The sequence below is a fragment of the Brienomyrus brachyistius genome, chromosome 18 (assembly GCF_023856365.1).
Source record: "Brienomyrus brachyistius isolate T26 chromosome 18, BBRACH_0.4, whole genome shotgun sequence".
Classification (NCBI taxonomy): domain Eukaryota; kingdom Metazoa; phylum Chordata; class Actinopteri; order Osteoglossiformes; family Mormyridae; genus Brienomyrus; species Brienomyrus brachyistius.
The window spans coordinates 4,834,814-4,978,992 of NC_064550.1; the positions used below are offsets into that span (position 1 = coordinate 4,834,814).

The following is a 144,179-nucleotide window of genomic DNA, read 5'->3' on the forward strand; positions in this document are numbered from 1 at the left end:
TTTATCATGGACTAACCATGGACCATGCCCCTGGGGAAACCCTGACTGGGCTTACCTTCCTGAACACGGAATCTGCCTGGGTTATGTGCTTTTGCACCAGAGGAGGGCACTGGTGGTAGCTCCAGTATATCCTTCCTCAAATCATCGGAATGGATTGCAGGATACAATTTTGGGGTCCAACACCCAAACCCTAGTGGTTCTTATTAAATCAGGAGCTGAGGAAAATTTTATTGATCCCATGCTTGCCACTGGGGAATTCCCAGGACCCAGGTCCTCTAGTGGCTCATTGCCTCAATGGGCATAAGCTGCCCATGGTACAGTAAGTTGCATTACTACCTTGGTGAGTCTGTCCCTCTGTGGAAATCATGTGGAAATCATATCATTACATGTTGTTCAGTCACCTCAGGCACCCCTTCTCTTGGGGCACCCTTGGGTACAGCGACATAGCACTCATATTGACTGGTCAAGAGGTACCATAACGGGTTGGTCTCCATCATGCCTCTCATAGTGTCTGTCTCTCATGGAGGAGGATTACCTGAACCTGAAAACCATACCCATGGAATACCTCGATCTGAACCTGGCGTTCAGTAAGTCCTGTGCTTTTTCTCTTCTGCCATACCCTTCCTCTGATTGTGCTATCAATTTGTGCACTGGTCCTCCCAGGGGGCACTTGTATTCTCTTTCAGGAGGAAAGAAAAAAGGAAAGCCATGGAGGAATACATTTGTGGGGCATTAGCAGCAGGTGTTTTCCACCCTTCCTCGTCTCCTGTGGGAGCAGGGTTTTTTTATAGGAAAGATGGATGAGTCACTTTCTCCCTGTATTGATTATCAAGGCAGAAACGAGATAACTATGAAGAATCAGTACCTGTTTCCTTTGATATCATCAGTTCTTGACCTGCTTCAGGGGGCACGGGTCTTCATCAGATTAGACCTATGAGATGCTCACCACTTGTTTTGTATCCGTGAGGCTGATGAATGGAAGGCTACTTTTAACATGTCCACAGGCCATTATGAGTACCTACTGTAGTAATGCCTTTTAGTTAGAATAATGCTCCGGCTGTTTTCCAGGGTCTCATCAACGATGTCCTTCGAGACTTGTTGGTGTGATTCATTTTTGTCTATCTTGACAACATCCTCATTTTTTCACAGAATGAGCAAGACCAGGTTCAGCATGTTCGTGAGGTCTTGCAGTAGTTACTAGTTATCCAAGAGAATTTGAGAAATGTGAGTTTCACAAGGGTACCATTTCCTTTTTGGGTTTCATCATAGCAGAGGCTAAGAGTTCAGATGGACTATGAGAAGCTCAAGGGTGATTTCTATAGCTCAGTTGCCGCTCCACTCACCGCACTCACCTCTACCAAGGTCAGCTTTCAATGGACTGGGGGCGCCCAAGCAGCTTTTTCCGATTTGTGCAGGTGTTTTTCTACTGCACCCATCCTGCAGTTACTTGATCCTACAAGATACTTTGTTGTAGAGGTACATGCATCTGGGACTGGAGTAGGGGCTCTCTTGTCCCAGTGCTCTCCTCTCGACAAATAGATACATCCTTGTGCCTTCTTCTCCCACAAGTCTCTAGCTGAGAGGAATTATATTACAGGGGATCGGGAACTTTTGGTGATTAAATTAGCATTGGAGGAATGGCGGCATTTGCTAGAAGCCACCAAGGACTCCTTCCTGATCCTGACGGATCATAAGAATCTTGAATATCTCCGATCAGCTAAAAGTGTCAATGATTGACAAGCCAGATGATCTCTGTTTTTTGCCCATTTCTGTTTCCAGATCTACCGGCCTTGCTCTAAGAACGGCAAACCCCACACACTTTCCTGACATTTTGAGAGGGTAGACGGTGTGAGGGATCTGGCCTCCATCCACCCAACCAGTTATTTTGTAGGATCAGTGTCCTGGGGAATCAAGGAAGCTGTCTGTGCAGTCCAAAGTTTTATTCAGCCACCAGGGCTGTCTGGCTAACAAATTTTATGTACCTGATTTTTTACACTCACAAACACTCCAGTGGATACACTCCTCTCTCTTAGCTTGTCACGCCAGGGTCTATAGAACCAGGGCCTTGCTTCAGCAACGCTTCTGATGACCTTGTATGCTACAGAATGTTCTCTTTTATATAGCCTCTTATCCCACCTGTGCCCGGAATAAGAACTCCTCCCAGGCTCTGAAGGGTCTGTTACAGCCTCTTCCCTTCGCCCCTGGTCCCACGTGGCCTTCGATTTTGTTACAGGTCTTCCACCATCCAGAAGAGTAGTGCTGATGACTGCTCACCGCTTCTCTAAAGCTGTGCATTTTGTTCCAGTCCCTAAACTCCCCTCAGCAAAGGAAACGACAAAGCTGCTTGTTGACCATGTGTTCAGACTCCACGGATTGCCACTCGAAGTGTTCTCTGACAGAGGGCTCCCACTCCATCTCCCACTTCTGGTGGGCGTTTTGTAAGTTGATTGGTGCCACTGCGACCCTTTCCTCTGGGTTCCACCCACAGATGAATGGTCAGACAAAGAGGGCCAATCAAGACTTGAAAAACAGGTTGCACTGCCTAACCTCTCACTCGCTGGAGTCCTAGAGTGAGCTCTTCTGTTCGGCAGAATAGTTCCATAACACTCTGCCCGTTGCGTCCACAGGGTTGTTCCATTTCAGTGTTGCCTGGGCTACCAACCACCACTGTTTCCTGCATTGGAGGAGGTCTCAGTTCCATCAGTTCATCGATTTCCCCATCGCTGTCAGCAGACCTGGAAGTTAGCAGGGTCCCTCTCTGCTTAGGCTGATCGATGGAGGAGAAGCATTCACTGTCCATCACCTGCTGGATGCTCGTTGCCAGGGTCAGAGATTGCAGTATTTAATGGACTGGGGAAAAAAAAGCCGGTTTTTGAGTCCTTCTTACTTGGTGCCCTTTGCACAATTGACCCCAATAACAATGCTCCTAGGATCATAGCATGCAAACCCCTCTACCACGATAAGGTGGTGATTCATAGAGGGAAGTACTACGTCCATGCCAATTAAATAAATCAGTTTTAGTTGTGAGAACATAATACATTGAGTTTGATACACTGTCCCTATGTTCTAAGAACTCAGTACTCACAACTAAGCTTGTTTCCTTTTTATTGAAACATATTGAGTTGGCAAACTCTTGTCTTTGAAAGTTATTTTTACTTTAAAAAATGGAGTGAAATAAGTTGCCTCAACTTGTTTTTTTACAGTGTATATTAGGCAAGTGGTAATGGTTTTGCTGATGTTTTACCTACATGTTCAACTCATAAAGGCAAATTGCAGCATATACGCCTACAGTAGAACTTACACAGGCCACATATCAGGGGTCATCCTAGTTGGGATACCAGGTCATCACAGCATGTACACACGCAATGGGCAATTTTAAAGATGCATTTTCTTCTAAAAGAATGTTTTTGGCCCACAGGCATCGCCATAGGTGTGTGACTGTGTATTATCTGTAGATATTTTATCCATCCATCCATCCATTTCCCAAACCGCTTATCCTACTGGGTCGTGGGGGGTCTGTGGGAGTACCCGGAGGAAACCCCACGACGACATGGGGAGAACATGCAAACTCCACACACATGCGACCCAGGCGGAGACTCGAACCTGGGTCCCAGAGATGTGAGGCAACAGTGCTGACCACTGCACCACTATGCCACCCCCTAGATGTTTTATATAACCATTTATTTAAACTGTGATTGTTACCACTCTGAACTAGATTTAGTCAACCAAGAACTTATTTAGCACACAACTCTCTATTACCTGGCAAAAAGTTCTTTTATAGAAGGTTGATTGAGGAGGCAAATTTTTGATTGGCCAGGGCAGTGATCGGCCAATGCAGAGTGACAGCTCCCTATCTCAATAGGACACCTCTACCTTTAACAAAAAAGAAGACTCCCCACAGGGATGTAACAGTGATCCTCACTTGGTTTAAGTAGAGTATCTATTTAAGACGTTGTATAGGTAATAGGTAAATAGTGGCATAGAAATCTGCCTTAAATAATTTCAGCTTTATCGTGATGTGCAAGCAACACTTCAGCACTAGATTGTATATTCTCATCTTCAGAATTAGCTCCATAGCTTCAATTTATATATGTTCCATCAAATGGCTCTTTCACTTTTCAAAAAAGACACACCCATCCAAAGTAAGGCCTTCCCTTCACCTGGGGGCCCCAACCTGAAACTAGATTTCCAGGTTCTTTGAGAGCACACAGCTCCCGTTACAGTAGACTCCCTGCCGTAACCGATCATCATCTAAACAGTAAAAATACTACAATTAAGCTTAGGAATTTTCTGTCTCAGGTGCCCGAAGGAGAAACCTGATGAAATAATTACTTCAGAACAGCATGAACATCAAATATTCCCGACTGTGTTAAATGCCAAAGGCTCCAAAGACTGTTATATAAAAAGCTGTTATGTGGAATTGTATCTTCCTCTCACAGGACAAGTGATTAAAGGATTCAGGAATTCAAGATATGAGCATCTTTGGGTTCAAGCAGTGCTAGAGGATGCAATATATACTTTGTAATTTTCGACTCTAACCTGTCCTTAATTTTTCTTGTTAAATGTAAACCTTTGTATGTATATTGTTTTCTTTTTTCTATTGCCATTTTGATCCTTTCCCTGACATTGAAAAGGAAAATTTCAGTCACATGGAATGCATCAAAATGATTCCATTTGGAAATAATCTACATATTAAACTGACATTGTCTTAGTTTTACTTTTGGAAAGAATTTTGGAAGATTTCATTCAGAAGTGGAAGTGGAAGCTTGGCTACGTTCCATAGATAATAGAACGCAGTTCTAGTAATAGTAAATAATCATTTAACTTTATTCTGTTTAATAGCTAACTGTTTTACAATGGCACGACAGCTTGTTCTTTTAGTGTTGTGGGTTTGAGTCCCACTTCCACTCTGTATGTGAGTGTATAGTCCAGGTATATGTTACATTGTGGGGTCCAATTGTCCCTGCAATGTGATAAAAATCTGTTATTTTGAGGGTTGGGGAGACCATTTTTTCAGTCCCCACAAGGGAAAATTCAATTTAATAAAAATCTGTGACTGCAATAAAAAAAACTAAAAATGCCAAAAGACTTCTATTTTGTTTGGTTACTTATAGTTAAGGGTAAGGGTAGAGCAGGTAGGGATTAAGGTTGACATTGTTGGGATTAGGGTTTCACCCATAGAAATGAATGGACGGTCCCCACAAAGGTATGAGTATAGGTCTGTGTGTGTGCGTGTGTGTGTGTGTGTGTGCACATGGATTTCCTCCCAATGGCCAAAAACATACTGCTAGGTCAATAGGTGCCTTTAATCCTAAGCAGTGGTCAGCAGGGTCCAACCATGTGGACTAGCAGAGGCCTCTCAGCTGACTAAAGACAAACAAAATTCATGCCTTAGCACAGGCTCCACATAGGAGTCCACTGCCCATATTTGACCCTGACTGACCAGGAAATGGCATGCACAACATCTGCTCAAATCTGATTGGCTGCTGGTGACCATGTGCTTTTCCTACTGAAGATGTTACTTTATGCTAAGATGAAGATGACAAATTTCAACTGGATTTGTTGATGCTTTTGAAGATATTCCTGTCAGGGCTGGTGCCTGTGCCTTCTCCCTGTATGGTCAGCAGTTCCCGATGACTGTCCCATTTACTGTTGCCCTATTGTGCTTTTTCCAGCTCCCCAGCCTGCCGTCTGGCTCAATAGGCTGAGCATGCAGCTTAGAGGCAGATATCCCTTTCATCACGAGTTCAAGTGTAGCCTGAGGCTAGTCTCACTTTCTTATTGTTTCAGTTTGATTATCTCCATTAGTTTCTGATATGGTTAACTTATGTCTTTATTAGCGTGTCCTTGTTTAAGGTCACCCTGCCTGTACCTTGCTTAGCTATGATATGTTTTACTCAGGGGCGGCATGGTGGTGCAGTGGTTAGCACTGTCCCACACCTCTGGGACCCGGGTTCGAGTCTCCGCCTGGGTCACATGTGTGTGGAGTTTGCATGTTCTCCCCATGTCGTCGTGGGGCTTCCTCCGGGTACTCCGGTTTCCCACCACAGTCCGAAAACATGCTTGCGCATAGGTGTGCATGTGTGAGTGAATGGTGTGTGAGTGTGCCCTGCGATGGGCTGGCCCCCCATCCTGGGTTGTTCCCTGCCTCGTGCCCGTTGCTTCCAGGATTGGCTCCAGACCCCCCGCGACCCAGTAGGACAAGCGGTTTGGAAAATGGATGGATGGATGTTTTACTTGTGTTTCTAGTCTTTCCTTGTGTTTCTAGTCTCTAGTGCATGTTAATTGCAATAAATGGCACCTCATCCTTATTCGGTTAAAGTTCTCACCTGTCCTGCATCGTGTCTTGTTAGTAGTGAATTTAAGTGCCTGCGTTTGGTCTGTTCCTTAGTATTTTGCCAGAAATACTCACACAGTGCTGCTTGCTACTATTGCTAATATTTCTGATGAGAAATAGTTACAAATAAATTACCATTTACCAAATTACCATTTATAAATCAAAGTTAAAGAATGCACTTGTGATAACCTAAAGTAACCTGTAAAAATGCCACTTTGAAAATACAGCAAGCCTAAAAACAATAAAACGTATTGTTGCTTATTCTGTTTTAGCAGTGTGCTAAAGGAATTACAGGAGTAATCTAATTTGGTAAGATTTTGACTTTAACTCATGGAAACCCAAATTACTCTTCCCTGTAGTTGTTCTGTTTATTCTATAAAAAAAGCTACACTATTCGTTTTGATCAATGTAACTATGTATTTAACTTTCACTTTTTCTTATGTGTTAATGAGAGTTAATATATTTATAAATATAATTTCTCTTTAGTTATGTGGGTTCAGAGCATTTAAAACATCTTTTGTCAAAAATTCTTATAGTGGGGTGAAATAAAGCGATAATATAAAAATAATTAGTGTAATAAACTAGATAAATTACTGCAAGTTACATTAAACTGTGGTCATATTTAGGTTTTTGAAATATCAATGATAAATACCAAGGAAGTAATGAAATCAAAAGGGGTGAAGTTGGGTAACAAGCCCCCTTAATACTAAATGTTACTTTGTATCCATTCCAGTTTTTCCTGCCTTTTCCCTTTGCTTTTGCCTCAGTTTCGCCTTCCAATCCAGCCTCTTTTCCAATCCAATCTCATTTCTTCCTCCAACCACTTTGTCACACAGATCTGTTAACCGTAACTAAGGCCCAACTAAAGCGAAACTTACAAGTTGTGCCAGCATCCGTAATCACAGATGCCATGGAAGCCTTATGACTGTGTGTCCTTGAGCGCCTCGCCCCCCTCCAGGCTGACCATCCACAGGCTCTCTTCACCTGCCAGAAGTCCCAGAGTCACATGTGATGTTAAGACAGCTGTAACCCTTTTTGAGCAAATGATACCTAAAACTAGACGATAAAGCCGTATTACTCATGCATTATTCTGCATTTTACACAGGATATATGCCATGTGTGTAAAAAAAAGTGCATTTTTTTCACACTGTTGCTTTTCCAAGTTTAGAATCATTTCAAAATGCACATTAAAGAAAAATGCTTGTATTACAACTGTTACATATTCATAATTGGGATGATTTTATGCTTTATTCAAGATACATTCAAAACATGTGTTCATTGTCTATAAAAAAAGAGGTAAACGATTATTATGCATTGGTTATACACAAGTGATATGGATATGTAACGTTTGGCTAATACACATAATGCACATTAATGCCTGGAGACCCAATATTATCAAGATATTCTACCTCCCCGGCTGCCTATAACACCTCTACTACCTGTGACGTCTTTCTGGCCTGCTTGCCCTTCTGCTTGTGACGTCTCTCAGCATCTTTCTCACAATGTGTGCCTGAATGAAAGATAAAAACTTTGTATTTGTGGCAAGTAAGACCTCAGGTAGTAAGCAAACACAGAAACAAATAAAAGCCGCAATAGCTAAAAACTGTAGTGGTTATGGGGAATCTGACCGATTGATTGAACATTAGATAAACGTCTCCACTTCCTGTGTTATTCCTTATTGTTAACTGTGTTTTATTTTTGCACCACCGTTTGCCATTTTTCAAAAGTATTCTGAAGACGCTTTGGCTTTTTGTGTTGAACCAAGGCTGTTTGGCTCCTGTCAAGTGATGGAAGGAGCAGTGAAGCCACAGTGAGAGTCTGTGTACCAAGGCTGTTTGGCTCCTGTCAAGTGATGGGAGGGGCAATGAAGCCACAGTGAGAGTCTGTGTATTTCTGTGTAGTACAATGAGACGTATGATGTTTTAATATTTACAAGCCGAGTGATGTGTGGGCAAAAGATGGAAAAAATACAAAAAAATTGAGATTTTCATGCGTTCAGTCTAGTAGAAGGGAAAACGTTCTGTGAGTGTATTCTGTACATTCACATTAGAGTAGTCAATTACACCCTGGAGGCATAGCAATTTAAGTGTGTCAGATCATCAGATGTGTGGGAGGTGCAGCCAGCCAAATTTAGGGGATGTCCTTGAGAGGAAATTGGATGCCATCAGGAGTTAAGTTGATGGCTTCATTAGAGGTTGAGGAGTCAAAGATGAGCTCATTTTCTAATTCTTATGTATGGTCCTCCTGTATTCCATTGCTTGAATTCGGTACCAGCAGAACATAAAAGTCGTCATTTTGCCAACATATGGGCTTTTAAGTAAGGAAGGTTATCTTGTGCATATCTAACATATCTAAATAATAGTACAAAAACCATTCTTTAACATCTCTTGGATCTTGGTGGTGGGGAATGACAGAACTAACACTAAATACATTTTGGAAAACATAAGCAAGTACTGTAAGACCTCAGGTAGTAAGCAAACACAGAAACAAATAAGGAGCAGCAATAGCTACATTGTGTCGTGTTTTTCAACTGGTCAATCAGACAACCATATACAAAGCTAACAAGGCAAGACAAGGAACAGATGTGGGCTATGGATAATTAACCAAATACTGGGAACTTACTGTAGGCAACAAGGGACAGGTGAAGATAACAACAATAGGGCTACAGCAGCACGGCAGATACAGGGAACATAGCTGAAATCAGACATAATAAAGAACTTAGAGCCAGGCAGGAATGACCGGAATACACAAAAACCTAAACTGAAACAGAAGGACGATTATATAACTCAAAATGTCTAACAAAGATGAAGCTGGCCTCCTGCCAGCCTCAAACCCACAATGGCAGAATTCAACCACACTGCTTCCTGGGGAGCAGGAGAACACCCTAGGACCTGTGAAGCACGCAAGACTAGGAGAACAGAGAATCAGATGATCAGTACGCAGTAGCTCTTCATTCTGCCCTAGAGCATCTCCCTGGACTATAACCCAGCCTTTAATAACAAAGATAAGACAAAAGAGCATATCTTGGACTTCAGGAAGAGAGCCCTTTCTTTTGGGCCACTCTGCATATAAACCACTGTGGTAGAGCTGGGTGATAGCTTCTAGTTCCCTGGCCTACATATCTCTAACAACCTGAGCTGATCAACAAACTCCATGGGTGTTTCTGAATACTAAGGACAGAACGAACATACTTTGTCTTGGCAAGACTGGTCTTGCTAACTTGCCTCCCAGGAATGAACTTGAGGTGCAGTGAATCATGGAATTGGTCTCATTTGGCAAGAATGCAGCTGATGCATACTTGATATTTGGAGCAGACCAAGAATGACATCCAGGGATTTTTACTGTCCTCTGTACCTCTGATTGTGAGTTTTGGAATTGATCTTAGGCAATGGGAGATGATGTAAAATGGGTACATGAGAACACAAGTACAGTCAAGTACGCATATTGAGAAATACCCAATGGCCATTTTAAAAAAGCTCAGCAATACCTCTATAGAGAACATCCTGAGCAGAGGCATCACTGTGTGGTTTAGAAACACTACAGGAAGCTCTACAAAGCCTGCAGAGAAGATTACAGGTTCACATCTGCCCTCCATGGAGACTCCACTTTATGTGCACCCACTGCTGCAGGAATAAATTGAAAGGCCATTCAAAGATGCCATTTTTCTAGGATGCTCAATGTGCAGGAATGAGAAGTCTGGATACAACCTCAGACATTAAAGACCTGAGCCGAGTATCACACACAGAACAGCTCAGGCTCTTAAATCACCCCATCCCCCAACTACCTAACATAATTAGATCTGTACTAATACTAATAACCCAGCCCAAAGGCGTTTCATTAAGGTTCATGGAAGTCTCTGCTATTCGCCGAAGTTTATAGAATGCTAAATCAGTTTACAGAAAAGTAGAATGGGGGTACTATGCATATGATGTCACAGAAAGCAAAAGTCACTGCTCACACCCACTGAGTGGCAAAAAGACAGAGTGCTATTGGTAGCGTTTAGCTTGGATGTGGCGCAAACACACAAACACTAAAATGGGAAAAAAAAACTGCTGCGATTGATTGTACAATTCGATTTAACAAAAAATCTGATTCTTTTTACAGAATGCTGAAAAGTAAAGAAAAGAGAAGCAAATGGATTGCTGCAATCTGTAGATACAACTAAGTACTTTTTCAAGAAACCTGAATGCTGGCCATATATCAATATTCATAATCAAATGGTGCTTTGGTAAGTTGTACAGATCCCTGTCTAATCCAACTGCCTTTAATTTAAGCAGACAATCATTTATTTTGCAGTTCCTTTGGCTAAAATCAGCCATGTTGCAGCATATTGCCACATATTCCATCTGAGGGGGCATATTTCTTGGGAAAGTGACATCAAAGCACACGCATGACGGATAATTACACCATGGCTAAGACACACAAAGATCAGGCAAGGACCGAGTACAACCACAGTTAAAAGATCACGTGACAACCGGAGACATAGTACGTACGCTAAAAAATACAAAGAGGGGCTATATACAAGACAAACACACGCTCACAAGACATGCCGAGACATGCAGAAGCTGCTGGAGCTACAGTATTATAGCATATTTGAATTATACATAGGCACACATATATTACCATTTATAAATCAAAGTAATTTCATTTGTACAGTATTGTCATTTGAAAAGTGTTTGAAACAGCTGTACTGTATTTTGAAAGAGTCAAAAAAATTCTGTAACGACGCTGTCCATTCTATTGTCTTATGTTCATGTAAGAAATATACAAATATAAATTAGATGATAATCTGCCTGAGACATAAAGAAAAAGGAAAAAAAAACAACTATAATGATCATCCACTTATAGTTATCAATTTCACTTGTATAATCAAGTGAATTTGGAATTCAAGATAAAAATGTCAGCTAAGCATAAAAAGGTATAAATATTTATCATGCTGTTATTTACCAGATCTAGACATAGGATGCTAACCGTATTCACCTTCTGGAGTATTCCAAAGGGCTGATTGACCATAAATGCTAATCATGATGATATTTAACATATTTAGGCATAGGATGCCAGCCTAAATCATCTTCTCACATATTCCAAAGCACTGATTGTACAGTGCTAACCACCTGTGTCTGTGTCATTCCAGGTGTACCACATGGATCAGTGTCAGGACCATTTAACCTCTCCATCAACATGGAACCAATTTTCCCTGGCACAGATGGAAGGGCTATAGTCACATCAGTTTGAGTTTCCTTTATACAGGACACTAAAGTATTCTGGATTTATAAACAAGTGAACGCTATATTATCCCCTGGATGTACAATCATTAACACAGCCCCATGTTAATTCTTGTAGGATGCCACTTTTAGTTTCAGCTTTTTTAGAAAAGATGACCAATCTCAAGATAATATATATCTGATTGCATTAAATTTGCCAAGGTATGCATTTTTCAAGGGCTGATTTAAAGATTTCATTTTGATTTATTTTAGTACATAGTTTTTGCTGAAAGCTACCTAATAGCCACACTCATACTTTGCCCACTAAAATTATGGGTACAAGTAGTTTTGCTTAGAAAATAAAATGACTTTAGAGATAAAACATTTTTTTTGTAAGCACTGCATGATCCCCTTTTGTCTTTGCATCAGTGTCCTAGTAAACACAGTGTGAAGGAATATGTGGAAATGAGGAGCTGCAGGGAATCGTCTGGGTGATGACAGGTGGTGATGCTGTGTGACAGGGCTGCAGGCCAGAGCAGACTCTGCATAACCAGCACACAGCATGTGAAGGGCTACGTGGATCTGGAGGACTGACCAAAGAACCATATGCAGAAGATTTATGGAAATCCAAATAATACTCATTTTTCAGTAAAAAACGAACGCTCTAAAAAGTGGTGATTCTTCAGGGTTAATCTTGAAAAATTACTCTCTGTGTCATTAGCTCAGACATTCTTTAAATGCCAATACTAACGTAAAGACATTGCTATTTCCTTACACCCAATGACATCGTTAATCGCATGAGTCCATCTCCACACAGCACTGCAGGCAGTCCAACCGAGAAGAGCATCTTTGAATGCACTAAATTTGTGTTTTTTTTTCTGAGTTTTATCTTATTTTCAGAGTTGTTTTGATATATGAGTTTCATTATAAACATTGTGAAAAAATTATTTGTACTGTAAGGCCAGATTGTGTTCATTGGGCTCCCATTTCCTCTCCACAACATTGTTTTTTTTTCTAAACACCAATTCCGCCTAGTACAACTTCTGGCCGCGCAGCAGCGTAGTGTGCGTACTCCCAGCATCCTAGTTCTTTGTACTCGCATATACCTTTAAAATGATGTTGAATAACAACTTATGAACATTTCAAGTTACGAACGGCCAATCGGAACGTATCTCATTCGTAAGTAGAGGAGCGTCTGCAATTACATTTTATCTCAAATATAGGAAGAAATTAAGCAGATACTTTAATAATCCCTGTGGAGACATTCTCTCTGCCCCGTCTTGCTCTCCATACAGGTGAAGGAAAGCTTGGGGATAACAGTGAAGCAGTAGCCACTTCACAGCACCCACCGAGCTGGGGGGTTGAGGGCCTCACTCATGGGCCCACAGACTGTTTCCCCAGGCCAGGCTAGAACTAGCGACCTTCTGAGCACAGGCACAGAGTTGCAGCCCACTGAGCAACATGATTAAATAATGAATGTACTTTTGGGAAACCATGGATGTTTTGGACTCTTTTTCTGTTAAATCATAGGGTTGTCTTAGTTAAGGTGATGTCGTTTCTAATTTATTTACATTTTTCAGCAGTCTGATCTCAGGCACATTCTGCCCTGCCCATATGTTTATAAGTGCACTCCAAGTATTTACTTTTGTTGCATTTTTGTTTCTCATTTACTCATGCAGACAAAGAAACAGCCCAACTTTCTGCACATAGTGGACTGCTGGCGTGAAGCAGTTTCAGGGGTCTCTTCCCAAACCACCAAATTGTGTGTTTGTCTAAATAGAGGACGGCCATGGGGACCCGGGACTGCTGGAGAAGCACACTGAAGAAAGGAGGAAAAAAATCTTCTCACACAATAGCCTCCAGCGCTATAAAACACAGGACTTCAGTAGAAAAAGGTATTTAAAATTTTAATAAAGCTAAACTTTACTCAATCCAGAATACCAAAGATAAACAATTTAATCCTCTTTACAAGCACATAAAAATACAAAGCCAGTGTACTTTTTAAGAAAAAAAAAAAAAAATTTCAATACATTCAACACCATGTCAGGAAAATATAAAGAGCAATGTGTATGTGTTTATGAGTTTAGGAGAATAATTATATGTATCCATACCCAAACATATAATTAAAATAAAAGAAATGTCACGTTAATTGCTCAAATCCTAATGTGTAAAATCAAGTGTTACATTCTTTTATTAAAAAGTTATTTATTTTTACAAAGGATTCCACATGTGAGTCATCATCCCCTATCGCCAACTTGAATGACTTCCGTCCAGAGGCTCTTATTTCAGTAATTATGACTTGTTTTGAGAAATTGGTGCGAAGTCACATCATAAAAAGTCTTCCATTGACGTTCTACCATACATAGTTTGCATACAGGAACAAGAGGTCGGCAAAGGATGCCATAGCCACAGCCCTCCATATAGCTCTGACCCATCTGGAGCTGAAGGGGAGCTATGCCAGACTTCTCTAAATTGATTGCAACCCTGCCTTCAACACAACCATCCCATACAGACTGGTAGCAAAACTGTACAGCCTTGGTTTCCCACACACCTGCCTCTGGATTAAAAGCTTTCTAATTGACCGAGTCTCAATGCAGGTTTTCACCTCTCCTCAACACTCAGTCTCCACACTGGCTCCCCACAGGGATGTGTGCTGAGCCCCCTGCTGGACACTCTCTATACCCATGACTGCATCTCCACCCACCCAGGTAATACCATCATTAAATCTGCGGGCAACACGACTGTGGTTGGGCTCGTCTCGGGGGGAGGTGAGACCACATATAGGGATAAAGTGGCAAGACTGTCAACATGGTGCAGCAACAACAACCTGAGCCTCATCGTGGACTTCAGGAGAGACAGATCTGTCCTTCAGCCCATACACAGTGTGAAGTGGGTCCCAGCTTTCAGGTTCCTGGGTCTGCATCTGGACAAGGATCTCACCTGGAAAACCAACCGTACTGCGCTGATACAGAAGGCACAGCAACGACTCCACATCCCGAAGATCCTCAAAAAGAACAACGTGAAGTGGCTGGTGTCCTTCTACTGGTGATCCTTAGGAAGTGTACTGACTTACTGCATTCCTGTGTGGTCTGTCAGTTGCACTGCAGGAGAAAAAACTGCACTGCAGAGGGTCATTAACTCAGCCCAGAAAATCACCAGCTGAGCTCTCCTGTCTTAAAAGCAGCTCTTCAGGTCCTGCAGCTACAGAAGAGCCAGCAGCATCCTGGAGAACACATCACACCCAGCACACAACCTGTTTGAACTGCTGCCCTCAGTCAGGCGGTACAGAGCAATAACAGTTCATACAAAAAGACTGAAAAACAGTACATAGCCCAGGGCCATCACTGTTATAAACAACAAACTGAAATGAATGATCATCCAATCTCTCACTGCGCAACATGCAATATTGAGCCCTCACTGTCTGTCCTTACATATACAGTACCTCATCTCCATGTGCAATATGGACTACAGTGCAACTTCTTGCAACTGTCTCAGTAGTGGAATAATGCACTGTGTGTGTGTATGTATATATATATATATATATATATATATATATATATATATATATATATATATATATATATATATATATATATTGTATTAGAAATTCAGTTGAGTAATTAATTTTTTTTTTGCCTACTAGCACTGGAAGGCACTGCACCAAATTTCTTTGTACTTCTACAATGATAATATAGATTCTGACTTTATCTTTGTTCACTTACATTTAGCCCGGACTACCCATCTGGCTCTGCAAGAAATCTTCCTTGCTGATACAGGGCCCCCTGCTCAGCTGAAAAAGTGGCACGTAGCATTTTCAGGATGTTGTCATGACCGGCTCGTACGATCCTCCTGTGTGCCACGCCCCCTCATCAACCTCGTGTGGATTCCTCATTGTTCTCAGCTGTTCTGGGTTTCCGTCCCTTAGTTCTGTGTATCTAGTCCATGTGCTAGCCTGTCTCCCCAAGGTCTGTCATTAGCGTCTGTACCGTGTCTGTTCGTCTGATTGTATTAAACCTCGTTTCTACGCTTCTGCCTGCCTGGTTGTGATTCCCTGCTTCCTGCTTGCTGGCATTACATACGGCCATCACAGATGTTTTGTTTTGTTATATAAGGACGTTCAGTTGTCATTGGGGCGGCAAGGTGGTGCAGTGGTTAGCATGGTTGCATCACACCCCTGAGACCCGGGTTTGAGTCTCCGCCTGGGTCACATGTGTGTGGAGTTTGCATGTTCTCCCCATGTCATTGTGGGGTTTCCTCCGGGTACTCCGGTTTCCCCCCACAGTCCAAAAACATGCTGAGGCTAATTGGACTTGCTAAATTGCCCATAGGTGCACGTGTGTGAGTGAATGGTGTGTGAGTGTGCCCTGTGATGGGCTGGCCCCCCGTGCTGGGTTGTTCCCTGCCTCGTGCCCATTGCTTCCGGGATAGGCTCCGGATAAGCGGTTTGGGAAATGGATGGATGAATAGTTGTCATTGTAAAACATCTGTACATGAAGGAAACAAAATGATGCATAAAAATAAAATCCAAACAACAATACAATGAATAAAATAAGGTGAAAAAGAATAATGACATTAAGATAAGTAACATTAGAGAATATAACTATGAATAGAATAGAATTCTTTATTGTCATTATGCATACACATAACAATATTTTTCTTGGTCGGACTCGGCTTCAAGGCAAAAACGTAATACACTATAAATAATAAACAGATAAATAAAGAAGACAGCGGCAATAAAACATCAGGTCCAGACTTCTCATGAAGTAATACGCCTGCAGAGATGAGTAATCTATGTGCATGGGTCAGCAGGGGAGGAATACGAGTGTGTATGTTTGATTACGAGGGAAAGTACGTGTGCATGTCTACAGGGGGGCAGGCTAGGTGTAGATGTATGTGTGTATCAGCAGGGGCAGATGGACTTCACAGCTCTGAGGAGGAAGCTGTCTTTCAGTCTACTAGTACATGTTTTTATGCTTATGTACCGCTTTCCCGAAGGCAGTGGTACAAACAGTCCATTTCCTGGGCGGGTGAGATCTGCTACTATACATTTGACCCTCTTCTGCACCCTTCCAGCAACTACAGAGCCCAGGTCTGGGAGAGAACTTCCCACGATCCCCTGTGCTGTTCTCACCACCCGTGCCAGGTCCTTCCTGTCCTGTGCTCTGCAGTTGCTGTACCACACTGTCATACTGTGACAAAGAATGCCTTCTATAGCGGATCTGTAGAAGTTTGTCAGCAGCTGAGAGGAGAACCCAGCACATCTTGTCTTCCTGAGGAAGAAAAGTCCTTGTTGGGCTTTCTTTACCAAATGAGATGTGTTCAAAGACCAGGTCACATCCCATGAGATGTGGATACCCAAGAACCTGATATTGTCCACACACATTACAGCCTCCTCACATATAAGTATAGGAGGATATTCTGTTCTTCTGGATCTCCTATAGTCTACAATGACCTCTTTGGTCTTACTGGTGTTCAAGACAAGGTTGATAACTGAGCAGGTGTTGCATCTCCTCTCTGTAGTGAGTCTCACCATTGTCTGATATGAGACCCCCACGGTCGTATCATCTGCAAACTTCACAACCATATTTGTGTCATGGATGGTAGGGCAATCATGCATAAGTAACGTGAAGAGTGCTGGGCTCAGCACACAACCCTGTGGCTTGCCTGTGTTCAAAACCAGTGTGGCTGATGTACCATCTCCAATTCTAACCATCCGAGGCCTGTTGGTAAGAAAGTCCCTGATCCAGAGACATGTGGACAAACCCAGATTATAAAGCTTTTGTACCAGTTTGTCCAGGATTATAGTATTAAATGCTGCACTAAAATCGACAAATAGCATCCTAACATAAGTGTTAGGGCACTGCAGATGAGTCAGGGCAGTGTGAAGTACTATTGAGACGGCACCCTCTAGAGATCTGTTCTTCCTGTAGGCGAACTGATGGTTCGCAACAGGGATGGCATCCTTGATGTACTTTAGGAGGATTCTCTCAAAGCGCTTCATTACTACTGGGGTCAGAGCCACCGGGCGGTAATCATTAAGGCAGGTGACCGCTGATTTATTTAGGCACTGGCACAATAATGGAGGATTTGAGGCAGACAGGGAACACTGCAAGTTGTAGAGAACGATTGAAAATATCCAAAAAGGCTCCTGCCAATTGATCAGCACATGCTTTCAATATCTTACCCGACACCTTCTCCGCTCCTGCAGCTTTGTTGGTGTTGATCCTCCTCAAGGTGGACCTCACCTGGTGTAATTGCAGGACTACAGGCTGAAGCTGCTCCTCCAGCCAAGGGAGATGCACAGTCTCCCTGCTGCTAGATGCATCAAAGCGTGCAAAGAAACTGTTTAGGGTGTCAGGGAGACTAGGGTCATAGCTGACCTGCTGATCGCTGCGCGTATAATCCGTTATGGTCCTTAAACCTTTCCACATGTTCCGTGGGTCATTGTTATCCAAATACTGCTCGATACGCCGTTTGTATCTGTACTTTACCAGGTTAATTCCCTTTTTTAGTTCTTTTCGGGCTTTGCTTTATGCCAGCCTGTCGCCTGACCTATATGCAGCATCTCGGGCTTTAAGTAGGGACCTCACCATACTGTCCAGCCACGGTATCTGATTTGGAAACACCCTAAAGGTCTTCGTGGGCAGCACAGCAGCAGTACAGAACTGCACATAGGATAAGACAGACGATGTATATCCCTCTAGATCGGAACCCTCTTCTTTGAACACTCCCCAGTCAGTACACTCAAAACAGTCCTGTAATGTTGAAGATGCCTCCTCAGTCCATACCTGTACTGTCCTAGTGATCGATTTCATCTTGCAGATCATGGGAGTATAGGTTGGGATCAGCTCCCCTGCGATATGGTCCGACATACCCAGATATGGGGCTGCTACAGCCTCGTATGTTTCTGGGATATTGAAATAAACTTGATCCGGAATGCTGTTGTCCCTAGTTGGAAAGTTTATTAATCCACATTATTTGGGAAGCACTGCTTTTAATTCTACACGATTAAAGTCACCAGCCACAATCACAGCTGCGTCTGGATTGCCATTCATTTGTCTGTTAATCAGGCAGTACAGCTCTTCCAATGCTAATTTAGCATTAGCTCGCAGTAGGATATAAACAGCCACTATCAGAATGGAAGAGAACTCTCTTACCGTCTTGAATGGTCTGCATTTCACTGCCAGATACTCCAAGTCGGGAAAGCAGTATGTTCCAGTAATGTTTGTAGCTGTACACCAGGATTTATTAATGTACAGCGCCAGCCCTCCACCTTTACATTTAGCGGAAGCTGCAGTCCTGTCTGCCCGAAACAGAGCACGCCCCTCTAGCTCCACCACAGCATCTGGGATGTTATTATCCAGCAAGGTCTCGGTAATAATTGCCACACAGCAGTCCACCCTACGTGAGGCGGTCCTCAGCCGAATCTCGTCCATCTTATTGGCGAGAGACCTGGCGTTCATGAGGAAGAGACTAGGAAGAGCCGGTCTGTATGGGTTAGCATGTAGCCTAACACGTATGCCGCTCCTTCCGCCCGCCCTGCTTCTGTTTACGATGTCTCCTCCTCAGTAGTCCGCTGTACCTCTGGTGGAATAAAATCCAGCCATGGGGATGCGTGGAGCTCAAACCGCTTCCCTATATTAATTAAATCAGTCCTTCCATACTGGATAAATGCTTTGAGTGGTTTAACCATCCATCCATCTATTTTCCAAACCGCTTATCCTACTGGGTCGCGGGGGGTCCGGAGCCTATCCCGGAAGCAATGGGCACGAGGCAGGGAGCAACCCAGGATGGGGGGCCAGCCCATCGCAGGGCACACTCACACACAATTCACTCTCACACGCACACCTACGGGCAATTTAGCAAGTCCAACTAGCCTCAGCATGTTTTTGGACTGTGGGGGGAAACCGGAGTACCTGGAGGAAACTCCACACACATGTGACCCAGGCGGCGACTCGAACCCGGGTCCCAGAAGTGTGAGGCAACAGTGCTAACCACTACACCACCATGCCACCCCTGAGTGGTTTAACTGTTTAACTTTAACAGTAAAACTTTAATCACAAATAAAGCAAAGCCAAAAGTCGAGAGACAGCCGCTGTGTGTTCGCGCCGCCATTTGTATTACAGAGATCCAACTCAAGGATTGTTTCCTGTGTCAGAACAATTTGAGCGAGTGTGAGTGTTGTTGAGATTATTGAGGTCTGTGAACAATAAAGTATATGTGATACTGATTGTGGAAGCAGCAACATGTGTGGGCAAAATCGCAGTAATAAAGTGCAGGATGGAGGTTAACTGTTGCAGCAATGCCCTGACATGTAACACTGATGATTTATAGCAGCATGTTGTACCATGGATGAGATGCAGAGTTTAACAGCCTCACAGCCTCTGGGAAAAAGCTGTTCCTCAGTCTGGAGGTTCTTGTCCTGATGCTGCGTGGCCTCCTGCCCAAGGGAAGGAGGGCAAACAGTCCATGGGCAGAGTACATAGAGTCCATCAAGATACAAAGATCCTGCTTCTGCTCTTGTAAATATCACCGATGTTGGGTAGTCTGCTAACCGTGATCCTCTGTGCAGTCTTTACCACCCGATGCATTGCAGGTCTGCCTGCAACAGAGCAATTACTGTACCACAGAGTGATGCTGGAAGTGAGGACGCTTCTCCACCACACACCTGTAGAAGGATGTGAGGACTGAAGTGCCAACGCCAGCGTGCTTCACCCGCCTCAAGAAGTAGAGGCGTAGGATGTAAGATTTTAAAGTGGTACAGGCGGCATTTTCAGCTATAGCTATTATACCTCTGTTAATGCGGGACATGTTACGGAGGGGCCTGGAACCTACCCTAGAGGCGCAGGACAGGAATAAGCCAAATTATTTCATTGTGTCATTTTGTGTTTCAGTCCTCCAGGGTGAGGGGATTTAATGCCACCTGTATTTGGATAGCAGGGGCTGGGATGTGCTTCATAAATGACACATAATCCGGACAACGTAACCATCATCAACAATGGCTGAAATTGCGGCAAGTTAAAGCTATGTGTGCAGCATTGAGCAAATCGACTGTGCGAGACATTATACAATGTAGCAAGGTCTCAGTAAATGCATGCAAGCTTACCTTCAGATGCCTCTCCCGAACATTATCAATGAACCATGAGTGGTCCCGCATTTTCATACTGATGCTCATACTCTGTCGCTAGCCGATCCCAACAGCATACCCAATCCGTTCCTTCCAGATCTAGTTAATCTATAGTGTACATGTGCAACCTCATGTGTTGCTGCCTGATTTGGACCAGAAGCCCAATTCACAGTAGGCCCCAGTATATGATAATATGCGAGAACGCATCTACGCTGAATTTATAGTCATAATAACAAATTATGTTCAGTAATAATAATAAAAACAACAATTATAATCATAACTAAACAATCATTATTATTACTATATATATATATATATATATATACACTTAAAAATGTAAAAATTACAGTCATCATGATGCATTATGGATAAATCATTGTATGGGAGCGTGACAGATTATCTATTGTAATGCAGATGGGAAGTGGTTCATTTTTTAATTTAAGTTACTGACTAAACTTGTGTGATATGCCTTGAGCTTCAGAGTGGCAGGGGACCTCAAATGTCTTCTGTGGCATGGAGAAGAACTCTGGTGTCAGTATGACTTTGTGATGAAGTGCAGCGGCAGACTACAGAACATCGACTCTTCTAAGAAAAATGTCGGCACTGTAAATTTACGTATCAGCTCGACAGCATGTCTCAGCTAACCAAAATTTGCGAACAGGTTTCATCTTTTTGGACAGTCTCAGGAAAGCTACAATTGGGAGTTGCAAGAAGCAGGATATTGGATTTACTACAAGCATGTTATTTTTTTCCAGCATAAAACGAATATGTGAGTGCAAATCTGTGATTCAAACGAAATATATATTTATCTAAAAAAATCTTTTAAAATATGTATTTCAGTTTAAATTATTTCTGATTTCACTACCATTGCTGATTTATTCATACGGTTCTACAAATTCATGTGGTTCCAGTGTCTCACCCCAGTTCATGGCTGATTAACGGTACCCAAGATCTTTGGAAGACAAACCGAAAGCTATATCTCTCCTACCCAGATGCATCTGGCTATATCTCAGGTTCACATGCACATTAGAAATCATTTCTGACATTAATATTCAGCGTCTTCGTGAAGTGTCACTCCTGTGGTGTGCGACTCCCCCCCCCCCCCCTTGAAACTGTGAGAACCCCTTTACATAAGTCATTTAGCATTCATGTTCCTGACAGCACATCATCAGAAAGACAGGGAAGCTGCAGGCCTCCTGTGAATTGAATTCCACCCTGAAATCTGCATTCAGTTCTTCAGTAGCTTTCACCTTGAAAGGGAAGGTAAAGAAAAACTGGGAAAAGACCCTTTACATCCGATTCCCGAAACACCCAGGCATTTTCTTAGTGATGCAAATTAAAGTTACAGGACTAGGGACAGTTATCTGTGTTCACTTTCACATTCTGTCTGATGGAAATATGTGACGTGTTTTATGTGATTCCCTTTAGAACACATGGATTTCTCATGAACCTCTATAAGTCGTCCTGTTCTATTTATACCTTCCTCTTTTCTGACAGTGTCCTTAGTTATATGCTTTTTAGAACCTGACGAAAAGCACCATTTCTGTCCTGAGGACAGACAGTTGTGTGTACTACTGTAAACTGCGAATCTTCTCTAACTGGCTATGTAATAAATTGACTATCTAATAAAAACTGTAAAATCTATAACATTTATTTGACATTTAATAAAGTGTATGTACATTCTTAAGTCTACAAATTGCATTTACTTTAATATTTCAGGAAAAGGATTTAACTGCGCCCCATGACTCTGACCAGCATAAATGGTTGAAATATAGATGGATAGAATCACAGTTACTGAACAGCATAAGCAGGTACTAATTTATATTTAGGTAAAAGCTATAATGGCTTCTCCCAGCCTTGTATGCATATAATTATTCATATACTTAAATACATAGAATATAAAAAATAATTTTTTAAATGTCCTGGACAGTTTCATTGTTTGTGCATAACAATGAATTAAACACTGGTGAGTCACAGCAGGTTTATCTATTGTGTGTTCGTTTTAAAAACATGCTTTGTTCTATCTTTATTCTTTTAAGGTTCCATGAACAAATAGTCATAATAAATCATCTCCAGGTAAATTTCCCATATCCAACGTAAATGGATATTGTGTGATATTTTTTTCTGACCTGGAAAGGTTTAATGGGATTGATGATAGCAAGTAATGCAATAAAGCAGGTTTGAGACAAATGTGCTAATCATTTCAGCATTTCCAGTAATCCTTATGGCTCCAGGCCAGAACAAGACCATGCAGTGAAGCCTTCGATAGATGGTGCAGCCAATAAATGGAACAGCAGAATATAAACAATTGATTGCATTTAATTTTACTTATTGAATGTGCCAAAACATAAATATTTCACAGGCTGGTAAAACATAATGGCCTGACATCATTTTACAGAGTGTAAACATACATTATCATGACGCCTGCTTCAGTAACTCGCATCATTTACCAGCAAGTAGTTCTTTATGATTTTGTCATGTTCTCGATCTTGCAGGTCCAGATCTAAGGAAAACGTTCAGAAAGGGACAAATTTGGCCTAGAACGTTGGTGTAAACCATTTGTTCTTTGTTGATTGCTTGATATTTTGCTAGGAGAAGACAAGTCAAAATGGCTGACAGTGTGACAAGTAATAATTGTATTGCTATATATGTAATATAAAATCATATGTAATATCTGTGTTATATAATACATATTGCAATAGGCAACAGTTATAGCTTTCTGTTTTAGGAAATCACTACTTTTCTGAGGACATATCATTGTAAGAAAATCCTGTGGAAGTAACTTAAAAATGTAATATTGTCTGATTTTGTTCAGATGAAGACAAAAATCCAGGAACCTATTATATTGAGAAGAACAGAAATTTATAATGGCTTGCGTGTAATAAAGTCTGTGCCATATAAAGCAAATGAATAACCTTGATTTTGGCATGTGGGGAGGAGACTGTTATAATGAGACCTATGGTAGCCTTTCCTTCAAGAGATTTAATGGTGATTAAGAAGTGGCTCAATGAGCTTATTTGCCCTCTGGCTATTGCAAGATATTGCAATGCTTTTATATTATTTTCTTTTTTTCTTAGATAGTGACTGGAAATCATATTCTAGGATGGCTGTCACACTCCACATGGTGTCTAGCTGTTTGCAGTTATTCGCCAAATATTTTATCAACTAAATTGCTTTCCAGCAAGTCACCTATTTTAAATGTAAACATCAAACTTCTTCCTATTTAATTTATGTCCAATGGGACAGCCCATTGGTATGTTAGAAAAAGCAAGAAACAGCTGCAGCCTAAATATCATATTGTTATGTATCCAGATGTAACTTGTATGACTTTTGGAAGCCTGACAGGGAATTCACTGAATATGGTAACGCCATAAAACGAAGATCTCAGAACTGGCCTTATTAATTCTCATATATTACATGTTCTGCTAAAAATGAATAGGACACTAAGTGCTTTGTGTGAAGTATTAAGTTCACGAGACAGTAAAATAAGGCATTGCTGTATATATCATCAGCTATCAAGAAATCATCTTTCCAGTTTCAACTCAAAACATATTAAATAATGAGCAATTTAATACTTGATCATAAACATTTTAAATATGTTTTTTTCCACATATTCACTCTGAAACAAACAGTTTCCCAGGAAAGCGTGGAAACAGGTTGTCCAACTCGTTTCGGTAAACATGGGTTGCAAACTGATTCCTTCATTGAGACACCTTACTGAACTTTGGGCAGTTTGTCGCTTGCTGACTTAAATCCAGGCCGTATCATTGGCCAAGCCAAACGGAGCCATGGGGGTTGGGTGGGATTCAGTTGGCTCAGTACCTTCTCTCTGCTGAGTTATGGCAAGCTCTTGGCTGAGCAGGGTGCCTAATGGATCCGTTTTTTTCAGTGCAATGTTGTCATCTTTGGACTACAAAATTGTTTTGAGATATCCTTTGTGAAAGGACTTTTGAATGTGTGTGGTTTTATAAAGTCAATACAGCTCTGCATTGATGATCCAGATGTAATAACAACTTTGACTACAAGAATGAGTCTGTCTTACTTTTATATTTTGGCACCAAAAGAGATTTTAAGGTGGTCCCGTGCTCTCTTGATATTGCATTTTACAACAAAAATAATCTTTGTCCTTTTAATCACACTGCATATAGCCTGATTTGTGCATCTCAAAAAATAGGGCACATATCTTATGGCTACTAAGATGTTATAAAGATTTTATATTCTTTTAAACTGAACTGATAACAACATACCACAAAGCTAATCATCTTAGACTTTTTAATAAAAAAAACTATATTTATGTTAAAAATCATGACTTTTTTTGCTCACAAGGAATCATTTCACTAAATTCACTAAATTCACTAGGAGTTGAATTTATCCTCCTAGGCTGAGGGGTTAATTCTTGCCCTTTTATTGTTTTATTGTTCTTGTATTTGTGTGGCTTTTGTTCTTTCCCCTTTACTTCTTGCATATTCTATTGTGCTGTAGATTTTGGTAGAAATGCAATTTTTCCCATAGATCTACACCTACTCACGCATAATGACAAAGTGAAAACATGTTTTTAGAGATTGAAATATCTTCTTTATAAAAGTATTCAGACCCTTCATTCAGTACTTTGTAGAAGCCTCATTGGCAGCAACTGCAGCTTCAAGTCTTCTAAGGTACATCTATCTAAGCTTTACACAGCCACATTTGAGCAGTTTATCCCATTCTTCATGGCAGGTTCTTTTCTTCTCCATCAGACTGGATCGTGGTCATCTGTGAACTGCCGTCTTCAGGTGTCTCCACAGATGCTTGAAGGAGTTTAAGTCTGCGCTTTGGGTGGGCCACCTAAGAACATTCAGAGACTTGTCTCTTGTTTTGGCTGTATGCAGTGGGCCATTATCACCCCAGGCTGGGTTTGTGTGCTTTTCTTCATGCATGTTCCTGTGTTCGGCTGCATTTATCCTTCCTTCAATTCTGATCAGTCTCCTCTCTCTGTCACTGACCAGCACCCCCATAGCATAATGCTGCCACCACCACGTTTCACTGTAGTGATGCTATTAGCCAGGAGATCTGCAGTGCCTGGTGTTCACCAGACATAGTACTTGCTGCTCTGTCTAAGCAGCTCAATTTTTGTCTCATCAGACCAGAGAATCCTTCTTGTCAGAGTCCTTTAAGTGCTGTTTAGCAAACTCCAAGCGGGCTGCCATATGCCTTTTGTTCAACAGAGGTTCCCATCGTGTCACTTGGCCATAACGCTCTGATGTAGGGAGCTCCTAGGATGGTTGTCTTTCCAGCAGGTTCTCTCCTCTCCGTACAGGATGGTTGGAGCTCTTTTTTTTCTGTCAATGTCATTTTATTGAAGTTTTACAACAGTACAAATACATCAGGGGAATGACAGGCAAGAACATCTGGGAAAAAGGAAGAGAGGGAACAACAAAAAGTGGAAAAGCAAAAAAGAAAATGAAAAAAAAAACAGTCGATAGAGTATTTAGAGTGACTGTTCTTCCTCGTCTTCTTCACTAAGGCGTTCCGTACCCGGATGCCCGGTTTAGCTAGACGGCCAGCTATGGAAAGGGTCAGGGTTGTGCCAAGCTTTCAAAGATATTGAGGCCACCGTGGTTCTGGAAAAACTCAAAGCCTTAGAAATAATTTTATATCCTTGACCTGATCTGCGCCGTGCCACAATTTCATCGCAGAGATCTAAAGAGTTCCTTGGAAATCATGGTTTTGCCTTTGTCCAGATAATGCAGTGTAAATTATGGGTCCTTATATACCCAATGTGTGCTTTTCCAAACTATATCCAGTTGGTTCAGTTTGCAATAGGTGGCCTCCACTCATGTTCTAGACATCCCTCAAAGGGAATTAAAGCAGACAGGATGCAGCAAACGACCGTTCGAAATACCATGGCAAAAGGTCTGAATACTTTTCTAAAAAAACAGATTATATAGGTTACTAATATGTAGTTAATTAGCAAAAATCTCTAAAAACACGTTTTCCCTTCATCATTATATGTATATTTTTAGGTAAAAATGGCATTTCTGTTCAGTGAAATTTAAATCCACAACAAAAAGTGGACAAAACAGTAAAACGGTCTAAATTCTTACCGAATCCACTGTATAGATTCAGTTTTATTTTTATTGTTCCAGGAAATGCACCATGACCATGAAGCCAAACTTGATACCCTGTTGTAGACCATTCTGTGACTGAGGCCCTATTTGTTTTGCATGATTCTCCTTCTGCAGATACTGAGAAGAACTCCCCAAAACTTTTGAACGCAAAAAAAAAATCCATTGGAAAATTTTATTTATCAATATGCAATGTCAGATTTGGAAGCTAGATCATCGAATAGTATTCCATTATAATTGGTATAGAGTTAAGTTGGGTAAAAAGTGACATGAAAAATAAAATATGAAAAATAAAAATAAAATATAGGCACAGCTATTTATGGAGCAGGTACAAAGAAACTCAAATTTACTGGGTTTTCATAAAAATCCATTAAATATAATAATGTTCCTTTACCTTGAACAGAGTTTGGATAACATACAAAGGTTTACTTAGTCCGAGAAAAGTGGGCAACCAGTTTAAAAAATGTAAATGTGTATGTAGCAATGCTTCACCCAACAAGCAACATCAATATGAAGGTTGTGGTGGCATTTTGGCACTCAGTTAATATCTTGGTTCAGTTAATATCATAACATAAGTGACGGAAGTAAAGCTACAAATCTTCCGGCTGCACTGTGTTACAATGGCAGGTGATGATGTCTGTCTTCTATTCAATATTCAAGCTAAGTATAAGGTACAGTCAGGTCCATAAATATTGGGACATCGACACAATTCTAATCTTTTTGGCTCTATACACCACCACAATGGATTTGAAGTGAAACGAACAAGATGTGCTTTAACTGCAGACTTTCAGCTTTAATTTGAGGGTACTTACATACAAATCAGGTGAACGGTGTAGGAATTACAGCAGTTTGTATATCTGCCACCCACTTTTTAAGGGACCAAAAGTAATTGGACAATTGGCTGCTCAGCTGTTCCATGGCCAAGTGTGTGTCATTCCCTCATTATCTAATTTACAAGGAGCAGATAAAAGGTCTAGAGTTCATTTCAAGTGTGCTATTTGCATTTGGAATCCGTTGCTGTCAACTCTCAATATGAGATGCAAAGACCTATCACTATCAGCGAAGCAAGCCGTCATTAGGCTGAAAAATAAAAACAAACCCATCAGAGAGATAGCAAATACATTAGGTGTAGCCAAATCAACTGTTTGGAACATTCTTAAAAAGAAAGATCGCACCGGTGAGCTCAGCAACACCAAAAGAGTTGCAAGACCACGGAAAACAACTGTGGTGGATGACCGAAGAAATCTTTCCCTGGTGAAGAAAAACCCCTTCAGAACAGTTGGCCAGATCAAGAACACTCTCCAGGAAGTAGGTGTATGTGTGTCAAGGTCAACAATCAAGAGAAGACTTCACCAGAGTGAATACAGAGGGTTCAACTAAAGATGTAAACCATTGGTGAGCCTCAAAAACAGGAAGGCCAGATTAGAGTTTGCCAAACAACATCTAAAAAAGCCTTTACAGTTCTGGAACAACATCCTATGGACAGATGAGACAAAGATCAACTTGTACCAGAGTGATGTGAAGAGAAGAGTATGGAGAAGGAAAGGAACTGCTCACAATCCAAAACATACCACATCATCAGTGAAGTATGGTGGTGGTAGTGTCATGGCGTGGGCATGTATGGCTGCCACTGGAACTGGTTCCCTTGTATTTATTGATGATGTGCCTGCTGACAAAAGCAGCAGGATGAATTCTGAAGTGTTTCGGGCAATATTATCTGCTCATATTCAGCCAAATGCTTCAGAACTCATTGGACGGTGCTTCATAGTGCAGATGGACAATGACCTGAAGCATACTGCGAAAGCAACCAAAGAGTTTTTTAAGGCAAACAAGTGGAATATTATGCAATGGCCAAGTCAATCACCTGACCTGAATCCGATTGAGTGTGTATTTCACTTGCTAAAGACAAAACTGAAGGGGAAATGCCCCAAGAACAAGCAGGAACAGAAGACAGTTGCAGTAGAGGCCTGGCAGAGCATCACTAGGGAGGTAACCCAGCGTTTGATGATGCCTGTGCATTCCGGACTTCAGGCTGTAATTGACTGCAAAGGATTTGCAACCAAGTATTAAAAAGTGAAAGTTTGATTTATGATTGTTAATTTGTCCCATTACTTTTGGTCCCTTAAAATGTGGGTGGCAGATATACAAACTGCTGTAATTCCTACACCATTCACCTGATTTGTATGTAAATACCCTCAAATTAAAGCTGAAAGTCTGCAGTTAAAGCACATCTTGTTCATTCCATTTCAAATCCATTGAGGTGGTGTATAGAGCCAAAAAAATTTGAATTGTGTCGATGTCCCAATATTTATGGACCTGACTGTATGTAACACAAAACACTGAATATAACTGATTGGTGAGATCTGAACCAATGCTGATTAGGTTACTTCTGTAAGGAACCGGATAATTTCCACTGGTTGTCCACTTAACCTGTCCACCATTACAGTGTGATAAAAAAAGCTTAATTGCTTATATAGAGAAGTATGGAGGTTGGGCCCAGACAAAACGTGTCATTTAGAACAGAAATGAGAGATCAGCCCTAGGTAGTGCAAATTCTAGTATTTTCATGGCAATAACTGGCGTGGCACTTGTACACCCGTTCTAAGAAATCTTTTCTTTTATTAACAAAAATGTTTTCAGGAAAATAATTCAAAAGTTTATACAAAACGTCTTTTATAAAAGACAGTTATTTACAAAATTCATCATTAAAAAACCTAATTAGATAACTTTCATAAATGGGGCTCTAATAAACGTAATTTTATTTCAATTTTTTCACATATGTACATTATTTCAATGTATTCAGCTGGATTGTAAATTATTTTACAATGCAGGCTTTTCACTCAAGAATCATACATGAAAAAATAAAAAGCAAAAACTAAATCACAAATACTACCCTTGAAAATTTCAGTAACACTTAAAGCACTCGTATAATACATTAGATACCTTCATAATGCATTATAATACATTCATATGGTATTACAGACATGGCTATAACTATCTATAAAAAAACATAACACGTTGTAACCATGTTTATTATACATTATGAATGCTCTGCGAAGCTCTCATCTATAATGCACTATAAATACCTTTGTAATACATTATAATGGCTTATACTGACCATTATGATACTTTATGAATGCATTATAATGCATTATGAAGGTATCTAGAATGCATTATGAAGATTGCTTTAAGTGTCACCAAAATTTTGAATCATTTTTTAAAAATTTAAATGAAAACATTATTTGCACATTTTCAATAAGCCGTACAATTATATGAATTGTTTTGCTCTGCATTTTATGATATTTCATGATGAATGTTTAATATTCTGTTAAAATCAAGGAATTTTGAAATTATGAAATGAAGATTTACGTGATAAATGTATTATAAACCTTTTTCCACTTTCACATTACATGTAATACATTAGAAAAAATGTGAACATGAAAAAAGTTTCAATTCTGGTAATGCGACACATATTAAAATAGATTCATGATGCATTTAAACAAGTCAAACTTCTGTACGAGGTGGCTCAATTAATGAAATACTTACGTTTGTATAGGTTATGTAAGTGTTTAGGAAACATAGCTTCACCTTCCATGTGCAGACCAGCAGATTTTAACATAATAAATCATGCACCGATGAGAATGAAATGCAGTATTTTTAAGTAGAGCATTCCACTCTACTGTAACCTATTATGCATTTAAAGTCCAACAGCGTATCGTTTGAATCTGCTAGACTTATAGATCCTTTATTATTATTATTATTATTATTATTATTATTATTATTATTATTATTATTATTGCTGATGTTGATGTGGTTAATAATAATAATGATGATGGTGATGATGATGATAATTTATTTTCCTCTTGAGTGAGAAAAGTCTCCATTTGACATTGTACCCAGGGTAAGAACTCAAAGCAGTTCATATGCCATTGATCTATCACTTTGTAATCAGATGAACAGACTAAAATCTTAACAATTACCTTGTCACAGGAAAGATAAAAGAAATGTTTGACTTCATCAGGACAAAGAAAATTTAAGGACAATTTCTGAGACTGCTCAGTGAACTATAACAAAGAAAATAAGGGTCATTTTTCCTGAAGCAACCGGATGGTCTCGTTAATGATGAACTAAAACAGAACAGGTGTTAACAAAGAAACGATCATTAGAACAATGCTTTCTATGATAGAACTAAGAGGAGGTTTATAAATTCTATAAACAATGCTGACCCTACACAAAATTACAACACATTCGTAAGCAGATGGAATTAAAAAGACCTAGATGTTTATATATGCTTTAAAGATTATTTTAAGCTTGCTTTAAACCCCTATTTATAATATTGCTCTAAAATTTTTTAATTGTGGTACTTAATTCCAATGCTTTCATAAATTGGCTGAAACAGGTTACAAGAGAGAATTGGCTGATAACTACATTTTTGTGGGTGGACTCACTGTATATATGTTCACACTGAGGATATAACCTTCCAGCCAAATGAATCCTGGAGACTGAAAAGTTAGGAATTATCCAAGAAGCTGAAAGGGGTTTGAACTGGAATTGAGCCAAAAAACTATTTTCATTTCTTCTTCTTTATCACTCTTTCTTCACTGAGAGGCACCGAACACATGTTTTGCATTTCCTGTGTCCTCCTTGCAGCTGTGTACATATTAAAGCGTGCCAATTCCGTCCGACAGGAGCCTACTGTCCCAGGCTGAATCTGGCCAACTCAGGCCAACAACCATCTACACCCCTCAGTTTCCAGTGAATCAAACTTTGAACTTGAAAAATATCTCTTATCAACTGAATATGTGTCCTTTGAAACAAACACAGTCTATATCATATTTGTGAACAAATGATGGTTCTTAACTCTAAAAGTATAAAGAAATATCCCATTCAAGTAGTGCAAACACTCTAGTTGAGTGCTGTTTCATGTCATACACAGCTTGGAAAGCCTATAGTCAATGAAAGAATGAATGAAACATGAATGAATGAATGTTTCTCAATCTTGAATCAAAGAATCTTTCTTTGACATTTTAACATAGGAAACAAAAAATTAAGGACATTAATGGTTTTGGCATTTGGGTGTTCAACTGTGAAATGTTTTGTAATTGCTATTCAAATTAATTGCATCCAAGAAGCTAGTGTGAACAAATTACATTTTATTAATTAATTTTCAGGAAGAGGTGATGACATGACACACCTAGTAAGTGCTTCCTGAGTTACATGCCTGTTGGGAAATGTACAGACACAAACATCTTCTTCTCTAGCGGCAGACAGCATGTACTGATGATACCATTTGTCTGCACTATACGGACTGTTAGATGTGCATTTGGTACACAAAGGAAATCTCAGTAATTGTTAATAAGATGTTTCGAGGGAAAAAAACAGTGTGGAGGAAACATGGGAAAAAAACAATTTTTAAAAAAGCTATTGTGATGAAGGACCATGAAATGACATATAACAAAGGTAAATATTGTGGCGGGAAAGAAATGATGTTTGTCATCGCACTGCGCCCAGCTCCCTGAGCGACCTGTGAAAGCTGCATTTGAGCTATGAATTCCATTACATGCAACTCATTTATTGCAGGGCTTTGTCTTCTTAAACACCCTGTTCACATATCTAGTCTCCACATGGGCAACAAAGAAGGCTACGTAGTTTCAAAGGCTGAAGCATCCTGGTGGTCCACCTACAGATATAATGCAGCAAGAAACCAGACAAGGAATAGGATGTGGAGGGCCAAACAGCCTCCCTCTGACTTCCAGGATAATGTGAAAGTGTCTTTACTATATCTGTCATATCAAGATTTTTAGCGGTCTCTCCTCGCTGTCAGAAGCGTCCATCACTTTACGAAGGTTATAGGTAGTAAAGTTCCTTGAAAGTATATGAACCACTGCTAAAAACGTCAGACTTTATAGTAGATGTTCGCCGGGCTCTGTGGGGGCATCTCTTGGACAATGTAGACTGGATGACCATAGTCACCGCTCACCTTCTCATAATGGGGGCAGTAGTTGTTTTCTGTAGTCCGTAACGGGATGATGATGTCGCTCGGCTCTGAGCCAGCATTCCCTGAGCACTTGGGACTGGCAAGTGAGCTGAGCGACAAGGCTGCTGAGCGCTGCTGAGTGTGCTTTCTTGCCCGCTTCCTGATCTTGATGAGCAGAATGATCAGGATGATGATGAATAGGAGGAAAATCACACAGCCGGCCCCGATAGCAGCAAACAGCGCAGGCTTGGAACGAAAGATGCTCTCTGCCGTCTTGGACTTCTTATCCTGGTTGGTAGTATCTGTTTGGAGAAAAGATAGAATGGAAGAGTTAGTTTTATTGAGATATGAGCCATATGATCGTGATTTATTTTGGAAAAATGGAAATTAACAGCAAATAGCAAATAAAACTACAAATAGCTGAAAAAAGTACAAAAGAAGGCATTCGCTAAATTGATTTCCTTCGAAATCTTTCCTTACTCATTTCTGTATGCAGCTCACGAGTATATTATGATCTTTCACTAGGCGATTCCAAAATTATATTTGTATATCAACAAAGATTAAATACAGTACAGAACAATTTATTCTCACAATGAAGGTTAAAGCTCTCTTAAATGACAAGGATGTGCGTTAAAATTCATCCATCAATTTTCTAACCATCTATCATGGCCCGAGTCATGCAGATATGCATTGTAATTTCATCCAGAAAGCAATCAAATCTTGGATTGAATTCAGTAGTATGTTTTAATTAATCAATCAATAAATAAATCCATCCATCCACCATCAGCCACGTCTGCATGTTTTTCTCATCTGAGCTTGATAGAGAGTTAGATCACCTGCAGGGTCATGAGCTGGAGGTTGTGATCTTGACATGCTACATTACATTCTTCATTATTTAACTAGCATCCTTTAGTCTTTGGCGGCTGTCAAGTGGTTATTTTTGCATCTGATCTTAAAGCAACTGTCTTGATATTTCTATTTTTTTTTCTTTTTGTTTCTATCGCTGCTAGAAAAAACATATATGACACAGACGAGATGCTGAAATGGATCCCATTACATTCCCAAGGGAAATTACCTTTGAAATTCTCACAGAAACTCAGCTTGATCCAAAAAACAGATCTTAATTGAGGCTTGGAAAAGTCTCACTTTATCTTCATTGCAGGATACTTTGCAATTAGATTATTCAAACATGTAAACAGCCCCTTCTTCACAATGCAATTGATTATATGCATAATTTCAGTATAAAATTTCAATTATTTTTAACTGATATTTCTATTTTAAATAGCAATATGTCCATTACATTTCCTTTACTTGAAGCTTCATTATCTCTCCTGACCCAAAACCTAACCCTGTGGGTCATTGTAAAAGGGGTATAATCTATTTCAGCTATTTGTCACAGAAACATACTCCACAAATGTAACTGAGAGGCCAGTGCTATATAACTATTAAAGAGTTTTATATATATGTATTTTGTTTTGATCACGGCTGAGTTTCCAGCCTTATTTCGTTGCATATGAAAAGCATACTGACAAAAGCCTGATGTTGGTTATTCCTCACATCACCACGAAAATTGTAGAAATAGAAAAAAAACAATATATTTTTTTAATAATTAACAATTTTGTATGCACATTTTTGGCAGTTTAACTGGGTAGAGTCTTTGCACGCATTTGGCTGCTTTTCAATACCAGGACTGTGCAGACAGCCCTGATGAACTGCACCTTTTATTACATTCCACTGCACCCAGAGGTATGAAGAAACTTAGGCAAGTTCTACCTTACTGCTTGTTGCAGCAACATTTCACTTCCCTAAGAGTAACTGGACACACAGGACAGCTGAAAACATGCTGAACATCAATAGAAATGGCTGCAGAAACCTTTGATCCAAAAGTGAACCACACTCAGAGAATCTTGGCAAAAGCCCAAGAGAGGAAAGAAGGAACATCTTACACATCTGATTTACATTTGTCCCCCCCGATTTCCCAGAGATTGGGGAATGATGATTTTTTTTTAAAAAAAACCTTCTTCAACTTCAACATTTTTCTTCTTAGTCTGACAAAAAAGTTCTCACTTAGTAAATTAACCTTGGACAGTATACACAGAAATGAATATGCCCAGAATGCAAATGCCAGGAATACCTTATTTTGCTGAATGACTTCAGTGGTGCCTGATAATCTTATCCGTAACCCCATCTTACTGTAGCACCACTGCTATGAATTTTAATTTTTTTCCTCACCAGACTCGAGTAGCATGTCAATATGGAATATCAGTCAAACTAATTACGAAAACTGCAGCAGCAGACATTCTTGTGACCCATAAATTATGTAAAGTTCACACATCAAATAAAAAGGACTCATAATTATAAAATCAAAGAATGCTGAAACTGATGTGACTGATGAGTCCAAAAAACAAAATGCACAAGGTCATAGAAAAATGGCAGCTACAGTGTGACGAGGTGAATGGAGCGATTCAGATGAGAGGCTTTGTACTTACGAATGCTGAGCATATCCAGGCCTTTACTCCCTCAGCCGAACAATGTAACTCATGTAGCTAATATATTTTGTGTGTCTGTATAACCACACCTACATTATATCCTCTTCTCTGTTACAATAATGGCGTCTCAAAAAAAGCTGGAAATTCAGTTTTAATCAGAACTATACGATGTAAGTGCTTCCAGACGTATCACTTGGAAAGTGGTGCTATCCTTCAAGAAAATGACGTTCTCACCTTTATTGCCCTGATCTGCTGACATATCCTTCTGTCTGTTCTTGGCTGGGCTGCTAGTGGAGTCCTTTGTTTTGCCTTCATAGTCTTTCCTCGGCCTTTCGGTATTCACTGGGTCTGGGAGTACTGTGTTTGGGTCTGCAACAATAAAAGATTATTGCAATCAATGCATGCTTTTTGTTTTATGTATGGACGTTGTTAAACTTAAAGTGCAGTATATACCATTAATTTCAGCAGCATTATGAATCAAGTGAAATGCTTTTTGATGCAAATGCTTTTTGCAATAAAGAGCTTGAAGTATTATTATATTCAGTGTTATCATAAGCAAATACATCAACGCACAAATATCATAACCATAAAACCTAAAATAACTAAATAAACCTAAAATAATGCATTTAAGTGTAATTTATTTCAGTCTGTATTTTAGACCCATGAATTAAAAGGATAATGGGGATGAATATTAAATTTGACCCACTCCTCTTGAAAAATCCTTTTCAGCTTCCATAGTGTCCCAACTTGAAGGAAGAAGGACTCGAGGAAAGGGGTTGTAGCAAAACAAAAGGGGGGTTACTGAACTCAAAAGAACAGAGACTGGAAATAAATGGGATTGTGGGGGGTCACAAAATGAGAGGAGTGGAACAAGGAAGGGCACGGGCAACAAGGTTGTCAATGACTGGACTGGGGAACACAGGGCTGGGAAGCACATATTTATAGGACTAATCAGAAAACTAACGAGAGGCAGCTAGGAGTAATTTCCACATGAGGGTTACGAATGAGAGGGGTAGTTGTAGCATGTTAGGGCAATGACAGGGAGGAGACGGGCAGGTTTATGAAATAGTACTTCTAAATTCATACAGTAGATCAACCAATAACCTTGCCACGATCGTCCTGAATGAGCACATCATATAAACATACTACAAAATATAGACATTCACCATAATTTAATGTATAATTCATTATTTATGCTTTTTAAAATATTTTTATGTGTTTTTATGTGCTTATTTTACATAAAATATGTAAACACTAAATGTTATCATAGCCTTCTACATAGTCGAATTGACTTGATAACCATTTGATTCATCAATACAAGTGAAGCCAAAAGTATGTAAATCAGGAGCCAGATTACAATGAAAACAGATTACCCTGGATGGCATGGATTGCAATTTCACAATGCAGATTATCTGACTTGTGATGAGCCAAAGGACATTAACACATATCACCCACAACAGTGTTTAAGTACTTTAATATGGTGTTTTAAACGGAGGCTCCATTCCCTTTGATAAAAAAAATTCTGCTCAGATAACGTAGCTTTCTGTTAGTTGTGACGCCCGCTCCGTCCGCTGCTCGTGTGTGCCACGCCCCCTGATTACCCACGTGTGCTTCCCTGATCGTCTCCAGCTTTGTCCATTTACTTTGCTTTATTTAAGTCCTGGTCTTACCTGTTTGCCTTGTCAGTCATTGATGTTAGTCGCGTCAGATGTTCCCTGCCTCCATTCCCCCGAATCCTTTATTAAATCCCCGTTTTCCCCGTAATTCGCCTGTCTGCCTGCTTCCTGTCTGCTCGCCTGCCCGTTCGCCTTACCTGCTTCCAGCCTCGCGTGACATTAGTATTGATATATTTATTTGTTTACAATTAAATGTGATTTAAAAATGAATTCACAACATCTCAGTAGCTAGGCTTAGGAAATCTTTAACTGACACTGATTTCTTACCACAGCAGTTTGCCTCGCTTAGTCTTTGGGGGACAGTGATTGAGTTGGTTAAAGGATAGAAAACCTCACTGAGACTGAAACAACATAACATGAAAGCAGTGTTCATAGCCTTCTGGCATATTTAGAAGGTCAACAAGAAAGATTCACTAATACATTTGAATTTGTTAGGCTATTTAGGAATATAAAATGTAGCTGTGTTTGTTAATAAATTGAAATTTGAGTCATCTAGGGCCCATTTTTGGTCAAATCACCCTTTTGCTGGGGGTGTGTGGAAGTCTAGTTGGAAGTACCCTTTGCGGACGAGAAATTCACCTCTTGTTGACGTGGCAGGAAAGGTTCTACTTAAGTGATGACTTCATAAATAGAGGCGGAGCATGGTAAGTCACTGAGGATGCAAGTGGGTCCCAATACGCTTTTTTTCTGTGCTACTTTTCTCGCGTAGTCACTTGTTCCTTCCCTCATCAGCTTCAACTTTTAGACATCAAGTAATTTAGGTAGGGAGCGAAGGAGCCTGTATGTTTCGATTTTAGCTTTGAATTTTGGGATTCTGTGTAACGTCACAACCTAAACTCTTACATTGTTTACAACCAGAAAGGAATATTATAGGCCTCTCTTAAAAATCTTTGTTTATCCTATTTGGTATCTAATTACTGCACCCGTTAAGGATTAAATAAATAATAATACATTATGACTTTAGATATCTTGCAAGGATTTGCAGATAACAAAATACATTTGTGGTTAAATACAGCTACCCACAGCCATAAGCACTCATATTTCACCGATTTCAAATAGGAGAAATAACTCACTCTGACCAACTTTCATGATGATCTTCATGGAGTGGGTGCTGCACACTCCACCTTCCCTGTTCTCCAGCCCTTCCAAGGTCCCGTTCGATGTAGCTGCAATGAGTGATAAACATCCTGTTAGTGGATACTCAAGAAATAATCAGAATCATAGACAAACTAGTCTGGTAATTACTGTACGACAGGCAAATAAACACACAGGATATATATATATATATTGATAGAAATCAGTAGAACAACATCTCCGAAAAACATTGACAGTCAGTGGTGTCGGAAGGTGTTATACTCTACTGGATAACCAAAATGTTCCCACACCATTGAAGAGATTGTGCCAGGGGGGCTGCAGTCTCAGGGATATCATTCATCTTGGGCTATTGAATTAGCCTAGCTTTTAGCACAGGCATGATCACTCAGTCACCAGTGGACAAAAAGTCATGTGATGCATGGAGTTGAACGACAATAGAAGATGTGTAATATTTACAAAATGTACAGTTTGCCTTTAAATAGCATAATATTTTCATGATGACTTCCTCCATTTGTTCCTCCTGCAGCTGGAGACGGCAGGCGGAGCTGAGGCTAACTGTTATGACCGGCACGTCACCCCAGAATATGCCGCACTGGGGGTATTCATCCATCGAGAGACTGACAAGCTGCACCTGCAGCAGCAGGTTGGCACTGGGTGGGACATGGAGCTTCTGTCTTCTGGAACTACGATACGAGATTGTGAACGTTTGTATCAAGGTTTTGGTTTCAGAACCAATGGGGTTGAAATGGGGAGACGCCAAATGGGGTTGAAAGTGGGCTGAAGAGTTCAGTTGCCACTGACATTTTTGTCATTGAAACTTTGCACCACTGGAATGCAGACGCTTTCAAGGAAATTTCGAAAATGTGGATTTTTAAGAAGGAGTTAAGTGTCACTGAATCTGCCATTTTTGTTTTCTCTCTGCTCCTTATTTCCTTTCAATTTCAGTCAGTCAGTTTTCTTTTGTATAGCACATTTTCACAACATCAACTTGTCTCAAAATGCTTTACATTATCCCTCCCCAAAGCTCACTTCCTTGATCTAACTCTTCCCTACAGGAATGTACCAAACAATTGACCAGGCGAGTTTTGTCAGCAGCAATTACAGCAAGCAGAAAATGCCAAGGGCTTAACTTTCTTTTTTTTCAAGCCCTGTAATTAGTGCCAGGGTGGCACAGTAGGCTAAAAACCTTCTCTTAGAGCAGGAGTTTTCTAAAAATCAAACACCATTGAGAAGCTCCTGGTAAGGGGGGGGGGGGGGGGGGTTCGGTTTTAGCGCTGTTAGTTTTGCATGTTGTAAAAGGACATCCAAAAACAAGCATCCCTTATCCAATCTGGAAGAAAACAACACAGGCATTAAGTTCATAATGATGTCAGAGGAGCGTTCCTGCTCATGAGAAATTTACTGCCTGTTCCCTACGGTCTCTTTTACGACTCCATGGGTATTTCCACTCCTCCAGAAGTCCTCCATCTTCCCAGCCTTGCACCCGTTCCCACCTTTTGACGAATGACTGCCTTATTAAACTGCCCAGAATCCACCCTCATTAGCCAGTGTAAAAGTGTACTCATTTAAAAAATAAATGTTCCGCTAATAAGATCCTACTCCATAATAATCAAAGCCCTCTCTGTGCTGCAGTGGCACCAGGGCAGGCGGCAAAGAGAACCGGTCTCCTTCAAGGAAGCTGTATCCCGCTAGACAAGTGCTACCTCCATGACATACGGAGCGGCAGGCTTGATAACCTTGTTTCTCCTTGCGTTTTCTCATTATACCCGACTCCCAGCATTCCATACTCTGAAGTTTTCCATAAATGCCCCATAAAGCGTGTAGAAAAGGCCTTTGAAGATCAGACACTTTTTCCATGTGTACCCTCACAGGAGGTGACATAGTAGAGCACAGTTTGCTTCACAGCTTTTGCACCTAGACGGATTGAGAGATTACAGAAGATCAATTAAAGGCATGAGAAAGCCAGGAATACTTTTTTGCTCCAGACACGATGAATTACTTTATTTACGATCATGTTTTTTGATAAAGCTAGGTGTAAAATAAAAAAGCATGAACGGAGATGTCAGTACAGCATAAACTGACAAATTGAGTAATATTTGTATGTGTGTAATATTTGTATTATTTTTCTTATTTTTGATAATGGCTTGATGGCCAAATCAAATTTGTATTCCTTGCTTACACTCTAACACTAGGACACCAAAAAAAAACAAAATCTCTGCAAACCAAGCTCCACTTTTTGCGGGTGGATTGAACGGACAGCTGTACTGCTAGCCTTATCTACTGTAAGTAGCTATTTTCATTATATTTTTAAAAGACAGCTAGACAGAAACTGCACATACAGGTGCGAATATCATGTCAGAGAGCAGTACAAAAACGTTTAGGTGTATTACAAGGACATCATCACCTCGGCCATGTACATTTTAGCAACGATACACCAATAGCAAATGAAACCTTTAAAATGTTCCCAGGGGCCCTATTGTTCATAATGGGCTGGTACTCGAAAACAATCACTGATTCAATATGTGGATAAAACTGTTAGCTAAAATGAGTAAAAGTAGCCCAATCAAGAAAAATAAATACAGGATATGTGTTACTTAGCACCCTGTCTCCATTATGTTATTTCATATTGATGATGCTAAACGGCATTTACATGTATCTCTTTCCAAATGAGTTGAGTTTTCAATGTTAGGAAAAATTAAAAGTGGCAACACAACTATTGGTTGTTTGATGGACATTAAAGGCAGGATTGGATTTTGGCTTTCTGAAATAATCTGGTTCCTTGACAACAATCTCTGGAGCTTCCCATTGTTCCACTGGTTACATGGCGCTCCTTTCTTGGTGCGCGATCTCTCCCATTGCATCACCGCTTAATGGGGAGGTAGAGAAAGAAGAGTGCGTGGCTCCCACTTCGTATTAGATCTAAGCGCACAAGAAATGTAAAGAAGAACAATCAATAGCTAACACCAATTAACAAGAGAACAAATCATGCTTTAGTTTCCCAAATGCTTGTTTAACGGTCTATTTGCAGACAGGAGGGTGTTGAGCAGAAGCGGATCAGCAGCCTGAATGATGTCACCACTATTAAGATGCATGATTCTGGGATAGATGCCAGATTCCATCTAAATAGTCATGCACAAAACCAGGGGGGTTGTGGTAGTACTAAGCAGCAGGATGGTTCAAGATGACCCCACTGAATCACAGCTATGTTACATTGTACAAGTTGGACCACGGAGTGAAATGAAAACAAAACCAAAAAAAATGCATCAGGCATATTGAAGAAGAAATATATTTCAGTTGAATCATACATAAGAACATAAGAAATTTACAAACAAGATTCGGCCCATCAAGCTTGTTTTTGGGAGAGCTTAACTAATAGCTCAGAATTGTTAGAATCTTATCTAGCTCTGATTTAAAGAAACCCAGGGTTTTAGCTTGTGCTACACTAGCAGGAAGACTATTCCGTACTCTAACTACGCGCTGTGTAAAGAAGTGTTTTCTCAAATTCAGTTTAAAATGTTCTCCCGCTAATTTCCACCTATGGCCACGAGTTCTAGTATTTAAACTAATACTGAAGCAGCCATTTGGGTGAACAGCATCCAGACCTGTCAGAATCTTCCTTCGAGTACAGTAATCCATTTCTTGACTAACACAAGAAATATATACTTTCAAGTTGAATATTACTCTCAAAATATAAGTAAGACTCAAAACATGTTGTTATGACCAGCACATCACCTAAGAATATTTTTATATAAATATATAGCACTGGGGGGGGTATCCATACTGGACTGGTGCCAGCCGGGTAAATAATGGTTGTGTTTGGCCATTGTAAGGACTATCAATAAAAGATCATCACCGTTAGAAGGACGCAGCCACATCTTCCTGCTGCTGTGATGCCTGGGTCTGCAGAGCACTATAATATTTAATTTTTTTTCCAGCATAAGATGAATTTGAGGGTGATGCTACTAATTAACCCAATAAGAAAATGACAAATGAAGTCTATGTCCATTTGCAATATTTATACTGGAACACAAAGCAGCTAATATATGCATGTAATTAATTACCCATGAATAAGTGCACTGTAAGCATAAATGTGAGGATTAATTTAAGTAAAACATGTCCATTCATAATCTAACTTTTGTTTCCCACACAATATTAATTTAAAACATGCTGAATCTTGCCTATGGAAAATAACCTGAAAGGGGTAAAGTACTGTAGGTTACTAGCAGAGTAGGTATTGGACATTAAATTTACATTTAATTTACACTGATATTATTCCACACAAGGATGTCAATAAAATATTTTTTATTGTATAATGCTTTAGTTGTTCAATAGTTTATATAAACACCAATATCATTTGCTGTAGCTTTTTTTAACAGCTGGTTATACATCGGCTCTAAACTATTTTTTTGCTCTAATGAACAATTTAGCGTGTTCCACAAACATACTCCTGAAAATGAGAAGCATAGGGGATTTTGCGTTTCAGGACTTTTGATGACCTATCATGTAGACCTCCGAGCAAACAGCAGGGCAATCGAGAAACAAAATGGAGTGGAAAAAACGAAATAAATAATGCACAAAAACCGTAAAATAATTCAGTATACGTCTTTGCCAAGATCAACCTGTTTTCCTGCTTGAAAATCCTGATCAATGTCACCTCCCCTCCTTCCTAAAAACAATTCAGGCTGCCTACTGATTGGTCCTTCAATGAGTACCTGCAAATATTTTACTGCTGCATGAAAATGAATGGTCAGTTGTTCCTCAGTGGTTAAAACTGTATGAAAAACAGAAAGAAATTAAGTAAGGTCTGTCATTACATGTGCATCAGAACAAATTAGGTTTTCAGTTATGGGTTTTGTAAATTTTACTGGTTCTACTGGTTTGAGGCAGCACAGGACTGAGCAGGTTTGAACAGCAGTCATGGTTCTGCAAAGCAGGGAATCTGCAAGCAAAAGGGGATGCAAATACCTGTGAAAGTCATCCTAGTAGGATGGGAGAGGGCTGGAGGTGGTGGCGGAGTTTTCTTGTGGTGATGTGAGGAATGCTAGAAATGTATGAGTCATTAATACAGCCCTTTAGTCTTCACACCCAGGCACTGAAAAACCGAAGTCTGTCTGCTTGTCATTTCACAGAGCGAGCACCAGGATTATAAAGGAACTAGGTTTGCCGTCGAGATTTCAAATTTTTATTTCCTTCATCTTAATTTTATCACTTGTGCAACAACCGCATATCATTGGTTGCATGCTGTAAGCTACTCAGGACAGATCATAAGAATGTAAAATTAACTTCTTCATGGAAGAAATGTCTTATTTCGGAGTTAGATTCACGGCATACCTGCATACTGTATATTAGCTCTGAGTGGAAAACAAGCAGTTTAAATCTCACCATTCATGCCGAGCCAGAGCTTGGAATAGCTAATAGCTCAGGGTATAAAGATGCATTATGGTGACTCGATTATTAAAGTGATGACTCAGCTGTCTGTAGCAGGTCTTTTGATAATTTTCACTGGTTTGTTCTACCTGCTTAATAATAAAAAAATAAAAATTAATGTTTTGAAATTCCAGTTTGTTTTTGTTGTGGTTGGTTTGTTCATCCTGATTAATAACGATCAAAATGGCAGAGAAGGAAAAAAAATCTATCCAACAAAAGGTCTGCTATTGTTTAAATGGGACGTAGAAATCAAAAAATTTTAGCAGAAACTGTGGTGGGGTCCCAACGTTCCAAGGGTAACTTCAAACTTCATCAGATCAGACACACTTATCCAGTGTGCTGGTAAATTGAGCCAAAAGTTTGGAACAAGATTTCATAGCTGCCACGAGATTAGAAAGGACTTCAACTTTCCCAACAAAATTAAGGGTGACCTTTAAATCCAAAGGTCCAGCTGCACCATGGGAGTCAGGAGCCATAAATCAGTGGGGGGGGGGGGGGGCAGCATCCAGGCCCAATTTGGCCGTTTTGTCTCACATCAGACAGCACACGAGACTTGGAAAGCAGCTTTTATATGTTCAAGTGAATAAATCCGACGGGAGGTGGAACAGAAACCGTGTCTAAAAAGCCTGGTTCTTAAAACAGAAGATGTTGACTTGCTATAATATTACTGTTTAAAAATCTATCTGTAACTTTATAACTCCCAGTTCAGTGATGTTGTCATGATGTAGTAGAAGGGTCAACAACTGCTTCAGCAATAGATTTTTAAGTTATGAAACGAGCATCTTTCAAACTGACATTATTCATATTCAGTAAACCCAAAAAAATTGACCAGCATAAGATTTGTGAACTGCAGAAGTACAGGATTTGACTGCAAGTGTAGGCTAGAATTTTGTGTCTATGCTTCCTTGGGTTTCATCTGGCTACTCTACAGTACCCACCCCCAAATCCCAAATTCATATTGGTGACATTAATAAGTCTTAAACAGCCTTTGCTGGTGAGTGTGTTCCAGGTAAAAGAGCTCAGAGATGCTACACAGCAGGACTAAGCATTTTGTGGGGGAAAAAAAATGTTAATTGACGTCAACATTTCATTCTGAAGTTTTAAAAACTTCTACCGAATTCCAGTCTGAGTGTAACCCTAGTTACATACAAAAAGCTGTGTCCTGTACTTGACATTTTAAAATGATGCACAATCATGGGTCCTGAGAGAGAAATACCTTGGACTGAATTCATTTTCAACCTCTATAGTGGATTTTTCTGGAAACAAAGTGGGAGATTGAGGAGCCCTGAACATTGACTTTGGCCAACTTTAGCACTCTTAACTGGAACAAAAGCAGCTGTCAAGGAGAAGGACACAAAAGACACTGCACTTTTTCTGTAATCCTCTTCTGGGACCTTCCTAGAGGCTGAGGGATTTTATTCTTCTACGAGCAAACTTTGCAGAAAATATGCAAGAATACCGAAGGAAATGCATTGTATAGTTAAATCACATACTGGAATTAAATGTTATTGCACTGAATACAGCTGTACCGTGCAGGGTGGCTTTCAACAGGTATGGGAAATGTCTTTGGGTCTGCATGCTTACTCCAGTTAACTAAAGTTAACTACACTAGAACTATGTAACTAATTCAATTTGGGTTGTAGAAATGCAAATACCTACAGGAAACAAACTGGTATAAATTTTTAGTAGGGCCGTGAATCAATTAAAACATGAGTTAAAAAAAATCAAATATTATTCTGTGATTAATCACAATTGTGGATCACAGTTCACATATAAGAACACAGAATCTTTCACAGTATCATTGTAAATTGACAAATCACTTTTTGTGAATGTAAAATATTGCTCTACATATTTGGAGATGATATAGTTATCTAATATTAATTACTAAACTATATAATAAATACATATAGATTGAATTGTTAAATGGATGTAAATGTATTAAGCTTTTAACCAATAATCAGCATATGCGGACACCTGTACAAAATACATAATTAAGCTGAGAAAGAAATTACCTGTAAAGGTTTTATTTCAAGGGGTAGCCGTCCACTCACTCACTCACTCACTCACTCACTCACTCACTCCTATCTATCTATCTTTCTATCTATCTATCTATCTATCTATCTATCTATCTATCTATCTATCTATCTATCTATCTATCTATCTATCTATCTATCTATCTATCTATCTATCGTTTCACTTTTGTTCTCTCACCTGAAGCTGATCTCCCAGTCTCACCTTCTTTATCCTTTGATAAAAGTTAGGTTTTTCTTATTTATTTATCAAACTGAATGTTGCACCAACACCGTTTAGTCATCTTCATGTAAACGTCCACAATTGCTTGCTATGTACTTTTATAATGTTTCTGCAAGTGTTCCAAACTGCATTTTGCAATGTCTATACATTGATGTCAAATTACAAACTTCACATAAATCTGACATATTTACTAAGCACACTGAGATTAAGGTGAGTTTAATGCCAAAACAAGTATATAAGAAATAATTTATTTGCCATGAATCAAGTTTATGAATGAAGTGTGTGACCATGCGAAAGTCAGTGAAAATGTGTTCCCTACCTCTAGACCCCAGAGGGTAAACTAGCTTTACAATGTACCGTTAAGTCCAATCCCCACAAAACAAATATTAAAACAATTTCTGACTGAACAAAATTAACAGTAGAATGAAAACTTTCAATAAACGTTCCCTTAAAATAGCAGAGTAAGAAAAAACTAGAAAAACACATTTAAAATACAGGAAGGAAACAAAACAATTTAGCAACACCTTACTAGAGGGGGCGCTAATAATGTAGTAGTACGCCCTTACTTAATGTATTAGTTACCCAGAAATGTGTTAGATATGCACTGACCCCATATTCATTCATGATTATCAGTTCACGTATTTCTTGCAGTTACCATATTTCTTCATGATTTGTACTTGAGCAGTAACTGAGTCATGAGTGCCCCCTCAAGTAAATTGTTACCAACAATTTTGCTGTTACTGAGACTATTAAAATAAGCACAGCTGGAAACTATTTACCGTGAAGTGTGCTCCTTTTACTAGGTAGATTGTGGCTAATTGATATTCCAGAAAACCTAAAATTGCTGAAAGTGTTCCGCAATCTTTCTGATTATTCTGTTGTTTTGTTTGCCTGGTTTATTATCAGCTGTGGCAGAAAAACAAACAATTAAAGGCACATATGTATTCAAACACACGCACGATACACATGTGGGCAAACGCTTGTAGCAATGCAGCCAGACAACAATATACCACTGTCTTGCTTCTGAAAACATCTGTGATCTATTCGGAGAATTTGTAATCTGATATTTCAATTGGACCTAAATAGCCTTTGATGACGAGCACATAAATGTGTCACGCTAAGGCTTCTGCTCAGCAGGGAAGTCATTTAATAAAAGACCCCATTAATATCCTCAGTCAAATTACAGCTTTCCAGTACCAATCTCCTTCTATACCCCTATGTGTTACTTATGACTGATTCACACGTGATTTTTTTAACTTGACAAAGTAGAATCTTAGAGAGGAATTCCAAAAATGTAATTCATTTGGTTTATAACCAAACAATCTTCTAAGTATCCAGAATAATATAATATAATATGTTTAGTGAAGGAATGTGATATATGTATGAAGTGTCCTTTTGTATATTGTCATCCCATCCATATACAATAAAGTATATAGTGGAATTAAATAAGATTCCTCTAGGGTGACGGGACAGCATACATATAAACAGACTGTATTGCTGAATGCCCTATAAATCAATGTCATCAACACTGAAAAAAACAATAGTTCTGTAATCATAATATTTACATTCAAACAGAATGACCAGCCCACTCCTACGCATTTCACTAAGTCCAGACTTCCTTTGGATCCGAGATGCTATTACAAGTCATTTACTGTTGTTTGAAGTACTGATTTTCTGTTACATACTACCAGGTTCTTGCAAGCCAAGAAACTAAACATATTGATTTGGATAATAACCCATCCATTTCCTATAAGTGCTCATCCTACAGGATTGTCCAGGATCTTGATAAGATTCCCAGGGAACACAGGGCACGAGGTAGGAGTAACCGGGCTGGGATGGCGGCACATAACACACAGTCACCCGCCATGGGCAGCTAAGACGCATCATCTCACCTAAACGCATATTTTTAGACTGAGGAAGGAAAGCAAAGTACCTGGAAAAAACAAAGTGAAAAATGGGAGACCTTACAAACAATGTATTATTAGCAGGAATCACTTCCGCAACCAAGGCGGGGTTACTGTAGGTCACAGTTCTACTCTACGTATGTCCTACTCTGTAATATGTAATAATAATATTAATATTAATAAGAAGAAAATAAAAAATGCAATATTCATATCACATAAAATATCGTTTTAATGTCAATGTATGATTGAATGACCATTTCTATGTTAAACCAAAAAGCTGTTCAAAGAATGTCTAAAACATATTGTGCAAAACAGCACCGCCCTTAGACTGAAAGGAATTTCAATGACATTTTCTGTCTCTCGAAGCTAATGGATTTCAATGTATCTCTTATCACATTTAATCTAGTTAATTTACTTGAATCTAGCTGATTGGTTCGTTATGGAATGTGACATGTTTTTTTTTTTTTTTAAACCCACCTAGTGAAGCAGTGCCTAACCTAGTATTTCCAATTATGCATGGTCTTGCGTGTTCTTGAAGATTATTGACGTTGAACCATTCAGAACAACTGGTCAGCCATAAGGCAAGATAAACTCACTCGTTTGCCAGTATTCCTTGTTGGTTTCTGGACAAGAAACTGATAAATTCTACATGAAAGACCCAAAAGTTAAAGACTTTGATTCTGAAATAATTTCTTGTTGATTATAGCTAATTCCAAGAATATACTGTATTGTAAATAAGAATGTTAACTTTTTGTTCAGTTTTTTTTATTATTATACAAAAAGGACTTTTCAATGCAGCTGGACAATGAACTCTTTTGGGAAATATGAGGATTAGAGTTTGCATCTGTCTCATACATTACATATTCGCCATGGTTTCTGGTAGATGAGACTGGCCTCCCTTATTTCTTCAGATTAAAAGTGGCAACCTTAGTGAGGACTGATAAGTTTGATTGATGAAGGGGCGTGTCTCCAGTTAACCTAACAGCGATAGAGTGTGGAAAAACCATACGATTTTGAAAAAGTTGATCGATGCAATTTAATTCCCAGCTTAACAGGAGTTGGCATTTAGGACACACAACAAGAGTGAAGACTCGACAAGGACAATGACAACAAAGAAAACTACTGGGAATTTACAGATGTGCTGTCCCACTACAAAGATACTTCATTGATACCCTGTAGGGAAATTATCCCTGTGTGTGGTGCTGAGGTATCGTCTGCTGCAGGGCTCCACTCAGGAACTCATCCTTGAGGTGGTTTGTTGTGTGTTGGATATGGCAACGCACTGTAATCAGTGCATGCTACCTACCTTACCTTTGGGGAAGTTTTGCCCATTCATCCAGCACTTGTAAGGTCAGGCACTGATGTTGGATGTGAAGGCCTGGCTCACAATCTTCATTCTAATTCATCCCAAAGGTGTTTGGGGTTGAGGTCAGTGCTCTGTGTCGGCCAGTCAAATTCTTCCACACCAAACTCACCCAATTATGTCTTTACAGACTATGCTTTGTGCACTTGGTCATGCTGGAACAGAATAGGCCCTTTCCGAAACCATTCGCACAAAGATGGAAGCATAGAATTCAAATCCAAAATCAAAGTATACTACCATTTGGCAGGATTCAAGTGACATCTACCTTGTCAACAAGCTTACTAGGCAAATCAATTAGGCTAAACTACTGGTCAATTAAAAAACAATCCTTAAAATTAAGTAATTTAGTAGTTGTTACTGTACATGTGGAGCTTCCACAAAACAGCTATAGAATATAATTATAGATATAGCATGTGAATAGGATTACTAAAGAATACTCATTCTTGTACTCATGCTATAATGACATGTTAATACATTCTGCTATCAAAAAAACATTTAAGAATTTTCTTTAGCTTTTTTAAGATTTTCTATATAGCTTAAAATCAGCTGGACAAAAAGCTTTGGAGAAATTTGGATGAATTATGATTATATATAATTATGAATTATATCTAAATTTTGCAATGCTTGCAAGGAGTATAATACAATGTGCAGTTTAATTAGACATGAGCACATGCATAAAATATTAAAAGGAAATTGCTTTCAAATATATTCTGCTAACACATCCACCCAGTCTGCAATAATGTATTCCTGAATGGCAGGCAAACAGAATTTCACTTTTGTTTTCAATTAGATTCCCATGCATATTTTTTTATCAGGGAAACATCCAGTTTACATACATTATAAAATGGATTGTTTTGAGTCACTGAAGGGTCGATTTTCACTTCAAACACCTAAGTCAAAAAAAGCACTTAAAAAGTTACGCACTTCTAATTTAACTTTTTTCTCCCCTCATTAGCATGGCCACACCCACCGGATTTAGCCCAAAAAGAAGGCGGGGCCACACGCTCTGCACTTACCCCAAGAAGGCGTGGCCGCACCCTCCGCACTTATTCCGAAAAGAAGGCGGGGCCACACCCGTCGCAGTTAACCCGAAAAGAAGGCGGGGCCACACCTTCCGCATTTAATCCGAGAAGAAGGCGGGGCCACACCTTCCGCATTTAATCCGAGAAGAAGGCGCGGCTGTGCAAGAAGACAACTGACTTCATGAAACAGGAATAGGGGGTTATACCTTCAATGATTTTGCCAACAAGCAAAACGTAGAACATGGTCTGTTTCATGCACACTCTCTTCCGTATTCCGAGTCAGCCAGCCATTTCACCTTCGGTGCTCGTACACTGTGCGTAACAACTGGCTAACCATGCTGTTTTTCACTGGGTTGCTTCAAGACTAACCTAGACTTACGATCAATGATGTTAGTTGCATTATTCAAGCATCTAAAAAGTACCTCAGCAACTAAAAAGTACTAAAACACAACTTCCTGTCTTATTCTTTTTGTGATTATGATGGTTATAGTTATTATTAAACTCCATAATTTCATTGTTGGGAATCGCTTATTTTCATTACGATAATGACCACTGCTGGTGCACTGTTTATTTGGGCAACATTTCCTGCTGCTGTTTCAACTGGCAGAGGACTGGTTGTGATGGGACAGTGGACCTCTTGGAGAGGGGCAGTGTAACACCAGAGTATGCTGGGAAAATGTAAATAGCCCCTTGTTTGTGGTGGTGTTAATACTTGATGTGTTCTCAGTTGTCATGTGCGCCCTTGTCTGTGTCTTGCATTCGCTTCATCCGATCCTCCTGTGTCTTTAGAAATTGTATAAATTACCCACCATGTGTGTGCCTTGCTGTGACCACCCTACCTTTCCCTATCACGTGTTCTTCAGTACTTATTAGTGTCTGTGTTAGTCCTTGGGCTTAAGAGTAGTATGTGCCCTGTGTCCCAATGTACCAAATCAGCCCTGAACCCCCACCCCCTAAAGACACACTGTACTCCCACAGTATTGGTAGGGACCAAATCAGCCCTGGACCCCCATCCCCTAAACAGAAAACATGTATACCCTTGCAGTCTACCAATTTAAGGAATTTGGGAGGGTCTTGGTGCTTTTGCTTTGTCAGTATGTCTGACTCTAACCAGCAGTTACTGTAGCCATAACCAACTCACAGCCACAATTAGCATGTTTTCCATGTTGAAGTTCTACTTGTAAATTTAGGTTCCACCCCGTGTTAAGACATGTATTCATTTGTTTCATTATGCGTTCCAAACCGAAAATATTGTAACTGAATGGTACGCAACAAATAGATACACTGTTACAGCCCTACCACAAAGTGAACTTTCAAAAATAGAAACTGGAATAATTTAAATTCCACTGCACAGTAACTGATAAAAATTTTTTAGCTGAAGTTCTTAATGAACACACTGAAAAACCCATAACCAATATCGAATAAGAAGCTGAAAAATTGCAATATCTGAATCTTTGTCCAATACAAAGTGCCAGTAACCAATGTTTTAATATCTTTTTCTGTATTTAAAAGTTCAGTAATAAAGTCAGTACAGTAGGTATGGTTCTCTTTTAGCTAAAAACAATTGCCACAACATACCAACTAACATCTATTGCCCGAAATCGGGACATTCCAAAGAAGAACTGTTTTAAAATTTGTACATGTAGCAGAAGCTTCCACAAAATCGCATTTTTTTCCCTATATAACTTCTCAGTAAGGTTTGTCTTACAAAACATTAGCTGAATTTAAAGGCGTTTTTTTCCTTATTTCTGTGGGTAAAAGAAATAACATAAATCATGCAGGAATGTATCTAGGAAATTCAAACTCCTTTATTCTGAATACATGCAATTTTCCATGTAGGCCCTTGATGCAATATGAGGAGATCCACACGTGGACAGAATGCATTACTGGCTATGCATTCCTGCTGAAGCAATACATATTTGTAACCTGATACTGTGTGCAGAGGACTGTCAAGACAATTCTTGGAATTACTCAGACTCTGTTCATTTCAGGTGATGTGCTCTCCATGGAGACTATAGCCATCAATTCAGACTTTTGTTTTAGCTAAAATTACAGACAACCAAGGCAACTGCAGCAGAGTAATCAATTTAATCTGATAATCCTCAACTATGGGCATCAGATAAATAAAGACAAAGGGCAAAATAAAAAAGACAGATGAGCAATCTAATAAGAATGTACTGACCTGAATGTCAGTCTGCCCATTCAAGAGCACAAGGCCTGGATGGGATGCCAGTCCATCGCAGGGCACGGGACTGAGGGACACCCTGGATGGGATGCCAGTCCATCGCAGGGCACACGCATGTACATGTGGATACTCTGACACCAGATAGCCTGAATGTATGTCCTTGTACCCAGAGGAAACCCACAAGGAGAGCATACACAATTAATATGGAAGGCAGGATTCAAATCCTATATCATCTCCACAAGGTTATATTGTGTGTGTGTGTGTGTCTGTGTGTGTAACACGTGCACATGCGCAAATGCTTGCAGAGCACCCAGAGTTTTGGATTTAAGGCCCATCTAAGGTTCATTTTATAACCTATATATCAGTCAAAAGATCCACCGTTGAATCCATCGAGCCACACAACCAACTCCATTTCCTTTTTTATACATATTCTGTTTACTCGGGAAACAATTTGAGTGCCTCACAGCAATGCAGCACATGCTGCGACTTGCTGAAACTATCTCCAGAAATCCCAACAAGCTACTTCACTGATTATTTTCCTTTCTGCCCCAGCCGAGGAGAAGCCCCAGTCCGCACCTAGCTCTCCAATCCAGCGGCCACCAATGAAAAATGAACCGTGCAATTTTCATTTCTCATCAGTGGTGTATAAACAATTTTGGCGAGGGTCTGGTCCAAACGTTGCAGTTCATACGGCAGCTCTTCAAAGCCAAGGTTATGTCCTCCAGATTAGAATCAGATGGCTGTTCTAATGTGACCTGCTATTCAACTTCCGCACACATTGTGAATCATTGGGTCTGAGTTAATTCTTAGAACAGGAAACCGGCACCTTGGGGTGCAGCAAGGATCAAGAAATCATTCTATAAAATTAATTAATTACCTGCAATGAAACATGCTTTCTGGCAATCAGATCTTTAAAAACATGAGAAATAAATCTATGTACTATGTAAAAAATCTCACTTTCTATATGTTCAAATCATCATAAAGAATTGCTTATCTGATGGGAAACAAAAAAATCTTCATTGATTATTATTACTCATTATTGTGACGCATATTTAAATATAAACCTCCTTTTAACCAAAATGTTTTACTAAATAAGACTTTTAACATTCTGTCAACACAAAATGATTAAATATAACTGACACGCAAAAAAAGTGTCAACATGTGAGAGAATTCGCTACGTTACGCTATGCTGATATTTATTTTCACATCTCTCTATTGTGTACTAATCAAGGACTCCATTCTCGCAGCTTGGATAAACCTGGTTCTATGTGATGTATGAAAGATTTCGTGTTATTCCACAGCAAATGTTCTCTGTACCATTCTGAGTCTTGACTTTGAGGGTTTATTTGCAGCATCACATGATGGTAATGTTAACTATGAATGATTTTAATTGAAAATGGCACACAATTAAAACATTTAGCATATAATGGTTATGATCTAAGTACTCTGAGTAAATATAAGAATGCTTTATGGCTTTTATAGATTAGTATGATAGTAATGCTTCCTTTGCCATGTTTATAAGAATCTATAAACACATTCATAACACATTATAGCCAGGTTTATTATGCATTATGAATGCTATATTAAGCTCTCATCTACAATGCACCATACATACCTCTATAATGCAATACAAAGTATCTGTGGTTCTTATACTGATTATTATAATGCATTATAAATGTATCTACAGTGCATTATAAATGACAGCTTCAAGTAAAGTGTACAAACAGTCTCCAAGGGCAGTAACCTAAAGAATACAAGCCACATTTACTTCCATAAAAAACCACAATATTCTTAAATAGCATCATAGCATTCACTGCTTAATTTTTAGTCAATAAAATAAAAGAATTAAAAGTAAGAATAAAATGTTAAATCTGACTTAAAGAACCAAACACCTCTGAAAATACTGCAGATTCAGCCTTCAGAAATAATATTTTCTGACCATCTGAACCGTATAACGGCTCTACAGAATGCCCCCGGTTTGTGCCTCCCAAGGAAATCAAAATGAAAATGACTCTGGACTGTGACACTGTAGCTTGGCCAGGGATTAAAGCTGCTCCCCAATGCCTTTTGGCGTGTGGAAAGGCTGAGCAGCGACAGCCAGAGAGCCAGCAGAAGGCCGGAGCAGTGCTGGGCGTTACCAAGGTCCACCAGCATCTGGCCCACTCATTGTTTGGAGACTCTGGCCATCCTGCATGCCCCCCCCTCCGCTGAGCCAGTGCTTCATCCTGCCCCCCCCCCCCCCCCCCACTGAACCAGTGCTTCATCCTAAATAGCAGCCAATCCTGTTTCAGTCCGTAGTGATTCAACCGGACAGTGAGGTAAAGGAGAAGGAAGGAGAGAAATACAATCTTCTGAGCTTGTGATATTTGCTCTAAAAGATTTGCTTTAGAAAAGGATGAGCAGTTAATACTGTCTTTAATAAGTATGCAGTCTGAGGAATTACAGGGCGTAAAAAAGCTTTCATTATTAATAAAAAATAACATGCAATATTTCTGGTTTTCCCCGAAAATAAATAAATATTTTAATCTTTCCTAAATGGTAAGGCACAGTGATTTTGCCTAGGAATTATTAAGCCAGTGGGGGGACTTATTAAGAAACAGCCTACATTTCTGAAAAGATGAAACAGATGAAAAAGCTGAACACATTTTCTTTGATTTCAAAGAAAGAAAAATGTTTCGCAGACCTCTTACTGTCAAAAGATTTATCAACTCATTTCTTAATTTAATACATCAAAAAGCACAACCAAACTTGTCTGCTAGTCACATAAACACCCAGACATCAGTGTCATTATAACAGCATCGACTCCCCTGCTCCTTTTGATTATAATCAGCTGGCTCTTGATTTCTGGAGAAGCTTTAACCTCAGCCTTTCGTTCGTATCCCTCACTGCTCTCCTCTGACATACTGGCTGACTCCCTCCTCCCCATGATTCAGGCCTCAGTGCAAATGGGCTCTCGTCCCAGAGCAATGAGATGAATATGGTCAGGGGTTTGTGTTCGGAGTGGCAGCTGTCACCACTCATCATGCTTATCCCAAGTGGGCCTACAGGAGACCGATCTACAGCCGAGCATTCCGGGCGGCGTCTATTAAAGTGAGACAATCCCGCTTTTTTAAATTGAAAACAAAAATAACAAATATACAAATAACAATAAAAACAAAAATGTCGTTGTTTTTTTTTTAGTTAGCTGAAGCAGAAGTGGACAGAACTGAGAACACACCACAGAAGGCTGGAAGACTGGATGCACTGGAGAGTATAATTGCTTCAATATGCCTCCTCCTTTAGTCAGAGTAACCGGATTTCATTATACTGCAGCCTTAGCCCACAAACTGGTGGCCGCCCTGCAATTTAGAGTGGGTGCTTCCTGGCTACATGGGCACAGTTAAGGGTACTCTGCTTTAGGAACCCCTAACAGACAACACTGGTAGAGGTCTGTGTTAGTAATCGCCTTTTTCTTTATGGAGAGGAGCTTGATCTCTCACATTAAGTGTCAGTGCTATACCACAAGGGAAGAAAACTCAAAGTGAGCTACCTAGATAACGCTGCCTTACCTTCATTCCTATTTATGATGGATACAGATAAATGCATCTCTTTATAAATAAGACTAATAATTCAACAAGAATTTATACATCTGAACTGTTGCCAGTTTACAGGGGAATACAGAATACTAGTCGTCATTTCAAAGGAGCACTCAATAAAATATGTACAATTTTATGCAACAACTTAAGAAATGCTGTTTCATTCCATTGTTCTGTGTTTGATACCTACACTCGATGCAGATACTAAGTGCTTTCGGTCCTTAAAGCTGAGGGAACAATAAGCACGACAGACGTAATATTCTGAACAACCCTGCTTTGATTTTCAAAATACCTCAATCAGTACAGTCATTTGCATCTGAAGTGCATCATCCACACAAGCTAAGGCATCACAGAAGTATTGCTCATGAAAAAGTAAGAAAAAAGATGAATAGGTTCCCTTCGTGTAATAAAAGACAACACACACTACACTCAATAGGCACTTTATTAGGCACCCCAGTGTAGTATCAGGTAGGGCCCCCTTTTGTCTCCAAGACAGAAGCCGTCTTGCAGGCCACATCGCTGTGAGCTGGCCTTTCTGCACTTCAGGCCTTCCTGTTAAAGTTAACAGCTCAGCCCATTCTCCTCTGACCTCTCTCAATAACGTTTTCCTCAGCAGAACCGTAACCCTAACCCTACTGACCGCCTACTTCTCTTTGGTTATCCCGTCATCTCTAGACACCGTAGAACATAAAAATCCGATGAAGAGGAGCTATTCGTTTCTGAGATGCTGAAATCATGCCTGGCACCAACAATCATGCCATGTTTAAAAGCATTTAGATCACTTGATGCCATTCTCATGCTTAGCCGCTCAGTAGCTGAACCTCTTGACCCCGTCGGCTGTATATATTCAGTCGCAGCAACACGATTCACTCTTTGGAGAAGCACACGCCGGACATGTTGGCAAAAGCCAAAAGATTCAGCTTAACAGTGCACATGAATAAGGGGAGGGATGATGATGATGTCATCAAGTACAGCTAAAGGCTGAGAGAGGTGGCCACGTACTGTCAGGTGATCCCGGTGGCTATCTGTCTATGTTAAAACCCTAAGGCCAATCTCAACACATGAGAAATGCTTGAATTGCCCTGTAAATCTTAGCTGGTGAGACTGTAATACTTTCTGCAATTTCCTGCTCATGACTGGTGTCTATGTAAATGTACATGGCATATCTGCATATTGATATAAATAGATTTTAAATTGACAGATTTAGCATTAGACCAAAATCATGTTTATGCTTGTGGGGGAGACCATCAGAGGTGGCAATTTCAGGTGCAGAAAGTAAAAATCCAGACCGTGATTTACTTTCAGCCAACCAGTTGAGCATAAAGAGTCACAGTCACAGAGTACTCATCTGGTTAACTGAAACAAAATCTTGGGCTGTATTGGTACTTTCTGGACCTGAAATTCCCACTTCTGGAGACCATTAAATCCCAACGCAAAGCAAATGAAATACTGTTGTATTAAGCCCTATTTGTAATTGCTTAATCTCTGAAGAGTTCACATTTATGGACGAGTCTATGCAGTGATACACATTTCTCATTCAGCAATTCATAGAAACATAGAAAACAACTTACACGTTATGTAGTAGTTGACGTTCCTTTTAAATTCCAGGCCCATGTAATTAGGGCTGAATTCCTGAAATTTGATGGTGAACTTGATGTCCTTTTCCGGTTTGTTACAGTTGACCAGCACATTGGGGTCCATGACAGTGCTGCAAGCGTGTGCCTGTTCCTTTCTCACCAAGTACAGCTTGTAGTATTCATACGGCTGTTCGCTTTCTGCTTTGGGGCAGATAATGTCCAGTTTGTCTCCTATCTCGGGGTAGATGACTAAGCCCTTCCCAGGTTGAAACCTGCAACACACCAGAAAAATGTACCATAAAGAACCTGCAGACAAGGCTTTTAGATTTTTAAAGAGAATAATCTATACAGTGTTTCAGTTTTTATGTTTTGTGTAATCAGTGTTTATGAGTACAGTAGTAAGACTCTTCTTAAGCAGATACTTTTGAGTACGTCTTGTAAGCCAGCTAAGAATTATTTTGATTTCCCTTCCCATTACTTATTGAGTGAGCAAAAATTACACACCCCCCCCCCCCAAAAAAAAAATGCACCACATAATTTCAGTAAAAAAATGCATAGAGTACTTCAGTGAAATCTGAACAGAAATACTTTGCCTCTTGTTCATTTGGGTTTTGCGCGGTATTCTCCTATGAGAAAACTCAATCCTCCAGCATTTGAGTTCACTGCAATGAGCAGCATAATAAAAACATAACTACTGTATGACCAATAAAACAAGCACTATCCAGGCAGACGTTTAGGACAAAATACAAACAGTGTAAAAATAAACCTGTTTTATTTTCCTGATTTAACAATTTCCACTTAATTGACAGATAAAATACTAAACATACAATTGTCATATGGGAATCCCACACTTCATTTTCACTATTTGATGATGTCTTTATTAGAGATTTTCGGTTAAGGATGGTAATGTTTATCTTTCTGCTTTCTAATGTAGTAATATTGTTTCCTTCTTGTAACTGCATTTGATAAACTTATTGCTGCTTGATCTAGTACTGAAAGACGGGTATTGAGTACAACACAGTTTGTGGGTTCGGCTTAAGATACGATGATGGTTCAACAATGTATTTATGCCAGTTATTCACTTATACATTCGTATGTTCTGTGGTTGATACAGTGATCAACACTTTTTAATCTTATAAGTCCTTCGTACAAAAATTTGAAAGCATCTGTGGCTCAATATTTTGCACAATACCAAAATCTAACATACAGTGAGTCACAAGTGATCTCACGATGAATTGATATAACTGCTGTTTTTCCTAGCAGCAAGATTGCCACTATAATCCTAATTAAATCTAACAGTTTAATATACCCATGTACATTGGGACAACAAATAAGCTTCATGACTGTCAAACCGTTTATAGTTCCACAGTGACATTTGAATGATATGTTGCTGCAGCCCTGTTTAAAAATTAGCACAACTTCAAAATCCATTGAATAATAAAAAAAATTGCATTAGGGTGTGATAAAGAGCTCAGGAGAAATAATACACAAGAGTCACAGGGTGCAGTAAATTCTGTACAACTACAGTCATGAGTTTCCAGAAAATTTCATGAAAACAATACTGTTGTTTTTCCCTTTCCTTCAATGTCTAGCAGGAGTGGCCAATCTTATCCGCAAAGGGCCGGTGTGTGTGCGATTTTAGGTCAACCTTTAGCTGTTCAAACCTGGGTGTGAGGACTCTTCAGCTAATCAGTCCTTAAATTAGTACTCTAATTAGGAGTTGCAGCAAAAACCCGCATACGTAACAGTTCTTTCTGGAAAAGACTGGCCACCCCTGGTCTGGAGGCATGCCTCAATTCAGCCACTATCAGTAACACATGAATCAGTAATCCAAAATATGCCGTTCTGTGAAAAACTGTGGAATTATTTAATAACTGCTATAATCGGGCTGGCACGTTAAGCTGTTAAATATCATTTACCACCCATTTTTACCAGTAGTGAACCACAGAAGGAAACTCACTCTTATTTCACAATGCATGTCACTGCAAATCTTTGTCTGAAAAAGGTTTTGATTTTTCCAAGGAAAAGCAGAAAGGATATCTGCTGTAGATCAAGTCATTAAACATGATCAATGTTGCAATGCAGCTGAAAACCGCTTAATCAACATGAGATTTGATATGTTCCAAATGTGAACTACACTTTAAAAAAAAAAAAAAAACTCAATTTTCACTTATGTGTGTTTAGAGGGCGTTTATCTGCATTGCTAGTTCCTGGCTAGCAATGTTTCAAAATAAAAAAAAAACAGGTGTAAATAGTATGGAATGTTCATAAATAAATGTGAAATCATTATTAGAAATGATCTGAAATGATTAAAAGAGGAATTTGTAGAAATTTGTATATATTCTTTTCATTCTGTTCTGTTCATCAAAATATTCAACATGTAAATTTACCTGCAAAATATCTGAATTGCACTCCCGTACATAAGAATAATAATAACTGGGTTCCAGTGCTCAGAACCGTACTCGATAGCTCTATGGCACTGAAATCTAGTATAGTTCTCTGTCTTTGCTTCCCTTCCCCCTAATCAGGCCCAGTTGAGCTTAACTCTCAGTACTTTTGTTTGAGACAAGAGCCATGCAAGAAAGTCTTTTACTGTTTACTTTGTTCCTGTCATGAATTGTCTTCCAGGACACACAGTCGCATTATTCATATGACAATATGATAAAAAAAAACGGTCATTAATAAGTCTTTCATTTTATAATACACCAGATCCTCCATTATTTCCATTATACTAAAAGCGGCACAATGACAGTCCTTTTCAGTCATGAGAAGTAAGAAGCCTGCAGCTTTAGGTGCACACAGCACTCCCCTGTTTACCTCACCTTTGCTTTGCTAAGCTCGTATCCCCAGGCATCTTGAAAACCTGTGACAGCAGATTCGGTTCTTCTTCCCTTTTAATGTGTCTTTAATGTAAAATATAAGCAGGCCAAGAAAGGCAACTAATCTAAGCTGGCAGACAGCATGTATATTTATGTGTGTCTGACAGCAATCTGAAGCAAGGATAGTTCAACTGAAATTAACCTGAAAGCAACTATTTGTGCCAAGCTGAAATTTAAAAAAGGGATTTGCATAAAAAAATCTGAAGTGAAACAGCCAAACTCTAAAAAGCATATTTTCAGCCAAATGTATTGCCAGTTTAAACAAATACCAACATTATTAATTTAAGGAACAACATGCCATTGCTGCGATGGGCTGGCCCCCCATCCTGGGTAGTTCCCTGCCTCGTGCCCATTGCTTCCAGGATAGGCTCTGGACCCCCCGCGACCCAGTAGGATAAGTGGTTTGGAAAATGGATGGATGGATGGATGGACATGCCATTGCTTACTGCTAAACCACTGAATCATTTTGATTTGCTCTTTAGCCCCCCCCTGGTGAAAACATGTCTGGACTCTGGACTATATAAATCTTTAATATATACACTTCTGTATGTGACTTCTGTGTGTCATTAAAATAAATAAATAAACATGCAAATTTATTTGCTACATGGAAATTATAGCAAAATGATTATCAGTCAGGGTGAAGATATAGTGAACACAGGCATCATTGCGGGTGGGGGGGGGGGGTGAGAAACACACTATAATTACAGGTGGAGTGTTACTATCCATCATCGCTCCTTGCCTTAGGGAGAATTAGACTGTAAAACCTGCTGTAGGAAACAGGCACAGGCCTACAGGCTTCAGCAATTTAGGTACAGGAGTCCAGATGATTCTTTAAAAACTGGTGGGGAGGGTGCAGACCTGTCTATCCTGCTCTGGGCATATAGCCAAAGAGAAGAGCAGAACGCAGTCTTTGTGATTCACCTTTCACCCTGCATTGGGACATCCCAGCCGCTAATTTATATATACCTATGGTGATTATACTGGTCCACCACTTATTACTAGGGGTTCGCTCAAACATAGTCTGTTAACATATGTCATTATTCAATTAGCTACAATGGAGTGAAAACCTTGCAAATGTCCTACCTCCAGAATGACGCAAATGGCACAGATCAGTTATGGCAACCATTAGTCTAGGTTACAAAAGAGACATGCAAGATGAGATGGTGCTCAGGCAAGTCATTATCTGCAACTATAGTCACAGTCATAAGAGTAGCTAACAGGCAGAGCTTCAGAACTGCAAGGGTTACCTGAGGACACCCCCATGAAGATACCCAAAGCAGAACCCTAAAAACAAAACATGTACTCTCCTTCTTATTTATTTAAAAAAAAAATAATAAATCCAAGTAAAACTTAGATTTTGGTTTTGGAGGTTGTGCCCGTCAGGCGCTCATGTATGGGTTTGTGGGTTCAACACTCATGGGTTTTAGGGTTGTGCCCATGATCAATAGGTTATTGATTTAAATCCCATGGCCAGCAGAATGATGCCACCATTGGGCCCTTAAATATGGCCCTTATCCACGTTTGCTCTCGGGGTGCCGGATACTGGCTAACACTGCGCTGTGACTCCCAAACTTGCTCTCACCTGCATAGGTGTCAGAGTGTCTCGTGGAGAACAAGATGGGACAGGCAATTTTTACCAGCATCCTAAGATCAGTTTTCCCATGGATATGAACACCTGGATATGAAACTTCAGGAACATGGTGATTAGTCAGTGCATTTATTTACTGTACAAAATACTTGTGGATTCTTTGCTCATAATCGATATAGATATATATACATGTACCACAGTATATTAAAACTGAACATCTCTCAAAAGGAGACATTTCTGTCCCGATTTTTTAGCTAAGGTGAAAAAACACCAGCAGCATGCTAGCTTGGTAGTGTTGGTTTGGTGAACTGGTGTCTCTAAATGGCATTTATTATAACAAAGTGTGTGTAACAAACTAGCACGACACCTGCGATGCCCCCTGCCTTGTGATCTGAGCTTCCTGGGAATCTGTCCTATACTGTTCTATACTGAACAGTGGTGGGAAAGTACTCAATGTTCATACTTAAGTAAAATAACAGAAACTCAAGTAAGAGTCATCCAGTAAAATACTACTCAATTAATAAAATACCAGGATTTAAAATAACTTAAGTGAAAAGTACTATACAGTCAGTTCTGCTACGGCAGAATTAATGTGTTCCTGAAAAACCCCCGTGTTCACAGACCAAAATACACGTATCCGACTGGAAAAACAGAATTTGGGGAATCCGACTCCAAAATAGTAACTTATACCAAATCATGAATTAAATAATAAAAAAGTGATGCCAGTGACCAGAAATGTAATTATATGCATTTTAAATAAGAAATAACAGTAATACATTAATAAATTATATCATAAACATCTCCTGTGGGTCTTATGGGTACTAGGAAAATTTCCTAGAAACCGCTTCAGCCAAACATTCCAAATTCGCTAACTTGTTGATTGCCGAGAGCTGGCAGTGATGGCCATAACGACGCTAATAATTATTTGCAATTCGTTACTTTACACCACTGATATTGAAATAGTAATTATGAATGATTAAGATAATTAGACAATGTCAAATAAGAGCAAGGAACAATGGAAAAAAAAACATTGTTACACATTTCACATTTTTTTTCAGACCACGATACACCACAGGTAATGGAAACTGGATACCGCGCGGGGGGACGACACACTACTGTATTGATTGCCAACTTGAACTCTTTTAGACATGCCACATGGTATGCAGTCTGAGCTAGTCACATAGAGTTAAAGCACAAAATGGAGTTCATGATGAGTAACACAGTCAGATGTTCCCAGTTGAAATAATTGACATTGTTTTACATTTATTATGGGTTGTGGGTTAATGCAAAGGGTACATCTGTGTTATACTACTACAGGTAGAAGGAGCTGTCCGCAGCAGAAAGGTAACCTCTGTACTGCTATTCTACATTGGTGAAAATGCAGAGGAATAAGCTGTACAGAAGATGCCAAACAACTGTAATGGATGTAAGACAAAAGTTCTCTTAGGGAAGACAAGGTTTTAAATTGTATTATATTAGTTAACTATACATTTTGACACAATTTGTTTATGAGTCGACTGATTTTTTTTTCTGTTGATACATCATGTTTTTCAGAATAAATATTCACAATTTTGCAGGTTTATAATGTATCATAAAATGCTGAAATTGTTACATATGAAGTGTTCTCTTTGAGAATAAAAAAATGTTTAATAGATTTGTTTTTGTTTTCGTTCTGTACTTGAAATGTCCCATCAGTTTTGTAATGGGCCGGACACAATGCTAATATGGCTGCATGTATAATGTTAAATCTCATATTAGTTACAGATTCTATGACTAAGGGCTAGCCCAGTTTTTATTTCCAGATAACAAACAAGCTGCCTCGCATTTAAACTGCAAAATTTTGCATGGTTCAAGTCAACAGGCGAAAGGGAGGAAGGGAAAATGAGAGAGAGATTTGTACAAGGTACAAAAATCTGTCCCATTTGAGGAAAAAAAAATCATGGTAACATAAGATGAGCTATGGCTGACTAAGAATGTATTACTGAAAGCAAACTGCTGGGTAAAATCCAACTGCCGATCTTTTGTCTAAGAACCTCGCATAAACTACAAATGACTATGTACTGATTGATGAAGGCATTAGGCACACATTTCCTTCTGTCTGCATATTGCGAAGACATATTTTTGATATATAAATGTAGTGTGAAGCACAAATCCAGATACAAAAATCGAAGAAATTCATTTAATTTCATTTAAAATCTCCTGTAATTTCACAGGTTGCGTTAAAACCTACAGGCAGTCCTCATATAACTAACGGGATCTGTTCCCTAAGTCTGTCTGTTTTCTAGGTAAGTGTATTATACAGTGTATAGTATTCATTATTAGAGAGTAATAACAGAAGTAAGAAAATATGGTACTGAACTGTGGCTCGAGCCGACAAACCACTGCAATATTTTCAGGAGCATCACAAAGTATTGTTTTGTCTGACTTTGTTATGATGCACCATTGAATTTGACTCAAACTCTTAACATAATAGATTTTAAGGCAGTCTTAGTAAGTACAAGTTGTCCGTAAGTCGGGCGTTCTTAACCTGGGCTGCCTATATACTTTATCTTTCTCATACATGTGACAGCATAATTATGTAGGCCTGCATACTTACACAAAGACGTATTAATATTTAGGAAACTTTAAACTTATATCATTCATTTCATTTAGACCCTGGAAAAATAAGCATAATGCCGTAATGGTCATGATCATTCTGCATATTTCTTTTTACTCTCTCTTACACACACAGTTCTGCATGAACGTAGATATTCCTCAACGCCATCTTTAATCTAATTCGTGTACGAGCTGAGCTGATAATGTCAACAGGTGAAAGTTTTACTTAACTGTGCAAATTTACTAAACTACCTTTTCTGTGTTCAGAATGATGTAATGACTTTTTGGAATTAAGACCTTTAACAATCTTAATAGTGCCATGACAACGTTGAAATGCAGGCCGTCATTTTTCCTATCGTCAAAGATGTTAATATTTAAAAACCCTGCTAATGAAATGCAGTTGCAAATCTGTTAAGCGAAAATATTCATGTGTTCTCCTCATTAGTAAAAGGTATGATTTTCTTTCAAACAATCTGGTGCTGGGAAAAACCAATACAATCTGGGTGCTCAGTCCATTTCAAATGACTGACAACGGCCCCATTAATAAATTTAGGAACAAGAATAACTTCAGGTCTTTCTTCCTACCTCCTCACTCATTAGGGCCTCCCCACTTTAATGCTGTTATTTCTTTTGCAGACCAATTCATGTCCCAGGGAAGCCGTGCCCTCATTCTTCCTCCAATTGGATTTACAAGATTCACCAGTGGAGCATAAACAAATTGCCATGGTAACACTGGGTTTTGTTACCATCCCTTTCGCTCCGAAAGCTTTGATTCTGATACGTTTGTATTTCCAGTTGACCACAGATGCGATCCACCGTTTATATATATATACCTCTATTAAATCTTAAACTAACTGTATCGTTTTATTTCTTACCAATAACAGTGCAGTAGGAGTATACTGTAAGTAGTGCCAAACATTCATTTTCTCACACGGTACCATTTATGACGTATGGAGGGAATCTATTTTCCAAACTCGGGTCTTGTACTTCTGCAGGCTGTGCGTTCTAGGTGGTAACAATATGGTTCACATGTTGTTTTGTCAGCTAAAAGAATATTTAATATGATATCATTTCTGTAAATTTAGTTGTAGCATGTAGATTACAAATCAGAGATTTGATACAAATTATTATAAAGAACTGTGTATCAAAATAAATGATCGGTTAGGTCAAGGGATGTGTTCTGTCATACAAGAAATAAATTATTGTTTTTGTTTGGGAACAGAACTGCATAAACACGAACGAAATGAAACACATTACTCATGAAACAAACAAAGGATCCATGTTTTGGTTCAGAAGTAAGACTACCAAATGTGGTTCAAAGGTTGGAATAAGATATTCAATAATATTGAAAATAAGCTTATGATAAACCTCATTTGAATTTAAAAAACACTATGTTAAACATTTAACTGTCAAACAAACGCCATGTAAAATGAGTTAAGTAGGTATTAGATATTTTTTGTCAGACAATGAACTGGATAAATACATGCCAGTAGAACATCATCACATCATTGACAGCCATGTGTACTATGCTGTAAAGTTTACATATTCTCTAATTTAACACAGTTTGTTTTACCAACAAAGAATAATAAAAAAGAAATGCTCTAATGTAACCACACCATACTGGCTGGACTGTTCCCTCTTCTTACTGTTCTGGCAGCAACTACAGCACAAACTAGTCAAAACACGACCCAGTTCTAAGACAAAGTGTATTACATAGGCAGAGTAAAAAGAAAAATTGCAAACACTGCAAAACAGTAACGAAGGTCTTCGTTGTTAAGATAAACAAAAGACGATCCCTTAAAACAGTTTAGTATGAGTTAGTAAACTGGAGACTAATATTTACGCATCAGAAAATATGTAATATGTTACTGTCTTGCCCATATCTCTACAAAAACATTACTGATCAAAATGAATTGGAATATTGTGGGCAGCCTAATTTAAAAAAATCATGATTTTTTTTTTTACTTAAATGCGTTTTATCTAAATAAACTAAATAAACTGATAGAGGCTGTTAATAAAGAGAGAGTATTTCGGGCTGACAGAGATGTCACCTCCTTTATTAAACTGACTCAAGCATTTGCCGTAATACGTTTTTTTGCACTGTTTATGTGATCCTGCTGCACCAGAAGCATTCGGCTCTCTCTCGGTGTAATATTGTCCATCCATCCTTTCCCTACTAAATAATAGGCCTACATTTGTTTATTGGAATGTTTGCTGTTTAATACACTTATTGCAATCATCTGTGGTTGCTTAGCAGTGAAAGGGTTAACTTCTTATATGTTCTCATCAAATAAATGTGCATATATATATATATATATATATATATATATATATATATATATATATATATATATATATATATATATATATATATAAAATAAAGATAAGATTTGGTATTTCAAAAACTTTGTTCCAAACATACTTCTTGAAAAAGTGGGGGGATAGTCTAATAATCGGGCCAAATAAAAAACGTTGCCCTTATTTGCTTAATGCCGTTGCTCCCATTCTGAACAAGCTGTTCACGCTAAATCGTGACAGCAGCATTATGTATTTACCAACATAACGGCTAAAAAAAGTAGAAAAGGGACAAGGGTTATGGCTGCACTTCCCCTTTCCTGTTTTGTTTGATTTTTTTCCACTAAACACAGACTCTAGCATGAATGTGACCAATTAAACTTAGTGTTTTGTTCATGCTTTCGGCGATGCAAATGAAGTTCATTCACGTTTTCAAGACGTGACATTGCTCTCAAGTCCCCCTGAATACAGTTCCCATGAGGGGCACCCTGCACTCACTCTATTCTGCCCTGCCGACCCCATTCCAGGAAAGTATATACTGTAGGCACATGACTTGGCATTTCCCATAAGCCCAAAATACCCAGAATTGGAAGAGAGATATAACAGAGGGGAAGGGCGCACTGGCAGGCTTTTGCGGCAGCTTCGGCTAGCCTGGCCCTATCAACTGCCAGCATTCATATCTCCCTCAATGGGCCTCACGCTAGCTATGAGGTAAGGGAAACTGAAAGCCTATTCTGTGAACAGAGGACATCTCACTGACAAGTGCACGACTGCCACTGAATAAAAAGCCCATATGTGGTAAACAGTAATACATTTATTTCTGTAGCCAAAAAGCAGCATGAAAAGATTACATTTCCACTGGTGTTAATAAAGTTCTTCCAAGAGACAAGCTAATCTGTCCCCTCCCATAAAAACACCCACTGGCAAAATAGCGAGTATAGGTACGCTCTGTTTTCCTGTAGTTATGGATTAATTTAATTTGCAAAATAGGGAGTATAGGTACGCTCTGTTTTCCTGTAGTTATGGATTAATTTAATTTGCAAAATAGTGAGTATTGGTACGCTCTGTTTTCCTTTAGTTATAGATTAATTTAACATTTAACTGGCAAAATAGTAAGTATAGGTACACTCTGTTTTCCTGTAGTTATGGAGTAATTTAACTGGCAAAATAGTGAGTATAGATACGCTCTGTTTTCCTGTAGTTATGGATTAATTTAACTGGCAAAATAGTGAGTCTTGGTACGCTCTGTTTTCCTTTAGTTATGCATTAATTTAACTGGCAAAACAGTGAGCATAGCAATGCTCTGTTTTCCTTTAGTTATGCATTAATTTTCAGGTCATAAAAATGTCTGTAAGTGAGTTTGTAAAATATGCTTTAGAAATCTGCATTCAAAGAAAGTATATTACATCAAATCTTCCATCCAGCTTCTGACCACATATCCTGGTCAAGGTTGTGGGGAAATTTACTACATAAAAAGTAAAAACTTAATGCACGCACAATAGATGTCTACTCTACCAATGCCTTTATAGCAAATCATCTTTGTAGAATTTTTGTAGCATTAAATATAGTCGCAGTGTTTTAAGGAAAATTTTAAGTCTACATTTTTTAAGTCAAATGAAAAAAATATGAAAAAATGACCCAAAAAAACATAAAATATCTTAATGTTCCATTGTAAATGCAAGCTATTGTATTTACAGACATAAATACAGTGGTTTTCTGTGGCTAGTGCTTCGGTCGCTTGTCTTTGCTGAGTGTATGTTTGCTATTCAGTAATCATGCAATGTATACCCCTTTTTGTAATCAAAGACCTATTGAACCTATTGAACTAATAAAGGAAAAGGTCTTCAAATCCATTAATTTCCTGATTCATGAGTTAAAATAACAAAAGATAAATGGACAAAAATGAATGAAATGAATCCCTTACTATGTGATATCTATTCACTCCTTTGCATTCTAGTATTCAAGGACAGACAAGTATACATTGTTCTGCCTGTACTGCATGGAATAATGGCTTTTGTATTTATGTTAAACTGCCTTTGGTTTTTAGGAAGCTTGGTTTTCTAAGAATGAGATCTGTGTGGTGCAAACGATTCTCAAGTGCTGCCATCCAGATGAAAACTTGGTGGCTTGCGATCGGTATCGGACATTGTCCGACAGAATAAGGGCCAACCTCAGTGGCTTAAACCCATTACATCTGCCCTGCTTTGACTTCTATTCTCGTCACTATTACAAGCATGGAGGCTACGAGGGATACAATAATTGAAACATGGCTGCAGCTCTTCACGATCAAGGACCTAGTTTTAAGTAGTGACCCTGATAGGGTCTGAGAACGAAGCCAAGGGCTCGCTGTGTGAATTATCTAATGATCCCAATTACCTCCACATGGTCTGAACATTCTCAGGAAGGGTAAGGAGTGCAGCAGCTTCACATAGCAGTCACAAGGAAAATGAAGACTATCATTTGCTGCAGAGGTTCTACTTAAACCTAATGATAAAATCAACAAATAGTTGCACTTACAATATGTAATATGATCTAGCAAAGTAGAAATCAAAAACTGATCTAAATTTGGACATCTCAGATTACTCAAGTACCTCAATTAGTTTAAATTTAAAAAAAAACAAGGACATATATATAATTTTTTTCTGTATTTTAAAATTACATAGGCATCTGTAACTGCACTTACATGGAGGAAGAGGAAAACACACCAATTAAATAAAGCAGTAAATAATATTTTAGAGATGTAATATCTGAATGAAAAACCTGGTACAGGTATTAGTGGAAACTTTCTAAACATGCATCTCTGCAAAAGTATAAACATGAAACATCACAAAGATAAAAAAAAAAAAAAACATATAAAATTTCCAGCCTTATGGATATTCCATAACCAACAGCCCTGTAGGAATCTTCCCTTCCATGTGTATCTGTAGCTGCCCGAATAATTATGCAGTTTAAATTAATTCCATACTCCACCATGAAGTGCAAGATGGCCAGATTAACAAAGAAAGATGGGAGAACGAAAGAAATGAAGACTGTGTGATACTGACCACTGATAATTTTAGAAGTCATTTATTTTACAGGGCAATTTTGCTTTTGGCGAAGGGAAAGTCTGAGCTTGTTTCAGGAGGGATTTAGACATCGACCCAGTCTGCTTTGTCAAGCCGTGAGACAGAAGGGGGCTCCTTCTCCCCCAGCTTCTGTCCATGGACGGGCTCGCATGGTGCAGACGGGAGGGAAAGGCGATCCCAGATGGACTTGCCGTGCTCCACTGGAGACGACGGCTCTAGGCCCGGGTGCTCGCGGCAGCCAGGACGGGCGGCTCGCCGGCCAAGGGTCACCCAGCAATGAAAAGCTGCTGGAGGCCAGAGGGCCTCAGAAGACGGACGGTGACTATAATGCCTTACTCCTAATGAGGACATCTCAGGCCGTGCTGCCAGAGGAACTGATACAAAAACATTACATTTTAACATGGGGGCATAAAGCCGTTGCTGACCTGACAGAGATGTGCACAGTCAGGGAAGCAAGGACTGAAGCAAAGACCAAAACAGGGACTGAAGCAGGGACCAAAGCAGGGACTCAAGTAGGGACCAAAGCAGGGACTGAAGCAGGGACCAAAGCAGGGACCGAAGCAGGGACCGAAGCAGGGACCAAAGCAGGGACCGAAGCAGGGACCAAAGCAGGGACCGAAGCAGGGACCAAAGCAGGGACCGAAGCAGGGACTGAAGCAGGGACCAAAGCAGGGACTGAAGTAGGGACCAAAGCAGGGACCAAAGCAAGGACTGAAGCAGGGACCAAAGCAGGGACTGAAGTAGGGACCAAAGCAGGGACTGAAGCAGGGACCAAAGCAGGGACCAAAGCAGGGACTGAAGCAGGGACCAAAGCAGGGACTGAAGTAGGGACCAAAGCAGGGACTGAAGCAGGGACCAAAGCAGGGACTGAAGCAGGGACCAAAGCAGGGACTGAAGTAGGGACATAGAACCTCAAAAATCTTGCCCATAGTAAAGTGTGAGACTAACGATATTCCTGTCTCCCCTGCACGCATGTCGTTGAAATGCATATCGCCAGTAAATTTAATCCGCAAAGCTTGATATGATAAACCTTATATAAACAGTGCTAAAACCCGGATCAAATACTTTTGCCAGGCAAATCGCAAACAGTTCGATTTTCTCTAACGTTCTGACAGTGCTAGCCCACTTACTGAGCACAAATAGACTTTGGTACTTTACTCTTACTAAGCATCGCCCACAATACATAAAAAGAAACACAGTGACTTAGTACTTTACCATTTACTCCAAAGAGACTATGCCACTTAGTGCCATATTATGACCATGTTACATATGTTGATTACTACAACTACTGAAAAATTGCACCTTTAAGCAAATTATTGTTTTTTTACCATATTTTTTTTTTGCTCTCTGCATTGATTTCATTTCAAATGCTGCCATTTCAAATTGGATGTCTTTGTGAGTGTCTTAAATTTTGTAAGGATGGATCAAACAGGCAAATTAAATAGGTCAGTCACAATTCAATCTAAACTCACCATGGCTAGCAACATAACGGAGCAGAACCCAGTATATGTGTGTGTGTGTGTGTGTGTGTGTATATATATATATATATATATATAGACACACACACACACACACACACATATTTCTGTGCTTAAGAGAGCTGGAGCGACATAGGGTTCTAGGCCCTGGGTCTGAAACACTTCGTTATACTCTTTAGCGAGAAGAAAGCAGACCCCCAATATTTGCCTTGTGCCATTTCTGCCAGCTGGCGCCTCGTTTCCAGGTTACAGGTTACAATTATCATTCCCATTGTCAGAAGCTAATAAGCAAGACTGATGGTCCAAGCCCCCAAGTAGTCCTACACTTCAACAAGTGTTGGCCTGTTTTACCCAGAATCCCCTCTCCTCCAGAAAAAAAAAAAACATCGCAGGGCACAGAGCCGGTAAGGTGCATGTGTCGCCCAAGTCAGCATGATGCGTGATTGCCCCCCGCAACCCCCCCCATCCTCATGTGATACTTCTGTCTCTGGAGGGTAACAAAGTTGAGGAGGCTGCATGCCCATTTACTAAAACTCTTTATAAATTTTGCGAATTTTCAGTGTCTCTTAATATGAGGGAACACCCGAATGAAACAGAACTTAATTTGCCTTGCATGTCTGAAACCATATCAGGGGAAACCAGTCATTTTTACTCTATTGGTTTGATCTGGACCAATTCACAGAGCCCTCATGACATTTTTACATCTCGCAGACGACAGCCCTGTTCCAATTAAAAACAGTTTTGCCGTTGCATTATGATATATTAACCATATGCAGAACAGAAAAGTTCCACGACTTACAGGGCCCTCGATTTCCCACAGCAAAATCAAAGCTCTAGTTGCTGAAGACAAGACAGGACAAACTAACCACAGAGACAGGCAAGCGGATGGCGAATAGTTATACTGTGGTTTTTTTCTTTACACTGACAGTGTCAAATATTTATCTGTCTTTGTCTTCATTTGAACAGTTACAAATCATTGTCTCTTTTCCACCCTTGGACAAAAGACGCATTCCTAGTTCATGTTCCCCAGATACGTCGACCAGATACCATTTGCTCTCCAGACCAGACTGGAGGAAAAAGGGCCAGAAGTCAATAATATAAAGACAAGATGCTTTTCTTTTTACCCTTAAGCGCTGGCAGAAAATTTAAAGCCCAAGCTAGATGTAAAAGCTTGAGTAAGAACGCTTTTGTTGACATATTTGGGCCCTGACAAAAAATATATATGTCTACCACACACACACGCACACACACACACACACACACACACACACACACACACAAACAATCTATAAAAACCCTTTATTAACTTCCCCTCACAACACAACTTCTGTCCTGCGGATGGATTAAAGTACCAAATATCCTTGCCCAAACAACCAAAAAATTTGCTCAAAAAAACTATAAAAAAACAGCCACTCTACGCAATTAGCAATTAAACACTGAAGTGTAGCCTATTACTAATACTGAAGTAAAACCACCATATAAAATCTTATCAGATGTATTTTTGATTGTATTTTACAACATTCATAATGATAGATTATATTTTACAAGCTTTATGGTATAGTATACATTATTATATGGAAGAGCATATCTTTGCTGTCTCTGTAATTTGAAGACTAAAATCCGCTAAATTAAGATGGACTATGTACACACAGCTTGTGTCATATTAAGTTCTTCCCCAAGATAAATAGCCCTACATTTGTTACCAGTTGTGTATGCTCGGGCGTGCTCTAGTCCTTCATAGACTTATTTTTTTTATTACAATGCTTGTACAGTTTTTCAAAGCAACAAATTTAGTGAGAGATTCCCGGTTGCCCTTGTCTTGTGAGAAAAAATATGTAATGGTACACTGGGAGTTATTTACACTGTTATACACCCCTGTGAGAGAAGTAGAAGTAGATGAGGATAACATTACACAGTCCAACACTGTTATTGATATTCTTATACTTTAATTGTATGAATTTAGTATGCCATTTTCCTTGCAGGAATTTCATCTACGGTGTGGCAGGCATGTTCCCATCAAACCTTGTTTTATGCAAAATTGCACAACAGAAATAACTGTGTTCGTGGAAGAATATAGAGTTGGGGACAGCCCACTCCATACCTTAACAATTACATTCAAAAGACCAAGCTTTGCTTTGAGTATTAAAGGCCTCCTTTTATAATCAAAGCCTTTGATTTCACAATATACATTTCACTTTCTTGTAAACCTTGTTCACTCATATTTTTGGCACTATAGAAAATTTTATGAAATTTCAGGGAGATGTTCCCAGTGACCCTGTCCAGAATGAGTGGTTAGGAATTGATGCAATTTATTTTTGCGCTGACTGAATACAATTTAGATTCATTTTACGAATTCTGAAATGCCCTGAATTTGAAGTAAAATGTCTAAACAAAGGCCTTAACCCTGACAGCTTGACATGTGTTGGATGCTAGTTGACTCTGCTCTCTAACCTCCAGCTTTCCTCATGAATGTGTCTCTTAATACATGAACGGTAAATGAAGAAAATAAAATCACAGTAAGAACCAGAAATATAACGCATGATTCCATTTCTGACAGCTTTCCGTTTTTCCTTCTACATCCTTTCCAAATTCGAGCCGGACTGGGTGTTTTGAATTCATGCAGCTGTATGACAGGCAGTTGGACTGCAGTTCGGATTTAGATCAGCTTTTCATTACACCCCTAAGAAGGAGCTCTTCCAAAACAAAGCAAGTGTACTGCTTCACAGACCACCATGTTCAGGAAGGCTACCCCATTACACAAGATGTAAACATTAAGGGAGAAAACGCATACCAGCCAAAACAATGTTAGACTGATTTATTTCCCCTGTTTTCAAATCATGTATGACCCAATACATGTTTTGGATATGCATGTCATATCAGAACTGCCAGTATTACCAACAACCTAAAAACTGACCAAACGGACATTTTTAATGCATTTCTGGAATGTTAAATTCCATGTAAACATTGTCCATGGAGATGGCAACTGACTGATGAAGCAGTAATGGCACATAATTGTGTTGGAAACTTTAAAATCCCCGAAGGAATGAATCAAAATGATATTAATGAATGGGCACAGAAGAGAGAATTAATGAGTTCAGAGACGTGAGCAGATATGAGCCTGATGTGTCCTTCAGCTTCATCAGGCTCTCTCCGACAGAAATTTAGGCCTAGATTATTTTTCCATTATTTCTTTCCAGAGGTCAAATGTGTGATTCTTCACAAGTCTAAGCAGCTCAAAACACGATCCAATGTCTATTACATATGCATCTCTCTCACTGTCAGTGTCACCGACAAGCCAGAACATCTTTAGGGCTAATGATCCAATTCTTAGATGAACAACATGCGTATCAAAGTTATACATATAAGTTGAGAAGCATGTTTTGTCTGGTACATAAGAGACATACATGCACTCCCACAGCCTGCAATGACATTCATCACCGCAGCTGGAGGTCGGCAGGCTGTTCCTGGAAAGAGAACACGAGCGATACCTAATGCCTCTGCAGACACGCACACATACAATTCAGTTAAATAACACGTCTTCAAACCTGCGAAAGAAATCTGAATAATGTTTGGGAGAAACCCCACCAAAACACTTGGAGAAACTCCACATACAAAGGGCAGTACTACAAGAAACTGCTTTACTTCCACAATATAATTATTACAGTATGTATTTATATCTCTTCTAGTACCTTCATTGTAAAGCTAATCGAAGCATCATTGAAGGAAAGAACATGGCTTTGAAAATAAAAAAGAACGCTTGCATAATAATAATAATTTGTTCCTAGCTTAACAAAAGCACAAGCCCAGCTATGTCCGCACTTTCTTGCTCTCGGCCATATCTGGAGGCTGATGGGACCCATTGTGAAACCTCATTTTTTTAAAGCTATTAAAATGGGGATGAGAATTAAGAAGAAAGCACATACACATGCATGAAGACTGCATGCATTGTTAAACATAAAAAAAAATCAGACCATAAAATTTTCTTTTAATATTTGTGATTCTTATTGACCTAGTTGTTTAAATTAAGAACAGATCACCAGGTCAAAGGAAATGGATGAATACTGACTACAATGAACTCAGCAAAATCTCAAAACTTCAAGTAAATTCTACATTAAAATACTGAATACATTTTTGATGATTTCCTTTTTCAACTTGGACGTATCCCTTATGAACTTGGAAATATTTATTGTTCAGCATTCGCATTTGACACCCAATAAAATAAACAGTATTGCTGTTTTGTTAATTTATAATAAAGTATGAAATGACACATACTGTTTACCCTTGTTATGTACTACTTTCTATTTCTGATCCCCTCTAAAAAATAGTCTGCATATCTATATTTATCAGAAAAAACTATTACTTAAAGAACATTTAATGCATTTGCAGATGTATAATTCATCTGATGATCCGGTGTTTCAACAGGTTTTTGCATTTTGCATGGTAGGCTGCATGGAAAAATACTGTATATACAGTTCTGTAGCAAACTAAGAAACCACAGCAACATGTTGGTTTCACTTATTTCTCCGTTTATGGGAATGTATCTGTATAAAATACACATTTTTGCAAACTGCAGCCTGGCTCTTCCCTGCTTCTCATTGATGAAGGGCTTCTCCTTGGCTTTATGGGTCTTTAAGGGCTTCTGGGACTGCTAGCAGCCCTAGCAGTCCTAACAGTGCACTTCACACCACTTAATGTTTCTCATTCTTTCTGAAGGTCACATGATGTCATCCCCTGATTCATGAGGCACTGTTGGGTAAGTTGGCAGTCATTGCTGGCATTAGAAAGTTGCTTCTGCCCTCTAGTTGGCTGCTTTTTGGTCATCGCCATTGTCTCCTGGTTCACCTTGTTCTTGTGTACTGCTGTCTTTGACTTTGAGTCTGGAAGCAGCATAACCAGGATTAAACCAGGATTTAAGAATGCAAATGTATATTAATTCAAACAATTCAAACAAAAGGCTGTATATCAAATACAATGCCAGAACAGATCTGTCTAACACTTTTCATTAACCTTTAGGGCATACAGATAATTACTCTCATCTAGTTCTTTGTATTTTTGTTCTTGTTTAAAAGTTGATTTTTTTTTTTTTACCCATCTGAGACTAGCCGGGTATTTCTGAAAAGTAGGAGAACATGCTTCTGTTGTTGTATTAGGACTATTCATGACACACATGCTCGTAAGACTGCCGATATCCCACACTGGGCGTCCCTCACCACCGGAGGCCCTGCCTATGAGAACAGCTGCATAACACCCTACAGCATTACCCTCCTCACCACTTGACCAGAACAGAGTGATCGGTATGTTTTTCGAAACAAGCACCATTACATTCTGCCATCAAAACAGCTTTAACTGGGGGAAAATCATTTCTTGAAGACTGAATTGTAATGTTTAATAAAGTTTAAAATGATGTCCTTTTTCATGGGTTTATGACGATGTAATAGTATGATACCAGATTTTTTGTGATGTTTCCCTGTTGGCTATGAGCACAAAGGCAATAGTGTCATCCTGACCCTGATGTGATTCTTTAACACTTAGAGTGTTTATATAATTCTATAATAATAAAATAATATTATTTGTATAATACCTGATTTCATAAACACTATTAATTAAATTATACTGGTGAAATTTGGGGTGCTGTCTTCAAGATTAAATTCTAAAATGCCCATTAAAAATCTTTTTTTTTCTTTACTGGATTTGCAAGCTGAAATATATGACTAGCATTAAAAAATGTAATTAAAAAAAATGAAGATGTAATGGAGATTCAAGGACGGAAATTCTTTAAAGTTATCTTGCCTGGCTAGCCCAAGGAGCGAGACTTTACTGCAACGTTTACTAAGGGTTAAATCTCAGACCCAGGGTTAAGGAATCAGACTGGAGCAGAACCATTATACAGGAATCAGATTTCAAATTTAGTCTAATGGCACATATATGCCATGTGAATTAGAATAAGCCAAAAAAACTGACATCACAAAGGGGGTTAGACTCTACTTTGAATGAAAAAGGCCTTTCTTTGATTTTATATGCAAAATATGTATTTGTATCTCAACATCGGTCATTGTGCAAAGACTCTAATGGGCATTTCTCAGAAAATGGAATAATGCTCAATATAGTGTACATGACTATACAGTATACAGAGTTTTATATGGGTTATTAAAGACATGCTGCAAAGGAGAGACTGCTAGAAGCACCGTGTGAGCACACGAGTTCAGAAGAACTCTGAGTAATCTGAATCCCGAGCCAAACTAGTCCCAGCAGGATTTCCTCCCTTGAGTCAATGATTCCTTCTTGCATCGATATTATATGCCCAGTTAAAATAATATACACTGAATTACAAGATGATTCTTTACTGTGCAGCACAATTAAGCAAATCTATTAGCAACTCTCCTATCAGACAGCAATACGCTCCTGCTGTCATCATGGAAAAGAATACTCAGCCTGTTTAAAGTGTTTTTTCTTCTCCACTTACTTATTACATCGGTAATTCTGAAGTGTCTGTGTTATGTCGTTCTAACTTTGTTTCGCATACCCCCACTTAGATGCGCACAAGACACAATTATTTAGGGGTCAGTTCTCCCAAGCACTTAAGTGAAAAGAGCGAGTACCTATACTTTTTTGACTTGTGCCTAAAGTTAAGGGCACTTTGGCAATCTACACACTTTCGGCGGAGAAACTCTACAATACGGGTGTGTTGCATTTAAAGGACCCTGAAGCTCATTCTAGCACTGGCTTCGTCCCATTTGCCCCACCAACTACACACTTAAGCCTAGTTCATACTTTAATGTTCTGTGTGTGCTTTCCCGCGCTTTCGGGCCTGCGACAGTTGCTAACAACAGAGAAAAGACAAGCAATTTTCACTCTGAGAGGGGAAGGCTATAGTTACAGAGTAATTGCCAGGAAACTGAAAATTCCTTCCGGCACAGTTGCTTATACCATCAAGAGACACTAACAAACTAGATCTAATATGGAGAGGAAGAGGACTGGGAGGACTCGACCCTCTTCTAAGGCACAAGACAAGGTCATAAGAGTCACCGGTTTACATAACAGAAGGTTAAGTGCACCAGAAATCAACGTGCCGCTGAATGAATACCATGGCGCGAAATCGTCATCTTCAACTCTGCACAGAAGACTGAGGGTGGCAGAGCTAACAGGATGTGTTTAGCCAAAAAGCCGCTATTGAGGGATCCTAACGATTGGAAAAGCTTTGCATGAGCCAAAGAACACAGGACCGGTGTGTAGAAGACTGGCGTAAGGTGCTGTGTACTGGTGAATCGAACTCTGAACTCTATGGTTCCCCAAGGAGGCGTTATGTGCCCCATTGCACTGGGGGAAGGATGCTACCACACTGTATGATTTCAAGGCAATGTGATGGTGCGGTGGTGCTTTGCTGGATCTAAAGTTGGGTATCTGCATAGTGTGACTGGAATTTTGAATGAGAAAGGCCACCATAGCATCCTGAAGTAACATGCCATTCCATCAGTCAACGGAATGATTTGTCAGCCATTCTTTATGCAACAGGACAATGACCCCAAACATACTCCAAACTGTGTCACAACTATCTTAAAAGGAGAGAAAAAGACGTGAACCTGAAACTTATGGCCTGGCCACCAGAGTCAGCTGACCTTAACCCATAGGATTAGTTGATGAACTGGGCAGAAAGGTCAAGGCGAAGCAGCCAGCCAATGCATCAGACCTATGGACAATGATCCAGGAGTGTTTGAGAATTTAACTGAATATAATGTCCACTGTAGAAAGAAAGCCTCGAATTTTCTCTGCTGTTATAACTTCTAGAGGAAGTTACTTTGATTAATCAAAAATATGACATTTCCTTTCTAAAAAAGTATTTAAATGATAATCCTACTGTATGTTGCATTTGTTAGCAAAGAATATTGAGTATAAATACATTAGTAAATATTAACCTAAAAACACCATATGCGATTTACTTAGGTATTGGTCATTCTGTCAGCATATATGGATTCATTCACCCGCTAGATGGAGATAAATAATTAAATAGTGAATAGTACAAATCGTATACATATTAATTACCAAAGTTTGTTTCATTTCTCCTGCCTTAGTATACATCCAAATAAATTAACACTTATGTAATTTATTCTTATGTTAACTAAACAATATCATTCTTGTTCCAAAGATATTATACTTGTATAAGACTACATATTAGAAAAAAATCTCCACTTTAATTTAGCCATTTAAATATTTATTTAGACTTTTAGTATATGGAACTACTTTATCCTTCCCTGCAGAAAAGAAACAACATTGGCTAATAAGACCAATGTAAAAAAAAATGTCACCAGATGCTTGAGATATCAAAAATATTAAATCTAGCATTTTTTAGATTTGTCTTGTACAAACCAGGTGTGACTCAAAGCAGAAGTAACCCCACATGACATACCGCAATTGCACCTCCTGAATTCCAGAGCATGTTCGGAAAATGTCTTTGCTTTGCTGAGCTAGGGTAACAGGAATTAATTAATCATTAAACATATGGTAGTGATGTAGGTCAAAACTTCTATTTTTGAACATTGCACTTTTATGATGCAGACGTCACGTGAATGCAGACGCAGGTGTCTCATTCAGACAAATGCAGACGTCACGCGTATCGATGCAAAAGCAGTAATCTATTGAGCTGTATACCAATAAAGAGCTGAGACCCTCCATCTGAGTTCCCAGTAAACGGCGCCATGTTTGTAGTTCCCAAGTACCTTCACTGAGGGCAAAATGTCAGCATGAGCCAGCTGTGAAATGGGGGTTCTTCAACAAAAACTCATATATCGCAAAAGGAATATCACAGAAAAAAATTTCTATGCAGATTTATTTTGGAAACTGTACAGAATCCAATCACACTCAGTTGGGTACCCCAAATATCCCGAGGTAATCACTGTAGGCAAATGTGACAGATGCAACTTAAGTGTTAAAGCAGGTTAAAAATTTAGCTCGCTGGATAAATTTTTATGAGCTTCAGAGCTTCAAAAACTAAACCAAAGCTGAATTCATATAATAAAGGTTAGCGGTTATATTAGCTGAAACTTGTGCTTTTTTTCCGAAGCAGTTCTGTCAAAGAAAAGAACAACACTGAAATTAAATCAAGCAGCAATCAATACTTTCATTAACAGACACTAGAATACCATCCATACTCAAAGGACAAGTCAAAGGTATATCATATACGCATTACATTTATTTTACATTATTATCAAACCTCTTTTAAACTTCATTTATGAAAGGTCACTTGCCCAGACAAAATAATACTTTCCTCACTGAATTATTAAGCATATTGCGAGACTTTTTTTCCCCTCTAATGGTATTCAGAAAATTCAGGGTGTTAAGCCAGAAAGAGAGTCTATGAAGCTGCACTGGGGGGGTGAGAATACAAACCTGTGGATTAGCTGCAGCGGCGCAGCATGAATCCACCGTGTTCAGCCTTTGCAGCTGCCATGATGCTGATGGCTAAGGCTCAGTGAGCCTTGGATGAGGCGTTAGTATTACATCTAATCCATTTTCTCACCTCCACCATACCCCCCATAAAAAACCGCTCCCTATAGTCCAGAAGACCCTTTTCAGGAACGAGCATACTTACAAAGGTTAGGCAAGCCCCGCGACAGCTGGCTGAAGCCATCAGGGAAAGTCAGCGGCTGACAGGCACCCAGGAACTGCAACCATGTCAAACCCGAGGGCTATACAAAGGAAAATCAAACCCCAACCTCCACCTGAAAGGCGCGGCAGCATGAGGACAGAAAAGGATCCTGCCAAAGATCAAACCCCAACCTCCACCTAATAGGTGTGGCAGCATGAGGACAGAAAAGGATCCTGCCGAAGATCAAACCCCAACCTCCACCTAATAGGTGTGGCAGCATGAGGACAGAAAAGGATCCTGCCGAAGATCAAACCCCAACCTCCACCTAATAGGTGTGGCAGCATGAGGACAGAAAAGGATCCTGCCGAAGATCAAACCCCAACCTCCACCTAATAGGCGCGGCAGCATGAGGACAGAAAAGGATCCTGCCGAAGATCAAACCCCAACCTCCACCTGAAAGGCGCGGCTCTATGAAGACAGAAAAGGATCCTGCCAAAGATCAAACCCCAACCTCCACCTGATAGGTGTGGCAGCATGAGGACAGAAAAGGATCCTGCCAAAGATCAAACCCCAACCTCCACCTAATAGGCGCAGCAGCATGAGGACAGAAAAGGATCCTGCCGAAGATCAAACCCCAACCTCCACCTAATAGGTGCGGCAGCATGAGGACAGAAAAGGATCCTGCCAAAGATCAAACCCCAACCTCCACCTAATTGGTGCGGCACCATGAGGACAGAAAAGGATCCTGCCGAAGATCAAACCCAAACCTCCACCTAATAAGTGCGGCACCATGAGGACAGAAAAGGATCCTGCCGAAGATCAAACCCCAACCTCCACCTGATAGGTGTGGCAGCATGAGGACAGAAAAGGATCCTGCCAAAGATCAAACCCCAACCTCCACCTGATAGGTGTGGCAGCATGAGGACAGAAAAGGATCCTGCCAAAGATCAAACCCCAACCTCCACCTAATAGGCGCAGCAGCATGAGGACAGAAAAGGATCCTGCCGAAGATCAAACCCCAACCTCCACCTGAAAGGCGCGGCTCTATGAAGACAGAAAAGGATCCTGCCAAAGATCAAACCCCAACCTCCACCTGATAGGTGTGGCAGCATGAGGACAGAAAAGGATCCTGCCAAAGATCAAACCCCAACCTCCACCTAATAGGTGCGGCAGCATGAGGACAGAAAAGGATCCTGCCAAAGATCAAACCCCAACCTCCACCTAATTGGTGCGGCACCATGAGGACAGAAAAGGATCCTGCCGAAGATCAAACCCAAACCTCCACCTAATAAGTGCGGCACCATGAGGACAGAAAAGGATCCTGCCGAAGATCAAACCCAAACGTCCACCTGATAGGTGTGGCACCATGAGGACAGAAAAGGACCCTGCCGAAGATCAAACCCAAACCTCCACCTGATAGGTGTGGCACCATGAGGACAGAAAAGGATCCTGCCGAAGATCAAACCCAAACCTCCACCTGATAGGTGCGGCAGCATGAGGACAGAAAAGGATCCTGCCGAAGATCAAACCCAAACCTCCACCTGATAGGTGTGGCACCATGAGGACAGAAAAGGATCCTGCCGAAGATCAAACCCAAACCTCCACCTTATAGGCGCGGCAGCATGAGGACAGAAAAGGATCCTGCCGAAGATCAAACCCCAACCTCCACCTGAAATGCTGCTACTTTCAAGAAGGTAAATTTTTCCGAAAAAATGAATGGAAGAATCTCTAATTCCCAGGGCTTCTACTGCTATTTCTCAGTTGCTCAGATCCGTTTCACATATTCATGGGCTAAAGGATCAGGACAGTGTTATGTTTCATATTGAAAATTGTGTGAGCAAGAGTCCATCTGGTACAACCTGACACTTAAAGCGCTGTAAGCTGAGGAGGGACTGCGTTGTCCATTAAAATAAATCTTCACTGTAATGTTCATCCTAATGGGTTTTGGAATGGATGTCAGATCCATCCGTTTCACAAGCCCTTAGCCTGAATGCATGGTTAAGCAGAGGCCCCATTTAAAAAGATCAAGCCTCTGTTGTGGGCCGTTCATGTCCTGTCTGCCACACATGAGTGCTGACGCTTGCCACTTAAAAGCAGACGGGTGACATTTTGGCTTAACTGTGTGGAGCAGCAGCCACATTCCAGACCTGCACCTCACTGCTTGTCTTCTGGTATTCCTGCCAAATATCAGCTCTTCCTCCCTTCATAATACCAAGGCCATGAAAGCCACCCCAAAACTTAAGCTCAAGTTGTGCCAGTGGCAGAGGCCAGGGTATGGTGGAACACTGTGGGTCACCACGCTTCATAGATGAAACTCATTGGGCCCTGCTTTGTAAAATTAAATAGCATGTGTCCCCAGAAAGCAAACCCAACCATAAAAGCAGAAAGGGTATTGTCTGATATTAAATGAGACAAGTCACCTGCTTTCTTGACAGTGAGTACATGCGCGAGAGTCTGTAACCGGTCAATAGCAAGCAAATTTTAAAAAAATAATTGACCCCAGTGATTTTACATCATTGTAAATTAAGCAAGATTACATTTCTGCACTCTTATTTTCTCTCCACAAATGACATCATATTTTTTAAACTTTAAACAATCATTACTGATCATTCACTGGTTTTAAACATACTTCCTCAAAAAATCTTAAAAATTTACATTGACATACATCCACACAAAGAAAAGAAAATCATCATCCATCTTCCATAATCATTTATCCTTTAGAAAGTTGCATTGTGAAGAAAAGCAATATCTGTAAAAATCTGATTAGAACTTGTGAAAATGTAGCCACTTTGAGCTGTCAGACTCTATTCAGACAGATGCCACTGTATATTGCAGATCTTTCTTCTAAAAATGCCATGTGTAATTCTGTGTCAATCCATGTCAACCTGAGATTTACTATACTGAAATTAGCCCGGCTGTCTTCAAAAACGCCCGCAGCATAACTTTCAAGCTGACAGACCAGTTGCTTTCTGTAAGTGTAATATCAGCATGCCTGGCCTCACAATGGCTGCTTTTACACTTTCATTCTTTGTGGGCTTAGCCATCCCGAGGTGGATCCAAGTTCCTGCACATTGTGATCAGATCGGAATTCCTGTGAAATGTGATCAGAACTCCTGTGAAGCAGGGGAGTGGAAAGAAAGAATCGGAGGCCCCCCTTAAGACTTCTTTTCTTGTGTGCGGCTAAACCCCAATGAGCTGCATGGGTTTATAAAATAGTTTAAAGTTTTGTGTCCCCTATTTAAATTGTGACAAAGTTAATCCTGGGATTGTCATTAAGCACAGGAACGTCGGTCAGATTGAACAGATGAGTCTGAACTTTCCCTTTACAGCTGGCTTTATAACTGTCAGAAGGTCAGACAAAAAAGCATTTTTTTTACACATTTAACACATATAACATTTTTAGATTTATCGTCTACTTAGTTAACTAGGGCCAAAAATTATTGTTTTAACTATATAATCATGAGGTAGATGGCAATGGTAATGGTAGGGATGGTGTTACTGCTACAGATTAGTAAATCTGCTAATACCTCCCGAACCCAGTGTTATTTGCGATGCAGGTTGTCCAAATTGCATTTTATGTAACTGTTGTAACTGGTCTTTTGCTCAAGATCATTTGCAAAAAAAAAAAAAATAAAAAAAAAGTTTGGGTCAGGAACTTCTAAAAACAGCACACAAAACCCAGCAAAGTATAATCTCAGAACTTAAACACCACCAAATAAATAACGATTACAGAAAGTTACCGCAGTGGAGTTTTGCAGGGCATTTTGGATTATCAAATGCTCCAAAGAATCTGATAGGGTGTGCTCTTCCATGGTCATCCAGAAAAGCAGCATGTAGAGAAATAAAATGAGTATAAAAAGCAAAACTAAAAATATCTTTTTTAAAACAAAGACCCAGTGGAATTATGGTGAAAATCCCGCAAGGCCCTTGAGAGTGATTTAGCAGCCCAAGCAAGCATAAAGTAGTGTTATTCCACATGCCCATCTCAGTATCCATTGCGATACTTCTCCATAACCACTACCTCCCACCATAAAACCATCACATCCGGCAGCAACTGGAACAATGTTTATTTAGTGCCCATTTAAAGAAAGAGATTCTAATACTAATGCAGGATAATGACACTCAACAAAGGACTTAATCTTCTAATGGTGAGTGTGTTCTGAAAAATAGCAAAGTACATATCCTGAGCGATCCAGCATAGAATATGGGTGTATGTGAGCATTAACTTATATACCTATTTAGTAAAAAGAACATATAGTTAGCTGAACAGTCAGGTGTGTGAACTTAGCTAGTAAAAAAAAAAAACTGGCATAAAAACAAAATATTAAATATTTTGCTCAAAATTAATTAAAGTTTTTTTTTTTTTAAATCAATTTAGGCTAAAAACACACGCTGGGTGTTTCCTTTCAAAGAAACACAATCAGAATTTCAAGTGCTGATCTGGATGAACTGCTAGGTCCCTCTGGGCGCCAGGCATAAGCAAGCAGAACAACAATGATCAATCGGGATGTGCAAATAAACATCATATTGCTTGAGAAAACGACCACTAACCTCTTATGTTTACACCTGTCTGTTTGCAACAGATACTTTGTATAAAACACATGTGGAATTCTAAATACCGTTAGCATTTACAAATATCATAGCAACTCCACAACTATCTAAGCAACATTCATTATTCACTACAGATGCATTGTACATGTATTTAGTAAAATCTCAAACTATGTTAAAAGTTATATGTTATATTGTTTTTTCATTGTAAATATAGCTATGAAAGTTAATGTGATACAATTTACCTATCTAACGCTTACCTACAATCACAATAAATGCCTCTTTATCAAGTAGATACTTTTGAAAGCTTTGTGATGGTTTAGTATCACTTTACAGTGATTCAATTTCCCAGTAAATTTCGTGGAAAAAATACATAATGTGTATTTCTAAATATTTAAGAGGATGCATTGTGATGTTAAATCACAGGCCAATAAAAAAAACTTCCAGAATAATTCGAAGAAATAAACCCTGTACGTTACAGGCACATTATAAGACATTTTTTCAACCGTTTCAACTTTGCTTTACAAGGATTAAAAATGTTTTTTTCTGTATGCTTGTAGGAATATTCATTCCGGTATTAGATAAAAAATAAATCTGCGTTCCAGAAATAATGAATGACATGAGAAAATGAAATACGTATCGCCAATGAATAAATTATAAATAAACTAAATGATTAATTTTATATATATATATATATATATATATATATATATATATATATATATATATATATATATAATGTACCATATAATAAAAAATATGACTACCAACACCACCACTACAACTACGGCTAATTATATCTAATAATATCTAATTATAGCAAATGTGTTTCTTTAAATAGCATAAAACAGAAAAAAACTAATATTATGCCATTCCTCGTTCTATGTAAAATGTGTTCACTTTGTTGATAGAACGATAGAGCAGAATCAAGAAATCTGAAATAAGCAACCCCCCCCCCCCCCGCAAAAAAAGAAAAAAACAAAACGAACCAAAACATAACATCTCAAATTAAAAATTCAAGCAGAAGTTGCGAAATGCTTCAGAGCATTAGCGAGCTCGCCGTAAGTTCTGGTAATTGCTATTAACATAAAATATTTTGCAAGCTTAGCAGAATAAGTACAGCAGCAGAAAGCGCAAGGGTAAATCCGTCCCACTTCGAGTTCCCGGTGAATGAATTGAAGATGTAACACTGGCTACACTTACTTCTGGTTTTGCGAGCTCCATAACACCGATTCCAAGGATTTTGCAACTGGTAAGGCATATCTGCAAGTTACTGTCAAAACCCATAGGTAATACTTCCAGCAGCACCCAACTCCTGCCATCGCCACTTTTGTTTGTGTGGCAAGCAGATAAGACGGAGAAAATCCTGTGATGATGATGATTGTAACTCCCAATAGGTTTTCGATCCAGATCAACAAAGTCGCGTTAATATTTTGTCTGCGTGCCAGGTTGTGGGTGGCATGGAATGACCAGAGAGAGAAGCAAAATCCGATTATTTTATTGCAAACTTCCTTTCGTTGTATTACAGTCCTTGCTGGAAAGCTACTTTCTGGAAGATGAAATATTGTAAAAACGACCTTTCCTTACTTGCCGCTGCAGTGCAAGAAACGTATCAAGCATGCAGAACAATACATTTCTTTAAATAAAGAAATTTAATTTCGCATCTCTCCTTTAAGGAGCCTACATAAAATAGAGGAGAGTGTATGACTTTCAAACAGGTTGCACGCCGCACTCAGTTACCCGTGTAACGGGCGTTTTGAGGTGTTTGGAGTATTAAAAAATAGTACTTTCTTTTGGGATGGATCACTTTGCGCTTCTGATCTTGTTCTACAGCACTGCGCGTGTATATATTTATTTTAAACTGTTAAGCACACATCCATTGCTCTGCAAAGAAGGAGGCGAAGTTTTATATACATATATATAAAAACTCCAGTCAATTATTTCACGTATAAAATGCTCCATCAGGGTAATTATCCACAGTATTCCGTACGATGACTTGTCGAATCCATTAACCCCCTCCAGAGACAATGTTTCTCATTCAGGAATCAGAAATTACTTAAATATTGTTAACACATCTTCTTCTTCCTTGTGTCTTAAACATTCCAGTCATGTGCTAAGTCCATGTTGATTTAATCCAAAAACACAATATATTGGCTCTGTTCCCTTTCAAGAGAACAAGAAGGACTGCTTCACATAGTTGACATTGAAACTGTAAAAAGAAAAAACGGGGGGATGTTGTATCAAATGGCAATTTTTCTGCAGCTCATTTTCATCCTCTCACGTACTTCCTGACTAAAGCTGCACGGCAGAGCATGTGGCAGAATCTGTAACACTGCGTCCAGACTTGCGCAACTGGCAATGCAACCCGAATCTCAGGCGAGCAAAGGACAGCCCTGGCATGCCGGCCAATCACGGCAGACCTCCAGGGTCCTCGAGTGATACTGCATTTCTTTGTTGCTCTTCGAGTCAGATGTATTTCTAGCGTTACTGAGTAATGATACTTTTAAAAATATTATTTACATTTTCTCCAGAGACAAAAATCACTACCAATGACGATATCTCGTTGAAGTTACCATCGAATTACAAACAATATTCTATTTATAGTGGTTTAATACATAATTTTAGTCTTGACACAATATATGCGTTATTAGTAAGAGATTTTAGAGCATTAATTAAATGCTTACTGTGCACCTTACGACTATTATAAGAGTTATATGGTGTAAGTGTAAGTCTCCTAAAACTTAATTTATCTGGGTAGGTAAGCGTGTTATTGTGAAATATGTAGGTCTCTTCTATTTTTATTAAGTGCTTTTCTTAACTTTCGTCTAATAAGTGTTAATCGTACTAATTGTGTTTCTTTAAAAAGTCAATGTCGCCCTCTATCGGCAGCTGTAGAAGTATTGCGTAAATCAGATTTGGTTAATAATATTTAATAAGTCATGCATTATTATTACTGAAGTTTTTTTGGGTTGCAGCGCTTTCTTTTAGAAACCAAAAATTCATGGATGCCAAAACATAGTGAGATATGTGAAATATGTAGGATTTATTTCAAAAACTTTATTGATTCCAGGGGGAAATTCTTGTGCATATAACAGCAATGCAAAGTGCAGATAAACAAACATACATTGTGTACCTAATTATTATGCAAGGGTGTGTTTTGCAGATTTTAAATTGTTTAACATACACAACATTTTAAGTAATACCAATGCATTCATTGCCACAGCAGTAAATGTTATATACGGAAAGACTTAGATTTGTATGTTACAAGGGGAAAATATAATAATTTTTCAAAAACATATGTGTGCACATTTATTATGCAAGACAAGCTGTTCAGTGATGTGTACTCCTTTCCTTCTCTCTAGATCTCCCTCTTTAGCAAGGCCCACAGGTTTTCTATTGGGTTCAAATCAGGTGAGCAAGGGGACCAAATCATCATTTTGCTGTCTTTGAACGCTTTGCTGTAGTTCCATGCATGAGATGGAGCATTGTCTTGCATCAGTATTACGGACTTTTTGAACGATGCTGCCTTCTTCTGGTACTACTGATTGAGGAAGGTGTCCTCCAGTAACTTGCAGTAGTTTCTGGGGTTCATTTTCAAGCCGTCTTCCACCCTAAAAGGTCCAACCAATTCACTGCTGATAATTGCAGCCGATATCATTATCCCTCCCCCACCTTGGTGAGCGATGCAAGTCAGCAACCCAGCCATGGCCCCAACCAAGAGGTCCAACCAGGATCACTCTCATATCATCCGTCCCTAAAAGCTATGAAAAATCTCTCTTCATATATTCCTTTGCCCATTCTTTACGCATTTGCTTATGATTTTTATTTAAAGGAGGCTGTTTTCCTGCCTTTCTGACCCTGCCAATCATGCAGAGCACTTTGCACCTTGCACTTCTGCAGAGTAAAGGAAGTTTGCAGTTCTGAAAGATGGTGGCACTTAAGGCTAAAAGGCTCCTGCATACTTCCTGTTTAATTCTTCTCGACATGCTTTTTGCAGCTCTGTGGTCTCATGCTCAGAAATCTATTAACTATGCGGTGACCACAACTCAACACCTTTGCAGTTTCAATAGTTTTGTAGCCCTGTGAAAGCTGGTTAAATATTTATGTCTTTTCATCTTCTGTTTGGTCTCCTTTTTGCCCATTTGTACAGCAGCAAAAATCTACCCAATACTTATGCACACCTGAATTTAAGGCATTCTTCATTTTAAGCAACACCTTCTCCCAATAAAGTAATTAAGTCACCTGACAAGTAAATATAGTGCAAACAACTAAAAAAATACACAGTACACAAACAGAATATCTTAAAAAATAAATACAAATGAAGAACCATTTTAATAACAGGGTAACTGGTTAGCAGATGAATGAAATGTACAACATTTAAAATTTGTACAGGTGATTGTAAGGTGGATGCATTGCACCAATTTTCTTGTAATTCCGACTTATTCTTGAAGTTTGTGAACATTATCATTTTCCTGGGGTGTTAAATGTAGCGAATACATTTATAAGATTAACCCTTGGTTCCCTTATACAGCCAGTATTACGTACAAGCAATAAAAAATTCCAAAAATAATGAATTTGAAAATGAAGTTAAATGTTATCTCAGTTTGTTCAGTTTTAATTATTTTTGTCCCTCATGCTTGTATAGTAGTTCTGTTTACGTTCAGTCATTAACCTTGAAAGTGCTTTTCCTGCACAGAATCTTGGAAGGCATAACCCAGGAAGCACAGGGAACTGGAACTGTACACTATACAGGATGGCAATTCATCATGTGACATGCACACTCTCTATGGGCAATTTAGACGTGCCATTTAGGAAGCACAGGGAACTGGAAATGTGCACTGTACAGGATGCCAATTCATCATGTGACATGCACACTCACTATGGGCAATTTAGATGTGCCATTTAGAAAGCACAGGGAACTGGAACTGTGCACTGTACAGGATGGCAATTCATCATGTGACATGCACACTCTCTATGGGTAATTTAGACGTGCCATTTAGGAAGCACAGGGAACTGGAACTGCACTGTACAGGATGGCAATTCATCATGTGACATGCACACTCTCTATGGGCAATTTAGACATGTCATTTAGGAAGCACAGGGAACTGGAACTGCACTGTACAGGATGGCAATTCATCATGTGACATGCACACTCTCTATGGGCAATTTATACGTGCCATTTAGGAAGCACAGGGAACTGGAACTGTGCACTGTACAGAATGGCAATTCATCATGTGACATGCACACTCTATATGGGCAATTTAGACATGCCATTTAGGAAGCACAGGGAACTGGAACTGTGCACTGTACAGGATGGCAATTCATCATGTGACATGCACACTCTCTATGGGCAATTTAGACGTGTCATTTAGGAAGCACGGGGAACTGGAACTGTGCACTGTACAGTCATAAGGAGGAGGGGTGGGGGGGTGATGTATATCTTGACATTGCAATGGGTGCACATGCAATACTCACATAGTGAAAGGAAGCAATGTAACAAAGATTTTAACATCATTTTAAAATAAGGATTTCATAATTTTTAATGAAGTCTAAAAGTTCACAACTAAACATAACTAACTAACTTCGATATAATATGAGTTTGTCTGGTACATGACTACAATCTTTGTTAGATGTATGTTTCATCCTCGCATGCTGCATGCTCAGCGAATCGGCTTCAGTAATGTGTGGATTCATTATAACAGATAACGAATGTGTGCCTTTTAATATTGAGGCACTGAAGTAGCTAATGCTGCCCTTCCATTAGGCGATACTTATATAGATCTGTTCAATGATCTGAAATGTAGCAAATGTGCATAGCTTTAAGTATCTAGGTAGTTTGAAGGACATACCCCCGGATGATAATTAGATATCAACAGATAATTGGTTACGTTGCATTTCTCGTAGCTGTTGCAAATAAGTGTTGCTCAGTTGCCGAGTCAGTGTGTAATAAATGGATTTTTTGGCTGATGCGAGGAATGTGTTTGGTCTAAGAAAATGCAACTGAGTGCGTTTGATGTCTGTAGCCATGATACATTCTTGTAATGCAGAATGATTTAATTACATTAAATGTAGCTACCATCTGTTTTCTATGATGATGTGGTGTCCTGTGCTACTCTGAGAAGGACAGAAAATCCATATGACCACCAGTCAAAATGTTCTGATTCATTTAACCAGTTCCTTACATGACAATCCCATGCAAAAAAATGCTATTATCATTGTTTTAAGATGATATGTATATATACATCATTAGCAAGAATAAAACTGCCACTACAAGTGACTATATGTATATATAAAAGAGTAACAATGAAACATGTATACATAGAAAGTGCAAGTTAATATTATTGTGATAATTGATTGAATCAACACATTGACATTGCAAAGCTATTCACACTCGGACGTGCCATCATCACCCACCTTCACTCTTAGACTGGGGAGCCCCTTTCAGTCCTGGCAGGAGACCAACACGTGAGCCCCCAGAAAGTGCCGGGCGATGCGCGCTCTATCCCACAGCTGAGCTCCGGTCAGTACTGAAATCTCCCCCTTCCTTTATACTAATTTTGTGCGCTGCGTGCGGGCAGGGGATGAGCTGGCCAGGCTCACCCCCCGCCGACCCCCCCCCCCCCCCCTCAGGCAATGCATTCTCAAATTTCCGATTTTGTCCGAGTAATGCTGCCTGCAGTTTCAATCGGAAGTGATAAAACAAGTTTGTATAATCAATGTATCCCCCCCTCCTCCTGAGTTTGGGGGTAAGCGTTCTACACACACTGACTTACTAGGTGCAGTTCCCAAAATAATTAAACAAGTACTCTTGAGCAGTACTTTCCCTTCCCATGAAGATAAGGCAGGTGTCTCATACACTGACCAATGGCGTACAAAACATATTGAGCAGCACCTTTCCCTGTCTTCAGCAAGCCCCTATAAACCCAGGGAAACGTGGTAAGTGTCCTTGAATAGGGTAAACATCCCAGAATAAGGATTCTTTCACATAAGAAGTTATATACAAGTTATATAAGTGATCAGAGAGGAAAAGAAACATGCTTATGCTATTCTATCCGTAATACAATAATACTATAGGTGAATCATGGACGACGTATTTGATCAGTCCATGCACGATCAGAATCAACCAATACCTCAATTACCTCATATGTATGACAGTAACAGGAGGACAATGATTAATTCTAGGCAACACAGTCGTCTGCAAGTTCATCCTAATACAGTCATATTAACAGTACCTTGTGCAGCACTAATGTACATGTCAGTGGATCTGAATGTGTTTACAATGACATAACTAACCTGTGGATCTTATAAAAGAGACAGTTATAACATTAAATAATTCTAATTCCTTTCAGCCCCTCCATGACCCTGAATAGGACAAGCGTTACAGAAAATGGATGGATGGATTATTAATTTAAATATATTTAATATTTATATATTTTATATATATATGTATTTAATTACACCAATTAGAGTTGATGTTCACATGAACAAACATACTGTATTTTTGCAGTGTATAATTGTTTTCATCTTCTCAGCTTTCGGCTACAGAACCAATATTATTCGCATATGTAGCTTTTGAAACATTTGATTGCATAAATGATTAATGCAGCTAGAAACTTCTGCAGTATTTGTTCCCTAACTTTTCAGCATTCCAGTTCTTTCCCACACTAAACTAAGTGTCATGCTTTTTTCTCAACAATATGCCATATATTAAAGGATGTTTCTTTTTTCAGTTATTTCTGAGATTTTAATATTTATTATAACGTCAAAATAATGACACATGTTCATAAATAATCTATTATTAAAAACTTTGGTGCATCAGAAATACGTTCAAGCAACATACAACACTAACTTGGACCTGGAACATTCTGAAAGCAAAGGACATGATCAAACATTTGAGGAAACTCATCTACCACTTAAACTGAATGACTCGCACATCGACACAGCTGATTCATTGAAGTTCAGCTGGAGTTCTTGGTTTTTGTGGTTAACTTAAGCTAGCAGTCAAGATTGTCCAGCAGGATTGCTCCTTACCTAAACTCTTATTGTACAATCATAACTTCTAGCTTAAGTTTACCCCGCTAACTGCCAATGAAAAAGGACTATTCTAATTCCTTTCAGACCCTGCCGCGTGGAAAATATCCTGCTGCGTAAAACACTTTCCCAAGAGAAGAAGCATGCAGCAAAGTACTATTATTCGTATTTTGACATCTTTATTATTATTACTATTTATATTGTTTTTGTTGTTAATATTTACAATTTATGAGTCTGTGAGCCAACACATATTCCTAGTTCATTTAGATGTACCTGACTCCTCATGGTCCTGTCCATGCTGTGTAACCCTATTCTCTCACTTTTTATTTAACAGTGTCTGAGTGGCTGTAATCTTGATTTCACTGTTTTGAATTTCAGTAATAATTCCCTGGTATTTCAGTGAGAACGCATACCACATAACACATAGAACAACGCTCGCCATGACACTTTTATTTTATTGGTTTAGGACATTACCTCAAGGGAAAGATTAAAAACATGCAAACAAACTAACAAACAAACATTGATTTATAAGGAAGAGGTTCCAGGGGCACCTCTAGAGATTTTGGGCCAAGTGAAAGCCCATCATACTGGGCCCCCGACCTAGGGCAGGCCAATTATCTTCCAAATTTTGTAGGGCTCCCTGGAATCATTCTAAGTCTCCCCCCCCCTTTTGTGGCACCCTTGAGAGGTGCTAATCCTGAATTCTAATTTGGGGGGCCGCTTTGTCACTGCAAGTAATGTTAAAGCATAAAGACTGAAGATATATTTTTATATATCCTTGTGCCACTAATCTGATTTCTGTATTTATTTTTATAGCATTCATTATTTTACTTTGCAGACTAGTAAGATTAGATTAATAAATCTGATGATAATTTATTTGCCATTTCTACAAATACGGGTGCAAAGAAATTTTTCAGTTTTCTCATTTTACTCTCCTGCGTGGCACGCAGACACACATATAGAAGGAAGAGCAAAGCTTGGGGTCAGAGCACAAGGTCAGCCTTTTACCCAGTGCTCCTGGAACAGTTTTGGGGTTTAAAGTTCCTGCTCAAGGGCCTGGCAACCCATACTGAATCTACAGTATGGATGTTGCTTATGTGGCATAAAGAGGGGATGCGTTTTTTGATAAGGGGCAGACATTTTATGAAATACACAGACACACTCCAGAATAAAATTGGCACTATACCAACGATAAGATAAATGATACACATGTGATTGTATTCCATTCTACTACAATGCCTGGATTATTTTTATAGGCAACTGACAAAGAACATTTTCATAATTTGGGAGAGTTGTCTTCTTCTTTTTCCTTTTATGAGCCGTATTATATCTAGTCATTCTGTATAGATAAATATATGCATTTTTGTATGTTAATGAATGCCTTTTATTGTCACTATACACATGTATAATGAGATGAAGAGCAGCACCTTCAGTGCCAACATGTACACATGACAAACAATAAACAAATAGTGCAAAAGTTCTGTGGCGCTATATACATATGGAACAAATAACTAAATAGGGTTTTAAATATGAATATACAGTGTGATATGCAGTGTGGGCTATCACACATTATTTAGGTATTACGCGGTAATAATGATCATGTGCAGTGAGTAGAGTGGAGATGCTGGATACAGAGCAATGAAATTGCACAGTATACATGTACTGCACAGTTATCTATACCACTTAGGTGATGGATATTGCACAGTTGATAGAAGGAAGTCCAGGGTTTAGGGGGTTAGACTGTGTAGTCAGTGCATGTGTGAGTTTAGGGTGGTTATGGCTTTTGGGAAAGAACTGTTCTTGAGTCTGTTTGTCCTTGCTGCGATGCACCTGTAGCGCCTGTAGCAGGTCAGACAGAGCAGAGCCAGGGTGGGAGTTGTCCTTGATGATGTTTTTTGCTCTGCTGAGGCAGCGGGAGGTGTAACTATCTATCAGGGAGGGGAGAGGGCAGCCGATGATCTTCTGTGCTGCCTTTACTACTCTCTGGAGCTTCTCCCTGTCTGCCTTGGTGCAGCTGCTGTGCCATACTGTGATACAGTACGTCAGCAGGCTCTCGATGGACGAGCGGTAGAATGTCAGTAGCAGCTTGGAGCCTCAGGAAGTGTAACTGCTGCTGAGCCTTAATGTTATATAACACGAGTGTATTTTAATTGGCATACCAATGCAAATATAATTAAAGTGTTAAAGCTAAAGATTCATAAGGTGGAAAAAGACCCTAGGCAAACTTTGATGTATTAAACTTAGGGCAGGGCAACAACAGAGTGCAGGGTACTCACAGCTATGGACAATTTGGCAACTGCGATTCGTGGGACTGGAGGAAAGCCTACAGTGACATGAGGAGAACATGCAAACTCCACACGCGGCGAGCCAGTGTCCCATTGTGGAGGCAACAGTGCTGCTCACTGCACCACCCTTGTATGTTCAATATATAGCAAAAAATACTGTTTTATGGAATCTTAATGATTCCATAAATATTAATATAATTATTATCCCTTTTATTTTTTATATTCAAAAATGGATCTAATCCAATCCAAAAACTTTCTTCCTGCTTCCTTCTTCAATAACAATAGCCTGATAGCTTACTTAAACTTTAAATGTGTATCTGTTCTGCGTACAAATCTCATTACATTAAGCATTCTTATGTTTCAATATAAATTTGGGCCTAGTCTAGCTCCTCCAGAAATAAGACCAGTTTAATTATATACTACCAAAGTCTGTGCAAGGGCTCCTTAAAATGAGAGCATTTGCAGTGACAGACAATACTCACTGTGTATTCTGAGTGTGGTGAGTACTATTCTCTGTGCAATGATAGATAGTACTTATACTATATATTCTCAGTACAGTGATGGTACTCACTGTGTATTGCCAGTGTGGTGATAGTACTCACTGTATATTATGTTTGCAGTGATTGACAGTACTCACTGTATATTTTCAGCCTGGTGATACTGTTCACTGTAGATTCTCAGTGTGGTGGTAGACAGTACTTACTGTGTATTCTAAGTGCAATGATAGTACTCACTGTTATCTTTTCAGCGCAGTGCGGGCACAGTTGTGTTGGTGGAGGCGCTGTGGTGTCGGTTGAGGAGCTGTCGTGTCAGTTTAGGCAATGTCACGTCAGCTGATGCACTGTCATGTCGGTGAAGGGTGTTGGTGTAGGCAATGTTGTGTCGGTTGAAGCACTGTCATGTTGGTGTAGGGTGTTGGTATGGGTAATGTTGTGTCGGTTGAAGCACTGTCGTGTCGGTGAAGGGTGTTGGTATGGGTAATGTTGTGTCGGTTGAAGCACTGTCGTGTCGGTGAAGGGTGTTGGTATGGGTAATGTTGTGTCGGTTGAAGCACTGTCGTGTCGGTGTAGGGTGTTGGTATGGGTAATGTTGTGTCGGTTGAAGCACTGTCGTGTCGGTGTAGGGTGTTGGTGTAGGCAATGTTGTGTCGGTTGAAGCACTGTCGTGTCGGTGTAAGGTGTTGGTGTAGGCAATGTCGTGTCGGTTGAAGCACTGTCATGTCGGTGTAGGGTGTTGGTATAGGCAATGTCGTGTCGGTTGAAGCACTGTCATGTCGGTGTAGGGTGTTGGTATAGGCAATGTTGTGTCGGTTGAAGCACTGTCGTGTCAGTGTAGGGTGTTGGTATAGGCAATGTTGTGTCGGTTGAAGCACTGTCGTGTCGGTGTAGGGTGTTGGTCTGGGCAATGTCGTGTCGGTTGAAGCACTGTCGTGTCAGTGTAGGGTGTTGGTATAGGCAATGTTGTGTCGGTTGAAGCACTGTTGTGTCGGTGTAGGGTGTTAGTCTGGGCAATGTCGTGTCGGTTGAAGCACTGTCGTGTCAGTGTAGGGTGTTGGTATGGGCAATGTCGTGTCGGTTGAAGCACTGTCGTGTCAGTGTAGGGTGTTGGTATGGGTAATGTTGTGTCGGTTGAAGCACTGTCGTGTCAGTGTAGGGTGTTGGTATGGGTAATGTTGTGTCGGTTGAAGCACTCTCATGTCGGTGTAGGGTGTTGGTATGGGCAATGTCGTGTCGGTTAAAGCACTGTCATGTCGGTGTAGGGTGTTGGTATAGGCAATGTCGTGTCGGTTGAAGCACTGTCGTGTCAGTGTAGGGTGTTGGTATGGGTAATGTTGTGTCGGTTGAAGCACTCTCATGTCAGTGTAGGGTGTTGGTATGGGCAATGTCGTGTCGGTTGAAGCACTGTCGTGTCAGTGTAGGGTGTTGGTATGGGTAATGTCGTGTCGGTTGAAGCACTGTCATGTCAGTGTAGGGTGTTGGTATGGGTAATGTTGTGTCGGTTGAAGCACTGTCATGTCGGTGTAGGGTGTTGGTATGGGTAATGTTGTGTCGGTTGAAGCACTGTCGTGTCGGTGTAGGGTGTTGGTGTGGGCAATGTCGTGTCGGTTGAAGCACTGTCGTGTCGGTGTAGGGTGTTGGTGTGGGCAATGTCGTGTCGGTTGAAGCACTGTCATGTCGGTGTAGGGTGTTGGTGTAGGCAATGTCGTGTCGGTTCAAGCACTGTCGTGTCGGTGTAGGGTGTTGGTGTAGGCAATGTCGTGTCGGTTCAAGCACTGTCGTGTCGGTGTAGGGTGTTGGTGTAGGCAATGTCGTGTCGGTTGAAGCACTGTCGTGTCGGTGTAGGGTGTTGGTATGGGCAATGTCGTGTCAGTTAAAGCACTGTCGTGTCCGTGTAGGGTGTTGGTATAGGCAATGTCGTGTTGTTCCCCAAGGTGTATTTGCCGTTGGCTGTGTCCATGTCTTCCCTGTTCCTTCAGTTGTACTCATCTATCTCATGTATCTCCCAAGAAACAATGTGGCCTCTGCACTTGCATCCCACTTTGCCTTCACCCATGCCAGCCAACCTGTGACATCTGTATAATTACGTTATTAGTGCTTAATTTACTCCAAAGTCTTTTAGAGTTAAACAAAGGTAGAAATTTTTTTGGTAGATTAGGATGTGCTATCTGGCTCTGACATATTTTTATAGCAGTAGTGTGTTTAGTCTGAGATAACATTGTCATATGATACTTATGGAAATTTTTATTGTGCTGATTTATAGCTGAATATGTGAGTCAACATGAGGTCATGTTTCCAGGCGGGTTAAAAATAAAAATAAGAGGAAACTCGTCAGTATTTATCTTCCCCCAGCAGAATCTGAATGCATCACCACACCCTTCTTCTTCTCTAATTGCCAAATGTCACGGCTTTCTTGTTTAATCTGCTGGATGCTTCTTTACTCTCGTTTAGTCGTCTACATTTTATGTTATTGTGGTATATTAATAGCAAAAGGGTTTTTTGAAGAAGAAAATTGTTTTCTTGTAATGTCATCCTGGAAAGACATCTTTCTAAGAACTTAATTGGCGTGACTGCAGTGTTTACCCTCAGTTTTTATAATATTCTGTTGATTGTTTTCCTCAGTTTTCCTATGGTTCATCATGGTATCGCTTGTTAATATATTTTAGGTTGAGGAAGGTTAATTTCCGGACAGTAAGGCTATTCAGCTGAGCTCTTCTTGCTGCTCATATGGGAGCCATTGATTTACCTGTTTATATGGGATATATTCCCTATTTGTATGATGATTTTTATGTCGTCAAACACAGTTGTTCATAAAATGATTGGAAATTTCAAATTATTTCTTTAAAAAAGTAGATGAAATGCAAAAAGCCCTTTTGAAATGCTCTCTGCCTTCATGATGGCCATATTGTGTTAAAACTGACGCCTAAAGCACGATAAAAGCAATAAGATTAAACACTGCAATATTTAGACTACCTGGAAACTATTATAATTTAAAACTCCTCAGAAATTCTTTAGTGTGGTCTGTTCCATGTTGCAGCAGGGGGCTTATTCTTGAGTGGAACAGGTCAATTGAGTATTGAGTTAAGAAAACAATATAAGGTATTTTTTCTTTCAAAACTAACCCCCACCCCCCCACCCGCCTCTTGCTGAGGAAACCATCCATGATAATGGGCAGATTTTACACCTCCACCTCTAAAGCCCATTACAGTTAATGATAAGGTTGGTTCACTATGAATGGCTTTGTGTGGAGGGGGAAGGCATGAATATGAATCCCTAAGCCCTGTCCGTGTGACAGAAGCTGCATTCTCAGTCATTTTCCACAGCATGGAATGCCCCCCTTCCTGAAACCTATAGTCTCCACTGTTCCCCTCAATGTCATGGAGAACATTGCGTTACTTGGTGTCATTTGCTGTTTCATGCAGGTGCCTAGCAGATAAGTTTTTGCTCTAAAGGCTCTAAAAGGTACAGCTTCACATCCCAGAGTGTTAAATGTGATTGCATTACCTAGTAGGCTGATTCATCTCTGTCATACAAAAAGAATGCTCAGGTTCCATAAATGTGATTTTTTTTCTTCTGCAAAAGCATCAGTCATCCAAGTGGAGATGCATATAGAAGGCTTCTGGGCTTGACGGGACACAAACTATTAGTTTCCTGTCATTTTTCATAGGCTGGCTTTAATTACATCCAGCGCAAGAACAGCCACATCAAATCAGAGTGAAAGGACGTCTGATCAACTGTAAACAGGAAATCAAGCAGATGCTAGTTAAGAATGAAGTATTTGTGACTGTGTGCAAATTAAGGGGAATGACTTGACTTTCTGTACTGTCCGTTGTCTGTTTTCAGAATCAGCACCATATTGATACAGAAATATGTCAATTTTGTTATGCTAAATAATAAACTGTATTATTTACTATATATCTTAGTGTTTTAAATTTTAGTTTGACTAATCCATTTGCGATTGCGATGACATATTCGTAATGTCTGTGTATACTGTACCAGATCAACACTCTAGTGAGATGTTTCTTACAAATGGACTCATATGCACCAATATATTCAAAAGGCTTTACATCCCAAGCCAGACAGCCAGTCTCCACAGGGATGGAAAGAAAAAGAAAATAATCTCTTTGCAAAATGTCTTATGATAGATCCAGCAAGAAGATAATGCTATTAGCTGTTATACATGACATAAAACACTGACAGAGATGCTTGAAATTAAAATAAGACTAGGTAGTGTGCTAATTATAACAGTATGAAAAATGGTTTATCAAACAGAATATAATTTTTATTGTCAGATTCTTTATACATGACTTCAACAATGGCTACCTTTCCATTGTAGGAAAGCAGAGAGCCTTGTTGCTCATCAATAAAACGCTTAGTTCTAAATAGATGACACATATTATAATCAGCTTACAGAGTAAGGAATTGGATTTGTTTATGAAAAGCCAAAGTCTAAATATTATTTTGGCTGACAAGCAAGACTTCAGATACCATGAGAAACTATTCCAGTGGCATCATATAAGTCAGCATTCCAGTGCTTGACTCCTCGTGGGAAGCGTGGAAAAAAGAATAGCATAAATACAGAGTTTATAATGCAATAGATGCCAGTGAACTATCGCCAGTGGCACCAAGCTGACCTCCCAGAATCCTCTGACTCCTGGCCTCGGATAGCATAGCCTGTTATTTTAATGAATGAGAGAAAACGCTGTGTGATCTATATTGTACGTTTTAAACCTAATTAATTTTTTTATATATTGCTTTTGCCTAATTATAAATAATGGTGATTTTATTTTTTTTATATTTAAGAACCACATACACAGGGGCCAGTTCATATACAGAACAGAGAAAAGGTCATAGGGGGTCAGTTACTGTTCAGCTAAAGCCAACAGGAAGGCTACAAGTGCAGAAATAACAGCTCAGTGCGGCAGTGGTTTGCAGAATGGCCTCCCTGAAAGTCCAGCTTATCTACCCTTGAAGTGATTCTATTTGCAGCTTCATGTTCTGAATAAAGGTGAAAAATAGAAATATACATTTTAAGGTGTCATTACCCTAAAAGAGCAGCACAGATAAATAAAAACTCGTGTTTCTGGATGTCAGCATTTCAGGTATAATTTAAATAATTAATTATTTGAGAATGAAGTTTACGGGGAGTGTCGTTATTGCTAGTGGTTTACATCAACAAGGAAGTCTGAGGATATGAATCTTTCTTTAGAGCCCATTATTTTTGATTTTCAGATGGCTGAGGCGACCCCAGAATGTTTCTTAGTTTGTTTGTGTTCTTTACTGGGAAAGCATGCTAATTAGGGAGGAATGCAAATGAAGATCTGTGTTATTCTGAATGACAAAGACAGCCAGGGGGGAAGGTAATAGAGAACTGGTAATATTAACTGGTTAATTTGGCCCCTTGCTGCTGTGGTCAGCACTTGGTTCACTTGATTCTTTGTCTTTCTTTGTAAACAGGGTCATCCACGACTCTCTGTGATGCTTCCAAAATCACTCGAGGCTATTTGATTCCCCATTTTGTCAGTTCAGATGGGGTAACCTACTTAATATACTAAGGATGAAGTTATTTGACTGAAGGAAAGCCACCGTCGGACTATCATTGCTTAGTCCATACATGTGTGGTAGAATAAGAGGTTGTAAGTTTTCTAAACAGTGATTTTGTTTACCTGTGAGGCAGCTTTGTTTATATTCCTGACTCAGTGCCATGAGAGCGTTAATTATGCGCTACAGCTGAATGTATAAGTTCCTCCATAGGAAAAAATAAATAGCTAATAGCTCTTAAGTTGTATCGTCAAAGGATTTTCACTGGAGTGAAAGAAAAAAGTGTGCTAAATTATAATGTAAACTGGTATCGATTATGGAAAATTAACTTCCGAAAGGTCATCTGACACTGACACTTGAATTGACTGGCACTTAAATTTATCCTGTTGTTCAAATATTTCCTTAACCTGGTTTTTTGATACAAATGCATTTTTGCTTACTGAAGGCCAATAAAAGCGATCTAACAAAAAACCTGTTTTTTGTTCTATAGTTCTATAATTTCCACCGTGTTTTCCTATATGACATACGAAGAAACCATATATCTTTTATAACTTTATAACACTCATATTTTATTTCAAGTTTGTAGGCATTGTAGGTAGAGATACAAGTTGAGAGTAAGTTATTTTTCATTACAGATTAATTGTATTCCCTGGACTCTAGGTCCACCAGTTCATACATTTGCTTGTTAACACAATAACTCAACAACTGTTTACTAGATCTTTTGCAAATGTTGCAGTGGCATTGTATGGGTGACAAATTAGAACTGGTTATATTTTTAAACAGTTCCCTCCAAAACTGAAGCAGTGCCACATAGTGACAGCAACACAAGGAGCTTTCAGACATTTGATTTCATTGGCACAAAAACAAAAAAAATATGTGTCCAGTATATTCTGAACTTTGCAGGCGCATCTCCATGGTTGAAGAACTGGACCTTTGCAAATTTTGAGACAAATCACACCAAGATTAAACTTTTTGTTAACAGAATCAATCTCTTTGTCATTATTTACTGTATTCACCATATTTGATCGTTGAAAAATTGCATTACCACTTCACAAAAACATCACATGAATGAAAACCTACACCTGAAAATGTACACATGACCAGACCCAAAATCACCTCAAAATTGGAATTGTAGCGAAAACGGAGCCTGCAGCTGCCACCTTATGAAAACCTGCCATTTAAATTTATTCCGTCGATCTTTTTGCAAACTTATGAGGAACATTGTACAGGTCAGTGATTCTGAAACTGTGTGGCGTGAGATGAATTTCTGAATATTCTATAATAAAAATGTATATTGATTTTTCCTCACTGTGTGCATGTCGCTGTTTTCCTGTATATGAAGTTACTTCCATTCTCATATTGATCTTGATTTTCGAAAAATGGTATAAGGTTGTTTTCACATTTTATGTGTCATTGTTTTATTGGGAAAGCATATTCACGCTTGCAGGGACTGGGTCTGGGCAGGGTCTTGGTGTGACATGCATCTGTTGGTGAAGAAAGATTTACTGATCTTGATTCTGCCAATGATGTTGTGATCTTCATGGGAGACAGAGCGAGGAGTCTGAGTGTCTGGGTATGCGAGTGTGCTGGAGCAGAATTAATAATCTCCTGGGTACAGCCGTCGGCTTTGTGTCTCTTTGCGGAGAGAGTGTCGACCATGTCGAGAGGTTCACTTACCTCGGCAGCGACATTCATGTCTTCCTGTGTGGTCATGAGATTGCTGGAAAGGGCTGTGTTGTGCTCTCAAGATTCAAGAGGTTTATTCGTCACATGCAGTACAACTTGCAGTGAAATGTATTTCGGAGTCACTGTATTTGCCTGTGCAAATATCGGAGGTAAAAGGTAAAGTAGAAAAGAAAAGAAAATGACAATATATAAATACAATCTATCAAACAAATATACAATCTAAATATAGTGCAATGGTGAGATGATGTACAGACTAAAGTTATTTGTGCAGTAATGTGAACATGTGCAGTATGTGTGAATTATAGTACAAACATACATAAATGTACAGAAGGATGAGAGTTAGGTTGAGCTGAGTAGCCTTATGGCCTGGGGGGAAAAAACTCTTGCTGAGTCTCTCTGTCCTGGACATTAGGCAACGGAACCGTCTGCCTGAGTTCAGCATGCGGAACCTTAATTATCTTTGTTACTTTGTGCCTGCAGCATTTTTTGTAGGCATGCAGTAGGGAGGGTGGAGGAGATCTGACACAAAGTCTAGCTTTTGTTTCTAGTTCTGCTTATTAAGAATGCACTTAATGTATATATAAAAATGGTAAGTATTATAAAATGAATGAACGTTGCATTTTACTTTCCTGTGTGTGTATTTAGTCGGCTGTCTTGCATCACGTCTGTGTGTGGACTCCGCATATTCTTCCCATGTTTTATGAATTTTCCCTAGTATTTATATTTTTCTCCAGCCCAGTGATAGGCACTTATATGATTTTGGCATCGCTGAAATTGCCTATGGTGTGTGGTTGTATGTGTTCCTTGCACATATATTGTCTTATCTCATTCCCTACGCTGCCTGAGAAATGATCCAACTTTCTAAACCCAAACACTCTTAATATATAAGCAGATGGATGGATGGATGGATGGATGGATGGATGGATGGAGCCAGCTCTTTGGCTAGTTTATCAAATACATGACATTTGCATCCAAATATCCTGATGCAGAGTTTGCTGGATCATCCATCCACTTAGTAGAGGAGTCTTTGATGATATGTTCCGATGAAAGTTCTATCTTCCCAGGGATTGATGCCTGGTAATTCAGGTTTGCTGGGGATGGGATGGTTTGAGCCTTTGAAGGAAGCTTATGCAGACCTGCTTACATGCTTATCGCCTAAAGAACCCCATAAAAGAAAACCAGCTTTACTGTTGCATATTTTAAAATAATAAGATATGCTAGAATGTTTATCATTTATGTGGAGTAAAAAATTATTAAATCTAATACCTATATAATATATTCTTAAGAACAGTTTGTCCTGCATAGGTATTCAGTAATACATTCTTCTAAATATTTTCAAATATAACTTAATTTAATAAAATTGGATAATTCATTAAACTCCAGTTAGCTAATTAACGGAAAATTAATTGTAATGCATGTGATTAAGATCCTAACGGCTGTGAATCGCTTTGACAATGAAATCATTCATCCAGTTTTACCCCGATACATTGTGGCTTAATTTAGGCAAAGTATGAGCTGCACATGTTAAAAAAATGTTGGGGTGTGAGGGGGTGTTTTTCTTTATCAAATCCATCATTAGAATCAAACTACTACTAGCACTTTACTAAAAGATAAAGTGTCAATTTTTAGACCTGCTTCTCTTCCCTGTAATCACTCGCTTACAGCTTTGGCCTGGCCTGGGCTACTGAACTCACAGGTTGTTCCATATGCAGATATGTTCGTCATCTTTCGAGCTGAATACTCCAGTCAGATCATCAATGCTGAGGTCAGCGAGTATTTCTGTGTTAAGTCAATAAATCGCAATCTTTACGGCTGAACTTTGCCTTTTGAAACATATTTGGGAAAAAACTGTTTGAAAGCTGGAAAAGGAATGTCAGTATAAAGAATAAGCTACAGATAATTAAATATGGACAAAATCAAGAAAACCTGCAATGACTTGGATGAAAGATCAGAATATACAAGAATACTGTCAACATCTACTACTTACAGTTTCACTAAAGGAAATATATGTATGAAAAAATTCTTTGAAGTATAAATTATAAGTTAAGATATTTAATACAGTAACAATTCTCTTCTAAATGGAACTATGGCTTTTAGCAGTCATTTGGATAAGCATTTAAGCTACATTTTTGTTCATGTATTAATAATAAACATATGATGCGTCGCACTGGTCTTTGACAGTGGTATGCATCAGCAAACTACAGTAAAAAAGGAATTTTGGGGAGGACAAGAGGACTGGCTTTAGAGTGAGGATTTAAAAGGGAGGCAGATAATTTATGGTCTTACTGATAATAAAACATTAACTTCTGTCACCGTATAAAAATTTTGAGCCTGCATTTCATTACTTTGTTTAATTATTTCCCCTGTCGATGCCAAGGTAAAAGGAAATAAATTAAATCTTTTGACAAGGTAATCTTTATGTTCTAGGGAAGATTAAACTTGATTAAAAGAGCCGTGGTTCTGTATGTTCTATATTTCATTATTTCATTCAATCAGTCAATAATATGCTGATATTGTATGTTTATTGAAGAGGATTCCTGTATGTAAATGTTTTACTTGATGGTCGGTTTTCTAGATTCTGAAGCTTTTGTGAGCTCCTTTTATTTGTTGAATAAATATCCCAGATAATCTAAGATTAAAACTCAAGGCCTGCAAGCCTGAACTTACAAAAATAATATTGATAATGAATGTAAGCCAGTCCACAACATGATTTTAGAATTCAGAAATATCAACTAGAGAAACTTCCATTGCGATATGAAAAATCCTGCCAGTCTACATTTTTTACTTCAAAATGCAATGGTTTGCAACCATAATGTTGTTGAAAAATTGCAGAATAGAATTACATGTTTTTGTAAACTTATATATACTGATATATATATAAAACAAAACTGGGCCATTGTGATCTGTTACTGTAGCACTAATTGAGTTCAGTCATAGGATTAGAATCCATTCGGTCATCCTACTAACATACTGTTATATTCTATGACCTTACAATATCACCCAAATATCTTACCAGTCTCGTATTTTTGATATTTCAAAGAGTAATATTGCATTATGACCTTTAGATAGTACTGTTGTGGAAGAGAGATACTGCACTTTTTGATTATTGTTGCTTGCACTTGTATTTTATGATCTTGTGGTTCCTCCCAAAGTATCTTCCTACTGGGGAGGTTTTCTTTACCTCTGTTGCCTCTGGCCTGATCTCTGGCGGTACTGGGCAGGAATGATGTAATGTGCTTTGAGACCATGGTATGCTGTGATAATGTGCAACATAAATACATTAGAATTGAATTGAACTTAATTTAATTGAACTGAATTGAACTGTTTATTGCTTAATCTAATAATAAAGTCAGTTTGGAAAATAGCATCTGCCAAATGAATCAAAATGTATGTACAGATTCATTTAAAATTAGATAGATATGCATTTATACTTGTATTAGATGCAATATTAAGGATGCAATATGCCATTCATTTGACAGATTGAATGTGTCTGTGTGCCAGACAGGTGTTAGGAAGGAGGATTTCTGTCTATTTTAATAGAATTACAAGCCTGTGATAGCTGAGTCCATTCTTCTGGCCCATACAACTTGGCTGTCAAACATTTGGTCAAACACTGCTCTCACATCAGGGGAAAAAAACTAAGCAATTGTGTGAGCTACATCCCCCTTCCACTCATGTCCAAGCAAAAGGCTGCCTGAGATGAGGGGATTATAGTCAAACAAAAGCGTGGGCCTTACTCCAGTTTAATTAAAACTGGATTCGTCTCACGTGTGATTGATGGGACCTACACAAGCATCGCCCTTTTTTGTCAACCGTGCAGCCCTCTCTGTGAATGCTAATGGAACTAACATTTAATGATAGGGCCGTGGTCCCAGCAGAGCACAATGACAGCCCTCCAGGAAGAATAGAGCATCTTCACTTTCAGGAGACGGCAGGACGAAAAGAAAGCAGGCATGGCAGCTTCAAAAGAGGTTTCAGACAGTGTGTTTCTGTGCAGTTAAAGGTGGCTCCTGTGTATCTGTATTCTTGTGTCACGCGGCAAGTGAATTACAGAACTTTCTCCCTCTCTCTCTGTTAAGGAAAATCATGAGTGATAGGAAAAGCTGATTTTTAGCTACCTCTGTTCTGCTCACATAATTATTCTTCTTTTATTATTATCATCCATTCATTTTACATGCCCATTTGTGCTATGCAGGGTTGCGGGGCTTCTGGAGTCTATCCCAAGAGCAACGACCACAAGGCAGGGAATAACCCAGGATGGGGCGCCAACCCGTAACAGGGCAGGGAATAACCCAGGATGGGGCGCCAACCCGTAACAGGGCAGGGAATAACCCAGGATGGGGCGCCAACCCGTAACAGGGCAGGGAATAACCCAGGATGAGGCGCCAACCCGTAACAGGGCAGGGAATAACACAGGATGGGGCGCCAACCCGTAACAGGGCAGGGAATAACCCAGGATGGGGCGCCAACCCGTAACTGGGCAGGGAATAACCCAGGATGGGGCGCCAACCCGTAACAGGGCAGGGAATAACCCAGGATGGGGCGCCAACCCGTAACAGGGCAGAGAATAACCCAGGATGGGGCGCCAACCCAAAACAGGGCAGGGAATAACCCAGGATGGGGCGCCAACCCATAACAAGGCAGGGAATAACCCAGGATGGGGCGCCAACCCGTAACTGGGCAGGGAATAACCCAGGATGGGGCACCAACCCAAAACAGGGCAGGGAATAACACAGGATGGGGCGCCAACCCAAAACAGGGCAGGGAATAACCCAGGATGGGGCGCCAACCCAAAACAGGGCAGGGAATAACCCAGGATGGGGCGCCAACCCAAAACAGGGCAATCACGCCATTCACAGCCACAGAACATTTGGCTACTCAAGTCATCTAAGCATGTGTTTAGACTGTGGGGAGAAACCAGAGAACCTGGAGGAAACCCCACAATATCACAGGGGGAACATGCAGACTCTACATGCATTGAGCTGAAAAACCACTGTGTCCACCCCTCACAGCCCCCAGTACAGAGCTGCCCCCCACCAACAGCACAAAGCCCCATCCCTCACAGCCTCTAGTACAGAGCTGCCCCCATAATCAGCACCAAGCCCCGCCCCTCACAGCCCCCAGTACAGAGCTGCCCTCATCATCAGCACCAAGCCCCGCCCCTCACAGCCCCCAGTACAGAGCTGCCCCCATCATCAGCACCAAGCCCCGCCCCTCACAGCCCCCAGTACAGAGCTGCCCCCATCATCAGCACCAAGCCCCTCCCCTCACAGCCCCCAGTACACAGCTGCCCCCATCATGAGCACCAAGCCCCACCCTTCACAGCCTCTAATACAGAGCTGCCCCCATCATCAGCACCAAGCCCCGCCCCTCACAGCCCCCAGTACAGAGCTGCCCCCATCATCAGCACCAAGCCCCGCCCCTCACAGCCCCCAGTACAGAGCTGCCCCCATCATCAGCACCAAGCCCCTCCCCTCACAGCCCCCAGTACACAGCTGCCCCCATCATGAGCACCAAGCCCCACCCTTCACAGCCTCTAATACAGAGCTGCCCCCATCATCAGCACCAAGCCCCGCCCCTCACAGCCCCCAGTACAGAGCTGCCCCCATCATCAGCACCAAGCCCCGCCCCTCACAGCCCCCAGTACAGAGCTGCCCCCATCATCAGCACCAAGCCCCTCCCCTCACAGCCCCCAGTACACAGCTGCCCCCATCATGAGCACCAAGCCCCACCCTTCACAGCCTCTAATACAGAGCTGCCCCCATCATCAGCACCAAGCCCCGCCCCTCACAGCCCCCAGTACAGAGCTGCCCCCATCATCAGCACCAAGCCCCTCCCCTCACAGCCCCCAATACAGAGCTGCCCCCATCGTCAGCACAAAGCCCCGCCCCTCACAGCCCCCAGTACACAGCTGCCCCCATCATGAGCACCAAGCCCCACCCTTCACAGCCTCTAATACAGAGCTGCCCCCATCATCAGCACCAAGCCCCTCCCCTCACAGCCCCCAGTACAGAGCTGCCCCCATCATCAGCACCAAGCCCCGCCCCTCACAGTCCCCGGTACAGAGCTGCCCCCATCATCAGCACCAAGCCCCGCCCCTCACAGCCCCCAGTACAGAGCTGCCCCCATCATCAGCACCAAGCCCCTCCCCTCACAGTCCCCGGTACAGAGCTGCCCCCATCATCAGCACCAAGCCCCGCCCCTCACAGTCCCCGGTACAGAGCTGCCCCCATCATCAGCTCCAAGCCCCTCCCCTCACAGCCCCCAGTACAGAGCTGCCCCCATCGTCAGCACAAAGCCCCTCCCCTCACAGCCCCCAGTACACAGCTGCCCCCATCATGAGCACCAAGCCCCGCCCCTCACAGCCCCCAGTACAGAGCTGCCCCCATCGTCAGCACAAAGCCCCACCCTTCACAGCCTCTAATACAGAGCTGCCCCCATCATCAGCACCAAGCCCCGCCCCTCACAGCCCCCAGTACAGAGCTGCCCCCATCATCAGCACCAAGCCCCTCCCCTCACAGCCCCCAGTACACAGCTGCCCCCATCATGAGCACCAAGCCCCACCCTTCACAGCCTCTAATACAGAGCTGCCCCCATCATCAGCACCAAGCCCCGCCCCTCACAGCCCCCAGTACAGAGCTGCCCCCATCATCAGCACCAAGCCCCGCCCCTCACAGCCCCCAGTACAGAGCTGCCCCCATCATCAGCACCAAGCCCCTCCCCTCACAGCCCCCAGTACACAGCTGCCCCCATCATGAGCACCAAGCCCCACCCTTCACAGCCTCTAATACAGAGCTGCCCCCATCATCAGCACCAAGCCCCGCCCCTCACAGCCCCCAGTACAGAGCTGCCCCCATCATCAGCACCAAGCCCCTCCCCTCACAGCCCCCAATACAGAGCTGCCCCCATCGTCAGCACAAAGCCCCGCCCCTCACAGCCCCCAGTACACAGCTGCCCCCATCATGAGCACCAAGCCCCACCCTTCACAGCCTCTAATACAGAGCTGCCCCCATCATCAGCACCAAGCCCCTCCCCTCACAGCCCCCAGTACAGAGCTGCCCCCATCATCAGCACCAAGCCCCGCCCCTCACAGTCCCCGGTACAGAGCTGCCCCCATCATCAGCACCAAGCCCCGCCCCTCACAGCCCCCAGTACAGAGCTGCCCCCATCATCAGCACCAAGCCCCTCCCCTCACAGTCCCCGGTACAGAGCTGCCCCCATCATCAGCACCAAGCCCCGCCCCTCACAGTCCCCGGTACAGAGCTGCCCCCATCATCAGCTCCAAGCCCCTCCCCTCACAGCCCCCAGTACAGAGCTGCCCCCATCGTCAGCACAAAGCCCCTCCCCTCACAGCCCCCAGTACACAGCTGCCCCCATCATGAGCACCAAGCCCCACCCTTCACAGCCTCTAATACAGAGCTGCCCCCATCATCAGCACCAAGCCCCTCCCCTCACAGCCCCCAGTACACAGCTGCCCCCATCATGAGCACCAAGCCCCACCCTTCACAGCCTCTAATACAGAGCTGCCCCCATCATCAGCACCAAGCCCCTCCCCTCACAGTCCCCGGTACAGAGCTGCCCCCATCATCAGCACCAAGCCCCTCCCCTCACAGTCCCCGGTACAGAGCTGCCCCCATCATCAGCACCAAGCCCCGCCCCTCACAGTCCCCGGTACAGAGCTGCCCCCATCATCAGCTCCAAGCCCCTCCCCTCACAGCCCCCAGTACAGAGCTGCCCCCATCGTCAGCACAAAGCCCCTCCCCTCACAGCCCCCAGTACACAGCTGCCCCCATCATGAGCACCAAGCCCCACCCTTCACAGCCTCTAATACAGAGCTGCCCCCATCGTCAGCACAAAGCCCCTCCCCTCACAGTCCCCGGTACAGAGCTGCCCCCATCATCAGCACCAAGCCCCTCCCCTCACAGTCCCCGGTACAGAGCTGCCCCCATCATCAGCTCCAAGCCCCTCCCCTCACAGTCCCCAGTACAGAGCTGCCCCCATCGTCAGCACCAAGCCCCTCCCCTCACAGCCCCCGGTACAGAGCTGCCCCCATCATCAGCACCAAGCCCCTCCCCTCACAGTCCCCGGTACAGAGCTGCCCCCATCATCAGCTCCAAGCCCCTCCCCTCACAGTCCCCAGTACAGAGCTGCCCCCATCGTCAGCACCAAGCCCCGCCCCTCACAGCCCCCAGTACAGAGCTGCCCCCATCATCAGCACCAAGCCCCTCCCCTCACAGCCCCCAGTACACAGCTGCCCCCATCATGAGCACCAAGCCCCACCCTTCACAGCCTCTAATACAGAGCTGCCCCCATCATCAGCACCAAGCCCCTCCCCTCACAGCCCCCAGTACAGTGCTGCCCCCATCATCAGCACCAAGCCCCTCCCCTCACAGTCCCCAGTACAGAGCTGCCCCCATCATCAGCACCAAGCCCCTCCCCTCACAGCCCCCAGTACAGTGCTGCCCCCATCATCAGCACCAAGCCCCTCCCCTCACAGCCCCCAGTACAGTGCTGCCCCCATCATCAGCACCAAGCCCCTCCCCTCACAGCCCCCAGTACAGTGCTGCCCCCATCATCAGCACCAAGCCCCGCCCCTCACAGCCCCCAGTACAGAGCTGCCCCCAATGTCAGCACAAAGCCCCGCCCCTCACAGCCCCCAATACAGAGCTGCCCCCATCGTCAGCACAAAGCCCCGCCCCTCACAGCCCCCAGTAGTGCTGCCCCCATCATCAACTCCAAGCCCCGCCCCTCACAGCCCCCAGTACAGAGCTGCCCCCAATGTCAGCACAAAGCCCCGCCGCTCACAGCCCCCAGTACAGAGCTGCCCCCATCGTCAGCACAAAGCCCCGCCCCTCACAGCCCCCAGTACAGAGCTGCCCCCATCGTCAGCACAAAGCCCCGCCCCTCACAGCCCCCAGTACAGTGCTGCCCCCATCATCAGCACCAAGCCCCGCCCCTCACAGCCCCCAGTACAGAGCTGCCCCCAATGTCAGCACAAAGCCCCGCCGCTCACAGCCCCCAGTACAGAGCTGCCCCCATCGTCAGCACAAAGCCCCGCCCCTCACAGCCCCCCAGTACAGAGCTGCCCCCATCGTCAGCACAAAGCCCCGCCCCTCACAGCCCCCAGTAGTGCTGCCCCCATCATCAACTCCAAGCCCCGCCCCTCACAGCCCCCAGTACAGAGCTGCCCCCCATCATCAGCTCCAAGCCCCGCCCCTCACAGCCCCCACTACAGTGCTGCCCCCCATCATCAGCTCCAAGCCCCGCCCCTCACAGCCCCCATTACAGAGCTGCCCCCATCATCAGCTCCAAGCCCCACCCCTCACAGCACCCCTCCCATTCCAAATATCCTCACATGTTTAGTGCTCACATACACAGGGTAGGTTGGAGAGAGGCAGAGAATGACCCCAAAAAGTCACAGCAGGGAGTCCCCCCACCGTTTGTCACGCAGGAGCTGCTCGTGTGCTGTTGTGGGGCTGAAGTGTCAGCCCAGATAGCTTTTCCAGACCTCTGCTTTTCCGGGCATGGTCTGCATTTGTAATCACGTCTGCTGTCTACAGTGCCTAATTCATTTCCTTCTTTTGTATATTTTCTCAGAAGTTGGTAAGTGAATGACAAACCTTCTGAGACCCGCAACATTTTTCTGTAATTCAAAGCTGCATTTTTTAAATGTATGTTTCATTAAAGAAATCTTTTGTGTTCTTGCCACAACGGTTACTCATTAACCTTGCACATGCCGATTACTTCATTTGAATGATAGAATTTCAATTATGTCAAAACCAAAATATATGAAGTTATATGAATTTTAGTTATCATTAGAGTAAAACAAAGTAAAATAAAACAAATTCTAAAAACCATTGGATATACTAGTGGCAAGTTGAAACACATGTTAATTATTTATGAAGAAATATTTTAACTTTTTTGGGTTTATATTAGTAGTGTGAAAATATTACTGAAAATATTTTAGATTTATTTAAACTGTTGCTGCTCAAAAAAATAATTGAATGCAGTTTTATATAATTGTTACTTAATCATAAGTAGTGCTTGCATGTTCCATTCATGGAGAACTCTCACGTTAAGTATGTTTATTGTGATTCAGACTAGATAGATAATTGTAGAAGAGGGAATGTTGGCTATACAAAAAATTTTGAATATACAGTACTGCGCAAAAGTCTTAGGCAGTCAAAAGAAATGTTTTAACGCTGTTTATCGGGGTAGTAAGTGCATATTTGTGAAACAAAAGACTTTAATATTGGATCGTATGCAAATTATGAATAGCACAATAAAAACTTCATGCATTTCTTACATTTCAGCGCCATCTCAATTAATTAATTAATTAATTTAAAAAGTACATTTTTTTATTGATTAACTATACAAAGTGAACGAGTGGTCAAGTCCAAAAACACAGAGGTATATTGCATGGTTGCTGTAAACACTGGGGTAACTTCAGCAGAGGTTTTGAAATGGCTAAGCTGACACACATTGACAGACAAAACAGTATTACACCAACATGAAGACCATTTAACCATCATTTTCTTTGACTGAATAAGACCTTTGCACAGTGCTGAATGTAATCTAACTTATACAAAAATTCATATAGGAAAGTATTCTGTACATGTATTAGGTATCACTTTTAAACTAATATCCATATATTACTGTTTTAATACAAATAGAAATAGGCCTATCTGTGTAATTCTTTAGGTTGTTTTCTCTTGGACCCTGTTGTGTGGCATCTGGAATGAAGCACATTACTCGCATTGTATGTTGGAGGCCTTGTATTTTGTGAGTACACAGGTGTGTGGTGCTTTTTCTGTGTGTTAGTAAGGGGGGATTCACGTATCTATGCCCCCAGCGTATCTCCCTCTCAGTGTGGGTCCGGATGCCTAAGCAGTACAGCTGGTAGCTCCTTGGGACTCCATGCTCTGTGTTTATCCCCCAGCTCTGTGTCATTTCCTTTCTTTCTACATATCCACTGAAATACGTCCTCACACTACAGTAATGCTATGATAATAAGAGAGAGGTAATATACCTTGTTTCTACTATTTTCAGACTTCTGGTCTTCAAAATTACTCCTTGTATACTGCAGTGCATTTTCATTACTGTTGTGGTTCTGGAACTAGATTTTGGTAGTTTCCCTTGTTAATAGTTTTGCCAAGCAAAGAAACATTTATTTATTAAGCAGACACTTTTGTCCAAGGAAACTTAGAAGTGGGGACCAGTCAGTCACTACTGTGACTGGGGTTAAGGGCAATGGCGCAGAAATGGGATATGCAGTATATGTGGTGTATATGGACGCAGCGCTGGGGGGGGGGGGGGGCACCAGAACAAGGGAGGGACAAAAAAAAATATCATTGACGTCTGTTTTAAAACTGTTCTTGTAGTTTTAACTCATATCTATGCTCTAAATATGCTGTTTAAAATATTTAAGAAACGTGAGGCCTGGCCACTGGCAGTAGATGTTATGACCAGCGATGTTGTTGCGACGGGCACCGTCTCCTTTACTTTCCTCAGTGCTTTTTCACCCCAGTGGAGGGGGGGGGGGGGGGGGGGGGGGCGCTGCTAAGCGACTATTTAGTAGTAGCCAGAGTGGTAGTAGCCTGTCGCTCATTGACGTGGTGGAGCATCTATATAGGCAGGGACTTAGAAGCCGTTTGTCAAGTTGATTGAAATGTGCATCGTGAATGAAACATGTCTGACAGAAAGTCGGATGGAGGTAATACGACGAGTATATATATATATATATATATGGTATTTGAGTTTATTTGTTTATATAAACTTCAGTAAGTGAACTGTAAAATGGGCATGTTTTTTATGCCTTTTTTTTTGGGGTGGGGAGGCGCCAAAATTGTTGTTGTATACCCCCTAAAACGTGAATAGCTGTGTCCCTAGTTAAGGGCCTTGCTTAAAGCTCTGGTGGTGATACCACAAGATTTCTACTAATGTTCTTTTGTTCATGAGTACAGTCATAACCTGCAGAACCACACTCCTAAATATGTAAAACTTTTACCTGATCGTATTTGGCACAATAGTGCAGTGGTTAGCAGTGTTGCCTCACACTGCTGGGATCAGGGTTTCAGTCCTGCAATGGCTCTATGTGTGACATTTGCATGGTCTCCCTGTGTCATTGTGGGGTTTCATTCACCATCAGTTTCATAGCTGCAAATGGGGAGACAATAATTGTAGCTAACAACCTTTAAACCTAATAGTGTTACATCTGCAGACATATTTTCTTTGTTGAGATTGGATGTGTGGTGGTGTTGTGTGAGTGATGTGACGCTCTTTCTGTTCTCTGCTTGACTGCCCTGCACTTCACCCTGTTTCTGCTCCGAAACACCTGGGTGTGGTAATTGCTCCCCGCAGGTACTGGTAGGCTAACAACCAGTAGATCTCCTTTCCCAGTCTTCAGCTGTTTGTTATGTGAATGACAAGCTCTCATCTTGCTGCCTATTGCTTTTTTTTGCCTGTGGCTAACAGCTTTTGGGTGGTTTTCCAGAAAGGTTCATAACGCTAAGTAGTTTATCTCATACTTAAGATTGTTCATTGAGTAACATGCGTTACTCTCTTTCGTAGATTTACGAGTGGTCCCACCCACTCATTGTTTTCTATGTTATTCTTTATTTGAACTTTTTCCTGCTGTCCTGTCACAGAGACCAAAATGAATGACAAAAATACACTGATGCTCTTTTTTGTACGTAATAATGCTGATAATATAAAAAGAGGTCACTATGGCAATATAAAATTATAATTTAGACTGTTGTGCTGTAGTTAGCGCAAATGTGGCTCATTGTAGTAACAAATATATGCCATTTGAGTATATAGCAGGGTTTTGCACCCTTAAAAACTGACTTGAGAATGACCTTGAAAATCAAATTCAACTCAAAAATCGGTGGAAAACACCAGAGCAGCTGTTTTCCTGCAGATGTGACAACTCCACCTGTCTCGACCCAGTCCCCATTATTAGAATTCCCTCTCCAAAATCCCCTCCCCAAAATTCCCTCTCCAACACCTTGTTTCAAATCTGTCACAAGACAGGTGGTCCACATTTCCAGCAGCTGTCATGACAATTTTGTCTTCGATTGGCCTCAAAACATTAGTCTAACGTGGCAAAGGGTTTCAGTGGAACATGTGCTTGTATAATTATTAGACAGTCATGTAAGATCTGCAATTATGAGAGATATGGATTTAGAATTTTTTATATATTGTGAGATGTGCATCAATTATCCAGACTGAAATGATTGATTTTTAAAAAGCTTAGTAGAGTAGGCTGTTCATTTTTTATTGCATTGTTTGCATATTTCTGGAAATAGTGACATGCATGGCCATAGGTTCTACAATATATTTTTCAAATAAAATTATAATTTTGTACACTAAAATTATTAAAGAATGTTTCCACGTAATACTGTCTGTGTGTGTGTGTGTGTGTGTGTGTGTGTGTGTGTGTGTGTGTGTGTGTGTTTGTGTGTGGGTGCGTAGGTGAGTAGCCATGTATATATTACATTGTGGGACCAAATGTGTTGTGAATGAGAGACAGGCGAACAAGCAGGGTGCAGTGAAGCAGAGTCCGGGAGTCCGGGATTTATTGAGGGCAGACAGACTGACAGGGCACAGACTTCCACAAACGTCAATGACAGACCTGGGGAAACAGACTTGAACGCAGACTCATATACACAGGACTATAAGCAGGAAATGCAAAACAGCAGGTAAACGCAAGGATTCCACACAGGGTTAACTAGGTAGGCTTGGTCCACATGAGGACTGAATGATCGGTCGTGACAAAATGTCCCCACAATGTGCATATGCGGTGCATAACGTTTGCTTAGGTTTTAGCCTGTAGGAACTCTAATGAGAGTGCAACACTGGTATCAGACAGCGCTTTCTCTTCATTGTTTACTTATTCAATTTTGTGTTGCATTTGGACATATAATGTATAAAAATCATCTTCGTTTTTATCAGATACAATGTATCTCAGAATGAAATCTGGTTTAGTGCTTCATTCCTTCATTGTTTTTGTGAAGCGTTATTAAGATCCAGCAAACAATCTTTGAGTTATCTCATTAACAAGATGTCTCAGGCTGTCCTTCCCTTTGATATCACTGAAAGTCATTTCTTCAGTTTTGGGGTGATCTCTCTCAAAATTTGATCAGTTAATCTGCAAAAGTTGAAAAAGATCCATCTAAACTCAAGTATCTGAAGGTGTCCTCTTTGATATCACTAAGTGGTGTTGCTTCAGTTTTGGGGCAATCTGCCTGAAAATTTGACCAATTCCAGATCTTCACCCAGGGAAATATAAAAAAGACCCAAAAAATAGTAATGAATAAGTGTCTGGGGGTACCCTTTCCTTTGTTATTACGAGTAGTAAGTGGTACTAGTTCAGTCTGTCTCAAAATTTGATCAGTTCCAGATCGTCTCAGTACTCCCACGGCAACTATCATACAGCACGCACACACACTAGGATCCATAGTGCTGCCGGGCATGTGGCTGCCAGAAATATATTTTTACAAGCACATTTCTTCCAAAAACGTCGGTTGTAAGCGTAAGTCATCATAAGCCACATAGGTCGTAGGGACAATCTATATATTCTCCACCTGGGGGAATACAATCAATAAAAAACAAGAAAAATACTATATCTTTAATTACTTTGGTTTATGTAACTATATTAGAAATGACAAAGAGATAGGACATTCAATTTCACTACTGGCATGATCATCTCATGGTGTCTATCCTAATTAATTGTCTAATTAATTATTGTCAGGACAATAAACTCAGGCTTCCTTTTCCCCTCCACATTCTCTGTAAAAGCTGTTACATGTCAAGCATGTCTCTCACACATTATGGCATAGCGAGGGCTCATAGATGTCGGCTTCTTTTAGTGAACAGAGGCTGTCAGCTGTGGTTGACCCGAGATTCCTCATTCCTGCCAATCAGGCTGCTATACTCTTGAGGCCCACATAGGTTCAATGAACTTCCAGAGATACAAGCTCTCATTGGGTCGTCATTGCTGAGGACCCAAGCGGGTGGACCAGGCAAAGGGGATGCCCACGTAGCACATGGCTGCGGCAGATTGATGGCCATTTCCAGAGGGTGGGACAGGACTGTGTGTCTGTCTGGGGGATCGCCGGCCGGGATCCCGAGGAGTTTCGCTGTGTAGTGGCTGCAGCAACACGCTGCATCAACGTATGCTCCCCAACCTGACCTGACCTGATATGGTATAAGCTCTGCTGAAACATTTGCTACTTTAAAAATACTTGGAAATCATTAGATAAATTTATTTTTTTTAATATAATAGCTTAATTATTTCAATATTTCTAATACTGGTAGTTTAACAACTGCAATTATATGCAAAGAATTACAATTATAACATTTGAAATAAATTAGTATAACATTTTTTAGTCACCATATTTCTGAATTCAATAACATAGCAGCATTAATGACATTGCAGAGCCTACAGACATCAGCATAGTTTTTAATCCTCTTTTTAATGTGAGCAGAGTTCCAGCAGATTTTCAGTGAAATACCAAACCACACTAATTCTAATACAAATGTTGGATAATGGCTTTTTTATGAACTGCACATACAGCAAACATATATAACAATAGTGCATATCTCCCCAAGACCATATTGCACGTGTGCTGGTGGATGAAGATGGATTTCAGCTCATTTAAAATTTATAGTTCATACCACACTCATGTGCTCTAAGTGGTGCAGTTTTATCATGCCAGAAAATCTTTGTGTGCTGCTAATTCCTTCCCCAAAGAAAGAAAAAAGGAAAAAAAACAAAGACCTGAATTATTTGACAGCAGGTCAGTGTCACCGCCTCTGGCTGCCAGTTTGGCCTCCGATCCTCTGATCCTTGACTGACGTTGCACAGAGAAAACCCTCAGACATCATGCCTGCAGGCCTGCCCCCTCTCCAAAGCACTAGGCCTTTTTAGCAACAGGCACATTAATAACCATGCTAACTGACAGTAAGCTGCCCCCCAGTGTTTAGGACGGACAAACGGCTAAACATTTATGACTTATCAATGAATCCACGCTGCACTTATCCTCAAGTTGACCGTGCTAAATATTCACGGATCAATAAAGCATCTCCTCGTATTCTCTTACTTACAAAACAGCCAATTTCACCACACTGATTTACAGGCCACTTAGTACAACATATGCAAACCATTTGCTGGTTTAAAAAGGGGATTAATGGGGAATACGCACTTGATGCTAGTCCCTGCACATCAGACTGCTTAATTCTGATTTTCTATCCCCCAAGGGTTCCTCCATATGGACCTGAAACTTCATATGTAGGTTTGCTGCTTATTTGACCAAAGCAACCAATATCATGATAATAATTATAGTTCTATTTACATACCAAAAAGAATAAATCATGCAAGGCTTTGAAAGAAATGAATATATGCACGTACCTTTGAAAAAATGTGAGAGAAAAAAATGTAATTGCTTTGACCAGTGCTGGATGTGGTGGGTGTTTGTTGCTACCAAGAATAATTAAAAATTTCCTGTATTATATATTTTTTTACTTGTCAGGCCAAAAGGTTAATAATCAGATTTAGCGAAAATGGTGCAAACCAAAGTTAATAAAATGATAATGAAAGCACTTACATAATGAAAACCTTTCGTTGGTTTAAGTGCATTTCTTTACAGTGACTGTTTCTAATTTGTGCATTCCTTACCTGTGCCACAATGTCCAGTGCTCTCTATATTCATTTATTAAATAAGTGTATATAGGAGTTTTCCTTTATGTTATGCCTACCTGTCTTTTCTTTGGAAGAGGATGTCTAGGTGCCAGGATGTAGTTGGAGTCCCTTTCAACAGGGCGAGACTTGTGACTTCTGTTGCTCTATTCAGTATGTTTCCACAATTTTGAATGACAATTAAGCAGCCTTTTCAGTGACATACCCAGGAAATGCAAAAAATACTGCACCCATATATATTTTTATATCTTTATATATTCATTCCCTGGGGTAAAGCTCACTTTTTGTCATGGTCCATTCGTTCATACATCCTTTCTCCAACTAGTTATCCAGTATAGGATTGCAGGGGATTGCAGTTGTGTTTGTTAAGTGTGAGGCTCTGTAATCTTAAGGGTGTGTTAATAAGGCATTACTATTATACTCCTGGGTGAAATTCTTAAGCTAAATTACTCTAGTAAACTTGTAGAGCACTCTAGAGAAATGCAGAAACTAAACGTACAAATTTTGCTCTGTAATACAGACAATGTCCATTCAGTAATTTGGAGAGCATCAGGAAAATCCTGCTGAATTTCTTGCCCTTTCAACCAGGCATCTCAGTTACCACCTGCTAGCCACTGCGGTTAGCTGTTAGCTCTGGTGCTAGTCATGTCGAGAGAAGGAAAGAGCGTCTCCCAGCAACTGGCAGCTCTCTTTGCAGGAGCCCCACCTGCGATCAGCCCGGCACCAATGACAGTTCCTGTCTGGTTCCACCTGGTGGCAGCCCATATGTCACCATGTGTGTGACAGGATAACAAAAAAATCACGGTGCATCTCCCACTGACCCAGGCTTCTACAAAGACATTCCCAAAAGAATACAGGCAGCTTTAACCCTACCCAAGCACCAGCAGTATGACCACCACTGGCCCCAGCACACATGCTTTCCATCAGCAGGACAGAAGAGCCACCGTTACTGCTGGCTTAAGGTAAGCCTCTGCTTTCATGACAAGAATGTTAAAGAAGATGTGCTTTTTTAGCCACTGGGATTCCCGGCCCTCCACCTTTTCCCATGTAGACATCTAACTGACCGTTTAATGTTTAAACAGAAACCGACTGTCAAAGCCAGCAAGACTCCCGCCACAATAATGCAATAATCTTCCATAGCTGGAAAAAACTTTCATCTTTTATGTCTCCGTTAGTAACCTGGACGTTTCTTTAGGTGGATGACATATGCCCTAGTGTTTTATGCCTTTTCTCTTGTTTCACAAGTATTTTGTGTTGTGTATATGAATCTCTCTATATGAATTTTTCCAGTTTTCCTTTGCATTTTTCAGTGGTTTAATGTCACTGCAATTGTAGCAAAGAAAGCCAATTTATTACCTGCAACATAATGTGGAAGGATTTTTCTAAGAGGGCAGGGTTTTGAATGGCAAAACCTCCTTTGAAAGAGAATGGTGTTGATTAGGTTTGGTTTACAGCCAAGTTGCACAGGATACATTCAGTCTCCTGTGAAGACTCTCCTGAAGAATTCCGCGACACACTGGAATTAAATTGTGTGGGGATTTAATCCTTGCTTTTAGCCTGAGCACTGCAGCTAAGGAGGGATGGCCAAAACATATATTTATGGACTCACAAAACTGTCAACTGTATGGGCAGGAAGAGCCAGTGCTGATGTCACAGCAAATGCATACCTCCCTCAGATGTGTTTACATAAAAAGGATATTAAATTTAAATTAATTAATTTTTAAAATGCCCAAGACCATGTACAGGATGTTAAAGATCATTAAATATTACATGATTGAACTTCAGATCCTACAGCTCCGATGTAAAACTGGAGAATAAATTTAAAGACTGTCTTCTTTATCCTATTTTCCTTGGCAAGTGGTTTAACTCTGCTTATCCTCTCTTTCCAACATCATTCTCAATTACTTTATGAAAGCATTCAATTATTTAATGCTGAAATATTACATTTCCCATACATATGAACATTTTCATGAACATTTCCACGAGCACACGTGGGACTCATTCGCATTTCTTTTTAGTGAAGAAGAATCCTTCTGCTTCAAAGGAAATTGAACATGTTTGATCTCAAAGTGTTATGGCTGTCCAAGTGGAGGTGGAGCATAAGCAATTCTGTAACCCTAAGCAATTATTTGCTTTGCTTGTATGGCACATTATTAATGCAGTCAGTGAATGATAAGTTTAAGCCATTGCAAAATGATAGTATTTTTGTCAGTATTACCAATTACTCTGCAATGGAAAACTAGAGTTGCTAATTAATGCCCCCTATACATGCCTTTTGGCAGAAAAGCTAAATATTTTATTTGAAACATTATCTGAAGATTTATTTAGAATTCAGCTGGATTGTTATTCAATAATGGATTGCGTCTGAAAGACAGGAAGGGCTGTGTGTGCAGTGGCACAAATGCAGTGGTGTATTATGTAAACTAGTGTTCCCAAGACTGCAAGTCAGGGCTGTTTTTATTCCAGGTTTGACAGGTTTGAAGTCCTCAGCCAGGCTAAAAACAGATTTACTTCTCTGTCTACAGACACGTCTAGCGCAGATCTATCACAGCAATGAAATTAGGAGGGGGCCCAGATCTCCGACTTGATTCCTCCTTGGACCATAAGCTTTTTGCTGTTTTTACTTGGGAAAATCGGTATGTTTTACTTAGAGGGAAATGAGTGTCGCTCAATGCAGTAGTCCAGACTGTTTTCCCAATGTTATTTTATTAATAAAAAACCACACTTATGGTGCATGGCTAGCAATTTTTATGTTGCTTAGATTACATAGAGAATCTAGTTCCTGATCTTAAAATGAAATATAATTAGTCTACTTTCATGTATAAACCATTAAGTTATTATAGAGGAGAGCTTTCTTTTGGCTCATGGGAAAGATGCTTGGATACAGTAGGATTTATTGTAATCTAAGGAAACACTTCTTTTAGCTCTCGGCTTTCTGAGTCAGAGCCTGGCTTGCAAAGAAGCACATCCAGAGGTAAATCTTTCAATCCCTTCGACCACATACAGTGATGCTATCACTGATGTAATGTCATGCCAGAATTTTTAACTCTCAGAATCCAGAATTATAACAATTCCTGTCCTTTGGTAGTGAGATGACTGTGAAAGAGCTGGTGAATGCAACATCAAAAAGATTTCAAGATAGCATTCAAAGTAAAAAGTTATTAATACGTTTCTCATTCTAATTATTTTGTCTATTGATAAAGACAGCCTAAGCGGTGACTAACTTATGAATGAACTGTGTTTCTCATGGAATAGTTAATAGATTCATTGCACTGCTGTCTTCTACGACTCTGAGATCATGCTTGTGTTTACCCGATTCTGAGTCTACATGAAAATGTCCCCCTGGGACATATACGGGAATATATTTACTGGACTGTCAAAAATATGCTGCACAAAAAAACAAAGAATTTATCAGCAAGAACACTATTTTGTTGAATGTTTGCCTTTTTAACAGTCCTTCTAATGTATCAATTGAAAAAAACAGTCTTCATATATTTTAATTTAATATTTTCATATAGTTTAATTTAATATTTTCATATAGTTTAATTTCACACAGGAACAGTTATATGCTCTTCTTCAGCTTCTCTGTTTTGGCCATCAGACTGTAGAAATGTTTGCCAGATTTCATCAGATGAGATAGATAGATAGATAGATAGATAGATAGATAGATAGATAGATAGATAGATAGATAGATAGATAGATAGATAGATAGATAGATAGATAGATAGATAGATAGATAGATAGATAGATAGATAGATAGATACTGTACAGGTCAAATGTACGGCGTTGTATGGTGCGGTTTTCTTAAGCAGAAGGTGATCTTCATTGACAACATATTTTTTGTACCATCAGTGTAGAACGTTTTTAGGAAGGTTCAGGAGATGTTGAATTTGCGCAGCTGCCTCAGATGCCACCACCATGGTACCCAATCCCAGAGAAGGATGGTCAGTCCCAGGCCCCTGAGCTTGGGGGCTAGTCTATGAGGGAATATGCTGTTGAAAACTGAGCTATAATCAATAAACAGCAATCTCACATCGCTTTCCTTATCGCTGTCGAGTGAGAATGGTTTGTAGGACATCTGAGATAGCATTGTCAATGGACCTGTTCGGTCGATGGTGCTGAGGGCAGAGGAGCAGATGGAGTCTTTGACGAGCCTCTTACAAACTTTTATGACTAGTGAGGTCAGTGTCACCGGTCGGTAATTATTAAGGCAAGATGGCGTGTTGCTCTTAGGAACAGGCACAATGGATAGAAGTATGTGGTGACAAGAGCCTCACTGAAAATTGTGGTAAACAGTTCAGTTAGCTAATCAGCACAGGATCACAGCGTCTGTGCCAATCTCAGCAAGCTTTTTGATATGTATTTCTTCTTAGCATTGTGTAATTACATTAAATCAATGAGGAGGCATTTCCTTAGCAGAACCACTGCTATTCATCAGGTTTGGGAGGTCCCTTTGCTTTCAGTGTGGAGCCTGTATGTTTCCCTGTAGCGTATTATGGAAAGCAATGTCTCTAATTTCTCCATAGTGTATGATTGTGTGTCCTGTGAAAGATTGGCATCCTTTCCAGTATCTCCCCCTGCTTTATGCCTCATTCTGCCTAGGACTGGTTCTCAAATAAGTGTTTGCAAGTTACATGCATAGATTTGCAGAGAATTAACCATCCTTCCATCCACCCATCCATCTTCTGCCACTTATCCGGGGTGGGGTTGCAGAGGCAGCAGTCTGACCATGGGTGCCCAGACCTCCCTCTTCCCAGCCACCTCCTCCAGCTAGTCCGGGGGATACCGACATATAATCTCTCCAGCATGTCCTGGGTCTAGCCCCATGCTCTCCTCCCAACTGCAAATGCCCAAAGCACCTCCCCAGAGAGGAGTCCTGGCCAGATGCGCGAACCACCTCAGTTTCCTCCTTTCAATACGGAGGAGTAGTGGCTCAACTTTGAGCTCCGAACTCTTTGCTAAGGCTGTAATCTGAAGACTCAGTGCAGATACCCTGTGAATGAGGCTCGTTTCCACCACTTGTATTCATGGTCTTATTCTTTTGGCCGCTACCATAGAGAGAGAGACATGACGTTCCACACGCCTGCCGAGATGGACCTGACTAGGACCTGAGTGCTACTGTGCAGTGGGTGACACCTCAGCACCACACCAGATCCAGTCCCCAACATGCCTGATCCCACTGGCTCTCTGGCGGTTTTGAGGGCCGCAGCCATCATCAGTATCTAATGATAATAATATTAATAATTGCTTTATTAATCCCTGTGGGGAAATTGTCTTTTTACACCTCTCTCAACTTGCTCTTTGTAGAGTTAGCTGTCCATGAAGGGCAGCCACCCATGGCAGCGCCCAGGGAGCTGGAGGTTGAGGGCCTTGCTCAAGGACCCGCAGACATGCCGAGGTTTGAACTGGTGACCTTGTGATTACAAGCACAGAGGCTTAGCCCACAACCACACGCTGCCCCCAAACTTACGGACGTATCTGTGGAGGGGATGTCAATTGCATTGACAGGTTCACCTACCTCGGCAGAGACATTCGTGTGTCTGGTGACTCTTCCTATGAAGTCAGCAGATGGACTGAACCTGACCTGATCTGACTGCCAGAGCATGTGACCGTAGGTGAGGGTAGTAACATATATTGACCAGGAAATTGAAAGTTTTGCCTTTCCCGCTCTGGCTCTTTGCTGCCCTAAAAGTTCTGTCCATAAAAGTTATGAATGTAATTGGTGACAAAGGGCAGCCTTACTGACTTACTGCTAGCAATGTAGAGAAAAGTCTCGAGCTGGTCATACAAGGACCGAAATGCTCATAACAGCTGGCCTTCGCAAGAAACATGACTTATAACAGTTACATTTTATGTTCTCACTGTATTTAGAAAATGCTGACACGCATTTTATGTTTCATTATATAGTGCAAAATCTTGGGCACAGGTATATGTCATTGAGTATTTATGGTTGTGCTAAACTACTTTGCAACAGAGATTTGAGAAACTGAGAGCCATGAACAGTGGATTTGCTGTGTACTGTCAGTTACCAATTAGCTGAATGCTTCGCTTCAGACATTATGGGATGCCATTTGATACAGGCTACCCACATGTAATCTGGTCAGTAGTTTTCACATTTTATGTATGTATTCTTTTTTAATGTAGCAAGCACGATCAATGCTATTTCTATCATAAACAGGATGTGCTACGATGCTAACCAGCTGCTTATCTGACTTACACACTTTTCCTGCATGTGAATCAGCAGGATGAGCGCTACAAAAGGAGGGTGTAGTTCAGGAACGCTGCAGCCAGCTCTGTCTCGGTGCTGCCAGGAAGTCAATCCTGCTAAATTTATGCTCTTCTGGTATCTAGAAATAAGACATATATTAAAAGCAAGGATTCTGTTATTCTTTGATAATCCTTTGTACTGAATGATGCCGTTTCTCACACTGAAAAAGGAAAAGCAGCTTATGATTGAAACTGAATGGACTAAAGTCACAATGAATATGGCAAAAAAAACATTTGTCTCTAACTGTAACTATTTTTACATCTCACTGATGTTAATTTCTATGAACATCACATGTGCATACAGAATACAGGGAAAGTATGTCATGAAGTCTAATAAAAATTGCTTCAGTGAAAATGAGGAATACTACCTATTTTTTGGCTACTTATTATTTTCAAAACTAATACCAGAATTATAAGCCTGCTATCCTGCAACATTTGACAGTGTTAAAATAACTATACTGCTTTACTGAATTTCTATCTTTCCATTGCTCTGTCGCTTTTCTTGGACAGGATCATTGAGCAAAAAAATCACAAGATATATACAGAAGATTGTAAACCTTAAGGAGTTTTCAGCGGAAACAGAACGTACACGAACACTTAACACAAGGGTCATGGTGAAATTATTCCAAAATGCTGCTTTTTAGTAAGCAACCGATCTCAGCAATTTCTTTTATTCATTAATAATAATGAATGATGAGTTAGTCATTTTGCTGCTTAAACCGACTCGTTGCATAGTTCGATTTTAAAATTTAGTGAGCACATCCATAAACTGAAGACCTTTCTGCATGGTTATTTATTAAGAATAAATATTTAATACACGACTGAGCTCCGGGGGGCGGCATGGTGGTGCAGTGGTTAGCACTGTTGCCTCACACCTCTGGGACCCGGGTTCGAGTCTCCGCCTGGGTCACATGTGTGTGGAGTTTGCATGTTCTCCCCATGTCGTCGTGGGGTTTCCTCCGGGTACTCCGGTTTCCCCCCACAGTCCAAAAACATGCTGAGGCTAATTGGAGTCGCTAAATTGCCCATAGGTGTGCATGTGTGAGTGCCTGGTGTGTGAGTGTGCCCTGCGATGGGCTGGCCCCCCATCCTGGGTTGTTCCCTGCCTCGTGCCCATTGCTTCCGGGATAGGCTCCGGACCCCCCGCGACCCAATAGGATAAGCGGTTTGGAAAATGGATGGATGGATGGACGACTGAGCTCCTTTTGAACCTGTTGTGCCCCACATCTGGATTATTTGATGATTATACATCAAGTGAAATGCTGAAATTGTAGCTAAAAATGCACAAAATATTCAACTGCTATTCTTGTTGGCAGCATTAGAATAAAGGAGCCATTGTCAAGTCAATCACCAGCTTAGTGAAGTCAAGTCGTCATCACTGTCTTCTGTATTTGTCACACAGAAATGCACGTAGAAAAGTGAAGTTCCTCTTGCGTTTCTCCAAAGCATTTTTTTTACAACTCGCTCATGTCCGTGTTGAGGTGGAAAAAAGAACGAAACCCAAGAAATGGCCAAGTGTTCAAATATACACTTCTGCTCTCTCTTACTCTACCATTCCATAATTCTGAGTTTGAAACATAGGTGTGAATTTCAATCATTTAAATTTCCCTTTCCATCTGTGTTTTTAAATATTCATGACGTGAAAGTAATACGGCCACGTGAGCTCCACACGCTCACTTCATTTTATTTATTGCCGAGTTTTATGATGGATAAATGATAGTTCTATAAAGGATGGACAGTGATGTTTGGCGGTAATATGCAATGGTGATTTAAGTAAGGATAAGGGGTCGGACACCCAGCTGTGCCTTTACCAACTGGATAAATGGGTAAACTTATTAGCATTACTACTGGTTTGGATGAAACACGCCCTGAGTGACTCATAAATAATATTGATGTTAATTTAGCATAGCATGGCATTTACGATAACAACATAAAACAGCCTGGTTGATATGCATATTCTTTTTCGTTACATACTACATATGAACATAATGTGCATTATATGTCATGTATTCATATCTAAGAGACTGATTAATGCACGGTGCTGCCTATCTGAGGAAGCAGGGGCTATAAGGCAAAGGTCCATCCTGGGTTTGCACAGATATCAGTGGAATGCGAGAGCGAGAATCGATCAGCTAATGGGGGAAGCTGAGTACATGCTGATATGGAACCGGAAAGGATCTCTCGTTATCGCAGAGATATGAGCTACTATGTCAGCTAGATGTAATCCAATTTATTCAATGGGAGTATATAAAGGCATATATATGAGAATATATACTCTCTAGCTTTCAAATGGTATTATTCATATTTTCATCACTTCAGTGAATAAACTACAATATTTGCCATACTATCCACTTCAAGCTTGTTTTACTCTAATTACTTTACAAACTAGATGTAACATTTCTTTTCTTTTCTAATGGATGTATCATCTCTTCTAAGGTGAAAGTTATAAAAAAAATTATTTTACTCCCTGATCATGGTCAATGAGTACATCTATTGTGTTGTGAGTAAGCAGTATTTTCCAGGTCACTTCTAGATGGTAAACATTCTGCAGAAACCTGACCAGACAGCAGCTCCTCAAAGGCCAAGTCATTATTCTCCTGCACTTTAGCATAAATCTCCTCTTATCACTGCACCATAGATCAGGATTTTTTTTTAAATATCTGCTTTATATTAAGTCACAGCCACTTAAATGAGAACAAAGTCATGGTGAGCTCATAAATAAGGACTAATGTGAAACCTTGAGAAGATTTACACTTTTGGTTGGGGGGAACGTATTAAAGTCTTTCCATCAGGATGGCAATTCCACACTGGTGCACACAGCAAAGCTGTGTGTGAGGTACGTAATGGGGCCCATCCATATGTTTGAGGCTTTGCCTGACCCTACTGGATGCCAGACCTGGTTGATGCATGTTTAGGGATGTCCGAGTTTGACTGGGTCCTGTGCCCTCTGCACTATCACCTGGGACCCATGGTTAACTGCCTGATTCCCCTGCAGAAAACTACACATTAGTAAAATCACTGCTTGTTCATCCATAAACTCTAACTCCTCGTTTCAGCAAATGCCACACTGTATACGATAAATCTTCCCTTCTGCTCCTTCTCCATCCTCTTAACGGTAACCTCTTCCATATCAGATATGGCAGCAGAATCAATGATACATCAATATTTTATTTATAATATCAGTTCTCTGTGTTCTTTATGATATTACAAGATATCGATTTGCAATCACTTTTTATACTTTTTGAAATGTTTGTGGTTTGAATTTTATTTTACAGTTATATTAATGGAATAAAGACGAACTTTTAATGTTACCAATTTCAAGAAAAAAACATTCGTCCTAAATGCAATCAGATCTCACTCAGATATTTTGATAGTTATATTTAATTTCATTGCCGTTGTTTTGATGCTTTCATTTTTGTTCTCATTAGATATGTGTTGATTTTTCATGAATTTCATTTTACAATGAAATTCATTTTTTTTACAAGAATTCATTGCTCCTGTGCAGTGTGTTTATATTAAGGTGGATTAAAATATTAATTGTGTGAATTTAAGCTTATATATACTGACCACTTCAACCTAGTTCAACTTACTTTTATAATGATAGTGCCATTAACAAACAGTCTGTCACTGAAAATGCAAGAAGTCGTTCTTTCTTTTAAATAGGGCGGCAGTTAAAAGGAACTGTGAAAAGAAGGGTTTATTCAGGGATGACTGCACATTATATAATAACCAAAAGTCAGAAAATATTGATTAAATCATCTCTTTAAGAAAACTGCCAAAGGAGGATAATTTAAGCAACTCATTTAGAAAGAAAGCAATTCCTAAATATGTCCACAATTAACTTGTTTTTTTTAGGAGTACTGCTTTCAGAACTGAGTGACAAAAATGTATGTAAGATTGTGTTTATTTTTCATGTATTCACACGCTACGATTTTATAATAACTTTTAATTACTGAGTATTTCCATATTGTCAGTAAGTAGGTGAAATAATGTTATTTAATCAATTGAATAATTATATAATGTGAAAAAATATTGTAATACTTATGTTGTAAAACTTAGTCTATGTTGTATATCCTCTTTAAACTGCACATTTATGGTATATCATAGTCTCACTTTAAAAAATGTTTTTTAAACGTTAAAACTTTGCTGGTCATTTTACATTAAACTCTAAAATGAAGGAAAGTTATATACTGAAATTGTCTTTCCATCCAGTTGCCGTCTTCATTTACTTATAAACTCTATGGTTCTACTATAAAACCATAGAGAAGAGAAAACAGAAAGCTGGTTAACAGACAGGAAGCAGTGGGTAGTTATTAGAGGCACGATGTCACAGTAGGTCTGCGGTCATAGTGGGGTACCGCAGGGTTCAATTTTAGGACCACTGTTGTTCCTAATTTACATTAATGACATTCACGCCAATATATAGAGTAAACTGGTGAAATTAACATATGAGGCTACAGTGGGATCTTGATTTAATTAGTGACTGGGCTGATACCTGGCAGATGAAAGGTAATCGAGACAAATGTAAAGTAATCCATGCAGAGAGCAAAAATATAAAGTACAGATATTTTATGGGTTCCACTGAAATAAAGGTAGCTGATTATGAGAAATACCTCAGTGTGTATGTTTATGCTTCCATGTCCCATTCTTTACAATAGGATGTTGGGTTACATCTCCAGGTGTGTGGAGTTTAAGTCAAGGGAGGTAATGCTATGATTATACAATTCCTTGGTAAGACCCCACCTAGAATATTATGTGGAGGTTTGGTCACTATACCTTAAGAAGGACATTGCTGCCTTGGAAAAAGTGTAACGTAGGGCTACGAGAATGATTCCTGGTCTTAGAGGAATGTCTTATGAGGAGAGGTTAGCTGAGCTGAATCTGCTTAGCCTCGAGCAAAGGAGACTAAGGGCGGGGACATGATCCAAGTGTATAAGATTCTAACAGGTCTCGATGCTGTTCAGCCAAATGGGTATTTCAATATTAGTTTAAATACTATAACTAGAATAAATGGAAATCGGTGGGAGAACATTTTAAGATGAGTTTGAGGAAGCACTTCTTTACACAGCATGTAGTTAGAGTATGGAATAGTCTTCCTGCTAGTGTAGCGCAAGGTAACACCCTGGGTTCCTTTAAATCAGAGCTAGATAAGATTTTAACAACTCTGAGCTATTAGATCAGCTCTCCCAAAACGGGATTGATGGGCCAAATGGCCTCCTCTCGTTTATAAATTTCTTATGTTCTTATGTTTCATTTTCTTATATATGCGCCGCTATATATCTAGTCCTCCAGGTGCCATTTTTTTTTTATCTTGACTGTTACCAAAACCACCCTAGGGAGGAGGATTAGTGGGAGATTAAAGTAAAGGATGCATCTCCCTTCAAAAAATACTCAGATGCTGCTTCTCTCATGTGAATTGGAAGGACTGCGCAGGACAAGCACGTGGTATTAATAAAAATATGCTCTTGAGATTCATGAGGAAATGTGAAAGCTCCATCAAGGTGTCATCAGCATTGCATTAGGCTTTCACGTCCTTCTCATTATCCCTCAACAACGAATTATCTTTCTTTTAAGGGGATACTGGCTTGTCAATATATAGCATCCTACCAACTACATACTTACAATATCTATGTTGCTGTGCTGTATATTATCAGAATGGATATTTTCAGAATTTATTGAGTGAGGAGACCAATGGTGAGAAAGCAATGGGAGTGAGTGCACATGGATGTTTACGGAGTGAGCCTATGGTCAGCGTGTCAGATCATCACAGGCAATACAGACCAGAAAAGTTTGCTGCCCCTCTTGTGTCCTGCAGCTTTCCTATCTACACAATATGGGGTATATTGTATGGGGGAGAGCCGCCTGTGTCCTCTCTATGTCTCACTGTGCATAAAAGGCAATCTCTGTTCAGACACTAAAGGACACGCCTGAGGGTAGAGCCGCCTGTGTCCTCTCTATGTCTCACTGTGCATAAAAGGCAATCTCTGTTCAGACACTAAAGGACACGCCTGAGGGTAGAGCCGCCTGTGTCCTCTCTATGTCTCACTGTGCATAAAAGGTAATCTCTGTTCAGACACTAAAGGACACGCCTGAGGGTAGAGCCGCCTGTGTCCTCTCGATGTCTCACTGTGCATAAAAGGCAATCTCTGTTCAGACACTAAAGGACACGTCTGAGGGAGAGCCGACTGTGTCCTCTCTATGTCTCACTGTGCATAAAAGGCAATCTCTGTTCAGACACTAAAGGACACGTCTGAGGGAGAGCCGCCTGTGTCCTCTCGATGTCTCACTGTGCATAAAAGGCAATCTCTGTTCAGACACTAAAGGACACGTCTGAGGGAGAGCCGACTGTGTCCTCTCTATGTCTCACTGTGCATAAAAGGCAATCTCTGTTCAGACACTAAAGGACACGTCTGAGGGAGAGCCGCCTGTGTCCTCTCGATGTCTCACTGTGCATAAAAGGCGATCTCTGTTCAGACACTAAAGGACACGCCTGAGGGTAGAGCCGCCTGTGTCCTTTCAATGTCTCAGGAATGTCAGCTCACGGCAAAGGGTCCCACTGACTCCAGCTTTCATTTCCTGTGTTTCCAAGGGAAACTCTGGGCCCCAACCGGGGGGCTCGTATTAGGGGGGCTGCCTTGACTGGGAGGCCAGGAGGTCAGGAGGAAGAACCTGACATACCACCCCCCATAAACCCCCCATGGGAGGGAAAGGGTTTTAATTAAAAGCCTTTGAAAATGCTGATGTTGCCGTAAGTAAGCATAAGGAGTATAGTTCTCATACTATCCATGTGCTGTGGTTTATGATAGAAGCAATACAACTGCTTCTCACTCAATATGTATCATAACTTTGGTTTGGTTACACTGCAAAATAAACTGAAGGAATGAAGCTAACTATATTTCCAGTATGGGGGTGGTGCCGTGGTTCAGTGGGCAGCATGTTTGTAGTCAGAAAGCCACCTCTGCTCTGTGAATGTGAGTTGTGTGCATATGTTCTTCCTGTGTATGCATGGTGTCTGCGTGTTCTCCCAGTGTTGTGTGACATCTGCATGTTCTCCCTGTGTTGTGTGACATGTGTATGTTCTCCCTATGTTGCCTGGCATCTGCATGTTCCCCCTGTGTTGTGTGACATGTATATGTTCTCCCTGTGTTGCCTGGCATCTGCATGTTCTCCCTGTGTTGCCTGGCATCTGCATGTTCTCCCTGTGTTGTGTGACATGTGTATGTTCTCCCTGTGTTGCCTGGCATCTGCATGTTCTCCCTGTGTTGTGTGACATGTGTATGTTCTTCCTGTGTTGCCTGGCATCTGCATGTTCTCCCTGTGTTGTGTGACATGTGTATGTTCTCCCTGTGTTGCCTGGCATCTGCATGTTCCCCCTGTGTTGTGTGACATGTGTATGTTCTCCCTGTGTTGCCTGGCATCTGCATGTTCTCCCTGTGTTGCCTGGCATCTGCATGTTCTCCCTGTGTTGTGTGACATCTGCATGTGTTGCGTGGGTGTTCTGTGAGGGTACTCCTTTTTACTCCCATTGTTCTCATTAGCCATATGACGTGGGCTAGTGGTCAAGTCAAAAAATACATGGGTATATTGCATGGTTGCTGGAAATAATGGGGTGGGTTTAGCAGAGGTTTTGAAATGGCTATGCTAACAGACTTTGGCAGGCATAATAGTATAGTTCTGCACCAATATAAAGATAATTTAAACATCATTTTCTTTGGCTACCTAAAACTTTTGCACAGTACTATATAACATCTTATATAATAATATTAATATGTTTATAATAATAATAATGATCACCATCATATGTTCTTTACAAAGGAACTTCTCTATCTCAAGAGGATATAAGTAGATTCATATATTGAACTCATAACTAAGTCTATTTACTCTACACCAGAGTACACCAGCTTTCTGTTTGTTTTCAGATGAAACTTTTCAGAAATGCCTGCATAACAATCATTACTCAGCTTTGGGAGAGTCTTTAGAAGGACAGTGCTGAATTAGGGGTAGGTGGTACAAGCGCACTGAAAATCAAACTGGCCAACATGATCTGGGACATATGGCTGGCGTCCCTCGTGGCTGGTCTCCAGCTGTCAGCTGCTAGCTTCATCTGGTGTCAGGGAGCACTCAGTCAGTGCGTTAGCCTTCTCGCCATTTCCAGGCCAAACTTAAGTGTCAACAGCCTGGCACTTTGGTGAATTACAGCAGCAGTTATATAACAAAAGGATTTTAAAACAGGATTTGATATATTTTCTTTTGAAATCATGAAATGCTGTGTCACTATAAACTTATCATTGAGGTTGAATTAAGAAGCAAAAAACTTTGTTTTTAATAATCATTTTGGAGTACATGTGTTTTTCCTTATAGCATTTCAAATGATAGAAATAACAGCCTATTGCTTTAATGCTGACAGATTTAAATCTCTTTGCTTTCCTTTTACATTATTGATTGTTAATTATTATGTATGATGATGAGTTTGGACAGCAACTGATGAATTCCTATGTTAAATGTGTCACATGCTGTGGTTTTAATGCAAACACTGGCAAAACAGTTTCATGTTCACATCACTTTTCTCCTCATGCCTGTTTCTCTTGCAAGACATATCACCACAAAATATGTCTTGTCTCTCCTGTGGTTCACAGCAGCAACTTAAGTAAACATGAAGGAAGAAGGTTAACTTACTCCTTTGGGTATGAATATGTCTGAAAACCCGAGCTGCCTTTGAACAGGAGTCAGTTTGCTTCCTGAGGCTGTTTCACTCTTTTCTTCTGGGAGATGCCTTTATAGTTTTCAATGCAGGACAAGAGGATGCATGAGAAGCTGCACTTTTCCGTCCTGACAGTTTTATTCGCTGAATCAAAATCCAAAATCCACGATTGGAAAAAGGCAGTAGGCGGTTGAGCCGGGACAGGAAAACTAACAAAACCAAATCTAAATATTAAAGCAAACCCGCCATACAAACACAGACAGAAGGTCACAAAGTTGGCAGGAGTAACACGGGAAGGATCAGGAAATCCAAATCACAAGATGATGAGCCAGATATCCAGAAGAACAGACAGACGTCATGTACAGGAAAAAGGCAACCAAAAAGCAAATACTCAGTACAGGAAAACACACGACACTTGGAAAAACCAGATGCTTTTAATCTACGCTAATTAAACAGGTTGGTGAGCTGCCATTGTGCCTGGTGTTCAGGGGAAGTGGAACATTTTAAAATGCAATTAAATAAAATACCTTATTAACACCAAACATCCATCCATCTTCCAAACACTTTTCTTGGTCAGGGTCACAGAGCCCAATGTAGTAAAAACATTATATATATATATATATATATATATATATATATATATAATGTCATTAATTCATAAAACTGAGCGATAAGTAATGGTTAAATATCACTTAATCTACATAATGTCTAATCTACATCATTATCTATCTACTCAAAAATGAATCTAAATGAATAAAACAATATGCTACAATTTTTATAAACATCTAGAAGAACCCTAAATGTTAAAAAAACAACACAAACTATACTACTGTTTGCGAGCATGGGATTGTGTAATTTCAAAGATGTCAAGTTTAAAGATAGTGTTCATGGTTGCAGTTCATGGTTGAAAGGAAATTGCTTTGCTCCAGATTTTACTTTATGTTTATCATAAATGGCCATGCATGTAATTGCTGAACATATCATTAGTATTATTTGTCTTTGATAGTTCTAAAGAAAATTATACAAGTTAAGTTATATCAATTCAATCATTTTATCATCTTTGGAAAAACAGAAGTGTATCAAAATTCATGTTGAATTTACATTTCAAATTCTGTATTATAAGCCAGAGAGCAGACTCAACTCAGTTTTGACATTGTGGATGAATTCCTTGCTAGAGAAAAGTGGATTCATTGTGCGTTCTTTATAGAAATAGATTCTGCATTATCATTGGAAGGTTTACATTGTGAATGCTTACAGAGACATGCTTCTGTAAATCATGCTTGTCATTTTCCTATTTGTTTGTACCATTTTCTGCATCACAGCAACATTATTTCTTGCTGTTTGAGTTCATGGGTAAGTTAAGATTTGTTTGTATGAAAACAGTCTGGTCAGCTGATCGCTGATTTTTTGGGTAAAAAGAGCCAAAACCATTAGCATTTGATTGTTTCTGTGTTTTCAAGAATCTGCAGGACATCACTCTTGTATAAATGTTTGCCTTATTTGCTTAAACAAAACAAGTGTTCAAGTTACATTTACACAATACCTTAGGAATTCTTTTTATTCCGTCATATATTTAGATTATATATAGCTAGTATTATATTAACAAAAGAACCATTTGTGTCTGGCTGTTATACGTTTATTGTCTTTCTTTGGACAAAATTGCAACATCAGATACTGTGTACAGAGGTTTTGGTTACAACTCGATGTATCAGACCAGAGCCATATGCTTTTCTGGTTGTCTCTTGGAGAATATTTGGTTTCCAATACTGGCAGCTTTCCATGTGCTGGCTACTTCTGGGGTGATAAAGAGCATGTGCTGTTTTCCTGGGAGTAACTTTTAATCAATTTTAGCTGTTTGTCTGTTTTCCTGTTTTCACACCTCAGTGCCTGCCTGTGATAACAAGTGCACTCTCCTGTAATTCTGAACTTTTAGAGCAGGGAACCGTCACCATGTACAGATGGAAGGGAGAGACTTAAGGAGGTGCCACGCCTGAGTCGATCAAAAATATTTCCGGCGAAACATCTGTGGAGCACCAAAGTGTTTAACCATGGTCCACGTAGTTATAATGATCTCTACATATCATGGCCCTTTAACCCGTCACAGTAACCACTGCCGCATGTTTCTTCCATAAACTTCAACGGGATATTTGTATAGGATTGTGGTGAGAATTACAACCCTTCGGTCAAATGGACCTTTTGCCATGAAATCGTTCTGGTTACATGCTTTGTTAGGCCTCTGCTTCTTCCTTTTCTGATTTTTAAGAGACTGTCATTCTATCACCGAAAACGTCCCCGCGATTTACAATGGGCCTCAAGCAGAGCAGGACATTCGACGGCCCTTTTCCAAATCTCCTTCAGTTTCTGTCTGTTTATACTAGACAAAGTTATTAGCTTGGCCTTGCTAATCAAAGCAAATCAAGGGTGGACATTCTGAAAGGCAATCTGTGTTTATTGGCCTTGGCGATGCCGACATTCCAGTTTTAAGCCCCATTCCAATGCAGCCTGATTGACTTTTAAGGGGCTCCGCAATATGTCATCCGTTCACGGTGTTACCCAACTGGCCGGCAGGATTTTACAAACGAGCCGTAAAAAAGCCATGAATTACAGGTCGTGTTTTGAGAAACTGTGTCCTCCTTTCACTTCCTCCATCTTTAATATCAATAGACAGAATGCCCGGACAGGAGGATAAATATACACGCAATTCAAGGGTTTTTTTCAGTCCACATCTGAAATAACATAAGGTGTTAAGTTTGTGGGGGTGCGGCACTTGTTATGATTCAATCATCAGAGGCAGATCAAGTGGAAATTTTTGCTGCCTTTCCCAGAGAGCCGATACTCCTGGTGATTTTCTCATTAAACTAACAAATGACTCCTCTTAAGGTGAAAACCACTCAGCCTGGGTATGTAGGGGCTCTATTACATCTCTCCAAGGCGCAGTGGTCTCACAGTTGAGTTCGCTAGGGACTCTGGCTCATGATTAGCACTTAGTCTCTTGCGTTGCGTGGATCTCCTGTCTTTGTGCCGACTGCTTTGTCAAACTGAGGCAGCTAGCAGAAAAAAAAACACTAACTAATGGGTTGCAATTGTAACTTTTTTTGTAGATTTTAAAATATATGATTAGTGATTTGGAGAGCATTGCAACTTCCAAGAACTTCCAATGACTTCCAATAAAAGGAAAATGTCTACAAAGAGCTCATCTTGGGCTGGGGGGGGGGCTCAGCCATCTTCGGCCCTGACAGCCCCTAAAGCTGTGCAGGTGCCTTCTTGGCAAGCTGCCCCCCACATCACATCTGCAGTGTGGTCCTGTTGCTGACAGCCCCCCCCCCCCCCATACCCAACAGCTCCCCACGCTCAGCACTTATTTCAAGGCCTCCTATTTTGACGAAAAATACTGCACTGATATCCATGAACCCAAATCAGATGATAACTCATAAGGGTTCACAATATTCATCACCTGTACAAACATTACGGCATGATCAAAACTCATAAATCTACTGTAAAAGTATATTCCGGGTACAAGAACATCCATTTACACATTATGAGCCCCATTCATCTTCCACTAACGATTCATAATCAAAGGCAGCTTGGGAGTGAATCAAACGGAAAGTCATTGGTCAACTCTGCTGCATAAAAATCACTGGGAGACAGCAGGGAAGGCCGTGTTAATGTGCTTATATGTCTTGCTGACTGTGGTACAAACGTGACAAAATCTGAATTTTCAAGCAGTTGTTTTTTTTTTTTTTCAAATATACATTAACCAAATGGTTCAGGGTACCCATGATGTTCTTTTAAAAGCAGACAAATGAAAAGGCACCAGCATTTATAGCAGAATGGGCAGTGGGGGCTTGATGGTTAGGGACGTGCGCTTATAATTGAACGATTGCAGGTTCGAATCCCTGATCAGCAAGGCACCCCGGAAGTACCCTGAGCAAGGTACCGCCCCCAAGTACTGCTCCCCAGGCGCTGAATTAGCTGCCCCCTGCTATGTCACATTGTCACGCGTGGGTTAAATGCAGAGGATGCATTTTGTTGTTGTGTGCTGTGGTATGTCAACAATGACAATTAATCACTAAATTCTAAAAGAGACAGTCACAATGCGACAATAACTGGTAAGAACTGTTTAATATATATTCCTTCTGTTTATCTACCATTCCTAGATGTATCTACAGTACCATAAAGCTTCATATTAACTGCCAGTTCTGGACTAAAACATCTGATAGCCATAAGCATATGGAGTACATAAAGCCAGACAAGGTCTGTCTCCTTCTTGCCCTATAGGTAATTTTCAGATTGCATTAATCTCAGCATCTGTGTTTATAAGTGCAGCTCAGAACTTCAAAGGGAATAAGCCAAGGGGCGTCTAATACAAAAAAATGTTTTTAGAAAATGTTTCTCGAAAGAATTCTCAGCAGTAATCTTTGGCCACCACTTTTCATTTTCTTTCTCTTAGCTGTACAGGTAACGTCTGTGGCAGTTTCATATTTGGCCTTGGAACCAAATGAGCAAATTGCAACTAGACCCTATAAACCTATGGACAGAAGATTGTTCAAGAGATTGCCTCTGCTGATTATACATGTTTATACAAATGATGCAATACACTGTTACCTGTTGCTGATTTCTGTGGAAATGGGATCGATGTGGGGAAATGGCACTGTGAATATCCTCGATGTATATGAAGTCAAAAGAATGACTTCTGAATTTTTGTAATTGTGCTGTTGTCTTTGAAATAATGAATGGATCCTTAACAGAGAATTTTATATTACTGCACAGAGTAAATTTAAGTCTGCCTTAAACCCTGGAATATGTGAATGTAGTGTGTAAAAAAGTGCATCAAATTACTGTGTTATGTTATAAATGTATGCATGCAGGGATGAAATGGTTCCTGGGTTCATGGTAAACCACAGTGAAATTCTCGACAGTTAGTGTTACTGTTCCATTGATTAGGTATTTTGAAAAACTCATGATAAATATCGTCCAACATCGACTAGAATTGGTCTCCCAGATGCAGGTTCACAGACACATCATGCAATGTGGTTTTGTTTCTTTGTCAGTTAAAACATGGCGGAAGGCAGTTACAGTGCTTTGTGGATTTTTAAAGCACAATTGATATGGTTTTCATATGTTTATATTATGTATTGGCTGTGTTATTTTTTCAGTGTTTAAGCAAGCAGGTGGATAGTGCTGCTAATTTGTGATTTTTAATATGAAATATATCTGCCTGAATCCTATGGATACAGCCATGAAAAAAAAAGAGATTAAATCTAAATGTAGAGTTTCACTGGTTTTCCGGTTTATGGGTATGTGTTTCAATAATATATCCATCCATCCATTTTCTGTAAACACCTGTCCTAATCAGGGTTGTGGGGGGTCCAGAGCCTATTCTGGACCCTATGGATGCAAGGCAGGGAACAATCTAGGAAGGAGGACCAACCCACTTGGCATAATCACATCAGTTGCACATACCTACGGCCAGTTTGGTAATTTCAATTAACCGCTGCATGCTTTTGGACTGTGGGGGGAAACCACAGTCTGTATAATATGTTTTGTTATTCTTTTATAAACTACTGACTATATTTGATTCCAAATTCCCCCCCAAAAAAGTGTCCTTTATTTGCAGAAAATGACAGCTGCTCAAAATTCTAGAACATACAATGTTGCTATACATTCAATAATGCAAAGTTTATAACCATTATTGTCACATGTGAAGCAAGGATGGGAGATGCAGGAACAGAAGTAAGTGCAGATGAAGGGGCTTTATTAAACCAACAAAACAGGGCAGGAAACCAAAAGGATCATGGGCGATCAAAACCAACACTGGGAAAGAGTTTGGGCAAAGGCACAGCCGGGAGTGACGTCAATGACCAGACTGGAGAGGCACTCTTATACTGGACTAATGAAGGAGTAAATGAGGGGCAGCTGGAGTGATCTATTCGAAGGCTGAAACGAGAGGAAAGACAAATAAATTATCTACAGGCCTGGCTCATTACAGCCACATTAGGGAGAGAATGAGGGGGCAGAAATGCAGGGTGTGACAATTATGAAATAATACAACAAGAATGTTTTTACAGGGCTTAACAATCAATAATTTGACAGTGGGAGCGAGGCACTGGGGCACGTTGGCCTCTTCAGGTCTCCATCTAACCATCAAATGGTCAGTTAGGCAGTGCTGAAAACTGGACTCATCGTAGAAGATGGTCTTTTCTGTACTCCAGCCTGGACCATTGTTTTTGAAGGTCACTTGATGTTATCCTTTGATTCATGAGGGACTGTTGAATCAGATGCTGGTCATCTCTGACATTAAAAAGTGGTACCCACCCGCAGCCTGACTGGTTTTTGGCTGCTCCCAGTATCTCCTGCTTCATACGTGCTGCCGTGCAGGAAATGCCATAGAAGCAGGACAGCAGCATTCTTTCTCCTTCCTCAGGTGTTCCTCATTGGCATGGTCAGTGGTTGTAGCATAATGATTATTGATTAACGTCATTTAAAAGTATTATTAGGAATGTTTTATGACATCCAATTTGTCCTCTTAAAATTGGATGGTTCCTAAATCTGTCCTTGTTTGGTGAGATTTCGTTCAGTCGATCTGCTAATTAGTACCTCATTATGTTGAGTCAGGTGTTCATGCGCAACATCAATGCCTGGAATTAAATTAGGAAATAAATTGTATAAATTGCCACTGTACACATTGGGGTGAAGTCTCACATGTGCGTATGTAAAAAAATAGAGCAGTTGTGTGTGTGTTTTTTCTCCTGTCAGTTCAAGTGCACTTAGATGATTTATACACTTTAGGCTGAGAAACCTCAAAATTTGGCCGTGTCGCATATCAATGACCCTTAAGCACATTCTGGCACTGCGTTAAGTGCTTTTAATTGCATTTTTCACTTTGTGCTCTGGAGGGCTGTATTATTTCATAAACCTCTGCATGGCCAAATGCAATATTGCAGTGTTCAGAATATATAACAAAACTGAACTTTTTACATTTATTATACATTTAGAAGTAAATGCTACAATCCAAAATGGATGTGAATAATTTATATAATCATTTAAGAATTATATAATACAATAGCATATAGAAATGTATTAGTTAATGCAAATATACTGTATATTATTACTACTTGGCTCGATTCAAGTGACATTTGCCTTGTCAAAACACCTAGTAGGCCAATCAATCAGGCTTAATAACAGGTCAATTAAAAAATATACCAAATGAGTAAAAAATATGTTCAAAGGAAGTAGTGCATCCTTACAATCTTAAGCTGCAGTGCATGTACTTGTGCTCTTGCAAGAGTGGGACAGGCAGAGACGCCCTTATCTTCAATTGTCCAACACTGAATGGATTGCATGTTTACGCATGAATCACGAAAGGCTCTGTTTTGAAAGAAGTCGTCCCGTATTTGCATACACATACGTTCACTTGACACGTAGACTGTGTATATTAAGTGAAGGGTCCCCAGTGGAACTACCGGACCCAGACCGTTGTCTAAATGGTAACCGTTCCACGCTTAATGGGGAAGATGTGTGATTAGATGTGCGGTTAGATGTATGAGCCGCTATGCGCTTTTTAAAGTGCATTTCAGAATCAGCCCTTTAATGAAACAAGTGTTTGCTGCCATCTACTGATAAAACATTTTATGAACTTACTCTCTTATTATTCCTAACAATGTTCTTTGCCAGAGCGGCAGAAATGTGAGACCCTCAATTCGCCCTGGCAAAACAATTTACAGAAAAAAGCAGCGTATCACCTGTGCAGTGCTAATGTTGTTATTGTTAAAGTGATAAAGTCAGAGGGATCGTCACTGTGCACATTAATAGGGGCAGCGGCTCCAGGTTTATATAGAGACTCCCTTATGGCCGAACAGCCAGCGGGGGATGGGGGGGGCAGGTAGCAAGGGTAGGTGGCGGTGATGGGTTTTCGAAACCCCCCTTTTTAACAGGCTGAGCATGTCCAGCATTAATGTGCCGCACTGAAACATTCTTTATATGTTTATTTCAATATTTTATTGTTTATATGTTTATTTATGGGCGGCATGGTGGTGCAGTGGTTAGCACTGTTGCCTCACACCTCTGGGACCCGGGTTCGAGTCTCCGCCTGGGTCACATGTGTGTGGCGTTTGCATGTTCTCCCCATGTCGTCGTGGGGTTTCCTCCGGGTACTCCGGTTTCCCCCCCACAGTCCAAAAACATGCCGAGGCTGATTGGACTTGTTAAATTGCCCGTAGGTTTCTGTGTGTGAGTGAATGGTGTGTGAGTGTGCCCTGCGATGGGCTGGCCCCCCATCCTGGGTTGTTCCCTGCCTCGTGCCCATTGCTTCCGGGATAGGCTCCGGACCCCCCGCGACCCAGTAGGATAAGCGGTTTGGAAAATGGATGGATGGATGGATGTTTATTTACTTTTCTATTCCCTTCATGTTTCCTATCAGCTGTAACAATGGATTTCATCACCCTTCTGTAAGTCGCTGTGGTCTGAATGGCAAAATCCTGCAGAACTCAGTTTTCCGTAATTCCCTTAAAAATGCAATATACTTATGAAGTTTAGTTGAATATTATGTGAAGGAACATATCCAGGTTTGGAGAAAGTGTTTCCGAGCCAGTTCTAATATAATAAATGGTTCCTTTTGCTAGCCTGATTTTCCTTCTTTATTGGTTGGTAAGTGTCAAGGTGCTTCTCAGTTTGACAGACAGTAATGATCGTAGCCTGTAGTGGGTTATTCATTGACTTGGTTTATCATTGTGTGCACAGGTTCAGCTGTTAATGCTGAGATGAGTGTGAGCCCAGCGGTGTCCCTGTCAGTCTTCTTATCAGAGTCAAACTCTACTAATCTGACAGGCATCACTCATCAAGAACAGCTTGACCTTTTAACACCCTTATCCTGGAACCACACATTGCAGGCTTAAATGAAAGAGAAAGGAATAAAAACCAGAGTCCAGGCCAGATTGTATTACAATGTGTTTATGTGACTGTGCGCTTAACAAACATCAATCTCAGCCTTCACATGTGCGCGAGAGTAACACTGAGGTTAAACAAAGACAGAGGAACACATACTACTGATAGCTACCGAACCTGAGTGACTGAATTAAAGCCTGACGTGCATTTGCTGCATTCTGGGGGCTTAGGAGTACCGTAGAA

The 144,179-nt window shown here is 40.3% G+C and overlaps 2 protein-coding genes across 2 annotated transcripts; one reads left to right on the plus strand and one right to left on the minus strand.

The window, feature by feature from the left end:
- Positions 1–29,371: 29,371 nt before the first annotated feature.
- LOC125712649 (ephrin-B1-like) lies at positions 29,372–87,689 on the minus strand. The gene is made up of 5 exons (XM_048982932.1): positions 86,550–87,689; positions 57,310–57,587; positions 37,988–38,080; positions 35,473–35,607; positions 29,372–33,051 (listed from the first exon to the last, which is right to left on the minus strand). Exons 1-5 carry the CDS (start codon positions 86,666–86,668, stop codon positions 32,669–32,671), a joined length of 1,008 nt encoding a protein of 335 aa, XP_048838889.1. The 5' UTR covers positions 86,669–87,689; the 3' UTR covers positions 29,372–32,668.
- Positions 87,690–105,100: 17,411 nt separating this feature from the next.
- LOC125713196 (proline-rich protein 36-like) lies at positions 105,101–112,993 on the plus strand. The gene is made up of 6 exons (XM_048984156.1): positions 105,101–105,151; positions 108,511–109,029; positions 109,140–110,069; positions 110,180–110,712; positions 110,804–112,765; positions 112,984–112,993. The coding sequence occupies exons 1-6, from the start codon at positions 105,101–105,103 to the stop codon at positions 112,991–112,993; spliced, it is 4,005 nt and encodes a 1,334-aa protein (XP_048840113.1).
- The last annotated feature ends 31,186 nt before the right edge of the window (positions 112,994–144,179 follow it).

Coding starts and splice junctions, on each gene's coding strand:
- LOC125712649 (XM_048982932.1), bottom strand. CDS start 86,668: ATGGCAGGAGTTGGGTGCTGCTGGAAGTATTACCTATGGGTTTTGACA. Junction 57,588..86,549: donor TGGAGCTCGCAAAACCAGAA/GTAAGTGTAGCC, acceptor GGTGTGTTGCAG/GTTTCAACCTGGGAAGGGCT. Junction 33,052..35,472: donor AGCAGATCAGGGCAATAAAG/GTGAGAACGTCA, acceptor TTCTCCAAACAG/ATACTACCAACCAGGATAAG.
- LOC125713196 (XM_048984156.1), top strand. CDS start 105,101: ATGTTCGTCATCTTTCGAGCTGAATACTCCAGTCAGATCATCAATGCT. Junction 110,070..110,179: donor CCCGCCCCTCACAGCCCCCA/GTACAGAGCTGC, acceptor CCTCTAATACAG/AGCTGCCCCCATCATCAGCA. Junction 110,713..110,803: donor AGTACAGAGCTGCCCCCATC/GTCAGCACAAAG, acceptor CCTCTAATACAG/AGCTGCCCCCATCATCAGCA.